Source organism: Vigna unguiculata, chromosome 7 (assembly GCF_004118075.2).
Source record: "Vigna unguiculata cultivar IT97K-499-35 chromosome 7, ASM411807v1, whole genome shotgun sequence".
Taxonomy (NCBI): domain Eukaryota; kingdom Viridiplantae; phylum Streptophyta; class Magnoliopsida; order Fabales; family Fabaceae; genus Vigna; species Vigna unguiculata.
In genome coordinates, this window is record NC_040285.1 from 23,121,849 (window position 1) to 23,235,964 (window position 114,116).

The following is a 114,116-nucleotide window of genomic DNA, read 5'->3' on the forward strand; positions in this document are numbered from 1 at the left end:
GGACCACTTGTCTACTACACTTTATTGACAGTTGATATTGGATAACTTTTTATTGTTTATGAATGAAAACAATTCAGACCACTTTGTTATGTCAGTAAATTATGTTGTAATTAATTCATATGTAGTCATTTCCATGAGTTCTGTTTCTTCATGCTCAATCTGGTAATAAGTTAAATTTGCACACTCTGAGATTCATGGAAAATAATAAGTGGATATGTTGCAGTAATGAAAAACTAATCCAGAAAACAGTAATGAAAAACTAATCATTGTTACAAGTTAACTCAAACATTAATACCAAATGTTTCAAATTCCATTATCATTCGTTAATACCACTATAGAAATACAAAACACTTTCCCACTAAAGTAATCTCAAACATTACAATTAACTTTGAACAACCATTACAATTGTTGAGGCCCACGATATAACAAACAAATGTTACAAGTGTTGCAATTTCATCTTTCAACTTCTCATTTTTCTTTTGATCAAATCTAGTATAATTTTCTCCATTTTCAAACAAACTTCATCTTCTTCACCTCTTTTCCTACCTTCAACTCTTTTTCCACCACTGACTTCACTTTCAGATTCTTTCCCTTAAAAATCGGATTCCTTGTCATCAATCCATTCAAAGTAATTACAATGTGAATTGGTCTGCAAAAAAGAATATGAAACAATTACCACACATACAAAAGCAACATCCAATAAAAGTCACAGAATTTTCAACTTACAGCCCAATTTTGACTAGGGATGGCAATTAGGGCCTGGCCTGCAGGCCCGCAGAAAAAACGCAGGGCGGGCCAGGATAGTGAGCCCGCAGGCCCGCACGGACTCGGCCCGCATAGGCCCGCGGCCCACACTGGCTAGCCCGCGGCCCATGCGGGCCGGCCCGCAGCCCACATAAAATTGAAAAAAAAAAAAACTTGTACTTATGTATATTAATTACTTCTTTTATGGACTCTTGCATTAACATTTCAAATTCTTGTATAACTGGAAAAGACAAGTATTATGTAATTTTTAATGTGCTAAAATTTAAAGAATACATTGTGTATGTCATAGTATGAATATGATGAAAATGTTGAATTATCAATTTATCATCTAATTTCCCAAAGTCTTTACTTAATTTTGTGAACTTCTTAAAGTTTTCCAATTTTTAAACATTGAAAGTTTTATCATAAAAAAAATAAATAAATTAAAAAATTTAAAAAAAAAAGCGGGTCGGCCCGCGAGCCAACGTATATGCGGAGCGGGCCAGAGTATGCGGCCCGCATAAAATGTGTGGGGCGGGGCAGGCCGGCCCGCGGTGTGCGGGCCTTATGCGGGGCGGACCGGCCCGCATTGCCACCCCTAATTTCGACATCTCCAAAATAATCTGTCTTTGTTTTTCACAGTAGATGCCTTTAGGAGCAACAATCTTTCCCCACAGCCACAGACTTTGAATGACATTTCTGAAGATGACACACATCTTTGCGATATTTTGGAACCAGTATTCCTCTAGTACATGGAAAGCCTTTGCTATCACTCTTCATCAGTGAAGAATGCAGTAAAAACGTCAATGTTGTTGCCAAACTTTGCCTGCACCAACACGTTATGCACCACTTTCTCACCACCACGAAGCCCCAATTCTGAAATTTAAATTTTAGGGTTTCAAACTTCTCCCAACCCCTCTTTTATTTCATTCTCTTCATCTTTAATTAACACGTGCACAAAACATAAAATTTATTACACAGCTTAAAACGGGATCCAGACGTGGCAGTCTGTTTACCAAGTGTCAAACACAACTAATGGCATCCAAAAACAAGGATCATTTCCAATCGTTTCAAAACATGAGAGACCAAATTGGAGCAAACGTTAGTTGAAGGACTAAAAACAAAATCGCACAATACTTGAAAGACGAAAAACATAATTAACCCAAAATGAAAAATCAACACGAGGGTGGAAGTTAACTAACTACCTAACTACATCTTTTACAAAGAATAAATGTTTACTTTTGTTTGATTTTAAATCTTGTTATGCTAATAGGGCATATCAACACTAAAGATTGAAAGTGAACTCTATAGATAACATTATTATTGAAGTTAACTAAATGTCGAGCAAAATAATATTAATAAAGTTGAAAATAAAATCCCTTAAAACAATATTGTAGAGTTAACTATTTTGATTTTTCTATATAACTTCCCAAAAAGATTTGGAAACTTTATAAATTTTATGGAATTTTTTTCTCTTATTAAAGTGGTGGTTCTTTATTCTCATTCAGAAAAAGAAAACATTATAAAAAATATTTAAAAATTAAAAACTTATTTTCATGTCATTCTCCAAGAAAGTAAAAGGCACTATGACACAAAGATGAATCATAGGAAGGTTGTAATTCAATTGTTATTCTTAGAAAAAATATATTGACAGTTTCTATAAACACCATCTACTTTATAATTATTTTTCTCAATAAAATATTATATTACAAAAAAAATTATTTTATATAGTTGTTAAGTGAATATATAAAATCAGTTAAAAATTGAATGTAAAAAAAAAAAAAACAACGGAAAAGAATATTACTTATATTCTAAATACTATGTTTTGAGGCAGAAACATAAATTGTTACTGTAGCCTGATCATTTCATGGTTTACTATTTGTGAATTATGACATAACTTACATAAATGATGACATTTTAGATAATTTTTTTATAAAATATAATATAAAATTTTATATCCAAATTCATCAAATTTATTTAGAATATTAAACTCAACTTCAAAGGAGCCTAGGCAAATCCATCAAAACATTAAAATTCGAAATCAAAGTTATAAAGCCGAAGATGATGCTTCATAACGAGAATTTGCATTAAAAAGGATGAGTTCGTATATATACACGTGATAGCTGATATTTACCCACCTCTCCTATGGCCTTCACCATTCTATAAAACCAACTTAAATACCAACTAATTCTCCAAAATTGGATTAAAGAATGAAAAACAATGTTAGAAGAAACCTATAAACCCCAATTTGGGCCTTCTATACCTTTTCAAGTTTCTTTCTAAACCACTCTGATAATCTCCTGATCTTGCTCAACAGCTGAAAATTTTTTGTAATTGTAAAGTAGTCTTCGGCATTTGATAACATTACCATTATATCATGCTTCACACCTTCCACAGTACGATAGTAGTCATTCTCCAACCTTGACTGGATCAATTCAGGATAGAGTGGGACGGGAAACCTGTAAAACAAATCCAAAAATGACAAATTTTAACTCACAGGTTTAACCTAATTGCTACAACAAGACTGTATACAAAACGACAGGCACATCAATCCTCTGTGTTTCCCTAAACAGAAACTTTAGTACCTGTTTGCAAACTCTAATTTCTCAGCTACTTTGTTCAATGCGTGGATATCAAATTTCTCCTGAATTGAGGGAAATACAAACAATGAGAAACGTTCCACCCACCACCCTTTAAATAAAAATTAGAACTTTGCATCTTGCAAGTATGAATAAGCCTAATTCAGTGAAAGAACATAGTCTAATAAAGTTTTATATTTACTTACCCTGCGGTCTAATTTAGTGAAGTAGGAAAGCAGCTTATCTCTGATTGTGTGATCAATGTGGGGATGCTTCCATTGATTCTCAGGATCAGGATCACGTAGTTCCCATGGACTATGCAGATGATTCTCGGTTGGATCATTCTTGTACTGGATCTGATACCTTTCCCAAGGACTATCAGGGAAGTTATGAGACTTGGCCTGCACTGAAATAATTCTACCATCCCACCAGTTTCCACCATCCCCGTCTCCATTTCTCCACCAGACCTTGCATTTATCTCTTGAAGACCAATTTCTCTTCATGGCAGTATCATACCATGTTTTCTCAACAACAAAATCAGAGATGTCATTCAATTCAGGTAGGGTTAATTTAAACATTTTTCCATGCACGTGTGAAGAAGGATCCACAAATTTAAGTTTAAGTTTACAACAGCTCTCCCCGGAGCCTGGGAGCTCTGCGTACTCAAGCTCTTCAACCTTGCAAATTTCAGAAAAGCCTAGTCCTAGAAATGATCTCCATGGACCTGATTCAGATGATGCACATGACTCTAAGTACTCTTGATGTCCCTGGCAATCAAATATCAAGAAGATGAATTAGGAAGCAGATTATAAAACCAACAACATAAGGATAAGAGCATAAACTAGGAAACAGATTAGGGAAACTTGACTTCCAAGAGTCTATGAACTATTTATTACAAACCATAAGTGAAGAGAATGTAAATTACCTGTCTAAAGTACACAACTTCATCACCAAGTTGAGGAATATATCGGTAACTATCGTCATGCATTAACAGCATCAGCCATGACGAATTTTTGACATGATGATTTGACACCCTTCGAGTTAAAGAACCACCAGGATTACTAGAAATATGTTCATCACGTCTATGTCTGGAAGTCCTAGTTCTACGATGAAGTTGATCAGACACTTTGGTAGAACAGTCTTCCCAATCAGATTTCCCCCTCGAACTTTGACCCCCATGAATTTTAAACCTTCTGTTTGAAGTGCTTGGCTCCTCAGAAGTTGACTTTATCCTTACAGATCGTGATCGACGTATAGGATCACTCAAAACATCAGACAAAACAATTCCTAAACCATGTTGATTGCTGAAAACAGAATTATGTTCTTCAATATCACAATCAAAAGATTCAAAACCATCTTGATTGACTTTCCCTTTATGCGACTTATCCCTTTCATGGACGAAATCTCTTCTCTTGTCAGAATATGAATGCAGTAGCTGTGTAGTACTAAATTTTCTGTCTTCTTCTCCTTCCGGTAAAAGATTAGGACCTGTAATAGAGGAATTTCCAGATATAACAATACCTCTAGCACCAGTTGAATCTGCCTTAGAACTAACAAATTTTAGTTTGCAAGGACCTTCGGTTTCCGATGAAATCTGTTTCTTTTTAATAATTAGCTTGGTTGATTTCACAGGTGCTTTCATTTTCAGGTCACCAGAGTGGCTTGAGTGAACAGCTTCATTGTTTTCTAGCGAGTCCTCTGCACGTTTGCCAGACCCAGACTGGCATTTATTAACACCATTGAACTTCTCATAACCAGATGTCCAGAAGGCATCAGCATTTGGCTGAGCATTTCCAGACAACAAAGGTTCGGGTGAGGAAAATTTAAGTGCATCTTCAAAACCAGTCAGCCCTTTATTAATCATACTACGGGCAGTCTCTAAATTGCCAATCATATGTTCTGATCTCCTGCAAAACAAGGTAGTGAAAAACATTGGATTCTGAAGACATTGCCAAATATAGAAAACGAAGCAGTATCATAAACATTTTTTTACATTTATCTTTACTTACCCATTGGCATCGTGTTCGAGATGGTCATCATTTTCAGCATCAGTCAACAAAGCATCCCTTGATCTTGACGGTTCATATGTGTGTGTCTCCACCTTTCTGCACTGATCTGTGTTTTCCTCAACATATCTAGATGGATCCAGATTATTTGTAGCATTCTCAGTTTGAATTTTATCATCATTTTCATCTCCATTGTGCCTTTGGGGAAGTTCAGAATTAGTTGCAGTCATAGAAGATAGCACAGAGTCCAAATATTTTGAATCTGGAAAAGTTTTATGATGGCTTTCTTGGGGTTGAGGTCTAGAAGACTGACATACCATATTATCCTCAGTCTCACAAGTAGGTTTTGTGTCCTCTGTGGGCACACTCTTCTTAGAATCACGAAGTGAAAACTTAAGTACCAGCCTTGGTCTAGTTTCAACATTTGACTGGGATTCAGAGCATACAGGAGGCTTGGACACATTTGCAAACTTTTTTAACTGAGACTTTTTAAATTCATCATGCTTCACGTCCATTTCCCTCTCAGGATCACTAAAATCGTCTGGATCTTGGAAACTGTCTGATGATTCATCATTGGAATCATTATCTTCTTCATCAGTGGATGTTTCATCAATTTGAGAGAACATATGGCGAGCATTATGTGCAGCAACTCTCTGGGGTCTTGATGTCTTCGCTTTTGAAGATTTCCTTTTTGATGATTTTGAACTGCCCTTGGATTTCTTACTGGGTCTGTTACTTCCAGAAGTATTACCATTACACTCGTCCAAATTCCTTTTTCTAACGCGCCTTCCAGAGGAAGTCGTTACCTCAACCTGAGAAACATTAAGATTAGATAATTTGTAATTAATTATTGATCAAACAAAAAAGAAGACACTTACTCCAACGTTATGTTTTTTCCTTCTTGATCTTCTAAGGCCGTCCCTATTACTAGAGTCATCTTCGCTGCACTCTAGATCACTAGAAGAAATGACACTCCCTTGTGCAGCTGCACTAGAAGTATCATCATTCACATTGTATTCAGAATCAGTATCCTCACTTACAATTATCTCATATTCTGGTTCCCATAACGGGGCATCTAAGAAATCTAGTTGTGGCTCAACCATTCCATCCAAATCTACCAAAGGTATGACTGGGTAGTCTTGACCTTGGCCAACACTAAAATCTGGGCCGACAGCATATTTTATCATCGAAGGCCGCCATTCAATGCCAAGAGCACCAAGTCGACGTTGCTGAAATTGACTCTGATAAGGTTCTGGATATGGCACCATGCCTGTTATAAAAGAAAAATTGTAAGAAATTAGCATCCTATTAAACATAAGAATTACGTAGTAAGCCATAACATACTAGAATTTAAAAAAAAAAAAAAACATACTAGAATCACACAGAGGTTCCTGAATGTTTCTTCGATGTGGTGGAAGTTGAGTCTCCTGCATCAGATGTGACACAGGTTAGCTGGGTATGCCACAGAAAATTTCAACAATCTTATCAAGTCAAACATATAGACAATCAACAAAGTACAGAAGCAAATCGACTATCAACCTGATCAAGAACATTTCCCTGAGTATCTTGAATAAGGGGTCGATAATCTCCAAGAAAAAACTGCCAGAAAAAAAGTAAATAAGAGATAGAGATAAATTTACTTGCCATAAAGTTTATATTGATTTCAAAAAAAGGTAGGCGAGGAATATTTTACCACCTGATCATATTTTGCATCTTTTTGGGACTCTCCTTGACCTGTATTCAGAAAATATATTTGTCCAACATCATCTGAGAGCACAATTGATGTTCCATCCCTAAAATGAACAGAATATTTTAACAAATTACACTGTTAGAGATCGTGATAGCCACAAAAATGACAATTCATGTGTGTGACACGAAACACTAATGATCAGCAAGGTAAACATATAGCCTACAGACTTTTCCCATTTGGACACAAAGCAGCTTAAGCTCATAGCTTGACATAATTAATACACAAAAATGATAATATCTTAGTGTTAGCATGGGTCCAGACAATTAACATTGGTAACAGCAAAGTAAAAAATATTAATCAGTTGAACTGAATATGGAACAGATAACTATAGTCCATACAATAAGATAGTGGTCAAGTGTTCTTACTTATTGGCTTTCGCTTTAAAGCAACATAGTGGTCCAGTGTTTAATGCTTACCCTCCATTCTTATATTAAAAATTCAATTTAAGAAAAAATGTAGAAGACACATTTGGTTTAAATTTAAGAAGAATTACTTTTAAAATAGTGGTTGGGTGGGTTTTAGAATTTACAGTAGAGAGAAAATAAAATAAAAAAACTGATGAGGACCTCAAAAGAATATCAAAACATTTAAAGAGAAATGATGGACGAGATGGTTACTCAAGAGAGAGAGATAGGAGCAAGATTAAAGAAAGTTGAATACCCTTTCATCCCTAAATATGATTGGCAAGTAAGATTTGCCTAGCAAATTGCAATCCGAGTACAATCAGGATAGTTTCCTAAATAAACTCGCTCAACGAATTGTATTTCGTTTAGTGAATGGGATTTATTTTATATAGCACGCTTTTTTGTTCTGAGTTGAAATGAGTATATATATATATATATATATATATATATATATATATATATATAATCAAAATCATCTATAAACAAAGTTAGTCAAATATAACAATTTAACCATATTGTCACTTCATCCCCTTTTATCATCATCACTGAAAAAGACATTTTAGATGAGATTCATCTAAAGACAAATTAACAACTTCAAAAAAATTTACAATATATGAAGATATGATAGGAGAATAAATAAAAACGTTCCTAACAATACATATAATATAAATATTCCGGATCATATAAGATCTTCTCTTTATCTCTAATTATAATAAAGACTTGCACAATAAGTTTGAGTTTATTTAAAACATCACAATGTTTGCTCTTATTAACGTTGTCTTCGACGATACAAAAGAAGGCAAGTCACTTGCCTAAAACCCTAACCCTGTGGTTGGGTAATACAAAAAGGAAATACTAATCAAATAACATTATATTTCAACACTCCCCGTGGTTGGGTAATACAAAAAGGAAATACTAATCAAATAACATTATATTTCAACACTCCCCCACTCCCCGTGGTTGGGTAATACAAAAAGGAAATACTAATCAAATAACATTATATTTCAACACTCCCCCAAACTGGAGCATATAGATTATATGCACCAAGCTTGAAACATATAAATTGAATCTTAGATCCTCTTAGCTTGTGTTTGGATTAGAGGATGAATTTGGAAGAGTTGAAATAAGTGAAGTTGAGGGAAAAGAGAGGTGAAAGTGAGATTGTTAGGATTAAGAGAAAGACGATGAGAAATGGAAAAGTTTATGAATGATTTAATTGATATGGATGATATAAAAATTGTTTTAATAGATAAAATTATATAATGACAAAATTACCTTCAAGATAAAAATTATTATTATTATTTGTATTTAATTATTTATGTATTATTTAATTATTATTTATTTTATTGTATTTTATTTAAATTTAATTAATTTTGTTTATTTGTGTAAGAATATAATCAGCAGTTACAGATTTCTAGGAAATCAACCGTCTCGTAAATTAGGATAATTGATTTAATTATTAGGTTCCTTTATTGTAATTGATCCTATTTAATAGTATAAATACATATTGTGTGGTCTGCATTATGCACACAATACATTCAAAACATACAAATTCTATATGGTATCAATAGTTTAAGGATCCGATCCAGAATTTTTTTTTGTGAACAATACCCATGGCCAGTGTGTGCCCCTTTGTGCTATCATCGAGCTCCTTTTTCCTATGGTGCCCACTACGATTAGGAACGTCTTCCTCCTACGACACGTGCGTCTCACGTGCCTATCTCAGCTTGTGTTTTTCTCACTCTTGTGGCATGACCCACTTGTCAGCACACCCTCTACCTTTTCCTCACACCAAGGCGACCCTTTTTTAGTCCATTTCAAGTACTTTTCTCATGGCTTCTGAAAGCTCACAATCAAGTACCCCCTCTATGACCAATTATAACTCCTGGGTTGTTGCTGCTATGGTCTCAGGGTCAAGTTCGTGCCGACCACTTGACCAAACAGGCCAAAGACATTCCCGTAACGATCAAGCCCAATGGATACAAATTCATGCCTCATTGTGTAACGTTTTTTTGGTTCTCTATTGATGTCAAATTGCAGCCTCAATACCACACTTTTACTACATGTTATGATGTTTGGAACAAAGCCAAGAGAGTGTACTCCAACGATGTTCATCGCCTTTACAATGTTGTCTTTAACTTTATCATTGTGAAGCTCGAAAATAATGATATACAGAGATATCTTGGTAAGCTCAATTGCTTAATTGTTGATTTTGAGTCACTCATTCCTTTTAGTAATGATGCAGACCAAGATGTTGAACGTGACAAGTTTTTTATGGTTCTTGCACTTGTTGGACTTCCTACTGAGTTTGATTCTGTCCGCAATCAAATCTTATATGGAACGGTTGTTCCAGCTTATGACACCGTTAGTGAACAATTACTTTGCCTCTCAGTTCCTCACATGTTTGGTCATTCTCCTGTACATCCAATTGATTCCTTTACTTTTTACTCTCAATCTTCCTACTATGGTGGACAAAGTGGAAACCGTGGTGGATATCGTGGTCAACGCTCTCGTTGCAATTTTCATCCACGATATGGCCATACTAAGGCAAAATGTCTTAGAAAGGCACGACAACATTACAAGACAACTAATATTGCTCAGGTCATTTCTCCAAACCATCAGATGAGGTTTCATTTTTGTTGCTGCCTATAATGAGTTTCTCCAATACAAGGCAGCCATGCAACCTACCCAACCTGTCACCGCCGTCACTCGTTGTAGCCTGTATTTCTTAGTCCTCTTCCCTTGGACCTTGGATTCTTGACTCCAGTGCCTCTAACCATATGTCTAGTAACAAGTCCTTTTTCTCTCAACTGACTTATTTGGATTCTTTATCTTTTGTTACCATAGCAAATGGCTCTTAAATAATAGTTCATGGCATTTGTCAAACACAACTTTCCATTCTTTTTGCTAATAATTTTGTTCTTGTTTAGGATTGACGTACCGGACAGACGCTTGAGCAGGACATGAGTCTTGAGGATTATACTATCTGTCACAATCGGTTGCTTGTATCTCCAATGCGTCTCAAGCTCTTGAGCATCAACGCTTAGGTCATCCTAGTCCTACCAAAATGCGTCTCATGCTTCCCAATTTGTCTAACAGATCGTCTTTTCAGTGAGAGTCTTGTTAGTGATCGTCTTTAGAGTTAATAAAAGTTCTTCGTCAAATTTTGCTTTAGTTCACTTTGATATTTGGGGTCCTAGTCGTGTTTGTTCTACTTTGGGCTTTTATTACTTTTGTTACTTTCATTGACTGAAATTCAAAATCAATTTGGCACCTCTATTAAAATTTTACACACTGGCAATGCTCGTGAATATGTCTTCCCAATTTCAGTCTTTCCTTAGTTCACAAGGTATCCTCCATCAAACATCTTGCTCTCACACACCTCAACAGAATGGTGTCACTGAAAGAAAGAATCTACACTCAGTTGAAACTGCATGTACCCTTCTTCTTCACCAAAATGTTTCTCTTGATTTCGGGGAGATGCCATTCTGACAGCATGTTATTTGATCAATCGCATGCCTTCCTCCGTCCTTAATAATCAGGTTCCTCACTCTCTCTTATATCCAACACAAGATCTTTACTCCATTCCTCTTCATGTATTTGGTTGTACATGCTTTGTCCATGACCTTACTCTAAGTAAAGATAAACGTTCTGTCAAGTCTCTCAAATGTATTTTTCTTGGTTACTCACGCCTTCAAAAGCATTATCGTTGTTTTTGTCCTCAACTTCAATGCTATATAGTTTTCGCTGATGTGACTTTTTTCAAGACAACCCCTTCTACCCTTCCACTATATTAGATGTCAATCTTATAGCAGAATTTTCAAAAGTCTCCTCTGTTCCGGCTCAAGTAATTGCTTCTCCTCAACGTTCAAACTCCGATTGTGACTCACTCTACTAATCCTTAAGCATCATCTGATGCTTCAACCGCCCCTCCACCCACGCCTCCTGCACCTAAACATTCTATTGCAATACGAAAAAGTACACCTTCCTCTCGTAATCCCAACCCTCTATGCTTTTACCACTAATTATGATCGTTTGTCTCCATCCTATTTCTCCTATTTCTTCTTTGGATTTTGTGTCTATTTCTAAGACTACAGGTGAAGTCATGGTTGTTCCTGGCTGGCGTCAGGCAATGGTAGAGGAGATGAGAGCCTTACATTCTAATGACACTTGGGAACTTGTTCCTTTACCTCCTGACAAGAAAATTGTTAGTTGTTGTTGGGTTTAGACAATGAAAATTGGATTTGATGGTCATATTGACCGATTAAAAGCTCGCTTGGTCGCCAAAGGATACACACAAATTTTTGGTCTAGATTATTGGGACACCGTTTCCCTCGAGGCCAAAATAACTTTTGTTCATCTCTTTCTGGATATAGTTGTTATTCATCATAGGCCTTTTCACTAGCTAGATATTAAAAATGCATTCTTATATGGTGAATTTGCAGAAAGAAGTTTATATGGATCAACCCCCTGGCTTTCTTGCTTCTTGTGATTCTCGTCTTATTTGTAAGCTTCAAAGGTCTCTCTATGTTTTGAAACAATCTCCTTGGGCTTGGTTTTGTCTCTTCAATTTTGTCTAGATCATTTTGTCTTCTCCTTTCATTACTCTTCTAGTAACCCTAGATTGGTTTTGTCTAGTGCATTTACCTTGTTTATGTTGATGACATTGTCATCACCAAGTGATGATGAGACTGGATTTCGACAACTCAAAGAGCATCTTTCACAGCAATTTCATATTAAAGGTTTGGGCCCTCTAAAATATTTCTTAGGCATTGAAGTTGCTCAATCTACTTCTAGAATTGTTATTAATCAATGTAAGTATGTCTTGGACATTCTTACTGAAATTGTTGTGCTTGATTGTCGTCCTTGGGATACTCCTATGGATCCCAATATCAAGCTTCTTCCGGGTCAGGGGGAGCCATTGAAAGACCCAGAAAGATATCGTCGCCTAGTAGGAAGACTCAACTATCTCACCATCACCAAACCCGACATCACTTTCGCGGTTAGTGTGGTAAGCCAATTTCTAAATGCTCCTTGTGATAACCAAAGCCAATTTCTAAATGTTGTAACACGTATTCTTTGATACATAAAAAATGCTCCTAGACGAGGATTATTGTACAAAGACAAAGGCAATACTAAGATCACTTGTTACTCTAATACAGATTGATCAGGATCACCATCAGATAGTAGATCCACTTCTGGGTATTGTGTTCTTATCGAAGAAAACCTTATCTCATGGAGAAGCAAGAAGCAAAATATAGGTGCCAGAAGTAATGCAGAAGCAGAATATCGTGCCATGGCAGCAGCCACTTATGAGCTTACATGGCTCAGGCAACTACTACTACAACTAAAAATAGGAGACATCCATGAGACAAAGCTTATTTGTGACAATCAAGTTGAACTCCACATTACATCAAACCCGACCTTCCATGAAAGAACCAAACACATTAAAATTGATTGTTTTTAGAGAAAAGGTGCTCTCTAAAAAAATCACTACTGATTTTGTCAACTTTAGCAATCAGTTGGCTTATGTATTCACCAAGTCCCTTAGAAGCCCTCGGAAGCTTGGTGCATATGACATATATGCTCCAGCTTGAGGGGCAATGTTAGAATACAATCAGCGGTTATAGATTTCTAGGAAATCAACTGTTATATAATCTCGTAAATTTGGGTGATTGATTTCTAATTATTAGGTGCCTTTATTGTAATTGATTCTATTCAATAGTATAAATACATATTGTGTTGTCTACATTATACACACAATACATTCAGAACATGTAAAATTCTATAAATTGATTATGAAATTATTTTAAATATAAATTGGGATAAAATTTATAAACACACTTTCCTTGCGTTTCATTAAGTGTAAGGAGAGAAAGTTTTGTTAGTAGGATATTAGGTGTACTATTAGAATCTTTCTAATCAATAGTTTAGGATCACAATTCTCTATATATAAAGGCTAATGTAGTGTTTCAAATTAATCAATTACATATAATCTCCTCTTATTCAGATTTGTTAGAAGTGGATTTTAAGCCTAACTCAATCCCACAAAACCAGCTTGTAAGGTGAGGTTTGCACCCCACTTATATATTGTGAATTGACCTTATCTTTGGTCAATGTGGAACTTCCAACACACCCTCTCACGTCAAGGTATATACATCACGTGCGTGGGACAACAAATGAATGGGTGATCCGTTAGCAGGCCGATAGCGGGTGGAACAGAATGTCCAAGAAAACTCGCTAGGATAGGTTCTAACTTGGCTCTGATACCATGTTAGAAGTGAGCTTTAAACCTAACTTGGTATTAGAGCTTTATTCTCTTCCATTTGAATAAACCAATCTAGGGTTTTAGAAATGAGATTTTTCAACCTACAAAGAATAGAGGTGGCTCACACGTTGAAAACAACTGTTAGAAGTGAGCTTTAAGCCTAACTCAACCCCACAAAACCGGCTTGTAAGGTGAAGTTTGTACCTCATTTATATATTATGAATTGGCCTTATCTCTAGTCGATGTGGGACTTCCAACACCCCCTCACGCCGAGGTATATTCATCTCGTGCGTGAGACAAGAAATTAGTGGGTAGTCCGTTAACGGCCCAATATTAGGTGGAACAGCGTGTTCAAGAAAGTTTGCAAGGATAGACTCTAACCTGGCTCTGATACCATGTTAGAAGTGGGCTTTAAGCCTAACCTCCGCTAGGATAGGCTCTAACTTGGCTTTGATACCATGTTATGAATTGGCCTTATCTCTAGTCGATGTAGGACTTCCAACAAGATTAATCCTTTTCTAGTGGTCTTACAACGGCTAGATGTCAAATATAGATTCCTAAATGTTATGCTTCAGAGGGAGATATATATGTGTCATCCATCTGGCTTTATAATGATTAGTCCTTGGTATTCAAATTAAACAAGGCAATTTATGGTCTCAAATGGACTCCTATAGCCTATTATTTTACAGTTTTAATTTAAGGCCACAAAATTGTAATTCTTCTTTGTTTGTCTCCTCACATAGTCCTGCAGTGGTTCATATCCTTGACTATGGGATTAATATAATTGTCACTACAACAATTATTTGCTGATTCAGTCTCCCTTATTTCCAGTCTTCATGCTGTACTCTCTTGCACCCTGTTTGGATAGTCATCAAAATATGAAAGAAATAGGAAATGGTAGAAATTGGGATGAATTGAAGTGGAATTTTAAAGCTGTTTCGTTAAATGGAATTAAGACGAGAATAATTGTTTCTTTTTAGTTGTTTAATTAGATTGAAAAATGAAAGGAGGAAAATAGTTGTGTGGTGTACTTAGAGTGTAGTTTTACTTTCAGGTTCTTTGTACGGCTATAAATAGCGATACCTTAACTCAGTTCACTTTTCAGCATTTATAACACTTGACAGGGAATACATAGCTGTAAAGTTTGGATCTCCCTAATGAGTTTCTGTACCAACAGATTATGAAAAGTGAAAGACAGATGGGTGTGGAAGACATTCACTGTGTATCACCAAAGTGAGGAACAAACCAAAATCTATTAAGAGAAAAAAAAAATAGATACAAGAATGGAATTATTAAATGAAAAACAAAAATATAAAAAACCATTCAAGACAATTGTTCTAGATACTTACGGAGAAAACTTCCCATCAACCAACTTAAAGCGTCCAATTTCATACGTTCGAATTGGTATGCCCTCCCATATCTGGAAAAATAATATACCAGAAAAGCATAAATTAATGTGTCTAAAAAAAAGGTTTAAACCTTAAGAACTTTAAGAACCCAAATAAAATAAGCTTACATCCCAAACAATGGTTCGTCCATCATAGCCGGCACTCATAGCTATTCGAGGGTTGAAAGGGTGAACATCCAAAACATAAGACTGCCAACCATTGAAGAATCACAATTTAGTCGTGACAGAACTGTACAAATTCAAATCAAGAAAGAAAAAAACAAGAGGCTAGAACTTAACCCAATAACAAAAGTATGACCAAATTTCAACTTTTAGTCCAAAGAATACAAGTTGAGCATGTTTACCAATGGAGAAAAATTACCCCCATACAAAATACAGAAAGGATGGCGGGTAGAGAAAGATAGATGACAGATTTTGCAGATTCTCAGCCAAAAAATAAATAAAGAATTAGGTCTTACAGATTCAGTATGACCAGTCAAAGAGTGCACTAAGCTTCCATCAACGGCATTCCAAACACATATTCTGCAATCTTCAAGAAGAGAAGACAAGTACTTAGTTAAAGCAAGCAACAACCTTCTCTCCACATTAAATAACATAAGATTGATTATCTATACAAGTGAAGGGATCACAAAGTTGTGAAATGTTATGTCAAATGAATATAGTTATTTGACTATTTACTGTCTGAAGTATTTTCCAATCTCAAATACTTATGTTTATTGTCAGGTTAATGGAGGGTGAGAAGGCCGACCAATTGGTGCCTATGAACTAGCAAAAGCAGTTGAAGAGCTTGGCGCTGGAGAAATAGTACTTAATTGCATCGATTGTGATGGTAAATATAATTTTGCATCCATCTTCAACTATATTTCACTATATGTTTTCTTTATGAATTGCGCTCTATTTTTCTACTTCAAGTGCAGTTAATTTTTTCTTTGAACATTTGGTCTTTAACCAAGCCAAATGATGTTATGTAATTCATGAAATTGACCTCATTTAGTGGGATAACACTTTTGTTGTTTGTAAGAGCAGTTTTCTTTTTGTTGTGTGTAATTTGACTATATACTTAATAAATTGTTACTTTTTATTCTAATTTTCTGCAACTTTTTCAGGTCCTACATTGGTTAAAAATAAAACGTTGTACATACTTTTATTCTAGATGGGATAATATTGCAAATAAAAGAAGTCCTACATTGGTTAAAAATGAGAGCAAGGGGGATATCACATAAGCAAACGATGTACAAGTTCAAATTGCCTAATGGGGATAATAAAATATCAATTGCATAGTAAACCAAGGAACATAGATAGTATATAATGCTTAGTGATATATAAAACAATGCAAGCATATTCTCTACCTCCACAATTCACAACGGATTAAAAACAATCAATTGTAACACTAAACCAATAATCTCTACGCAATGTGGTGATAATAAAATATCAATTCAATTGCATACTAAACCAACATACATCTTGTGGCAATATAATGCTTAGTGATATATGTGACAGAAGCAAGCAGTAGTACACAGTAGTAGCAAGTAGAAAATATGCATGCTCCGCGGCGGATTTGTTTATAAGAAAATCCATTTCCAAATGATGTATCAGCGAAATTGGATCCTTTAAATATTTCAACTGCTGTTCAGACCTCAAGTTTGTTTTACTGACAGAATCACTCACAGTATTCAAGATAATGTCCACTTTGATGCTTGTTTGGGCCTCAATTACCATGAGGCTTAAACTCACAACCACGAAGGGTTTGAGCCCAACAGTGAGCACTAGAGACACTTTTTAAGAACAAAATCATGAGGCCCATGTGACCAAAAGCAACAATATCTCAAATGTAGTGAGTCTAACAATATAGTGTACTTGATGCCAGATAAATTTTATAATATGTAATTGTAGTTAGTTATCATATCAAAGAGTTAGTATTTAACACAATAGAGCTGCAACAAAGTGAATTGATTGTGATTTACTTTATTAGGGGTCAAGCAAAGGATTTCAGAAAATGAAAGATAATCAAACGGTAATAATAAAAAATAAACTTGTATATCCCACCTTGACCATGATTTGTATACAAGGTGCTATACCAATTTAATATACTTAAGTATACAAAAAATGTATAATTTGCCGGTTAAAATTTCCCTGCTCCAGTATTTATTTTAGCAAGAACATTACCCATAATAGCTGCAAGCACAAAGCGATTGTCTAGACTCCATATAATCATATTGACACCACGAGGTGTAGGTAGCAATCTCTGCCTTGGACCACCTCGTGGAGGTTGGGGAGGCAGGGGTGGGGGTGGCACTTTTAGATGATATGCTCGAGTCCAACGTCCTACTTTTCCCTGAACCAGAAGAGACAAATATATTTAACATGGAAAGCAATGGGGGAAATGAACTTACACATGCCACATAGATCCCAAAAGAATTCTGGAAAAGAAAATGCCTTCAAGAATAAAAATAGACCAAAATTCAATGGTAATCCAATTCAAGGAGCTCACATGAGATTTACGTGATCTGGGAACCCATATAATTGCACTTCCATCACGAGAGCAGGTAACTATGTTATCATGACAATACCTGAAATATTATGACATAGGTATGCAACATATACTTAGTAATGACAGAAGGGGTACAGTTGTTACATTAAATAAAACTAACCAGGGTAGAAAAGATTATAACAAGTGCTAGGATATACCAGAAATTTCGAAACTTCAGTGTATGTTCTTCTTTCCAGGGGTCAGATGTTAAAATTTTTGAAGCCACAGAGCAACCACTGCTTGCAGAATAACAAACATAATAAGGATCATTGCAAAGCAAAACAAACAAGTGTAGATCTAGCCGGGATGTCTAACCTAAACTGTACATAATTAACATCATTTTCGTGACCAGATAATAAATCCATCTCATGTATTGGTTGTTCTGGGTCATCAGTGTTGGGCTTCAACGCACTCCATACCTGCAAATAGCAGTAATTATAAACATAGCATAGAAGCAAATATTAAATAAGCTAATAGTATTCCTGAGAGAAAATACGAAATTTGTGAAGAGTACACCAATAAACCTACCCTGGCAAAAGTATCAGAACTACCGGTTACAAAAACAGTTCCATTTGCATTATATGCACAACAAAGTACTTGATAGCTTTGTTGACCATTGCTTGAGGACGGCAAACTAGCTGGTGGAGCATTGATCTTTCCTGCAAAAAGTTTATAATTCCTGAATCAATAATAACCTAATAACAAAAGAGTAATTATTTTAGTCAGCAGGTCAGACTACTGATCTGGAAGGTTTAAGTAACAAGTCATCCATTTGTATGTCTAAACTTGCATAGTTTGACTTGAACAAGATTTGATAATTCCATCCAGTATTCCAAGTGTAGTATTTATTTAAAAAACATGTTGAAATATAAAAAAAATCTTTTTTATTTTTATATTGGATTTAGATTTTAATAGAATGTAATTGATCCAACTTAAAAACTGAAAAGATTGTACCACCATATCAAATTTAACTCACTTCCAATTCCAGGCCTGATCTGTTAACATAAATAGAAGCAATTAACTGACCATGTATAGCATCTGGAGGCCGAGGCACATATATTCGGGGATTGTGTGAGTTCCTCGCATCCCATATTCTACAAGTTCCATCATCAGATGACCTACATAAGTCATAAAAGTTAGATTATTAACACTAGAATGATGTACATGTGTGTAAAATAATGAAGAAATTAGCACAACCCCACACCCCTATAAAAAATGAAAAGAGGTCTGAAGTTGAAGATGTGATCACAGACGCAGATCTATACAAAGGTAAGTGGATACAGCAATGGAGACAATGGTAAAAACAGAGCAGCATCTACACTAGTGGGAATCAGGAAACAATGCAATAGATGATCAGTTGCTAAGAAAACAGATGCAAATACAGTAGAGCTCCTGATTTACAGAACTTGATGACAAAGGAATGACACGGGGATAGCACCATTCTGATAAGATGTTGAAATCAAAACGTTTTAAATATTGAAGAAAGGAAAGAAAAGAAAGACTTCGAAAAATATTTTTGTTCATATTGTAATGGTTTCGATTTGATGATAACTTGATAAACATGAAGTATTAACCCTTATTTATACCAATACTAGACTCTTAATCCTAAAGAAACAAATAACTTCCAAAAGATAAAATAAATCCCTAAGAATAAGGATCCTAGAAGACAGATTTAAGATATGATAAGTTATTCTATAATATACGAACAAGATAGCATAAAATACTTTTCATATATTCAAACAGAAAAACTAAGCATAGTTGAATTTATTAAAAATAAATAATTAATCTGCAGAAGAATGTAATCATTAAATATGTTTGTCACATGTCTGGTGAGTCTAAAAAACATACAAACTTTGTAAGCCATTTGGAATGGGGCAAAGAGATCCAATGTCATGCAAAGGAGTATGTTAAATTCACAAGAATAACTTTAACTCCAACTCAACATCACAAAAACCAGCTTTTAAGTGAAATTTGCACTTACTTATATACTATAATTTAGCTATATCTTTAATTGATGTGGAATCTCCATCAATTATTATTTAGTACAATAATAAATACCCAAACAAAACACTTGGTTTAACAAATAAAAAATAGTAGATTTTTGTATGACACAGAACATGAGCTTAGCAACTGTTTTACAATTCAATTATTTATGAATGAAATAAATAAATAGATTAACATCAAGACTTATCTATTCTGAGTCTCAAGAATCACTAGGACAATGATAGAAAGGCAACAAAGGCCTAACTTTTAAACTTACGATAGCAGCTGGTATACAACACTGGGACTAAAAGTAATAGTATTAACAGCTCCTGTATGTCCCCGCAAAACTGATATTGGCATCCCATCTGGTAATCGCCACTGTTGTAAAGCAAATGTCAACTTAGATGCCCAAGGTTTCCAGGACAACATAAAAAGTAAGCTATACTACTTACAACTCTAATGACAAAATCATTTGAAGAAGATGCCACCAAAGCATTGTTTGAGCTTACAGCCAAGTCAGTAATATCACCCTTCATTTTAATAACAAAACAACATAAGACGAAATGGTAATAAAAGGAAGACAAACTTGTCAAAATTACTTCCATAAACTATATTTTTTACTCACTTCATGTCCACGGCAACTAGCTAAGCAAAATGCAGTTTCCATAGACCAAATCTTGACAAGACGGTCATCGGAACCACTAATAACAAATCTCCCTGATCCGTCAAATATGGCTGCAAGATAAAATCATTTTTAAAAATTTATAAACCATAAGTCCAGCTACGAATGTAATGATTTATATGCATCTAAATTCATAACAAATCAACATTTAACCTCATAAGGAAACTCTAAGAAGAGAAAGCAACAATTATACTATAAAAACATTGGATTCAACTCTTATTTGTGTCATGTGATGCACATCTAAGTAGTGACTTTCATAAGAATAACTGAACATGAACTCAGACAATCCAGCTGCATAAAGCCACCATATTAATAGTAAGTTTGGAAGAAGAGCAATACATACCACAATAGACAGCCACACGATGCCCCCTTAGTTTTTTAATATTTTGCATTTTTTGCACCATAGTAGATGGTTTGGCAATAGCATAACATGCACTACGAATGGATGGAGCACGATGGTGTTTTGTAAAACCACCTCCAATCTCCCTTAAACTTAGCCCCTGAACCTGATTAGCCTTCATGTGAGGCCAGCGCATGTAAAGTGGAGGGGTCTTCACAAACTTGTCAGCTGTTTTTCTATCACCTGTACATACACAGGAATAAAAATAGAGTAAGTATCCCATTCCTCCACATATCTATTTTGTGATTAATGTTGGGGGCATGGCCAACTACAGCAACTTCAAGACATATTTAAATCCAACTTTGTTAATAAAAGCTTCAAACCAGAACAACATCTGTCAAAAGGGAACACTTTTGAAACCTTAGACAACTACCTAATCAAGTCTTTAAATGTTTGGGATCTTGGACCTTCCCATTTTACACATGCTCATGACTACTTGCCACACAATGATGACATTGTATATGCCCTTACCAATCTTGGTGGAGAAGACCAAGGATGGCATTGGCAACTGTAAACCGTGTACATATATAGAAGCAAACATAATTCTTGAAGATTCATGTCTTCAATCAATTATCAATTTTATCAAAGCATATAAACCAAAACAGGGATTGATATATACCCACTCCTAACCTTTAAAGCAAGTCCTAACATAGGAACCATTACCTTGAGAATATTTCAAATAACTAACAGAAACTCATTAATAAATATGTATAAATAGCATATTCATTAAATTCATATAATAGACTGAAATTGTAGACATTATTTTCGGTTTATGCGATAATGAGTAGCGATCTTAGCTTGAATGATCAAGAAAAAAGATTACTGTAGCTTATCACGTACTATCAAGAAGCGAAAATGAACCATGTCCAAGTAAAGTAGGAACATCAGCTGCATTAGGACTACTTCCTCCAAGTTTTCCATGCAAAGGATGGACCGTACTCAGCATCAACTGTTTCAGAAGCTTTACCAAGTGATCCTTAGTTATGTGAGGATACCTAGTAACAAAAAAAAGATGAACAATAATTAAGACTTAGGTGATATCAAACAGCAGCTATAGCACTTAAGAGAAAAGATTTCGGAACCAAGAAAATATATTTGGATTAAAATATGAAGCATTCTCTATTTGAAAGTAATCTCTAGATGGAGATGCCTCTAAGAGTATTAATCACACTTCCAAAATAATTTTATTTTCTTTTTCTATTTTTAAAACAAATAATTCCAATATACCAAACTTCAAATAAATAAAAATTCTCACTAAATGCTTAATAGCAATAAACATTTAAGTATACTGACATTGACCATAAAGTGTGGCAGCCTTTTTTTAAATGATAATCATTCATATGCAATTAAAGGTCAAGTGATAACCCATCTAATACAGAGTACCAGTCAACTGTCAACCATTCAGAGATAACTATAGTACAGAGAATATCAAAGTCCACTAAATGTTGAAGTTTAACACTTTGACTCACGAAAATAAAGGTTTATTTACTTTATATGTATATTTACTATATCTGTATTTATTCTCCAGGAGATGTTGATGAGAAGGTATACATGGAGGAACCTCTAGGATTTACTGTTCAAGGGGAGTTGTTTTATAAGGTGTGTCATCTTCACAGGTCCATTTATGACCTTAATCAATCACCTCGGTTTGGATGTTTTTGTATTGTCATCCAGCACTTTGGAATGATACGAAGTAAAGTTGATCATTCATTATTTTAACATCATTTTTCCCATGGATGCATCTACCTAATTGTGTATGTGAATATATATGGATGACATTGTTATCATAGGTAGTGATAAGGAGGGTATAATCTATCCAAAACACCTTGTTCAGAAGTTCCAGAAAGAAGAGCTTGGTAAATTGTGCAACTTCCTTGGTATTGAAGTTGTTCAATCCAAGGGTGGTTTGGTCAAACCGCAGAGGAAATATGCTCTAGATATTTTGGTAGCTTACCAATGGATCCAAGTATCAAACTTGTACCACACCAAAGAGAGTTTAATTCAAATCCTGAGAGGTACAAATACTTAGAAAACTAAATTATCTCATTGTGACATGCTTGACATTGCCTTTGAAAGCGACTGTAGTAAGTCAAATTATGAACTTTTTCTGTCAAGACCATTGGGATGCAGTTGTATGAATCCTAAGATATATCCAAAATAAATACCCCTAGCAAAAGCCTTATTTATGAAGATAAGAGGAGTTCTCAAATTGTTGGATATTCTAATGTTGATGTATAGGTTCACCTAGGATATATGCTCTCTTTCTAGGTATTGGGTTCCTGTTGGGGAGATTTAATATCATGGAAAACCAGGAAACAAAAATGTTGAGCCAAAATCCAGTGTAGAAGCAAAATACAAGGTAATGAGTTTAGTCACCTTTGAGCTCATATGGCTAGAGCAACTGCTCAAAGAGCTTAAATTTGAATAAAATTCCAAAACGGACCTCATATTTGACAACCATATAGCATTACATATTGTCTTTGATCCTATCTTTTATGAATGAACCAAAATTGTCATTTCATAAGAGAAAAGGAGGAGTCTAAGAATACCATCACTAGATTTGTCAATGAAAGTGAATAGTTGGCAGACATATTAGAAAGGATCATCAAGGACCAATCATACTTGCTGCAACCTAATCACATATGACTTATATGATCCAACTTGAAAGGAAGTGTTATAACTATGGATCTTTATAAAATAAGGTGTAGATATTCATAATCAAGAATATATTTGCATTATTAGGAACATAATTATTACTTCTAGTATCATACCTTTATTATTAGAGTACATCAAATCTCCTCAATTTATTGTATTTATTCCGTTTTCTCAATATAAACGAGGCACTCGTACTGTCACAAAAACATACAATTTCAGCTCAATGTCTCTCTGTTTCTTATGGTTTAACATATATTAATTGCTTAAATACTAATACTATGAGCATATGCATTAAGCACGTTCACAAGGATATAGCATATAGGATTTTAAAAGAGTCTTTTCAATGTTAACAAGTATATGCACCAAACTATGATCACCTTATCACAACATCTGCACTTCAGAAAACTTGTTTTTTTACAATTTCTATCACTTGAAAAATTAAGAAAATAGTATGATGTTTTTCTAGCTTTATCATTTGGTAGCTCCACTAAATAGAATGAGAGATTGCATTAATGAAGTGATCATATTTTGAGAGTTTTGGGCCTTTTGGGGTGGTTGTGAGTTTTAAGTTTTGGGTTTTCAAAACAAAACATGTTCGACAAAAATGAAGCTGAAATTGCTTTTAACTCTATTTCAATATTTGTAAATTTGGATTATTGTTAAACAAAAATACATAATTGCAACCTATGGCACATGACCCTTCTCATCATCATCACGAGAATTGCAACCACCATTTAAAAATACCTTGAAACTAATTTAACAATATATGGAAATTTTAAACTAACTTTTTTTTAAACTAAAAAATTATAAGAGAAAAAACTCAAATTTATATTTTTATAACTGAAAACTGGTTGTAGTTTCTTAAATCTAAAAGCTTACAACGAAAAACCATCACAAAAGGACCCTTAACATATAAGTAGCTTGGTTAAACAAAACTACATTTTGTTTTCGTAATTAACCATATAATAACCTTCTTAATCCCAGTGTATAATCTTAAACAACATATATTTTGAAACATAGGGAATAAGTATGTTTCTCGTTTACTGATATGATGGAAGAAAAAAACGAACTCAGGCTGATATAATACATGTTTCTGGTAGCAGTTAACAAACATACTAAAAGTGGATCATCTTTCAACGTGAAGTGTAACGAAATTTAGTTTCCCATTTTACCAACATCATGCCCTCATAAAAAAGTATCTATACTGAAAAGCAATGCATAAAAAGTACAACCTCACATATGGTAATAAAATGGAAATAAAATCATCAAATGTAAAGAAAAAAATACCTGCCCACTAAATTGCTATAATCTAAAGGTAAAGAGAAGCCATCATCGTCTTCTTCGACATCATCCCCTCCAACGTCACCACTTCTTGAAAACCAAGCATGATATCTTCTGGGTAGAAGTTGATGCTCTAAAAGTTCTTCCTTGAAATGTAGAAAAGTTCGCCTACATGGTCCCGCAGACAAGAAGTGCATGATTAAAAAGTAAACCTCCCTAAGGTCTATATCCAGATCATTCTGAACAACTCCCACATCCCCAGGGGGCGCCACCATTTGATCCACCTTATTTGAAACACTTAAATGTGCAACACTAAGCGAAGATGCACCACAAGAAGATCTGCCCTTCCGCGAATCCATATTTCTAAAGCAACCTGCACATAACAAACTACAGTGCATAAAATGTCCTCAATAAGCTACAAACTCCAAAACCAATCCCTGAAAAAACAGCAGCATACATACATTGTGCACTATTGCATCGTCACATCGTACAACACAAACTCTGGCTTAACAACATAACATCACCACATCATTCCACACAAACTATGTATTAACAAGAAACTTATCCGTTATCAATCTAAATTGAATTGAATTCAAAACAAGCGTCACTCTTCTAGTTCTCCTGCGTATATAGCAACGGAGAGAGTAATTGATTAAGGTAAAACCTAACCGATATCTAATCAGTCTCGAATTTAACATTTAGTAGAAGCAAAGATTTAAAAGGAACTGGCAAGTCGCAAGTCGACGACGCCTTGGAGCTCGCGCAAAGTGAACATAAAAGAAAGCGAAACAGTGAAGTGAATAAAACGAAAGTAACGAAAATCCGAAAGAAGAAGATAGACCTCGAAAGCGGTTGAAGTTGCAGTTGCTAAGAGAGGATGCACTTCAAAGCCGCATGCAGATTGAAGAATGAGGGCAGAATCTGAAACCGAAAGGTGTTATTTATTTACGAGGTGGAACGGACACTGTTCTCAAGAAAGGGTTCGGGAGTGCAATTCGATTGAAGATACAATTCCAAAAATGCAAATCCAGAAACTGCAAGAAAATTAATCGGGCTTCCATCACCACTGACCTTTTCTGTTACGATGGATTTGGTGCAAGTGATTAACTAGGTCTTGCACTTGCAAGGGAATGGAAAAAGAAGAAAGGAAAAAGAAGAAAGGAAAAAGATAAATCCCTTTCGAATTGGGGTTCTTGTTTCGGAAGCAATTTTGCGGTGTTTCTTGGGTGTCCGCGACGGAGCCGGGAAGGGAGGTGAATGAATTTCAGGGGATTTTATTTACATGAAATTTGGAAGGATTTTATAAAAATATTAATTTCAATAAATTATTTTCAAATACGGTTGGAAAATATAACTCGCTCACTGTATCCTGCAACAGACCAAATAGGTCAAAACAAAATCTCGAGTCTTGGGAAGTTAACGAGATTTTGAGAATTCGGGGTATTATGCTCTCGAATCGTTTCCTTTAAATGACAAATGTACCCTTACGTGTTGTTTGTTTTGATTTATTTACAATAATAATTACTTTAAAAAATATTATTACGAAACAGTCCCATTTTTTTCAGAATAAATTGATTAAACTATATGACATCATCATTATCCTTATTATAAAAAGTAGAATTTTAAATCTACAGAATTATTTTGCATTTTTTTTATTTTTGTTGTAATTTTAAATTAATTATAAGTTTAAATTAAAATATTTAATAAAAATATAAATATATTATTTATATAAAAATAAAATTTAATCTTAATTTAAAAATAATTATTTTACTTTTAAAAAATATAAAACTAAATTAAATAAAAATAATGAAGATATAAATTTGAATATAAAATATTAATTTTGTGTCGTTGATCTTCTTTAATACACGTCAACATTTTTTAAAATAAAAATAAAAAAGAATAAAAGAAAAACACAAATCGACGAGACAAATTGAATGAAATTAACAAAAACTAAAAATATATTAAAAAATAATTAAGACTAAATTTAATAAACTCAATAAAAAGTAGAACGAAATAAATATTTAAACTTTTATTTTAGTGAGTTAAAATTAAGATTTATATAAATATTAATTTCATATTTTTAAATAAAATAATTTGTGTTTTAAATTTTGAAAACATAGTAGCTGGTCCCACACTCACTTTATTAAATCTAGGTACCTGTCTCTCAGATGTCACAATAAGGTTGTTTGTAAGGATTGCATTGAAAAAATGGTTTAACATTAGAATAACAAATACTGTAATTAAAGTAATTTATAAGGTTATAAAAAAAAAACTATGCATTACATTCTTCATTTTCTTTTGTAAATGCTCATTTTTTTGTAAAATCAAATTCTTTTACTTCTCCAACAATTTAGAGAATTCTTTCCTTGTTTTTCTCTACAGCTACAAAATTAAGACTGAAATGTCTTAAACGTCTAAATCAAACTTAGTTTACTCAGCAATTTTTTTTTATCAGAATTCTTTTTTCGTTTCAATTTTTTCAAACTTTTCTTTTTCATAATTAATTGTGATGTCAATCATTTTGAACTATATAGATATGTAAGTTGAAAAAAAAATGAATTTGATTTACTGTCTTCAATATAAGAATTATATAAGTTGTATTTAAAAAAAATGATATTTTAATCTATTTTTTTTACTTACTTTTAATTCGTCACTCTCATCACCCTTAAATCATTGGTTTAATTACTGTTTTAGTCCTCTAATTTATTAGCAAATTTCAAAATGGTCCTTCTATTATTTAGAGTCTCAATTTAGTTCTCAAGTTTTTAAAAGTGACTCAATTTAGTCCTCAAAGTTAACAACGTCAAAATGAATAACGGAACAGTGACATGGCTGTTTTACTCTGTCTCACTTCGAATTACGTGGCCCATTACACTGTACTTATGTGGAAGGTGAATTGGGTTGAATGTAATTAGGGTTACTAATATTGGAATTGGGATTAGGGGTGAAAAAGATTTGTTGAGGCATTGCGTTGGTGTGAGGAATTGGGATCAGCATCAATTTCGTTCTTGGGGTTATCATCTGTAATCGAAATCGTGGAGCATATTCCAGGTGAGTTGTGCTTCGAATTTTATGGCTTACGTTTTAGGGTTTTGTGGATTTTGGGTATAGGGTATAGGGTTTTGATTTGGGGGGTTTTGGGTACAGCAACCTCTCCACATTGACAAATGGGAGACACACCCAACCCTTCCACCCACCACCAAGAGAAAACACACCACGAATTTCATTGTGTGAACAAGTGCAAGACTTACAGGAGTTGGCTTCAGACATGTCTCTCAACAACAAAATCTGGGGCCAAAATAATTAGAAGAATGTTGTGCAGCAACGTAGCGGAGGAGAAGAATGAATTTAGGATGCTAGGAAAAATTTAGGGTTTCATGATTCCTATTTCTAAACAAAGTTAAACCTTTTCAACATATGCCACATCAATTGCCCATGCCTCTTAAAAACGTTGACACGTATCAGTACAATTGTACCACCTCACTACTGTTTGAACGACGTTTGTTTAAATTAAACGGAGAGGACTAAATTGAGTCACTTTTCAAAACTTGAGGACTAAATTGAGATTCCAAATAATAGAAGGACCATTTTGAAATTTGCTAACAAATTAGAGGACTAAAACAGTAATTAAGTCTAAATCATTTATCTTAACTTTTTGTAGTGATATGATGTGAATGGTAGGTTAAAAGTGAGTCCTAGATTAAAGTATCATTATCCTTTAAAAAATTTTAATCGTCAAATATGTTGGTAGAATGGTCATACTCCATTTCTGGAACAATTAGAATCCTTAATAATGACCCTTCAAAATCCCAATTTCCAAACCCTAACTATCGCCCACCCAATAATCCTTACCAAAGGAACAATCAAAACCTTACTACCTACAACAACAGATGGAACCCTAAAACTCGTGTTCCCGAAACTAAATTAATTTCAAAATCTTAATAATGAGTCAAAAAACAATAAAGCTTATATTCAAGAATAGGTTCTTCTTTCTCCTCCTCTACCACCTTCTATTTCTGGCTAAACGAAAGTTAAAAAGTTTTATTGATCATATTTTTTACCAAGATCTTAAATAGGTCTCCAAATTCTTTTTAGCCCCATATTTTCAAAAAAATATGTAACAATTAGGTTCATTTCGTGATATACTATTATCAGCATTAACTATATGTCACGTATTAGCTTCTCATTTTTTTTTAATATTTTTTAATTTAAAAAAAAATTGCCACGTATTATGTTAGTATCGTGTCAAATGTCAAGTCAGTAGGATGACACGTGTCAAATCATTGTCTCAATCTCAATTTGATTTATATATTTGTTATTTTGATTTCATTTTAATTCCAAATTTTTTTAAAAAGAATTAATTTCATTCCCTCCAAATTGAGACTAAACTTCATTTTTATATAAATTTTATAATGTTATAATGATATTTTTATTAAAAGTGATATTTATATTACATATTTTTAACAAAATTAAGTTTATTTAAAGGTTTAATTACTCGTATAGTACCTATTTTGGGGTTAGTGTGTCAAATAGGTACCCGATTTTAAAAAAGTGTCAATTGTATCCTAACTTTTGAAAATTGCTTCAATTAGGTCCCTTTCAGACAGAGTTGACTAACACCGTTAGTCAACGTGCCACGTGTCAATCTGTGGTTTTTTTGATTTTTTTTAAATTTTTTTTAAATTTTAATTTTTTTTTAAAAAATAAAAATAAAAATACCACTTGTCAAGTCCCTGTGTGTGACACATGGCATTGTCAGTGCCACGTGACATTATAATGCCACGTGTCAGTGTCACTATCAGATGTCATTGTGTTGATTTTGATTTAGTCTCCATATATGTCTTTTTGTTTCAATTTAGTACCTAATTATGTGTATCTGATTCAATTTTGTCCCAATTTTTTTTTAATAATTAAAATATTTTTGTAATCCATTTTTTTATAAGATTAAAAAAAGTTTTATTGATCATATTTTTTACCAAGATCTTAAATAGGTCTCCAAATTCTTTTTAGCCCCATATTTTCAAAAAAATATGTAACAATTTGGTTCATTTCGTGATATACTATTATCAGCATTAACTATATGTCACGTATTAGCTTCTCATTTTTTTTTAATATTTTTTAATTTTAAAAAAAATTGCCACGTATTATGTTAGTATCGTGTCAAATGTCAAGTCAGTAGGATGACACGTGTCAAATCATTGTCTCAATCTCAATTTGATTTATATATTTGTTATTTTGATTTCATTTTAATTCCAAATTTTTTTAAAAGGAATTAATTTCATTCCCTCCAAATTGAGACTAAACTTCATTTTTATATAAATTTTATAATGTTATAATGATATTTTTATTAAAAGTGATATTTATATTACATATTTTTAACAAAATTAAGTTTATTTAAAGGTTTAATTACTCGTATAGTACCTATTTTGGGGTTAGTGTGTCAAATAGGTACCCGATTTTAAAAAAGTGTCAATTGCATCCTAACTTTTGAAAATCGCTTCAATTAGGTCCCTTTCAAACAGAGTTGACTAACGCCGTTAGTCAACGTGCCACGTGTTAATCTGTGGTTTTTTTTGTTTTTTTTAATTTTTTTTTTAATTTTTAATTTTTTTAAAATTTTTAAAAAAAAATAAAAATAAAATGTCACGTGTCAAGTCCCTGTGTGTGACACATGGCATTGTCAGTGCCACGTGGCATTATAATGCCACGTGTCAGTGTCACTATCAGATGTCATTGTGTTGATTTTGATTTAGTCTCCATATATGTCTTTTTGTTTCAATTTAGTACCTAATTATGTGTATCTGATTCAATTTTGTCCCAATTTTTTTTTAATAATTAAAATATTTTTGTAATCCATTTTTTATAAGATTAGAAATAGTTAAGTATAAATATTTTTACAAAATTAAGTACTAATATTTATAATATTTCTCTCAATTTCAGACCAAATTTATTATTTGTATAAATGTTATACTAATATTTTTTATTAAAAACGACTTTTTAACATATTACTTTATTAATTACTTTTTTATTAAGTACTCATGTTTTGTTAATTTTTATTTTTTTTTTCAAAATAGAACAATATTGTTTCTTACTAATTTTAAATCAAAATTTCTATTGGTATGAATGTTATACTACTTTTTTTTTTTATTAAAAATGACTTAATAAAATGACTTTTACCACTAAATTTTAATATAAATATCAAATACTTAATTTTTGTAAAACTTTTATACTTAATTACTTTTAATTTTATAAAAAAATATTTTAATTATTAAAAAATATTAGGTCAAAATTGAATCAAATACACATAAGTAGGTACTAAATTGAAACGAAAAAACATAAATGGGGACTAAATCGAAATCAACACAATGACATCTGATAATGATACTGACACGTGGCATTGCAATGCCACGTGTCACACACAGGGTCTCTTTTGTTTTTAGCACACTTTGGCCACTTTTTGGAGACATATGAGACACATTCTTTGTCTCATTTTGTGCTAGAACGAAATTAGCCTTGCACACACCATAGTTGGCTCTTTTGTCTCTCATTTTTGTAACCTTATTTGACCTAGTTTCTAGAAGCTAGGGTTAGGTTTTTGTAGAGACATCCTTAGGTATCTTTTATTTGCTTAGAGGCCCCTAAACTCTTCTATATAAGGGGTGCTCCTAGACATGTAAAAGGGTTGAACATTTTGAAGTAAAAACACTCTTTTGTCTCAACCATTTGTGAGAGTTTCCTCCCTTGGGAGTGAATACTTTTAAGCCTTATCTTGCATAGCAAGTGGCGGCACACATCCACTTATCTTCAAGGTTGCCATGGCTTCTAGCCTAGCCTTGTAGTGGCGTGCTTCTCACATTTTTACCATTCCTTTCCTTTCCATTTTATGTTTTCTTCTTCCTTTAATTTTTCTTGATTTTCTATGGTTTATGTGTTTTCCATTTCCTTTTTGTTTTGAATCAATTCATCATCTTCTTCTCTTGAGCTTTGTGAAAGGAACCTTCACATCTAGATAGCTTGCTATCTTAATGTCCAGTGGAGATTTCGCTTAGCTTTCTTAATCAACTCACACCCTATTCAGTCATCTTAAAAGAAAACAATATAATCCTTCATCACTCCATCAATAATTAGAGAGCAAACCCATTTGTTAATTTTGCATCTAGATTGAAAAATGTTTTCTCTTTGAGTTGGATCAAGCTTACTTTGATCTTGACCTATCATGCGCCTTGATAACATAGGGTCTTTCTCAAAAATTTTAATTTTACTAGAGGAAGAAGATTCTTTTGAAAGAGAATGGGGAGATGAGTGTTCACTTTCAACATCATTACTCTTCTTTAAGATCATGGTCCTCTTGGTTGGGCAATTTAAAGCAATGTGATTATAACCCAAACATTTAAAACATTTAATGGAACTTGATCTTGAAGAAGTGGAATGGTGAATGTGATCACTTGGAGACTTACTTTTACTTGGTGGTTCTTTATGAGAGTTAGAAGGGAACTTATCATGTTTCTTTTTATCATTTCCCTTCCATGAGTGACTAGAGTAGTGGTTGGGTGAGTAACTCTTTTTTGCCCTTCTTTTTCTTTTCAATTGAATTTCAATCCCAAGGGCAAGTGTGAAAACATTTTCAAGAGTGGAGTACTCATACAACTCTACTTGGTCTTTTATGTCTCTCCTAAGACCACTCACAAATCTTTTTATTTTCTCTTTATTAGTTTCTTTTATTTCAACCCTACGCATTTGAGACTCTAATTCTTTAAAGTACTCACTCACACTCATAAAACCTTGGTGAAGCCTTTGGAGCTTCAAAGGAAGTTCCTTCCTATAGGAGGGAGGAACAAATCTAGCGCGCATAAGAGTTTTAATGTCCATCCAAGAAGCCGCGGGTGGCCCTTGGTCATAATTCTTACAAACTTTATGCCACCAAGTATTGGCATACTCCAAAAATCCTAAAACTACTAGATCAACTTGTGCTTGATCCTTTACATGATTTTCATTGAAAATTTGATCAACTTTAGCTTCCCAATCAAGGAAGATTTTGGGATCACTTCCACCATAGAACTTAGGAATCTTTGGAGTTTGCTTCTCTTGTGATGGGTTGCGCCTAGAATGCCCTCTTTTCCTAGGATCTCTTTCTTTCTCCCTAGCTTCAAGCCTTTGAATGTGCTCTTGGATTCTTAGGTCACTTTGCTCTTTGTCTTTTCTCAATTGTTCAAAGGCCTCCTTCCTAGACAACTCCAAATCCCGAAGCAATCTCATCAATGTATTGTTTTTGTTTGGTGTAGGTGCATTTGATGAACTTGCCATGATTCCTACAACAAAAACACTCAAATCCGAGACAAAATAAATGGATTAGAGGTTAGACAACATGAAAACCGAGACCAAATCCAACCCAAATTGTAACCCAAGTGTTTAGATCACTCTCCCAAAGTAACAAGGCAAGGCTAGCACTCAAAATCCACCAAAGGAGTGAAGCAAACACTTTTAAAAACTTGTTCAAAACCTTTCAAATGCAAGACAAGTGATTCGGCCACAACATCCCAAGAGTTTCAAGAAAAGAAAACTACTAATACACAACAAAGAACACCTAGTGACAAACAAGAAAAGCTCAAAAACAAGAAAGTTTAACTTCTAAGGAAATTTTGTTTTAAAGACAAAACTTGAACAAGAATAAAGCAATGAAAAACACTTTTAGAGACTCTATGGAAAGCATTTGAACAAGCCAAGATTATACCTCAAATTATGCATACACCAAGAAAGATCATAACCAAGTTAAAACATGGAACTAATTTGCCAATATCACCCAAAATCCAAGTATAAAATTTGGTAGCATAACACCTAGTAAAAATGGCCAAATGGATTCACCAAGCAACACATTAGCTCTCGGCCAAACTATTTTTGGTCTTGAAAACATTTTTTCTTTTTTCAAAACTAGGTACTTAAAATGATGAGAAGGATGTTTTAGGGTGTCTTGAACACTTAGTTCCTTAAAATTAGGTCAAAATCAATTTCAAGGAGCATACAACAACACAAGACATAGATCTCATGCAATAGTTCAAAAACATAGAAACAAGAACAAGAAAACTCAAAGAAGCATATGACAAGAGACTTAAGCAAAAGTTAGACACATTTAAAGACTCAACATGACATACACAAAGACACAAACATGTAGCTATCATGCATTTAAACTCATGGATTTGAGGCTCAAAGACTAAGCATCCAAAGACATGTTATCCAACCACATTTAGGAGCTTAAAGAGGTGCAAAAACCGTAGCCAAACTGCCACACAAGAACCTGAAAACGCTGATTCACGTATTCTTGGCAGATCTGACCTTTGCTCACTAATTTGATCATAACTTTCTCCACAGAACTCCAAATGCGTTGGTTCTTTTTTTTCTGGAAACTAGACTCAGAGAGCTTTCTTATGATACCAAAAATGTAATTTTTGGACCGCTGAACTGGTACAGTTTAATGTTTTAAAATCGTCACGTTTTCTGCCAGCACCGTTTTTGTGTGTAATGGAAGTGGATTTGAACCATACAAAGATAGTTACAATAAGACAAGGTTAGCACATGAAAAACACCATATTCAAGATAACCTGGGCTCTAGATACCAAATGATGAAGGATTATATTGTTTTCTTTTAAGATGACTGAATATGGTGTGAGTTGATTAAGAAAGCTAAGCGAAATCCCCACTGGACATTAAGATAGCAAGCTATCTAGATGTGAAGGTTCCTTTCACAAAGCTCAAGAGAAGAAGATGATGAATTGATTCAAAACAAAAAGGAAATGGAAAACACATAAACCATAGAAAATCAAGAACAATTAAAGGAAGAAGAAAACATAAAATGGAAAGGAAAGGAATGGTAAAAATGTGAGAAGCACGTCACTACAAGGCTAGGCTAGAAGCCATGGCAACCTTGAAGATGAGTGGATGTGTGCCGCCACTTGCTATGCAAGATAAGGCTTAAAAGTATTCACTCCCAAGGGAGGAAACTCTCACAAATGGTTGAGACAAAAGAGTGTTTTTACTTCAAAATGTTCAACTCTTTTACATGTCTAGGAGCACCCCTTATATAAAAGAGTTTAGGGGCCTCTAAGCAAATAAAAGATACCTAAGGATGTCTCTACAAAAACCTAACCCTAGCTTCTAGAAACTAGGTCAAATAAGGTTACAAAAATGAGAGACAAAAGAGCCAACTATGGTGTGTGCAAGGCTAATTTCGTTCTAGCACAAAATGAGACAAAGAATGTGTCTCATATGTCTCCAAAAAGTGGCCAAAGTGTGCTAAAAACAAAGGAGACCAAAGGTACATAGGTACACTTGCTTCATGCCTTCTACTTTATGCTTTATGCCTTTGTTTTACTCTCTCCTCCACATCATTTATGCTCCCCAATCACCATGCGCCACCTAGCATTGCTTTCTTACTCCTAATTAACCTACAAAGCAAATAAACATAGATTAGCATGTTGGCTTAAGTCAAGTGAACTATAGTCAACAAGTCAAACCTAGTCAAAGGTCAACAAGTCAACTAAAGTTGATTCAACTAAGCCAACTTAGGGAATCAAAAAATAACAAACACAAATGAAAGGGATGAAGGATTAGTGAACTTCCTTTCTAAACATGCTTAGTCTTCTTAAGCATGTGCCTCCATCCTTGGTTGGGGTCAATCCTTCATCATGGAGGAAGTAGTACCAATGTAGCTAGCACAAGGTTGGTGGAAAAGCTTAGCTTAGAGACCATTCCTCATGCTAAGCCCTACAAGCTTGCTTGGATAAGTAAAGAAGGAGAAATAAATGTCAATAAACAAGTCCTAATTAACTTCTCTATAGGAAGCTACAAAGATGAGGTGCTATGTGATGTTGTTCCCATGGAAGTCACACATATCTTACTAGGTAGGCCATGGCAATTTGATAAACAAACTTTACATGATGGCCATACCAACCAATACATTTTCTTCAAAAATGGGAAAAAGACAACTTTACTACCTCTATCACCTCAAGAAGTTAATAAGGATAGAAATAAAATAAGAAAAGATAAAGAAGAAAAAGAAAAGGGGCAAACTTTCACCAAGGTGTTACTTGCCTACAAAAAAATTCTTCAAAAGCAAGATGTGCATCACTCTTCCTTCTCTTCCCAAGCCAAAAAGGAAGGCCCAAAGCATAAGCAAGAGAGGAAGAATAGTCTAGAAAATAAAGATGGCCTAACCAAAGCTAGGGGTAATACCCTTAGAAAGGATGGAACAAAAGCTCATAAAAGGGAGGCGCAAATCCTCCCCCAAATCAAGTCAAGTTCCATCCACAAAGGCTTAAAGAATTTGTGGTCAAATTCTCTCCAAGAAGGGGAGGATGATGAAAGATTGACCCCAACCAAGGATGGAGGCACATGCTTAAGAAGACTAAGCATGTTTAGAAAGGAAGTTCACTAATCCTTCATCCCTTTAATTTGTGTTTGTTATTTTTTGATTCCCTAAGTTGGCTTAGTTGAATCAACTTTAGTTGACTTGTTGACCTTTGACTAGGTTTGACTTGTTGACTATAGTTCACTTGACACGTGGCATTTTTTAATTTTTATTTTTTAAATTTAAAAAAAAAAATATATATATATATATATATATATTTTAAAAAAAAATAAAAAAACCACAGATTGACACGTGACACGTTGACTAACGACGTTAGTCAACTCTGTCTGAAAGGGACCTAATTGAAGCAATTTTCAAAAGTTGGGATGCAATTGACACTTTTTTAAAACCGCGTACCTATTTGACACACTAGCCTCAAACTGGGTACTATACGAGTAATTAAACCTTATTTAAATTTATATTTTACCTTAAACTTTATTTTAAAATTTAAAATATATAGATCGATAAATTTGTATTTCAAATAGTTCTATAATATTATATATCAATAATTTCTATAAAAAGTTAGAGTTGGTTTAAAATTAATAATTTTAGAAATTCAAATGTAAAATTTTAAAACAATTTCATAACAAGTTAAAATAAATATGTTTAAAATTTTAAAACTAAATATAAATAAAGTTTAATGTAAAATATAAATTTAAATAAACTTAATATTGTTAAAATATTTAATAAAAATATCAATGTTAATAAAAATATAATTATCATATTTATATAAAAGTTTAAATTTGGTCTTAATTTGGAGGGGATGAAATTGAAATATTTAAAAAAAAATGAGACTGAAATTGAATCAAAATAACATATATATGGACAAATTGATATTGAGACAATAACTTAACACGTTTCACTATATTGACTTGACACATAGCACAATACTGACATGACACGTGACAAAAATAATTTTTAAAATAAATTATTTTTTTTAAATAAATAAAAATTTAAAAACCGATAAGTTGACATGTGATACATACCATTAATACCATATTATCGTAATTGACCTAATTGTTATACATTTTAAAAAATATAAACTTAATTGAAACAAAAAAGAAATCTGAGGACTTATGAAATTTTGGTACAAAAACTATGACCAATGGAATATTTAACCTAAAATGAAAGGAACAAAATGTACAAGAGAGTACAAAAAATCTATTTTGATTCTCTAATCATATTTTCATAAATTAAAAATAAAAATAAAACTTTATTAATGACATGTTTTAGTATGAAGTAATCACTTAACACAATACTATTCATATAATTAACAACTGACCCTAAAAAGAAGGATAAAATGTACTTAATCATTACTTAGCCATAGTTTTTTAAGTGTCAAGAAGAGTAAATATTAACAAAAAGAGAAATAAATGATAGACATAATGAAAAAAAAAATATAGATTAATTTGGTTATGCCTGAATGTCGAGTTCAATCCAATCATGAATTATTCCATCGTTTTTGGAATTCAACATAAACATACATTTTTCTATTAACTTATCATGAGGTTTATTATTAACCTATTACAAAAACAATACTAAGTAGTATAGCAATCTACTACACTAATGCACTGAAATACGTGTTGAAACCAAATCAACTAATGAGAAAAATGAATTAGAAAAGATATCACTTAAATGTCACTGATCTCTGAATATATAAGTGAATGTAAAAAGAATTTTTTTCATAAAGAGCTTGTAGATAGAACTTCTTTCAAGAACACTACATCATTTAAAAAAACTAAAATGATGTCCTTAAAACTAGAGAGAATCTTGAATAACTGACCCTTTTACCAAATATGTATTTACGAAAAAAGTTTTTGTTTAAATTTTGTGAGAAATTCCTATAAATATATAATTGAGAAACAAGGTTAATTGATTATTATTTATGATAACAATTATATTGTTTTTATTAAGATATGAAATCTACTAAGAACAATTGTTCAAAACGATAATTTATTATTTATACAAACAATATTCAGGAAAATGTTTACGAGATGACAAACACAGAAGCAAAAACATTACATATATATATCCAATGCTTCCACAAAAATGTTTACGAAGAAACTGTATTTTGCTGCTCGGTTTTAGCCAACTTTGCTCGTATAAGTTTGTCCAATATGGGAGGCTCCAATGGAACCGGATCTAGACACCGTTCTGCGGTAGCAACAATCACCTACGCCCAAAAGATACAAAAATCAAAATAAGCACAAGAGATGCATAAGATATTAGGAACTAAAAGAAGCTAGTTCAGAACAGGGGGCAAAAGAAACTGTAGACCTAAAGGTAATTTTCATAAGAAAACTGCGTGACATCACCATGGAAAACTATGTTTAAGAGAATTTTCCTACCTCATCTAGCAAGAAGTCGATTGCAGCTTCATCTTCAACTATATCCCTTAATGGGATCCTTAGGAATTGGATATCCACTTGAATTTGCTGGAATCCACTTCGGTTAAAAGTCTGGAGTCGGGCAAATTCTAGTAAACTTTTAAGGCACAATTTAACTAAAGTTGTAACTACAGACTCCTGCGGTCCATAAGGAAAATGATATCAAGGTTCCCTCCCAATCAACTATTAACATTTAAATCTCCAATATAATAATCATAAAATACCTGTGTATATTCTACTTTGGTAAAAATTTCAACTTTCTGCTTAAACAACTTTGCCAGATGCGTTTCCAAAAGCTGGCTCCTTGCCCTTTGAGTGTTTGACCTACCCAGTTTCTCTTCCCGTAATGGGTTGCTCCTTGAGGAAGCACTACTTCCATTACTATCAGTCCTGCGGTGCTTACGTCTACCTTGAGGCAATATCTGCTTCACTTCCTTAACTATAGCTTCAAGCTGGAATAAAATGAAAATAAAGGAAATTAAAATTTCCTCCAGTTTGCTTCCATTAAAATTTGATCTTTAACCAAAGCGAACAGTGTTGTGCAATCCACAAAGTAAACCTCACCGAATGGAATAAGATTTTTTTATTGTTGTTGCTTCAATTAATTACAGATCATTTTCATCACATTCATTATATTCCAGATAAGCAAAATCTATTATGACTAGTATTCAATTGCGATGCTTAAACCATTCAATGCAAACTTAAAAGACACAGAAAAGTGCGGTTGATAATATATAGATATACCAACCTCTTGAAGAAACAGATCAACAAACATATGAACTTCTCTTGGCTCTTTATGCTGTGTAAAGAAAAGAAAAAAATTTCAGATTCAAGCTCTTTAAAGACAACCAATCACCAGTCTTGTGAAAAAAACGGATATAACAGACTGACCTTAACCCAATTAGGGGTGGTAAACCTCTTCTTCAGGAGAAATGATACACTCTGAGTTCTCATATTTACGTACTGAAAAAAAAAACAAAAACATATAGGGAAACACTGTTCAATTTGAAATACTTTTAGATAATAAAGAATTAGAGGACTTGTAACGGATCAGGTACAGATAACTGGAGATTAAATATCCACCAAAACCAGAGCACTCAAGAAAGTGTACTACGAAACAAAGAAAGTGAAGTAAAGCTTGCTAGTTCGCTTATAAATCAGGCAACAGCCCCTCAAAAGAAACGATCCCAGAACATCAAAGCAAAACCATAAGAGCTATCCATCCTTAATAAATTCAAAGGACAACCAGACATTGTAGAAAACATGACCATTTTATAATCAAATGCACCATACGTACATATGATAGGATTACAAAGTCCTCTACCAGTCAAGTAAAAGCCAAGAAAAAAGCAACAAAAGCCACAGAAGAAGTTAATAAGAACTGCTCAAAACTCAGTTGTCAACATTCCCGAAAATCTTAATACATTGTTCCAGATAAAATTAACTGACAGTGTAAAAAATGAACAGGCAGCTAAACTAATCAGTTCTTGAGAGAAAGCTCACAATACATAATGTAACAACTGCATCATTTCCAGGTTTTGAATGGTATTGTATTTCACATGCAAACAGGCACTGTCTACAGGCTTAAATGGTCAATCAAATTGAAACTCATCTTTTCCATGGAAACATAAATATTCTATGGTATTAAAATCAAGCTGGAAAACATAAAAATGCTTTATGCCTTACCTAGGGAATATATGAATAAGAATGAGTGACATACAGACAAGGACAAAAAGCGTCATATGAATTGCAATTCCATTAAAAGCAAAATATGAACTTAAAAACGTACCAAGTGCAGGAACTTTTCACCAGCTGACCGAAATTTTCGACATATTTCTCCAGGAACAAATGCAGGTCCAGATTCATGACCTCTAATGCTACCCCCAGAAAAGGAAGAAGCTATTTCCTGAAGATTACAAGGAAAACTTTAGGTATACCCAGAGGATCTGAAACAAAAAGTAACACAGTGAAATTCCAAGAATGGAATATAAGTCTATAAAGTGAACCCTTGCCTCGGTGACTTTTGGGATGACAGTTTGTTCAATGAAAGAAGACAACTGGGCCAGTACAAGGACAAGGCCAGCAAAAGCTTTATCCCCTTGAGCACCCTCTGCCAAACCGTGTGCTTGAATAGATGAGTTACTTCTACCTGAAAATAGAAGGAACTGATCCTCCAGTTTCCTAAAAAAGTCCTGAAGTCCTTCTTGAACCCAATCAATAATTAACTCTCTTAATCTAACTACGATCCCGGAGTTTTCATCTAAAATTTTGCGGAAATCCTGAACGAGAGTGATTAAATGTAAATGAAATGACATAAAACGGAAATAGGAGAAAATCTCAATGGCAACACATGCATGATGCATACATAATTGCATATAAACTTGGTTAGAAGAATCTAAGGATAAAAACGTGCTTACCAACAAGACATTCAAGCTTCCTTGAAGAACTGCTTTTGTACTTGCATCAAGAACAACATCAAGAGAGCACTGTTCTGCACCATCCTTTTTCAGGATTTGTAAGAGGGAGCCTACAAAACAGATGCTATCTCAGTGCACAGTTAGGAAGACAACTTTCTAAAATTTTTCCAGTAGCAAAAACCATGTGAATATATAATAGAGCTATTTTGACAAGTGAGAATCAGCAACAGCATAATTCATAGCATTCTATGCTTCTGATCATTGTAAAAAAAAAAAAAAAATCTGTCACATTGGTGCAATCATCAAACTAAGATTTTTAATTTCTTGATTCTCCTACAAGGTACGGAAAGTATTTTAAACTTTAAGCTGAAACCTAATATCAGAAACATTCTGATTACAAGTCAAAGAACTAACCTGAGATGTCTTGCAGAAGATGAGAAAATGCACTTCTAACAAATGACATGAGAACAACCTTTGCAGCCTGGAAATATTTTGGGTTAGTCGATTCAAATTAACTTGGTAATGATTATATTATAAAAATATGTGAAAGGAAAGAATTGAATAGCTACAACTTAGGTGAACAAAAAAAGATAAATGGATAACCTCAAGAGAATGGTTTGAGAGAGCCGCTTCCTGCAAGACTTCATCTATTAGGAGCACATCATTCCAGATAACTCCTGTAATTACAAATTTAAAGAAGTTTTGAAACTGGTTTAACAATTATTCCCTTTATTTCCTTTTAACTATCGAAATTTTGAAAGATTTTTGTTTTTTATTTAGCTTTCTTCTTCAAATTTCAATACAATACTAATTACTCTTTTCTCATTTATACATTTACTCTTCATCCAATCTTGTATTAGATTACGTTGCGTATATGCATTTGTTGGGGCATAGAAATGAAAAAGCGTAAAATAAGAAATCTTATAAATTTTTATTTAGATAGAGAAAATTTAAAACATTTCTTGATTTCTCAAAAACAATCTTAACCATACGTTTATTTTTTAACTACACAAACATAGGGAATGAAGAAAAGTGAAGAAAACTTGAAAACAAAACCTTAAAAAATGGAAAACTAAACAAAATTTCATACTTAGCTTTCCCCGAAAATTTAAGGCGAAAGTTGAAAAATTCGAACATAATAATTATGCTTAGGTACGTTTTATTATAATCTAATAAATAATTAAAATGAATAATATTATAATAATAAGTAAAACAATTTAAATAATAACATTATATAAAATAATATATAATATTCAGTAATTAATTTTATAAAAAGATAAATTTAATCAATTAAATTATAAATTAGTTTTATTATACTCTAATTTTTTAAATTGATAGGTAGAAAATAGATAGTATAATTATAATTAATAATTTAAATAATTTTAAAATAATTTTTATATTATTTCCAATTTCGTAAAATAATTATTTTATAACTAATTATTTTTTAATTTTAATTTACGTTTATTTTAAATGAATTTTAACTACTGTTGTTTTGGTAATTTATTATATTTTCAATTAATTTAATTTTTTTCTTTTGTTAAATCAATAAACTTAACAACAAACTTGTTATTCATCTATCTCCCCTTTCCCACTCTCTTTCTCCTTCTTTCTTTCCTTTTCCACTCCCTCCCCAACAAAAAAACACAGAAATGACACTTAAACGGAAACGGATAAAATAATATAAATACAAAATATTGACAAGTTTAAGAGAAAAAGAAAAGGTTCGGACACACAAATTACTGAAAATTTGCACAAGGGTAAATGGGGAAAACAAAATCAAGTGCTTCCCATTATATTAAACAGGGCAAATGGAATTTAGCTTTTCTCTTTGGTATAGCTCTTTGCCAAGATGTATTAAGGTGAATGCACTCATCAGCATCTTGAAAATATTTCGCAAAAACATATCCATATTACTGATTAGTATTATAGTGGTTCCAATGGATTAAATACTCAAAATACATAAGTAGGAACCTTTAATTTATCATACATAACACAATCTATGAGATGAATATATAGCCAAATACAAATGGAGATAATGATGAGTTTCTCTTTATGGTCCAAATATATCATCTAAAAGACATGATTAGAAATGTTAGAATAACTACATCTATGTACTATCATTATAAAGGGTAGAGTGTTGGAAACATCTATCAGCTATACCTATAGTCGTACCTAGATGTAATTCCCCGGAAGTTCTTCCATTACTTTTGAGAAATTAAATGGAAAAAATTTCCTCTCTTGGTTTGCATATGTGGAATTGTGGTTTCTTGGTCAAGGTCGGTCAAGGTCATCATGATCACCTTGAGCAAGATGGAAGCAATGTGCCCCGTGAAAAAGTTGAACAGTGGAAACAAGTTGATTTCTAGTTGTGTGCTATATTGTGGCCGTCTATTGAACCAAGACTTCTGATGTCCCTTAGAGCTTTTAAAACATGTCACTCCTTTTGGAAGAAAGCTCAAAACATTTATGTCAATCATATGCAACATCTCTATGATTCTACAAACAAGCTTGCATCTCTCAAAATGACTAACTATGATATAGTATCATTCATGACTGAAGCTCAATCTACAGTTGAAGAACTAAAAATGTTCTTGGAAGTCGAATCTTTGGAGGAAATTGTTAGAATTGTTACGTCTATGTATTATCATTAACCCTAAGTATAGGGTGTAGAGTGTGAGAAACCTCCTACAATTGTATCTAGTTCTGCACCTAGGGTCCTAATGCAGTCTCTTAGTCTTCTATATATCTTTGTATCAGACTTTCATTATAAATAAAAGAAAGTAAGAGGGGTCCTTTAAGCCCTCTAATCATATATTTTTAGTTTTAATCTTAAGTTGGTATGATACCTGGACGATCTTGCTTTGGTTTTTGTCTCGTCTTGTCCACCACCCTTAGTTGTCTGCGGCTGTCCAGCTTGGTTCGTCACTATCTAAAGTTACTCACTGCTATTTTTAACTATCCAACATTGTCAACCACTATTTTCTGCCAGTCGTTGCAGTTTCGTCCGACGACCACCGGATTTGGATTGCCTCTCCGAGAGACAACCAACCTTGCCGATGTGAAGGCTAATTTGCCACCACGCGCCACTTCACAGTCTACTGCATCTAGGCGTGTATCCCTCACGTGCCGCCTTCCCTCCATCGGAACTTCGTCGCGCCACCACCGCAGGGATTGCCAGAGCTTCCTTTCTCTGTTCAGCCCCTTAGAATCTTGTTTGGGTGAGGTCCCAAAGCCTCCCTTGTGGAAATCGCCCTAGGGTTTAGGGTTTCTCTTGTTTTTCACGTTTGCTTACTATACTTTGTCTCCCTAATCCAAAATGATCATTGTAAGTGCTATTTTGTTTTCTGGAAGTCCTTCCATTACTTCTGAGAAGCTAAATGAACAAAATTACCTATCTTGGTGCGCTGCCATTGAAATGTGGTTCCTTGGCCAAAGACATCAAGACCATCTTGAGAAAGATAGAAGTCATGTGCATGAAGAAAAAGTCGAACAGTGAAAACAAGCAGATTTCCAACTATGTGTCCTATTGTGGCAATCCGTGGAGCTAAGACTTTTGATGCCTCTTAGGGCCTTCAAGACATGTCACTCATTTTGGAAAAGAGCTCAAACCATCTATGTCAACGACATCAATGTCTTTATGATTCTACGAACAAACTCGCATCTCTCAAAACGATTGACCATGATATGATCTTCTTCACGAATAAAGCCCAAGCCACCGTGAAAGAACTCAAGATGTTCTTGGAACTCAAGACGTTGGATGCCAACGACATTCAACGTCTCTATGATTCTACGAACAAACTCGCACCTCTAAAAATGATTAACCACGATATGATCTCCTTCATGAATGAAGCCCAAGCTACCGAGAAAGAACTCAAGATGTTCTTGGAAGTCGAATCCTTATAGGAAATCAAGAAGAAGCTTGACGAATATTATATGGTGATGATCCTTCGTGTCGTGTGTTCGAACTATCATCATGTCAAAGATCAACTTCTGACATGTAATGAGATCCCTTCTATGGATTGCTTGATCACACGCCTTCTTCGTGTGTCGGTGACTTAAACTAAGGAAACCCAGGAATTAGTGGAACCATTTGTCATAGTTGTCACCCGAGGAAGAGAAGCACGTGGCACCAGAGGTGGAGGACGTGGCGGTCAAGGGCGTCTTCAGTGCACCTACTGTAAAAGAATGGTCACACCCAATAAAACTGCTATTCCCACCATGGATTTCCTGCCAAAACAACCAATGTCTCTAAGGCTGAAACTGTTGAATCCAAGTTCACTGAGGACGAGTATCAAGAGTATCTACAACTCAAGTCCAACAACTTGGCCCAGTCATCACCATATAATATTTGTCAAGTTTCTTCTTGATTTCCTTCAAAGATTCGACTTCCAACAACATCTTTAGTTTTTCCACTACAAATTGGGCTTCAGTCATGAAGGATACCATATCATGGTTAGTCATTTTGAGAGATTCAAGCTTATTCGTAGAATCATAGAGACATTGGATATCATTGGCATAAATGTTGAGCTTTCTTCCAAAAGGAGTGACATATTTTGAAAGCTCTAAGGGACATCAGAATTCTTGGTTCTACATACTGCCACAATAGAGCACACAGTCAGAAATCAACTTGTTACCATTGTTCATCCTTTTCAAGGGGTACATGACTTCCATCTTGCTCAAGGTGGGCACGATGACCTTGGCCTAGGAACCACATTTAAACGGGTGCAGGTCAAGAAAGATAATTTTTTCCATTTAGCTTTTCGAAAGTAATGGAGGGGCTTCCAGAGTGAAATAGCAATTCCAATAGCCATTTCTGACCAAGGAAACAAAAAACCAGCGAGAAGATGCGAAAACAACAAGGATATCAGTGTTATTGATATCAGATAATGGAAAATATTGGATACCCTAAAAATCCTTTATAAAGTTATGGCGAAAACCATAACGAGTTATGGCGGAAATATTAGAATTAAAAGAAATATAACATATAAATATAGATAATTAAAAGAATTTATATTTTGTCTAGAAGAATTTGAAAGGCAACCACTGCCAGTGAGCGGCGGATACTGATGACGACCAGCAATGGACGGTGGCTACCAGCGATGAGCGGTGGCAACCAGCACCAAGCAGCAAGGCCAGTCCAAGAAAAAGAAAAAGACATAATTGAGAAGGATTAGTTGGGGTATTAGGTTAAAAGAAATGTTTATTGGGCCTAGTGTTATTAAAACTCCGTTATGGCAGCGTTGTGGCAGCATTATGGCGGAAAACAGTGGCGGTTTTTCAGCCTGCTGCCAAACGAATGCGGTGGCGATGCGGGTTTTCATATGGCGGCCCATGGCAGCCACTACTTTCATAACGAGTGGCGGGTGCAGAACGGCTATGGCAAAAAAGGCGGCACATCATGAAGAAGTAAGGGCAGGGACATGCTAAGAAACCTTGCTTGCGAGATGCAGCTGAGCAAAATGTAACCCTAATTGTAGCGCTAAATATGTTCTCTTTTTTGTGTATTAAGTGAGTTAAAAGCCCAACTAATGTTTTATTAAAAATTGGACCAAGCCCAATAAACATTTCTTTTAACTTAATACCCCCACTAACCTTTCCCAAGTCTATCTTCTTATTTTTCTTGGACTGGCCTTGCTGCTTGGTGTTGGTCGCCGCCGCTCATCGCCGGTAGCCACCAGTCACCGCCGGTCTCCACCGCTCACCGACAGCCGCTGCCTTTCACATTCTTCTAGACAAAATATAAATTTTTTTAATTATCTATATTCATATATTATATTTCTTTTAATTCTAATATTTCCGCCATAACCTGTTATGGTTTCCGCCATAACTTTATAAAGGATTTCTAGGGTATTTGATATTTTCTGTTATCCGATATCAATAACATTGATTGGGTTTGAACCAATTTTCAATAAAACATTAGTTGGGCTTTTAACCCACTTAATAAACAGAAAAGAGAACGTATTCAGCCCTGCAGTTAGGGTTACGTTCTGCTCAACTACATCTCGCAAGCAAATAAGGTTTCTCAGCATGTCGTTGCCCCTACTTCTTCAGAAGGATGACTTCGAACCACGTTGGAACGAATCTTTGAAGGCCAAAACAGAGACACAAGGTCCAGCGAGATTGGCGACAGCCGGCGAACTTACGTTGAGCAAATGGCGGCACATGGAGGAGAACTAGCTTCTAGTGTCGATGGGGTTGGTTGTTGCTCGGAGAGGCGCTCTAGATGCAGTGGTCATCAGCAAAAACAATGGTGGTCGGCGACGGTGGCTGGTTGAGGACAGCGGTGACAGACGTTGAGCAACAACGAAGAAAGTGTTGGAAATGACAGAGACAAGCAAAGCAAGATCAAACTGCTTTGATACCAACTTAAGATTAAAAATTGAGAAAAATTATATTTTGGAGGGCTTCAAAGACCCTCTCATAATCTTCTACTTGTAATGAGAAGTGATACAAGAATACATGGAAGATTAAAGGACTACAGTAGACACCTAGGTGCAAAACTAGGTACAGCTGATAGCTTGTCTAACACACTACTCCCTACTTAGACTTAATGACTATACATAGATGTAATTATTCTAACACTTATTATGTAAGCATTTTTGTATAAGTTGTTTCTAGAATTATTTCCATAAGTCATCCTTGAAAGCATATCAAAATAAGCTGAAAACTAGTAAGAACATATCAAACGCTATTTTTAGAAGTACTACCATTAAGTGTTTATGTAGTCATATCGATAAGCAGTAAATAAGCCTACTAAACACACCTTGTGTCTTTGAGAAATACAACTGCATTGCTCAGAGGGAGAACAATTCCATGTAATTTAAAAATATCCAGGCATATAAATAATGAAATTGGATAAAAAAAATGCTACATTTTGTATTAAAAGTAAATATCATATAACAGGCATGGGACGAATGCCACTGACTCATTTAATGCAGTACAGAAAGTAGAAAGACATATAGCTTTAGAAATCAAGTACTTTTCCAAAAAGCTATGAACACACAAACAAAACACAAAAAATACGGAAGTACTAGCAAAGGCCAACTACTTACGAAGAACACCAAGTAGATCATCTGGGCAAATCCGTGTCTTTACATATTCCTCAGCAAATACAAAGTTCCTAACATACATTAAAAAGTGTGCATATTATACAAATTTAATCAAATGTGAATAAAAATGTTTCTTGAGGAAAAATAATGATACAAACTTGGTAACTAAGTCTTCAGCAAGTTTAACCAATTGTTCATCGGAATCAGGAAATATAACTCTAAAAGCACGAACTGCCTCCACAAATTCATGAACAGCTGCCTACATTAAGAAATGGGAACAATGATAGATCCTAATTCATCAATCTTATAACATCAGGTAAAAGAAAAAAACATACATACAAACGGAAGTAAAATAGGCTGAATAGAAAGGGAAAATATGGAATTGGATTGGAAAAGTAATAACATATCACATATTTCACAGATTATTTGACATGACCATCCATGTAATCATTACTTCTTTATTTCCTATTATCAACCAACTCCTTAACATTCTTGTCCAGCAAATGAACATCAACAATTGTAGAGCTACTTACATAAGTAAAATTTTACGAATTTCAAGTATGAGTTAAAAATCTCACATTAAATGGAAATGAGAAAGTTACGTAATATATAAGAAATAAAGACCCATAAAAACAAAGCTTTAAGGTCTTGGGTTGGAGGTGGTGTTATGATCTCTTATATAGTTAATTGATGGCTCATTAGTGATGAATCTCCCGTGTATCCCCCTAAAAAAATCCCAACAATAGTATTAAAGTATGGTTTGTCTTAGAAAATGGCTTAGAGGAAGGTAAGTACGTCTCGTTATAGTAAAACACAACATAGTTAGGGTGAGGGAAAATGTGTTGAGGTAGTTGATAGATACAAGCATGTTCCATTATAGTAAAAAACCTATGGTAGAACTCAACACACACTTAAAGGAAAGATTGTTAGGAATTCAAGTATAAATTTAAAATTTTACATCGAGTAAAAATGAAAATGTTGAGTAACATAAGAAAAAAAAAACTCAAACACAAAGCCTTAAAGTTTTGGGTAGGTGGTGTCATGATCTCTTATATGGTGACTCATGACTCATTAATGATGAATCTCCCCAATGTATCCCCAAGAAAAATCCCAACATGTACATTGCCTAACTGATGCATGGAAACTTAAGATTAAAAAAGAGAGAAAAATATATTCTAGACGGCTTAAAAGACCCTTCTTATGATCTTCTATTTGTAATGATAGAAATCCAATACAATGAGAAGATGAAAGATCAAAAGACTGCACTAGACTCCTAGGTACAAAACTTGGTGCAACTCATAGGTACATCAGGAAGTAGTTCCCAACACAACTACTTCCTACCCAGATTTTAATAGTCATTCTAACAACTTCAATCTCTGCCACATATTCATATTCAACACTTCAGGATACTAAACCAATACTTATGGATGAAGTGTGTAATCTATGGAGTGGTTATACTTTTATTATGACAATAATTTATAATATTTTTTTTATTTTGACAATGCCCAAGAAATGTGATTTTATGAATCAGCACAATTGCAATTATATATTCATTCTGTTTTAAGAATTTGTATACATTGCTAAATATATCTTTCATGTATAATATCTTGTTATTTTCAAAATAAACATATCACCATATTAGATACGCTTCGTATCTCATACATGTATCATATTCATGATCATAGCCTCACAAAAACTTCTACATCTATATCTTTTTCTTTTTAATACCTAATCTATAACTAGCTTAATTTTTTTGGTGAAGAATATCTTGCTTAAATTGGTGCTCTAGGATACACACATAACCTCAATGTTGTTTTATCGTCAACATCTTAAGTAGCCAAATATATGATAGTGAATTAGTAATATGAGATATCATTGGGTACGAGAGAAAGACAATATACAAAAGGATAATGCTTTGGCACTAGTTACCTCGTGAGCAGAATAGTCCCTGGATGCACTGTTTATTTCTATAGGGTTAAGTCGAATATCTGTAATAGATTGTTCTAACTTTTCAAATAACTTCGTCTTTAAATTATCCACCTGCCAATAAATTGAAAACCTAGCATCATGCAACATTTATTAATAACACACAAAAAAATATGATGCTATTTCTCTCTAAAAGGTAGGGAAAGAGAATATGGTGGTTGCTCAAAGCTCTTCATACAACGCCAAAAAAAAATCATCATGGGGCAGTTCTTCAACAATAAAATTCAGAAAATATTTACTAGCTGATAATATCCCATCAAATCTTAACTAGCATGCAAAAAGAAATTTTTCTGTTTATAAAAAGTGAACAAACCGGAAAATCCAACTGCTTAAGAAGCACTGCTGCATCTGCTCTCACTTGTATTGATTCAGAATCTGAAAACAGCTTCCCCTGGTTAGAGAGAAAAATGTCAAATCATGATAACAAGCTTCCAATAAAAACAAGAGACTATATATGTATGTTAATGTTAATAGTGACCAATTGAACATTTTAAATTTTACCGTGTTTGGAAGATCAGATTAGAATGGTGCATTGGGTAAGCTAATCCTATCCAAGTTTACTATGATGAATTCAGTAACTACAAAAGATAGCATCTAGCTATCCATCAATTGTTGATTTTACAACTTACCAATTAAACAAGCCGCAATTTATTTTCCATTATTGCCAAAAAAGGAATAGATAAAGAAACTCAGTGTCAACTTGCATTTTACTTTATGATTCATCTCCGAACAGTCTGACATAGATGAAAGAACTATACCTGTAAGCTTTTTACTATGATAGCCATTGCTTCTTCAGAAGCTTGCTTACAATCCCGGAATGATGAATCTCCATATGCCTAATAAAGAAGGGGAAAACGAGATATTTCATTTAAGACCTGGATTAACATGTTGTATGTAAAAATAATAAAGGGATTGAATCAGAAACTATATAAGCCAGGCACAACCTTAAAAATTGGCATTGCTCCAGTATAGAACCTGACGGCATCTGCGTATGCTTCTGACTTGATGCACTTACCTAGTCTATCGGGTAGATCATATATGAACTACCCTTCGGCAAAGGTGAAAAGCATGTCAGTCATATTCCACTTCCACAAAAAACGCTCACAACTCATATCACTAACTGATATATGGAACATGAATATTTCAGTAATCCAAAGCCACCAGAATAAAGAATTAGGTACGCTTGCTTTGATATGTAATACCTGAACTTTACGAAGAAGATTACAAGTCCGATGCACTTTCTCAATATGCTCCCTTTTGTCAAATAGAGAACTGTTGACACTGTCACTTCTTGACTGCACAGACATGATCTGCATTGGAGAAAAATGTGAACTACAACCAAACTCCATTTCTTCCAATCACTATTTTGATTCTAATACTTTCAACAAAGTCGGTACGCTACCGTTACCTTTTCAAGAAGCTGTTCCATGTTTGTCTCCATCCCTGAAATGTTGCTCTTCATCCTGTTCAAAAAGCAAGCATTAGATGCAGACAATTTTGACACGATAAAGCAAGAGAGGGAGGGTTATATGCATACATGCCTCTTTATAGTGTCTGTGGCACTAATGAACTTGTTGTAATTCTCGTAGACCAGCATTTGCAAGTCCGTATCGAGATTCTTTATTTCAGCAGCCACTTCAACGTGACGTTGAAGCAGTCCTTCCAAATTGGACTTGTACGCCTGCATAATGCATCCATCCATTCAATGAAATCGAGTGAAAGTTCAAATTCATGTTAGTTCAAGTTCGTGTTTCGCGATGAGAGTGATTAATTGAAGAAGAGGGATACAATTTTACCAGGATATTCATGTACTGATCGGGATCGAAGGAAGTGGAATTGATATCGTCAAGGGAAGCGTGTTTGGAAGTGGTGTCAGAGTTGGAAGGGTCTGGGGAGTAGAAACTCGATAGCAGATCTCTCATCCTCTTCGCCTTGTCGTCCATTGGTGCTTCATCAGTTCCCATTTTCCCCTTTCTCTTCTCGTTTTCCTCCGCTGTGTCGGTTGAACCAACTCCGTTCTCCCTCCGATCTGTGAAACGAGTTTGATCTTTGTTGAAAGTTGAAAGGGAATGACCGTGTTGAAGTTCAGTGGAAAACGGGCCTACATTGCTCCTTGGCCCATGTCTAGTTGACCTGGGCTGACTACCCGGAGCTCGATGTCAGCGACAAGTCTGGCCCAGCTTTCTTATCCTGATAGATTGACCAAGAAATTAGGTTTTTCTTTCTACACCACCGTTGGATCTTAATAGAAGTTCAAATAAGCCTTGTGAGTTTCGACCTTCAATTCATGTGATTTCGCATTTTTGTTTTTTAGGAATACCTTAGATGTGTATTTTTTTTCTGGATTATTCAATTTATGATAGCATTGTCTGTGTATCTCTCTATGAGTCACCATTCTATCAAGTTCTAAGAGCGATATCACCACAATATGATTTTTATCTGTCTATGCAACCGAACTACAATAGTCATTAGTTTAGGTATGATCTAATTCTCTTCATTATAACTTTTACACTCATTGATGAAATCATTTATATACCCTAACTATTTGTCACCAATGCTGTTTGGTTGGGAGTTTTGTATGTATTTCAATCTTTTCATTTCTCACTTCAATTGGTACAAATGTTTTTGTTAGTCTATGCATTGCTGTGATTTTAGCAAGCTGAGTCTAATTGACCTCATTAAAATTATTTTCTTTCACTAAAAAATTGTTTTTAATTAACTTTAACTATAAAGATACAATTATAATTTTGTTATTTCAACAAATAAAATATTTTTTTATTTATCACATTGATCAAATAAATTATTCACAATTTTTTGGTAGTCAAAACTTTTCTTTCTTTTTCTAATCTCATTCCTCTCATTTTCAATTTTTTCATTTTCTCAAGTTCACCTCTAAATTCCAACACAACCTAAAATTAGGATGATCAGTAAGTCTATTTTTATGTGTTCGTCCCATGAATCTCTTCTATTCAATCCCATCATGTAAGAATTGCTATGCTAAAAGAAGTGGTAGATCGTGTGCACTATGAAACCGTGAAGTAAAAGTGTATTCCAAAGTGTCAAATCCAAAAGTGATAGTATCTTATAAATTTAAAGTTATATATGTTTTTTATCCCTTAATTTTCAGTGAAAATTGGAATTAGTTTTTTTTTTTTTAAACATTGATCTAATTTAGTCCTCAAACTTTATAAATGCGTGGATTGAGTCTTTTTAACCAAAGTTTATTAAGCTTATTTGACGTTTCACAAGTGTTTTATGATAATATTTGAGTTAGTATTGAAGTGAAAATTTCTCAAATAGTGCAAATAATTCAATACTATCATGAAATACGCTTGAAACGTCAGATAAATTTAACAAAATTTAGTTAAAATAATTAAATATATGCATTTTTAAAGATGAGTGACTAAATTGGTCAAAATTTTCAAGAAGAGACTAATTCCAAATTTCACAGTTTCAGAGACAAAAAACATATTTAACCATAAATTTAACAATTTGAAAATATCTTACAAAATTCACAATCCACATGTTGAAAAATATAATTCTATATCAAAAAAATCCAAAATAATACTAAATAAGTTTTTTTTTTTCTGAATTTGACAATTCATAACTTATGTTTTTCTAACTATATATTACATGATATTTGAAAATTTATTTTTGTCTTTTGAAAATGTATATATAATGATTCTTTTTCGTGTCCCTGTTTATTTTTTTATCTTTTAAATATTTAAAAAAAATTAAATAATTATTTTTTTAATTTTATTCTTCAAGTGACTTTTTTTATAGTTAATTTTTTTATTTAACCATTTTTAACTTAGTATTTTTTTTAACTGAGAATTTACTTACAAAAAATAATAAAAATTATTTATAATCAAATTATAAAAATTATTTATATTTAATTTTAATAATAATATTATTATTATTATTAATTTTTTATATATTTTATCATCATAAAAAACATAACATGCATGCACATATATTTTCACTATTTATAAATAAAAAGAATCTCTAACTACTATTTTGCATAATTAAATTAAAATATTTATAAACATTTACTAAGGTGTTCAAATTCTTCTCGAATAAAACGAAAAATTTACCTATGTCAAATAATTTTATTACACAATATATCTTTACCTATAAGATAACATCATGTTAGATTAGATGCAGATGTTCTCTATTTGTTATTTGACTCGAAAAAGAAAATTTATATCATTATTTATCATATATCCATTTAAAAAATACTCATAAAATTTTTAAAACTTGCAGAAGTCAATGAATGTAGGTAGATATTAAAAAAAATAAAAATTTTAAAATTAAATTATTTCCATTTATAATAAATTACTTTTTTTATCCATAATTATTATTCTTACTTTATCCTTTATAATAAATTATTTATTTATTTTTAAAAAAATTACATTTATTTTTCATGCTTTCAGTAAAATTATTTTAATATATTTTTTCCTTTTTTTTCTTTTCCATTCATCAGTCGTTATTTTTTTCTTTTATTTCATTCTACTCTTAATAAATATAAATGTATTTTGTATAATAATTTTATGAGATTATAATATCATCAACTATTAATATAATGTCATATATATTTCAAAAATATTTACATACAAACGTAACACTTATGTTTACTTTAATAAAATATAATACAAATTAAATTAAATATTAACTAAATTTTATTTTAAAATTTAACTTAATAAAAATATTAATTTAATTTAATTTTACTTAAATTTAACATAATAAAATATAAATTAAGTCATATTTACATCTCATATATTTATAAATAAATATTAAATTATTCATTATACCTTTAAAATACCCACTTACTATCTATACCAAATTTTATGGACAAATACCCACAAATATAAGCAATTTGTCGTCTCTGTTCATCCCGAACATAAATTTGTACAACATTTAAAACTAATCCAAAAGGGGCATAATGCATAATAGAGGTTCGTGAAGGTTGTTGAAGATAATTTTAAATAGAAGTTTAGGAAATATGAAGGTGGAGGAGGAATTAACGAGGGAGGAAGAGGCATTACCAGCAAATTAATTTCAGCTCCAAGTCCGGTGTAGCTTCTCAATAATTCGGTGTCGGTGAGTTATTCCAGAAAAACATTTATCACTTTGAAAGATTAACGAATCCCAGTACATTTTATTTTACATCTTTCCCTACGGTATCATCACATACAGAGATGTGAACATAATCCGTATCCGTGGATAAAATTTTTTATTATAAAAAACAAATATTAAAAATGAATATCATTATTTCTAGGTACAAATATTTTTTATATTTGTATGTGAACGGAACGGATATCATAGTATTTGTACTCGTAGATACTCGTACCCGTTAAACTTTTATATATATATATATATATATATATATATATATATATATATATATATATTAGTAAAAAATATTATGAGTTTTCATTCAGTAATGGTGGTTGGATTCTTATCTACATATATTTGTTATAGACCAACATGGAAGGTAATGAAATTAACACTTTTACTTAGATATTTTAATTAGGTGGTTGTTAAATTTTTTTAATGAACTTCTTATGTTTTGAGGCTTCTAGATTAAAATTGGACGACATGAAACTTTATTCAATGTTGCAAGATGTGGACATTGATGAAGTTAGTAATTTTTTTAATATTTCATTCAAAAATAAAATATAATATAAATTGTTAGTGATTTTTTATTTATTTGTTTTTCATGAATCAATCGAAAAAAGTGAACTTGTTGATCCAAATACTAATTATGGTTAAATATTTATTTATTTAAATATTTTTCTAAATATTCGTGGGTATCCGTGGATAACCGAGAATATAAAAAAATAGGCGGATACCCGCATAACGGATACTCGACAAATATGGATACGGGTATGGAGTGAATATTTATCCAGCGGGTATGGTACGGGTCCGTACCTTACCCGCCCCGTTGACATCCCTAATCACAAACTTCTTTATAATTTTTTCTACAGGCTAAACTATTTTTTATAATTTAAAATTAATTTATAAAAAAAATCATATTATTTTGTAAGTTTTTATTTTAATTTATATAAGAACTATTTTTAACTCATAAAAAAGTTTCTTTCTTATTTTTCAAAAAAGTGTTGGACTTTTTTCACACAGATCTTAGGAAATTATAAACGTGGTAAATACCATACTTTGGTTTTCTTCCCTCCAAGACATCAAATTTCCATTTTAAACAAACATTTTTTTTTATTTCAATAAATTTAATTTTTAAAACCTTTTCAATTATTTTTTCCTTCGTTGGTAATTTTTTTCTTCTTTAATTAAAAAATTAATGATGTTTTAATGAATCTCGTGCTTATCTCTCACTATAACAGAATTTTATTTGACCATTGATAAATGTTTCAGGCATTCCTCACATTTATGTCAAAATTTACATTATTCACATTAGGAATGTATTATGTAACATTAATAAATTATCTATTAGTTTATTAGTTAGTTTAATTAATACAAATATATTTAATAAACAGTCTTTAATTACCTTTTTTAAGATTTTAAGTTTATAAATTATAATTTTTTAACTATTTTTTAACTTATGTAATATTTTATTGGTGTTTTGATACAATTTTTTATTATCTCTTATTACCCTTAACATTTACTTAAAAGATATTAAATGTTATATATATATATTCTAAAGAGTAAATTTTGATTTGTATCTAGTTTTTTAATAATACATTTTTAATATATATTCTTTGTATTATTGTTTCCCAAATTCATAACATAAAAAATAAATTTTAGTCTCTAAAATACGAAATTATTTTTTGTTAATTTTTGCTTACGTAGTTAATTTTCTTAACTATTTTTGTACTGGATATAAAATTGTTATTTTGTTGGTATTTTAAATGTTAAAAATAAGTTAAAAGCAAAACAAACTAATGTGATTTGAAGAATAATTTTTCCACTAATTGTGATTAAAAAATAAGTTTGAAAATGAAACAAAATAGTGTGATTTGGAAGAAATAACTACGAGAGTGATGTATGAAATTTACATCCATGTACATTGGAAAAAAAATTGAGAATGGTTAAAATCGAATGCTTACCACAATATCAAAAGTTATAGTCGTTTAGTCTGGATGCTAACTCTTTTTTATGTAAGAAGGTAACACACGCTCAAGCGCCACTATTCCATTGTAATCCGGCTCATTTGGTCTATGTCCACGGGACAATTGATGTCACATGTAAATATTGATTGTGACCTTGACTATGATACCAAATGTTAACAAAAAGATGTCACCACTAGCCCTTTGAAGTTAAAGATTTAAAGATTTTAATGGATACTCAAGTAAAAAATACTTCAATAATAGGGGTGGCAATGCGGCATGGGCCGGCCCATTTAAGCCCGCCCCGCACAACGCGGGCTGGCTCGCCCCATCCCGCATACTTTATGTGGGCCGAAAACACTGGCCCGTCCCGCATACCACTTAGCCCACGGGCCCATGGGCCGACCCACTTTTTTTCCTTTTTTTAATCTTTCTTCAATTTTTTTTTTAATTTTTTTAATTTTTATGATAGAACTTTCAATGTTTAAAAATTGGGAAACTTTAAGAAGTTCACAAAATTAAGTAAAGACTTTGGGGAATTAGATGATAAATTGATAATTCAACATTTTCATCATATTCATACTATGACATACACAATGTATTTTTTAAATTTTAGCACATTAAAAATTACATAATACTTGTTTTTTCTAGTTATACAAGAATTTGAAACGTTAATGCAAGAGTCCATAAAAGAAGTAATTAATATACACAAATGCAAGTTTTTTTTTTTAAATTTTATGCGGGCTTGCGGGTTGGCCCGCGCGGGTCTATTCGGGCCGGGCCTACGGGCTCACTACCCTGGCCTGTCCCTCATTTTTTCTGCGGGCTGGCCTGACGGGCCAGACCCTAATTGCCACCCCTATTCAATATTAAGGGAAATCTAAGATAAAGATATATAATATTTAGGGTGTCAAGTCACTCTGGATAAAGAAAAAGAGGAATAATCAACCAAGTCACATCTCTTTAAAAGGGAAATCATGTTTTCAAGTACATAATCAATTAAGATTAAACATAATTAAATTATGTTTCTACAATTTTTTACAAATAAAAATATCTTTTGAAAACTGAATTTATAATCAAGTGTTCTTGACTAGATCTTCTCATAAAATTCTTCATTTATGCAGATAATAAAAATTGATTTTCTAATTTATTTGATTTTATTTGAATTAATAAAATTATGTTTCCACGGATTTTCAAAAATAAAAATATATTTTAAATTAAAACTATTTTTTAAATAAAGTATTATCCGATTATATCTTCTCCTAAAATTTATCTTTTCTGCAGATAATAAAAATTGATTTTCGAATTTATTTGATTTTATTTTTTAATTAATTGAATTATTTTTTTTAAGAAAACTTAAGTAAAAATTTTTAAATAACCCAATTTGAGAAACAGAAAACAACAACACACTAGCACTAACTACTACTTAGTGGAAACACAAAAATATTAAATAAATTTTTGCCTCTGTTATTCAAATTGGTTTGGTTGAGAAAATTCACATGTAAAAATATTCTTACAAACATATAATTACCTGTGAGATAATCATAATCGCCTAGAATAGTACTTATAAACATTTTTTTTTCTAAATAAATTAAAATTACATTAATAAATATTAAGGTAAAATTTTTTAGAAAAAATTATAAACTTTGTGCTTATTAATTATACTTTAATCATTTTCCTAATATTCTCCTATCTCTAATAAAGATAATACTATCATTTATTAATTTTCATTAATAACTATATCATTTTATATTAAATACAACAACCGAAATTTCTTAATTGATGAAAACTAGTAAACAAAACAACGAAATACAATATTAATCTTATCATATTATTAACAAGAAAATTAGACAATAACTACTAATTTTTCAACAAAAAATAAACTAAAAAATAATGATATCTATGAAAAAAATTACAATTTAATTAAATAACTAATTTATAAAAAATAGTTATACCTAATATTTTAAGATAAAAATATTTATGGAAAAAAGTAAGTAGATAGGAATATTTATTGTTTTTATTTTCTTACCATTAACTCTTGTCAGGATTGAATTGAAAATCGTTTTGATACAGCAAATATTTAAATGAAATGTGCGTTTCCTAGTTTAAAGTCATGTTTTTCAATTACTCCAATTACATAAGAGAGAAAGAGTAAGGTAAGAGTTGAAAATACTTATTATGGATGCGTGAGGAAAATAGCTGTTTCTTTCTCTGTCGTCACGTTGGCGCCAGCTGTGACGCGTTGTCATTAAGCTCTCAAAGAATAAAAATTTCCAATTAATTATTCCTACCCTAGTGCACCCTAGCACGTTTTCCACCCCAACCTAACCCCACATTTTTCTATAAAACCAAACTCTCACACCTATTGAAACCTTCTTCGGATAAACCTTTTCACCTTCCCCAAATTCTTCTACCCACCCCAAACCAAATCTCCCTTTTGTGTCTTCTTAATCCATATCCTATCTTCGATCAAACTCTTCTGTTCTACCTTGTTCGAAATCAAATGTTTACGGAATTTCTATGACCCTGGCGAACCCCATGCGTCGAATCCGTCTCCTCCACTCTTTCTCCGTCGTCTTCCTCTACTGGTTCTACGTCTTCTCATGAACTCCCTCTCAATCTCGTAGCCTCTTCATTCCCCCCCAATTTTTTTTTCGGATTTCTGACAATTAATTAGATCTACAAAACCCTAATTTCCCTAAACTTGGCAAAAACCACCAAATTCGATTTCAATGGCTTCGATTCAACGTCCTGCGAGTTCAGGATCGTCGGAGGGAGGAGATCCGGCCGTTGACGAGAGGAAGAGGAAGCGGATGGAGTCGAACCGCGAATCGGCGAGGAGATCGCGGATGCGGAAGCAGAAGCAGCTGGAAAACCTAACTGAGGAAGCAAGCCGATTGCAAAGCGAGAACGTGCGTCTGGCGCAGAACATAAAGGCGAAGGAGGAAGCTTACGTTGAGATGGACGCCGCCAACGACATCCTCAAAGCTCAGACAATGGAGCTCGCCGATCGTTTGCGGTTTCTGAATTCAATTCTCGAGATCGCCGAAGACGTCGGCGACCTCTCCGTCGAGATCCCGCAGATTCCGGACCCTCTCTTCAATCCTTGGCAGATCCCCCACCCTATGATGGCGTCGCCGGACATGTTCCTCCATGGAATTCAAGGACTGTTTGCTTCATAATTGAATTAGGTTTTCCTGTGGTTAGGTTTAATTATTGATGGTGTTGACAAATAAAATAAGGGAATGGTGGTGTTTGAGTGATAGTGTGTGTGGGTTTTAATTTTTGTGTGTTACATTATAGGCTCGTTCGTTTTGCGTTCGCTGTTCTGAATGTATTTGCTTGTATCGATATTGTGATTGAAATTACAAATTGGAGTATGTGTTGTATTAGGACAGAGTATCCGCCATGGATTGTGGTTGTCCCATATTCGTTAAGCATTGTGGCCCTCACTGATTTCTTTGGCTCGATATTGAAATGGGGCTCTTTATTTCATTTTTAAATTTATTCATATTAACTAAACAAAACTATAAATTAATCATTAATAATTAATTAATAATTCTTACAAATATAATCTGATTAGAATGTTTCTAATATTTACTTTTTTATGAACTATGATAATGTGAATGTTTGTAAGTAAAATATTTTCTCCTTTCCTCTCCTTATGAAATTAGCAGCTTAGTATGAAATGGTCTTTTTTCACATAGTCTATGGTCAGTAGAATGTAGATTTCGAGATATCAAATATGAAACGTAAACGTGTTTCATTGTTTTCGAACAGATTCATAAACGTGTTTCAGATTCATAAAATAATCACGCAGGACAGACATTTTTGACGGATTCTTGTTTGTTTCAGTTGCAAAGAACTTCAGCATTATTGTTAGGCTCTATATTTTGTTCGTTTTAAAACGGCCTCCTTTATTTTTCGCTTGTTATTATTTCCATATATTCACGATTTTGGTAGGAGTACAAATTTCTACATTCAAAATATTTTATTAAAACAAATACAAAAGTTATATGAAAAAAAAAAAATTACGTAACCACCTTCTAGAGATGTCAAAATGGGTTTCAACCCGTGAGCCAACCCGGCTCACCACGGGTTCGAGTCGGGTTGGGTTGAAAAAAATTTAATTTTTTTAAAAGTGGGTTGAACTCAACCCGGCTCACTTAACCCACAGGGTAAACGGGTTCGAGGCGGGTTGAAGGTGGGTTGGCCCACTTAACTCACCAACATTTTTTTACAATTTTTTTTTAATTTTTTTAAAATTTTCTTTTAATTTTTTTTTTAATAATTATTTACTACGCCTATTATATTTGTTCACAATTTCATATTTTTAAATGCTAGAATGTTGCTTAATTATATTTGAATAGTTTGAATGTTTAATTAATTTGATTGTCAAGTTATATATATGTTGATACTTTAATCTTTATTAATCTTTATTTATAATAAATTATTCAAGTAACCGTCTTATAAACAATTTTTTCTAAATTAGCATGAAAAAAAAATGTATAGTTTTTTTTATTTATATTCTGCTGAATAGCATGATAGAAAATTTGTAATATTAGTCATGCTTTCTTAGACTAATGAATACTTTATTGAAAATAATTCTTCATATATTGGTGGTGAGCATGATCAAAACATTGGTTCTTGATTTTACTATGATTGTCACCTCATGGTTACTTAAAAATTTATTTAAATATTTGAATACTAAAATAAATAAATAAATAATTTTTTAGGTGGGTTGGTGAGCCAACTCACTTAACCCACCAACCCGTGATGGGTTGAGCCGGGTTGACTCACTTTGACATGGCACCTCCTAATAACAGCTAATAAAAGTAACTCATAAAAAAAAATAAAAAATAAATAACAATTAATTTTAGAGACAAAAAAATAATTATTTTCTGTAATGATTAATTTAAATATTAATTTACAAACTAAACAATATTGATTTTTAAAATATTTATTATTATAAATAAAAAATTATAATTGGTTTGTGATTTAAATTTTAATGACTAACCAATATTAACTATGAAAGCTTTGGTTATTATAAAAATTAGTGTCTAAATTAGTCTTTACTTTATAATATAATTATAGTTTTTTATTTATAATAGAGATTACTTTAGATATCATACTTATAAAAAAAATATTTTTTATTTAAAAAGTTATTGTTATTTAAGGATTTTATATTAATGACTGAATAAACTTTCACTTCTCTTTCTCATTTATAACTTGCTCAGTAATAAATAATTATATCATTAAATATCATGAAATAAAAAAAAAACTTATAAATTTTGATAAATTGTTAGTGTGAAATTATTTACTCTTAACTAAATAGATAATACTGTAAGTATGATTTCTTTAGAATAATATTATGTTTAATCATATTGTCAATAAATTAGCTAAGTCAAAATGAATAAACTTTATGTTGCTAATTTGATATATTATGTAGTTTAAAAAGAATGACGTGTTTAAATTTTAAATATAAAGTTGGATTGAACAATTTATTTTTCAATTTTAAACATATACTTTTAAAAAGACCAACTGACTATTTTCATTCCTAATTTAAAAATAGTTGACTTTAATTCTTACAAAACAATATCCCAAAATAATAATTTTAAGTGTTCCTGTAGGATAATTATCATATTTTGTTTTAATCAGTTGTTTGGTCAACATGTATCTCTGTTTACAATTCATTTTAATTCGATTATCAAACAACCGGTAGAACTGAATATTAAAATTAAAGGCACTTTGATTTTATTTGATTTAAATTTAGTAATCATTTTGGATCAAATTAAACTAAATCAATATTTTTAGTTCGATTTGAATGTTGTTGTGATATTTTATATTAAAAAAGTTATTAAACAATTTTTTAAATTGATAAATATAAAAAGGGTATTATTATCTTCAATTTTTTTGTTTTATTTTATTTAAAAAGGTCTTTGTTATATAATTTAAGTTTTTAACTATTTACTTAAATTTCTAAGGTATTTCTTTTTCTTTATAATATTTATTTTTTCATCACTTACATGTAACAAAATATTTTTCTTCAACAACTCACTTGCATGAAAAGTTACTCAAATATCAACGGAGAAATTGAGTGTCTAGTTGATTGTTTCTAAAGATATGAGTTTTTTTTTCCTTAGAAGATGAAGTGATACTTTTTCATCATAAAAAGCTATTTCTTGAAATATGAATTTATTCTTATTAAGTAAAAGAAATATAAATACTAGTGTTTTTTAAAAAGAATAGTTCTTTCTAGTTTGGAGTAAGCTGATATGTTAATTTCTTACTAGGGAGGTGGCAAAGTGGGAATTAACAAACCCAATTTTTAACGCGGTAAAAACTCAAATGGTTAAGTTCCATATTAAAAGTAGTGGAATATTCTGGATTCCTTGCTTTACATTGATGGTTAAGGTATCTTTTTCAATTGATTCGGATTATTCCTTTGCACACTGTTTGCGTTGCAGTACGCTCGTAGGTTCGCGCGTGATTTACCAAGTGGTGTGAGATGCCGTATTTCAAATGTCTCGTTTTGATTAAAATAATGTCACCAACCACTTTGGGTTTCGTAGTTGTTGATTGATATTTTCACTTTCCATGGTTGGCAAAATTGACCTCTCAATTTTTCTATTTATAAATGTTGCTCTTATATAATTAAATATATTCTATACTTTAATTTTAAAGTAAGACAACACTTTCATTTCTTTAAAACTTTACGTGACAAAAAAAGTAATATTAAATGACGATGATCGAGAAATCATTTTCTGATTCGACTAAAGTATAGTGCGTTTATTTGTGGTAATTACATAGTGAAATATTAATAAATACTATTTTAAAGTGAATTTACATATGATTTAAGAAAAAAAGCATGGACTGGTTCGGATAGGGTAGCCCTAGTGCACACATAAGGCCATTTTTTAACGACTAATGAGATAAGGACACTTCACTTTTTATTCTACACTTACTTAACACTTATAAAATTATGTTTTTGTTTTAAAATATAAAATCATTTAGGAATAATTAAATGAAAAAAAAAATTTATTTAAATGTTGAATAGGTGTAACAATATTTAAAGATGTTCGTATAATATTTTCCTTTTCTAACAAGGGGGAAAATGAACTTAATGATTGTTTTGGAATAGATTAATAAAGAAACGTGTTTGACTATTTTATTATCTGTAAAAAAATAAAGTTAAATAAATCTATTGAATACATGTTCAAGCCAAGATGAGAAGTCCCTATAAATGTTTCGTCCATTCTTAAATATGAAATTCCTGTTTATATTTAATTATTCTTTTCCAGATTATAATTATTTTTTTTTGTAGTTGTTTATCTTTATTATGATGTTAGTTTAACATTTTTTTAAATTAGTAATTCAAGTTAATAATTTATATTAATTTTTTCAATTAATATTTAATAATGAATAATAATTTGATTGATTGTCGGAAAGAATACAAGAGGAATTTGAATTTTGTGTTATTTTTTTTTTTTTTTGCAATAGATCATATATTGCATTTTGTAATCTCAAAACACACACACACACAATTAATTGGATTAATAAAATGTCTAATATACAATCCTATATAGTTTTAAGTGAAAGTAAAAAAAATGGTTAAGAATATCTTTTATTGTAAAGATAATTTAGAGGGTCATAAATTTAAGATTTTTGTCAAAAGAATACAAAAAATTTAAGTGTGACCTTTATAAGACGTTTCTATTCGAATAAAAAGTTGCAAGAAGGTTTTAAGATTGATTCAGCTCAATGAAACCCATAAAAAAGTAAATTAAGATATGGTATGATAATTCTTACAACAACATAAATTACCTAATTAGATTGATAATATATACAAGTTAACAATCTTTAACATTGACGATAAGTGAAAAAACAATAAATTAGATCAATAAAATGTCTACCTGTGCATAACTCTAATATTGAGTGTAAGTGAAAAGATTACCATGGAAATTTGCATTAACCAAGTTTCACGACTTTAACTTTTGTTCACACTACAATAATATTATCTATTATTTACGAAAAATTATCTATAGTTTTTTTTAGATAATTTTATTTTGTCTGGGCAAAAGTTTGTATATAACATTAAAGTTTGTGGGTAAAAAAAAAATTATATACAAAAATTTCATAGATAAACATGATAAGTTTTAGTGAGCTTTTTTTGTACAAAGAATTACTTACAAAAATTGAGTGTAGATAATAAATATCATAAAACAAAAATAAAATTATTTTAAAAAAATTACCTATGAAAAAGAACTTCATAAATCAATATTTGTGTAGGATTGAAAACAACTATATTAGTCCATTGAAAGTGTTGAGTGACTCTTGATACCAATTTGATGGAGGTCCAACTTGTGGTGGCCGGTAGAAACTCCATAGGGAGCAAAAATGGAATGAAAATAAGTGTTTAAGGCTCTTGTAGCAATGTTTGTGGTGAAAGGAGAACTAGACTAGAAACTAGGCCAGTGGAAGGTGGTTAGAAAAAATGTTGTAAACCTCTAGTTTGGGTGCTCTAAAAATAATAGAAGAGTGGAGTGATCTCAACATAAGCATTCTATCATAAATTTCAAGAGTAAACTCTACAAAGTGCAATATGACTCTTTTATATAAGAGAAGGTCACTATTGCACGATATATTAACTCATAAAGAGATATTTATGCTCATTTTCTAAAAAAGGTAAATTTTCAAGATTAATGAAGGTTTATGTTGAAAATTGTGCAATGATAATACTTAGATTGACTTAATTTAACAGGTGACAATACAATTACACACCCTTTGATATTGAGCATTGTGACATGCATGAAGAGATATTAGAGCTAAAATGACTAGGAGGTGCATTTCCCTTAGGTCTTAAGCTTTAGCCTTAAGCATTAAGACATGATGAGACTTTAAGTGAAAGATACACTTCTTCCTAATCTCAATCTAAAAGGTGAAAATAGACATGAGATCACGATGCTTAGTTAAAAAGATTAAAAAGAGACATAATCCATCAATCTTAATTATCGAGACTTAGGATCATGAGGGTTTGCACATGACCAGGAGGATAATATGGTTTTTCTTCTTTTGATCAATGGCATCTTCAAGAAATGCAATTATATGTGGAACTCAAAAACGAAGGAGCAATTGTAATTCACATAGATTTAATTTTGTTCATTATAGTGTGTTGTCCAAAACCTTTTTTTGTGACATTATCATCCATTATTATTACTTGAAAAACCTTATGTACACTTTTCATCATCATTCCAACACCATGATTTTCCTTTTTTATTTTTTTTAGGTATAATTACTCGTATAGTACCCAATTTGGAGCTAGTGTGTCAAATAGGTACCCGGTTTAAAAAAGTGCCAATTGCATCACAACTTTTGAAAAAGTGCTTCAATTAGGTCCTTTTCAAACGGAGTTGACTAACAACGTTAGTCAACATGCCACGTGTCAGTTTCTGGTTTTTTTTATTTTTTTTTGAGTTTTTTTAATTTTTTTTAAAATTTTTTTAAAATTTTTTGAAAAGAAAATAAAAAATGCCACGTGCCAAGTCCCTATGTGTGACACGTGGCATTGTCAATGCCATGTGGCATTGCAATGCCATGTGTCGGTGTCACTATCAGATGTCATTGTGTTGATTTCGATTTAGTCCCCATATATGTCTTTTTGTTTCAATTTAGTACCTAAGTATGTGTATCTGATTCAATTTTGTCCCAATTTTTTTTAATAATTAAAATATTTTTGTTATCCATTTTTTATAAGATTAAAAATAATTAAGTATAATTATTTTTACAAAATTAAGTAATAATATTTAATTGTTTCTCTCAATTTCAGACCAAATTTATTATTTGTATAAATGTTATACTAATGTTTTTTATTAAAAACGACTTTTTAATATATTACTTTATTAATTATTTTTTTATTAAGTACTCATGTTTTGTTAATTTTTATTTTTTTTTCCAAAATAGAACAATATTGTCTCTTACTAATTTTAAACCAAAATTTCTGTTGGTATGAATGTTATACTAGTTTTTTTTTATTAAAAATGACTTAATAAAATGACTTTTACCACTAAATTTTAATATAAATATCAAATACTTAATTTTTGTAAAACTTTTATACTTAATTACTTTTAATTTTATAAAAAATGGATTTTAATTATTAAAAAATATTAGGTCAAAATTGAATCTGATACACATAAGTAGGTTCTAAATTGAAACAAAGAAACATATATGGGGACTAAATCGAAATCAACACAATGACATTTGATAGTGATAATGACACGTGGCATTGCAATGCCACGTGACACTGACAATGCCACGTGTCACACACGAGACTTGACATGTGACATTTTTTTTTTCAAAAAATGCAAAAAAAAAAAAATAATAAAAAAAATTAAAAATTAAAAAAAAAATTAAAAAAACTTAAAAAAACCACAGGCTGACACATGGCACGTTGACTAATGGCGTTAGTTAACTCTGTCTGAAAGGGACCTAATTGAAACACTTTTTCAAAAGTTGGGATGCAATTGACACTTTTTTTAAACTGGATACCTATTTGACACACTAGTCCTAAACTGGCTACTATACGAGTAATTATACATTTTTTTTAACAAATGAGTCACACTTTTAAGTTTTGCATATTTTCTATTAGTGAAACTTCTATTTTTATTTTATAGTTTTAGAAAGAGAAACTCTAGGTAACGAAACGCCAGCGAAGGAACAAATATCCAACAAATGGATTGAAGGTGAGATAACCCAAACATGATTGGAATGACAATGACAACAACATAGAGAAAACACAATAAATTAAGCCAATGAACAATATAGACAAGAGCATATTGCTGACAACACGATAATGTGAGCTCACACACATAAGATCAAATTGGTATTAAAATGACAACATGAATACACCTACACAAGATTAGCCCGACTTTGGCATAGGAAAGTGAGCCCACCTGAATCGATAACAAAAAAAGGGAATAGTTATTGTTAGAACTATAATGAAAATGTAGTTGATGGTCATTCTTCTTCTTCATTGATTTATTTTCTTAGCCATGTGATCGTTGTAGGTTTTGTATATTGTTTTTATGTTCGATTTTTGTGTAATTTTGTAGCATAGGTATCATACCCTAAATGTAGTTGATGGTCATTCTTCTTCTTCATTGATTTATTTTCTTAGCCATGTGATCGTTGTAGGTTTTGTATATTGTTTTTATGTTCGATTTTTGTGTAATTTTGTAGCATAGGTATCATACCCTAAATTAGACTTTGAAATACTTGATTTTTAGTTAATGGGGGATATATTTTTTGTTGAAGCTCACATGAGCACTATTGTAAATATGTCAATTCTCCTTAATATGCACACCAATTGTTTGTGAAAGAAAATGAATGAAAAAAACATGTGTTTTTAGGTGGAATTGAGTGTTCTTCAGTTGAAATTGATAAGATTGCATGTTCTTGAGTTCAAATAGTTAAGATTCAGATCATTATAACACTACATTTTTAAAATTTCAAAGATATAGAGATAAAAAATGGTTTAAAGATATAAGCACAAAAAAATCAAGTAAGCATATTGAAAAGCACAAATGGACACATAATGAATAATAAAAAAGGACTAAACAAACGACATTATGTTTTTGGAGGTGTTTTGTTTGATTATGGGTGATAAAATCAAACATTACTTGCACTAGGGTGCACCAAAAAACTTTAATTATATTTTCCATATCAATCTCATATAATATATTAAAAGGGCTCAAAGACACGAAAGAGTTTGTGATTGAAAAATAGAACTTGGTTAAGCCAAAGTATATGCAACCAATAATAGTCATCTACTTAATCATCACCCACAAATTCATCAAGTTTTTATAAAAATATCTTATAATGTGACATTATTCCCTAGAAATGATTTTCTCATTTGGCATTAAATATCTTCCTTAAAATAAAATGTTATAGGCGACTAAAGGTAAAATATAATATGTTATTTTTTATCCTATGTTGGTCTCTTTTTCATCCTATCTGTACATAATTTCTACAATAATGAGAGAGAAATCTTCATGTGCATAATTCACTCCTTTTGAATACTTGTTACCATCTTATTAAACTTTCTAATACATATCATCTTACATGCATGCCTCAAACACATGCAAGAGCAAACCACATCATATAAGTAAGTGTGTAAAAGAAAACCCAATGACTAAATATGCTTGTTTTTTATTATTTTTTTGTTATGTTTCAACTTTTTAAAATACGAACAAAACAAAGTACAATCTAAATGTAATGGCTTAAAACTTCAACATAGTTGTCAACCAATTATAAACATTTATATAATAAAAAGAAATCAAGAACTATAAAATTTGAATCGGTTAGATGTATGTTTAGTAATGACTAGTACAAAAATAACATTTTACATCCGTTGTTTATAGGTAATTACATCACACCCAATGTTAAATATGTCGATGTAATAAGTTTTTTTTTTCCTTCACATCGATTGTTTCATAACTCCTGTAATATACTTCATGTTAATAAAAAAAAATATTACAAGAATACATACTCAAATTCAAATTCTTTCAAGTGCTTCAAGCTTTCTTAGCATTGCCAAAGATCCCTGCTTTGAAGCACCCAAACTTCAAAACATTGAAACAATGATAACTCAAATTAATCAAAATAAAAATGCATGAAAACAAAATATTAACATGTGGTAGACCAAGATCTGCACCAATGAGACAATTGTAGTGATGCAAGAAAAAAAATCATAACATAGAGGCACTGCGACGCGAGAGGAAAATCACAACATAAAGGCACTGCACAAAACTAAGTGATGGTGAGGGAGTGGCCCTACTGGATAATCACAATGTTGAGACAATGCTTTAGCGATTTAGGGTTTCATCAGCAATGCAATGGAAGGGGGTTAGGATCGAAAACGAAGCACGAAAGGTGGCCTAGAATGAAAATGTAGAGTGAAGGCAACACTTTTGACTGATTAAGCAACTAGAGTTGGATTAAAACCAAGATGTGGAGGCACACAATACAGGTTGGGCGAACCTCAAACCTCCATCCAGGGACAAATCCATCTACAAAAGTTGCAGGGGAGACAGACCCAAGCAACTTAGATCTTTGGTGCTTCCTCTTGAAGACGTCCTTTAGATCCCAAGAACAAGCGACAACAAAGATGGAGAACGAACATTTGGTTCTTGCAATGGAAACATTTGTGGAAAAGATAGTGGAGGAGAAACCCTGATGAAGACGTGGGGCACATATGGGGCAAAGATATTTTAGGTCCAAAAACAAATTTTAAATTGGTTAAACAAATAACCGATGTAATATATATCTCAATAATTACAAGTTTGCTACTGCATCCCATACTACATCACTTTGAAAAAATATTATGTAAAATGTTGATGTTAAAACCCAAATTTGCACTAGTGAATGATGTTTTTTCATCTTAACTACATTAATACAACATGCCATTAAATTTTATATGTTCTCCCCTTCACATAACAATAACATATAACTAAGTATAATTTATACTTTCTTATAAAATTCGCTCAAAATAGAGTTAATAATGATAGAATCATTTAACATTTGCTTTCAAAGATAAATAATTTTTTTATATATATTTCTACTAAATTTTGGTCACTGAACAATTACTTCACATCTATGTTTTTTGGACATACAAAATAAAGAAATATTTTCTTTTAATACATAATAATTGTTCATTAAACTATGGGTAAATCTTTACTTCCTAAAGTAATAAATAGTATTTATTTTCACTCTAATTTTCAATTTTCAATTTTTTGAATGAAATCTTCAAGTCAACTAAAATACAATGCAACAACAAATCGTACTATGGACCACACCAAAACCAAAACCAATTCAACAATTTTTTTAAGGGAATCTCGTGATAGAAACCTAAAATCATAAGTAACAACCATGAAAATTGAACTTCAATTGTTGTAACAACAATCCTTAGTAACCTAATCATGTTAGGCAGCCAACAACAAAAACAAAAACTATAAAGAACTTCACATGTGTGCAAAAATGGATTGGGAAAATGAATGGATTGACTGGCATGAGAGTGTAAAGATTGATTTCAGAGAATGGAGGTTGAGTAAAAATGAACTAGAGTGTTTTTTACTAGGTGAATTTGAAAAGTGTAGAGAGTGAAAAAGAGAAAGACACAATGGCGGAACTTTGACCAAAATTTTAGGGGGACCAAATTATATTTTTTATATATAAATTATTTTTTCTACATTAAAAAAAATTATTTCCTCACATCATTTTCTCTATTCAAAACAAGCACATATGATAATAGAATCCAAAAAATATAACAATAATATATATGAAAGTGTGACATAAAGATTATTATCAACAATCATATATTAAAAAGGCAAAAGTTACCTTTAGTCAGAGTGCTTCTCAATGCTCTTTCAATTACTTAAAATCTTCAATAGTTGAATCAGAACTGAAGTTTTTGCAATATCCCTTTCAATATAGATTATCATAGTGCTTTTTATAAAGACTTTTAAAACCTATAAAAAACACTCAAAAAAGTTAAAACATGTTGATGACAATCAACTCAATGCAGTTAGTGTTAGTTTTGAAATGGTTGAAAAGCCAAGAAGGAAGGGGGGTTGAATTGGCTAGTTAAAAATTTAGGCTATCTTTGCAAGCTAAAAATCACCTTTAATTGAATCAAATAGATCACCAAGTTAGGATGCAAACAATATTGAACTGTAGACTTTCAATCGATCAAAAACAGAGTTAACATATTGATTTTACTAAACAGATTCTATTCTGGTATAATCAATCGATTGAAATTGAAAAACAGTCGACTGAAATACTGGGAAAGATGCAGAAATGCGAATTTGAATTTTAAACCAGAAACAATACTCAAAAATGATCAAGACCAGTTCCAAATGATTATACAAACATGATCAATGCTGCAGATGCTATGAAAACATGCAAGAACATGAAAAAGATTATTAAAGCACAAGTTCTTGAAACTTTAAAATGAAAATGCAAGAGAGAAAGGTTAGAGAAGAGAGGACACCACGAGATTTTTATACTGGTTCACTCAAACCTGAGCTACATCCAGTTTGTCAAGGCAACCTTAGCTTGACTTTGCACTATTTCAAAATTTTTACAAAGTATCCATCCTTACACTTCCAAAATATGCAAAAACACCACAAAAGACTCTTGAATCACACAAGAATCACACCAGCACAGCAAGAACCCTCTTGCAGACCTGGAAAACCACCAGACACACACACAAAGCTTGAGAAAGATCAAACCTCAGTGGTAGCACAACCTAGTCTACCACAAAGCACTTTCTCTAAGCTTCAAACCAAGCCAAAAGCTCCAAGAATTGATCCAAGATCAATCTTCAACAGCTGCAACACCTATGATCACGAAGGAGAGAGTTTCTACAAGTTTCCAGAACAAATTCGTGCTCTAAAATGATCAACTAACCTCTCTTTCGAAAATCACAGCTTAAATAGTCAAACAGTTACGAAATTCAACATGTTGATTTTCAAATCAATCGGTTGATTTCACTTGACTTAAGTGAAATCAGTCGATTAAAAACTAAATCAACTGATTGAATTTGTTGCAGTTTAAGACTACTGCAACCAACATTTTAACCTGTTAAAAAGTCATTCAACAGATTAAAAGAGACATTTTAACCTGTTGAAAAACCATTCAACAAATTAAAAACACAATAAAGGCCAAACTACATCTAATTAATGCTATAAGGTTTACAACATGAATTACAAACTACAAATACACTTTCTTAATGATGTAACTACATGGAGAGCACACGTTCCAACCTTGATCACCATGGATATCATCAAATCTCCTTTCCTTCATCAATGTAGGCTTCATTTCAATGGTAATGGCTTCAAGATAGTTCAAAAGAGCTTCATTCGATCTTCATCAAATCTTCAAGAAACAAATCACCTAGGCTTCTCATGTCAACAGTTAGAATTCAATGGAAATAAATTCAATTACCTGTAACAATGAAAACATTTGAGTCATGTCATCCGCTTAGTTTTTTACTAAAAAGATAACACGATAAGCAATATGCAACATCTTTTAATGGTGAATACTCTAACCATAAAGAAAATAAGTTAAACCATGTCTTTTGAAATCTTCTTGGATAATGATCTTTACCAGACAATAGATAATTTTTTAGATGCATTTGATATGAACCCCATTTTAGATAAGTCATTTGTACCTCATCAATTTGATTTGGTGAGTATTGTCAAATTTGAGGACGTTTTCCCATATCACGTTCTAAAGCATTTTCAAATTCAATATATGTAACTATAGGAACTTTAGAGAGTTATTTTTTATTTTCTTCAATTTTGGATTATCGTGAAGTTTCTCAAGTTTAGATGACGAAGATGCATTTTTTTCATCTTCATCACAAGCCTTCCTATTTGTCAAGACCCAATTTTGTCCAGGTAATACCTTTATTATTATTATTATTTTCTTATCTTATTTTAATTTTATTTTGATTTGTCATTTCATCTTATTTTACTTTTATTTTATTTTTGTTTTGTTTTATTCTTATTCTTATTTTATTTTTATTTTTGTTTTAAATTTAATTTTTTTTAATTTTGATTTTAATCATATTTTGTTTACTTTTTATTTTTTTTATTTTGTTTTATTCCTTTTTCAAAAAATATGTATATAAAAAAATGTAAAAAAATGAAATAAAAAAAGGAGAAGAGGTTAACGTAAGATCTAAGGTCTCTGATAGGTAGGGATGGTAGCTAGCTAGCTATGGTAGCTAGTTAGCTATGGTCATGATGGCTGAATAAGGAAAGAGCAGGAAGCAACATCTGCTTTCAGCCCTATCCCACGTCTAGAGGTAGGAAATGAACGGAGCAGAGGCACAACAAATATCATCAAGATCCTTTCATTCAGGAGGATTCACCTTCTTCACTCAAGGGGGCTATTTCTCATTCTGTTATGGACAAGATGAAAAACAACACCTTCACCCTCTTGATTCCAACTAAAACACCATAACCCATTGTTCCTCTGGATTCACTAAACAAATTCACCTCTTCTCGATCCCTCCATTATCACCTTCATCTTGAACCTACACATAATAACACCATCAGATTCACACGGCCTCCAATTCATTCGAATCTGCTTACACAACAAATAAAATAGTACACACTCCAAATCCACCCTTCTACCTACACTCTCATCTTCATCGCGGTGGCTGGCGTGGTGGTGACGAGTCGCTGAAGCTAGGGCACAAACTTTCTCTCTCACGGGAATAAGAAACAAGAAGAAAGGGAGGCGATTCGGGAAGCTTGGCATCACCGGTGACACGCTCTGGTCGCGACAGCTACGACGTTCACAACGGTGGTCACGGAGGCTGCGTCGATGACGTCCTCAGAGAGAAACGACCCCTGCCACGCACGCGAGGAAGAAACTGGTCCTGTCTTGCGCGAGAGAAGAAATGACGATGGAGACGATTTGGGGGGTTAGGTTCTCGTTGGCGATGCCTCCGGTGGCGACTGGCGTCGACGGCGGCGTGTCTCGCCGGTCGTGAGACTTGCGGCAGCGGCGCTTGCTGATGGGATCTTGGTGGCTCGAGAGAAGAGAGGAAGAGCTGCCATGGTAAAAGGAATGGCTCTAATTAAGGTTTTGTGAAAAAGAAAGAAAAAGGCTTCGCGCACCTCCCCTTTCAATCTTCACACCCCTTCTAGTTTGATGTGTTGGATCTATTTGTGTTTGCTTAGCACACCCCTTTATTTCCTGCATGCACCCCACCTGTTACTTCGTACACCTCCCACATGTGATACTCATGCACCCCATATCTTTGTCTATTGTTTTTGGGCTTGTTGTTGTGTTTTCTGTGTGCACCCCCACTAATCATTCATGTACCCCATATTTTATTTTCCACTTTTTTTCTTCTTAAATAATTTCATCCTTTTATTTATTTATTTATTATTTTTCTAAAAAAAATATATATTTGAAAATTATCAAAATTACAAAAATAGGAAATCTAAAAATTCTCATTAACTTTATTGTGTCTGTCCAGTCGCTCGTACCGCGTGACACTCATTTTCAAAATATCAAAAATATTTTCTTTCTTTTTTAGTGTCTGTCCGACCGTTCGCGTCGTGTGACACATTTTTAGATAATTCAAAAATACAAAAAAATACAAAATATCAACATTTTCCAACAATTTTTTTAAGAACTACGTGATCCTTGATTCTCTATTTTGAGATACGTAGGAGTAAGGCAAGTCCTTGTCAGGTTCACCTCTAAAAAAACAAATCATTTTCTTTGTTTTTCATATATCTTTTAAAGAACTACGTAAACCTGATTTCTCATCTTTAATGAGAATAAGTAGGACCAAGGTCAATCCTTGTCGGGCCCAAAATTCCAAAAAATATTTTTGTTTCTTTTTAGTATTATTTGTATCATTATTTTTGGGGAAAATTAATATTTCGAAACCATATCAACTTTGTACTTTTAATTAAAGCTATCGCTTTCGGTGGGCGCTGTAGGGTGCTAACACCTTCCCTACGCGTAACCGACTCCCGGATCCAAAAATTTGGTTTTTCGCAGACTTGCTTTATTTTTATGGTTTTCCATAGTTTTCCAAAAATAACTATGGTGGCGACTCCAATATCTTTTTAAACCCATTTTCTTTTTCGGTTCGTCTTCCTGTCGTGATTCCGGTTGCGACACTATTGAAAAAAGAGTCAACTCTTCTGCTCTTTATCATGATTTTTCTAGTATAAATTTGTCACCTCTTACCTATTTAGGAAAAGATAAAATTATGAATACCTCAAATTAAATCTCAAAACCAAGACTCGATATTTTAAGAAAATTAACACATTTTAAATGATTAGCTTCCCTTACCTTAAAGTAGATTCTTAATATTGCTCTCCTCTTATACAACTTCAAAGGTTAAAATAGCTCTATCTACACAAAGAGAGTTTGATGAATAATTAGAGTATATTTTATGATCTCCAACAGATAGAAATATGCCTAGAGCGTAGAAAAGCCACATACAAGAGAAAAACATATTGCTTCAGAAAAAAAGGGTAAAAAATGAACTTATTCAAAAGAAAAAATTATTCGGTCCAAAATATTCCTTAACTCATCAGTTTTGTTGTGGTGCAGTTTAATTTTGAAAATGATAAAAGATTGCGGGTGAAAATTAGAATACAGAGAATAACATAGAAAGAGATAGAAAGAGAAACCAATTAAAGAAACAAAAGAAATTACAACAGAGAGAAAATATGATTATTAAATTTAAATAAAACTTTTTAAAACTAAATTATATAAATAATATATATATATATATATATATATATATATATATATATATATATATATATATATATATATATATATATATATATATATATTAAGAAAAACGGGAGCCATGGCTCCCCTGTCATATGTAAGTTCCATCGCTAGAACGACAATTGAGAGGGTTTTGAAATGAGGATGACCATGTAAATATGGAATGAAAGGCCAAAGTTATTTTAAATTCAAAAATTGAAATGAAAAAAATAAAGTGAAATCAGGAAAGAGAGGGACAATGCGAAAATGAAGGGAATTGAATTTGACCAAAATAAACAAGAGCAAAATAGGAAACTAGATAAGAGAGAATTTAATGTTAAAAAATTAAATAACGTTTTAACGACCAAAAATATTTGTGGCTAATTATCATATTAAATATATTTTTATAAAATAATATTTATTTCGGTTGATAAATCACTGAATAAAACGTTACATATTAAATTATGTTTTAGCGACAAAAAATATTCGACGACTAATTACTATATCAAATATATTTAATAAGATAATATTTCTTTCGATGATTAAATCGCTAGTTAACACATTACATATTAAATAATGTTTTAGTGACCAAATATATTCGGTGACAAATTATCATATTAAATATATTTTATAAGATAATATTTATTTTGATTGCTAAATCGATGACTAAAACATTGCATATCAAATAATGTTTTAGTAATAAAAAATATTTAGTGACTAATTACTATATTATATTTTTTAAGATAATATTTATTTTTGTCGTTAAAACAGTGGCTAAAATATTACATATTAACTAATATTTTATAACTGAAAAAAATTGATAACTAATTATCATATTAAATATATTTTATAAGATAATATTTATTTTAGTCATTGAATCCATGTCTGAAAACATTATATTTAGAGACTAAATGTATTTGATTGCTATTTTGGTCGTTATAACAATAAATATTAATATACATCCATTTGGTCACGATTTCAATGATTAATTTGTAACCATTATAATTTGATGACTATTTCAGTGATAATTTACGATTGAATTATTTTAGTGACGAATTTTGGTGGCTTAATTACATTTTTTATTATTAGTGAGACAAATAACTTCAGTGAAATTCAACAAGGTCAAAGAAGAGTAACCAATGGTGGGATGATTAATGACATTTGTTGATATTTATGGCTTTCAAGACAAATAACAAGAAATAGACAATGAAACAACTGCCATTGATTGAGAGTGTATAGGATGTCGGAATTGGTGATACAATGCCACACTTTCTTCTCTTACTATTTTTTTCTCAATTTTTTCTTTTCTCAAGTTTTCTACTATATCATCATCTGTCTTCTCCTCTTTATTTATTTATTTTTTAGTTCAAAACGCACTCTATATGTTCCTCTTTATTTATTTATTTTCTGCCACAATAAGATGATAAAGGCTGTCCCAAAATTTACACTGCACCAATTAAGCAATTAGTGGTGGTGTTGTCATCGTTCCACAAGCAGTATTATGAAATTAGCATTGTACTTTAAGGTTAAAATATTGTACAATTCTACAATTAGGATTCAACCCCCATATATTGGACTTGACACAACGACCAAATAATGTGTGTTAATTTTCTCCAAACACTATACTTTAAGAGCTGCATAATTACTAACATAGGAAATGGCAACATAATTTAATTTACTGTAGCATGCATACCACAATCACATATTGATGATACTACAATCAAAGCAAGATACTTTGGACAAAATTAAGCTTTAAATCACAGCAGCAACATGCCCTATCACATTCAATTCAGATGCACTGCAGTAGGAAGAAAAATTAAAGGAAAATAGGTGTTACCTCCACGACAGCCCAACAGTACCAAAGGCAGTACGTTCCCCCCACGGCCAGAGCGCCTCAACGGCCGGAGCAACACCAAACACAACACCCTCCTTCCACAACAACCCCTTCTCCGCAGAAACCCCCCACTCACACGGAAGCCCACTTCGAACTCCTCTCACCACATAAATGGAAGCAACTATCAGCACAAAAATGATTGGTAAGGATTAATTAAAAGGTTGGATGATTCCTCGAACAACAGAACCCTTACTCTGCTTCTCTATAGACGTCAAAACAGATCCGAACGGGAAGTCGAACTCAGGCCAACGACAACGATTGGGAGTGGCACGACAGCGGCAGTGGCAACAGCAGTGAGCGACTAGTAGCAGCGACTTCGGTGATGTGTTTGGAGGAGAAGAACTGACGAGTTTTGCAATGGGGGAATGTGTTTAATATGATTTTTTTAAGTTTAATTCGCGAACTTACCGACGGATTAATCTGTCGGTCAACTGTCGGCAATTGTCTGGTCACCTTACCAACCAATAAATTCGTCGCCAAATGCCCCTTGTGGTATTATCGATGGATAAATCCGTCACCAAATGTCTTTTGTGTTATTACCAACGAAAATATTCATTGATATTTTTTCCGCTTAAGATTCATCACTAAATCTGGTACTAAATAATACTTACCGACGATTTTTAATATGTCGGTATTAGTCCGTCGATAATTAACAAATTTCTTGTAACGATATAAACAAATTCAAAATTCCAGCTATTCATGTGAGAAGTCTATTAAAACGTTCTGGTGTACTTGAATGGAACAACCAAAAAGAGAACCTAAAAGCATGCAACCATTTGTATTATTTACGTTGAAGTGCTTAGATTTGCGCCACAACACAAATATGGATACAACAGCAAGGAGAAACCACTTCAAAAGAGTGGCATAGTTTGAATTATTCCTATAATTTATAAATAAGAATTAATTAATACAAGGGATTCATTGAAACATGTAACAGAAGATAACTTAATTATCATAAGTGCGGCATTCTTCGGTCTCAGGGTTTTCCTTGCAGTAGTTCTCCAGCGGGTCAGACTCCTTCTCCTTCTGTCTGGCGTGGCTCGCCTCCGCGCTCAGCTCCTCCACCTCATCCCAAGCCGCCGCGCATTCCGCGTCCGTCGCGCCTCCCGCGCAGGTCTCCTCCGCGATCTTTATGCTCTCCTCCACCTTATCCGCTATCTTTTCCGGCGTTGCGCGAATGGGCCGGGCCTTCCCCACCCCAACCAAACCGGGCCACTTATGTGTGGGTCTGAAGAGAGGGAACCTAATTGCCTGGGCTTTTGGCGCAGAGTCTGATCCCTTGACATTAGCAAATACTCTGGTTGGGCTTGAAAGACTCACACCACCGGCTATTGTTGCCATCGTTTAGTTCCTCTTTTCTTAGCTGAAACAAAGTGTTGCAATGAAGAGGTTTTGTGAGGGTATAGCAGCGATTTAGTTAGATATATATAACCAACGGTGCTGAATATGTGTACGCATATTACTTATCTTCTCAGAACCACTTGTTTCCTTCCACCTCCAACACTCAACCTCTCTTTGTTTTTTAGCACAACCGATATTTTGATTTGTCAAGAGAAACACATGCACAGACATTGCTAATTTCTCTAGTTTTTTGGAACCTTAGTTGCGTTTGTTTTGGTTTCTTTTGATAAGGAGGTTCTAGAATTTTGGAAACTAAAATCTTGATATTTTGGTGCTCCTCAAAGGGTTTATGTTTGGACGCCAAAATATCATTGACGATCTCGTATTATAGCCAACCAGATGTTGTGATAGTTGCCGCAAAATATGACAAACAAAATACTTACAAAACGTTGCCTATCTATTGCGTGTTTCTTCCAAATGTGAACTCCTTTTTATTTCCTTTTATACGTTTAGAGTATTATTATCAACCATTATTATCTAAAAACAATCATACACGTGTATCTTGATTTTTTTTATTTCATCACATATTTTATAAATTCATAATTTTTTTATTTTTAAAAAAATATATTGAATGTTAATTAACCAATTTTAGTAAATTCTCTAAGCTGGAATGCATGTTGCAGATTATCTATGAGATTGTCGTCTTAGAATGAAATAAATAACTCGCAAGTTACTTTGACTTGAAAAAGAAAATACAATCTTTGAATATATATTTGAGCTATTTAACCAATAATATAACTCAACTGATATGTATAAATTACATACTTGTCGGTTTGAAAAAAAAAGGCACATAAACCTTCCTCTACACGCCACCTGATATATTTTATTATTACTAGTGTAACACAGGCGCTATCGCGTCTATGTGTATATTTTGTGTGTATATTTTTTAAATATACGTAATATTATAATGTTATTAAGTTAATATATATATTAAAATTATATTTATTAAAAATAAAGTAAAATATATTAGAACTGATAAAAGAATAACCATTAATAAATAAAGAAGAAGAGAAGAAGCAGAGACATATGATTTTATAAAAAGTTTGTAAAAGTAACGATCAATTTTTAAAAATTTAATAAATTATTATATTTAAAGGGTAAAATCGGTATTTTAAAAAGTGGACACAAAAAGGAGAATCCTCTTTATATATTGTTATAAATATCTAAGTTTTGAATATATAGAGAACCATCAAATTCCTATAGCTTTTATTAAATATTTTTGTTAATACTTTTATAATTTTTTCCACTTAAACGTTGAATTATAGATTTATATCATTATAATTGTTTATGTTAAAGCTATAAAATAATAATTAATTAATTAAAATATTTACGTTTTAGCATATTCTGAAAAGTATATATTACGTGTTAATTTTATCTGTATAAATTAGATATTAAATAATTAGATTAAATATGTTTTTAGTTTTGAACTTAACGTGAAATTATAAATTTTAGATATTTCAAACTTTGATATATTTTATTTTTTAAATTTAAAAATTAAATGAATATGATCCTTTTAATCTAATTACGATAAATATTTTTAATATATCAAAAGTATTTATTGTTAGTATTTGAGTTATTCTTTGCTTTTAACTGCTTTAATATATGTTAAAAGAATGTGTTTGACATGTTAAACATATTTAACATAATTGAATTAAAAAGACTATATCATAAGTTTAGGAATTATGATCTATAAAAATTTTCAAATAAAAACAAATTCTAATTTTATTTCAAAACTCATAAACTTAAAACATATTTAACCTTAAATAATTTTATATTACCACAATCTTTTATAAATATGATTTATATTTAAACAACTATCAATATGATATTTGAAAAGAATATAATCTAATAAAAAATATCAAATATTGTTATATTACACACACTCCTTAAAACATGTGAAGACGCGACTTTTTCTGTGTCTCACTCTATACAACTTTACTTCCAATCTACTATATTAGAATTTCATAAAACCATTATATTAGAATTTTATATCATTATAATTATCGAGTCAAAGCGTATATAAACGAGATATTTAATAATATCATATTAATATAAAATGTTGTCTATATATAATTTATGTAAGTTGAACTAAAACAATTAATTGAAAGACATTAGACAATATAACATTTAACAAAAGTTATATATTTTTTAATATATATATATATATATATATATATATATATAATATTCAAATGCGATATATGTTATTTTTGTTGGAACATAGTATTTTTTGGAGGTCTCTCAATCTCTTTAAGTCTCTTGTGTGTTTCTTTGTTTCTTTGATACATATATGTATTCAAGTTTGAGTACTCCAAAATGTTTTGATATTTTTAAATATATTCTTTTTGCTCACAAAAAATATTTTAAATATTTAAAGATTTAATTATGTTTGATCCTTGGTTAAAAAAATTCAATTCAGTCTTTGGTTAGTGTTTTATTTCAATTGAATAATTAATTTTTAAAAAATTAACTAAACTAGTTTATTTCCTAAAAAAATTACAACGTTGTTAAAATAGCACATGTTAATTAATAATTCTTTTTATTTTACTTTTTAAATTTTGGTTTTTCACATGGCAGGACAATGTCAAGTAGAGATGACAAGTAAACTTGTGTTTGTGGGTATTGTTTGAATTCGTCCTCATTTTAATGGGAAATCTCCGCATTGACGGAATATAGGTATGAAAAATTCCCGACTTTTTCAATTGGGTATGGAGATGTACATATTTGTCCCGTCCCCATACTATAATACACGTCCCCGCCATATCTCTATCCCCACTTAAATTGTTAAAATATTCACAATTAATTAAGTAACCTTATATATATATATATATATATATATATATATATATATATATATATATATATATATATATATATATATATTAGTACGCACTTTCTATTTCTTTTTCTAATTATTTGGTTTATCATGAATCTTCAATATATTTTTCATCTTATCATGACCTTTATGCAATTATGTTCAAATGATGTATATTAATTAAATATTTTTTATGTCTAACATTTGAATTTTTTACTTATTATTTTTCTTTCACATGAGAATCTTTCACACTTTCAATTAAAGTGTTTAATAGCATAAACCTTATTTACTGTGTAATATAAAAAAATTATTCTTTTTTCTCTATTACTATTAATTTTTGTTTCGAAGAAATTTTTTTGTTTCGCTAAAAAAATATTTGTCTTTCTCAATTATTGATTATGTTGATATTTAAAAAGTTTTTTTAGATCTCTAAAATATTTTTCATCTTACCAAACTCTTAGTTATACGTTTGTTTTCCTTTATGCGATTTCATTTAATAGTCTCTCAAATTGTTTCTAAAACACACATTTGATAATTTTTAATATTTTTTTGTTTATTTTTATCATGTAGAATATTGTAAGGCCCCCTTTTTATTTTTGTCCTAAACTAAAGGGGCTGCCCTTGTAAGTGGGCCTAAGGGTTGGCCCAGCATATAAGATCTTACTATGTTGCCCTAATCCCACACTCACTTTCACTCTTTCAGAAACCAGCCGTCATTCCTCACTACCCTCACAGAACGCTCTACTAGGGTTTGCCCTAAGGTCCACTTCATTCAAGCTCAAACTTAGTTCCTACTCACGTAAGTCACCCCTTGGCTCATGCTTCTATTTTCATGGTCTATGTTTGTTGTTATCGTTAGGGTTTAGTAATAACCCGCCTCCTTTCTTCTGTTTTACCGTTCGTTCCAGCTGCTGACCATCCTAAGGGCAGTTTGACTTCCTGTGTGCGTGTCGGAGCGTCCCGCTAACTTGACTTCCAGGTACGGGAAGTTAGGGTTCTAGTCTTTTGGTGTTGTTTTGGTTGTTCTTGAGTTAGTTACTGATTTTATGGATAAATCCTTCGATTTGGTGTGATTGAATGCTTTATATGCTTGGTGGTTCAAAAAAATGTGGTTGTTGCAGGTGAAACAGTGGCGAGACCTGTTAATCTCGCCCAAGCGAGCCAGTCTCGCCTAGGCGAGACAAACATGGATTCGCCCAAGCCAGTTGCGCAAGAGGTCGCTCAGGCGACCCGCTCAAAATTTTGAGCGAGCAGGCAACTCGCCCAGGAGAGAGGGGTCTCGCCTAAGCGAGATCCCGCGTTGCTCATGCTCCTGATCTTATGCCCTCGCCTAGGCGGAGGGGGAACTCGCCTGAGCGAGACTGTCTCGCCTGAGCGAGACCCCTAAGCCTGAGCGAGGTGCTGGGCGAGACAGTGCTGTGTTTGGATGTCTGTTGGTTCCTGAATGATCTGTTTTGGTTGAGTATGATTGTATGATGAGTGATATGTATATAATGGAGCATGAAGTATATTTAGCATGATTCATGAATTGTAGATGATGGGTTGGTATGAGAATTGGCATGTGAATTAAATGAGACGGATATTATTAAAGTGGCATGATAACATGATGAGTTGGATCTTATTTACATGGATAAACTATGAGGTGTTGGAATGAGTGGGGCCTGGATCATGAAAGGCGTTGGCTTTAAAGGTTGGTACGAGTGATGTATATCTATGCGTGGTAATTATTATTTTGGTTATGTGAATGAGGTCGATCTGTGTTAGTGCATAATTCCTTGGGGTCTCTAGGTGAGACTTTCAGGGTTGCGCTTCAGTGGTCGGGACGTAATTCCATGGCCCCTGTTAGTGGGTGTCCATGGTGGTGCCTCATCTGTATAACTAGGTAAGGATTCAAGGTAAGGACTAGGGATGTCAAAAAAATCCGTACCCGCGGGTATCCGCGGATAAAACCCGCAACGGATAGGAAATGGATATTAAAAATGGATACCCGCTACCCGTGGGTATGGGTATTTTTGATATCCGCATGTTAACAGGGCGGGTACGGATATCATAGTATCCGTACCCGTGGATACCCGTACCCGCTAAACTTTAATTCAGAAAAATTATTACCCCACAAATGAGTCAAAACATTATGAGTCTTCATTATATTAGTAAAAACTTTAATTCAGAAAATTTATATATATATATATATATATATATATATATATATATATTAGTAAAAACATTATGAGTCTTCATTCAATAATGGTGGTCAGATTCTTACCCCACATATGAGTAAATTACTTCCATATACTGTGGAGGCATTGATGTGTCTCTAAGACTGGTTATGGACCAATATGGAAGGTAATGAAATTAACATTTTTACTTAGATATTTTAATTAAGTGATTGTTAGAAATTTTTACTGAACTCCTTATGTTTTAAGGCTCTTCTAGATTAAAATTGGACAACATGAAACTTTATACAATGTTGCAAGAGGTGGATATTGATGAAGTTAATAATTTCTTTAATATTTTATTCAAAAATAAACTACAATATAAATTGGTAGTGATTTTTTATTTGTTTGTTTTTTAAGAATCAATCGGAGAATGGGAACTTGTTGATCCAAACAATAATTATGGTTAAATAATTATTTTTTTAAATATTTTTGTAAATACCCGCGGGTACCCGCGGATATAAAAAAAATAGACGGGTACCCGCATAACGGATACCCGACGGATATGGGTACGGGTATGGGGCGGATATTTATTCAGCGGGTAGGGTACGGGGGAACTACTACCCGTACCCTACCCGCCCCGTTGACATCCCTAGTAAGGACTGCATCCTGACACTCTAAGGGGCCAGTTAGTCTCACTTAGAGCGGACTAACTCCTGTGGTGAGAGTAGCAGGAAGCCTGAAATTCATTAAGGGCTAACCTTGTGGTGAGGGAGATTTGATTCATCGTAACACTTGTAACACATAGCTCGGAGATGAGCAGCTCAGGGTCGAGCAGGGGTATCCACCACAAGTGCAAGCATCCGCTGAATCCGACTAAGTTATACGTATCCGGATGAGTCGAGTCGTGTCGTAGTGTATTGTTTGGAAGGTCGTAACATGCTTGGTTGTGGTATGAATGTTGGATGGTGAAAATATAATTGATTGTATGATGAATATGTTATTGGCTCTAGCTTACCCGTTTTGTTGTATGGTTGTATTGTATGTGGCTGTTCTTTCTTGCGATGATCATCAATTTGATTGATGGGATCAGATGGGCGAGGTTCTCGTGGCCAACAAGGGAATGGTGATTCCGCTGCTTAGCCATCTGGGCTGGAGTTCTCTTCATATTTTCTTTAGGGCTAAGGCCCATGTATCGTTTCATGTATTTCTACTTTACACTCTTGTTAGATTGGTTTTCAGTTTTCCTTTGGCATCGTGGTGTGCCCGGTTTTTGTAGGGGTTGTGTTTAGAACCCCAGGACTACGCTACATTGCTATCTCTGTGTGACGTTTCCTTTAATTTTACGCATTAAATTAAATGGGGCGTTACAAATACTATTTTGATATATTTTATAGAATTATTTTTTATTTTCTAACTCATTATCAATCATACTAAAATTTTGTCACTATAATTATATAAATAAATTTTATTTACTACGATATAAAAATTTAATTTTTTTTATCACCATCTAATATATATTGAAGTTCGAAAGATACAAGATCTATATTAAAATTTTATTATTATTAATTTAATATTTGTTATTTGTGTGATTTTGATGTATTATAACTTCTATTAGTATATAAAAAAGAGAATCATTTTAATTTAAAAATTTTGAAGTAAAGAGACATTTAAAATATATTTTAATTTAAATATTTGATTTGATTTTATATATTTTTTAAAAAATATTTTTAAATTTTTTCAACTAAGTTTGATTAACGTTTGCAAATTTAATAAATGTTTTGGTTCTCCTCAAATTTTATTTGATATTCTAATTTGAATTGTATATAATTATAATTTGATTTTTTTCCCAGATAGCACTATTTACTTTTTTTTACATAAATAGCACACTGTGCTTTAATTTTACATGGATGACACGCTTTTTATCTTAGTTGGGAATTCGGTCTTTCGGGAGCCCCAGAATCCCAACTTGTTATGTTTAATTTATTTTTTTATTCCAAGTCAGAATTCGGTCCCCAAGGATTCAAATTCTGAACTTGTTTTTTTTTATAAATAAATTAGAATTAATTTTTTTATTTTTTAATTTTTTTTAATAAAATAGATATGAAATTTATTTTTTATCTTTTATTTTTTGTAAAAAATTTACATTAAAGGTTAAATATATATATTTTGAGAAATAGATATGGTATTGTATTTTTAGTTATTTTAGATATTATTTGAAAGAAAAATAATAATAAATAATATTTTTTTCTTTTTAAATTTGTTGATTTAAAAATAGATTTTGTATTGTGTAGTAAGTTATTTTATATGTAATTTAAAAATATAAAAGTCAATTTAATTTAATTTTTTTTACTTTGTTGATTAACTTTTTTTTATAATGGTGATTTTAGAAAAAAAATTATGAATTATAATAGAGGTAACTGAAGTAAAAACAATTAATGTATAATGTTTGAGATGGTATTATATATATATATATATATATATATATATATATATATATATATATATTATGTTTATTAAATATTTAAAATTAAAAAATATGGTGGAAGTACGAATTCACTTTTTCTTTATATTTTTATACTTTGATTTGTTTATAAGATTTTTATTGATAAAATTTATATTTTTTTATTCAAATAAATAATGTTAAATTTATTATTAGAATTTATAGTAGGTATTACGTTTAAATATAAAGTTATAATTTGGACTAAAAATTTGGTTGAAATTAATTATTTTTCTTGTTTTCTTGTAACTTGAAAATTTGTTTTAGTAATATTTGTGTATTTGAATTGAAATTTATAAAGTATAATTCAACAAAAATTATATTAATTTAATGAAAGACATTATAAGTACCATAATTGACATAAATAAATATAAAATATATTTATAAGGCAAGTAGTTATCAGTCTTGCTATGGATTCAAATAAGACTTACATGACTTGGTATCCCAATAAAGTGCACATGTGTTGAAATATCTGTCAGTTTTTCAAGTGGTCAAATTATGTATCTTTATTCGCACACTATCCCGATAGCATTGACAAGTCTTGTCCAAATTGCAGGGTGAGAATAAATTTCTGAATTAAATATCAACCTTGGCACATCCCAATAAAGTTGACAATTTTTGTCATAATTAGAACGTGCAAGTAAGGCCATTTATTTCAAATATGCATCAGCTTTTACAGTGGTCAAATTAAATTTCTTAATTGACACGTTATCCTAATTGAAGTATTTGTCATATTTTACAATAGTGATATAATAAATCAGCTTTGGCACCTCTCAATAAAGTTGACAAGTCTTGTCATAATTACAAGGTGCAAGTGAGGCCATTTCTTTCAAAGATGCGACAACTTTTACAGTAGTGAGAGTAAATTTCTAAATTGGCACGTTATCCCAATTGAAGTATGTATTACCTTTTAGAAGAGTAATATAATAAAGTTGAGAAGTGTGACAACTTTGTACCTATTTAGTTTTTTTTTTTTGTATGTTTTAACATTGGTCTTTAAGATCATTGAATTTGTTGAGTTTATCTAAAGCAAATTGTTGTTCGCTATTTAGCAATGAAGCATTTGGAATGATTAAGTTTTTCCATTACTAATCTTCAAAATTTTGTTAAACACGATAAACTCTTACAAACACATAAACACGACCTATTTCATATGTAATAAAATATTAAAGTACATCTTTGCCCTTTTAATCACTATAGTGGTGTCCAGTTCCACACCGTGGTCGACGCCTGTTTCTGGTGGGGTTCCTCCTACGCACTTCAGGTATAGGTTATTCTACGTGTGAAGGTTGTGGTTCGCGTTCCTCCTCAGGTTAATGACCATCATGTGCAGCAGATGATGATGCTTCTGCATATGGATTATGGACGTAGTAAATTGAGTCTTGTTGAGGCTGATCCAATCCTTCTATGAAATTTGGACTTTGGGGATATGTATGCAACCAGGGTTGTGTTGTGCAGAAGGTGGTGTTTCATCATAAGTTGCAAACATACATTGCATGCCTAGTTCTGAATTTGAAGAAATTGAATTCCTTGCTCCATCCATACCTGGTGGTAGAGGTGGAGTGTTGAAGTCATGCCTAGTTTGTCGTGGTGGAGGGACATTTGCCAATGTCGATGCACGATGCATTCTAGGATCATTTAACATTTGTGGAACTGACAAATACAAAAATGAGTTTGAAATGTACCATGACATGTACTCAATTGTGTGTTGAAGTGGCCCAAGCATCGGTAATCCATTCAACGTTAGGTCACGCTGGTTATTCCAAACCTCTATCCATTGCGCATGTCTAGTAACCCAGTTCTCATCTTGTCTCCCCCTCATGTCTAATTTATGTAGATGATCAAGGTTGTTGGGTTCCTCGGGGATCTCTTGTGATAGCCGAAATTGTAACTTCACCCTGTCTGATTGGTGCCACTCCACAATGGCAAAACAAATTAAAGTTGTGCATGACGTCCATATTGTTTGGTCCCGATATGCTTCAACATCAATAATAGAGCCCAAACCCAATTAAGGAACCCAAATAAACTACAACAATAATTGAAAATGTTAGTCATTCATTTAGAACCATTTATCGATATAGAAATGGTAAATGTTACCTGATTTTGTTACATGTGATCTATCCTTGCCCGATATCCAACTAAATCATTGTGGGGGACATTTCTGTAGTTCATTACTCGACCGCCGCTCCATTGGCAAACTAGCGGGAAAGTTGGTGGAACTCTTGAAATGGGTGCAATAAAGGGCATCTGAAACCATGCCCATGATTGTAACAACGAAGCACATTCACTCATAGTCCTCGCATATGCATCTGTTGCTCTGCACATCTCCCTATACAAGACATCCAAACACGCTGATCCCCAACTATATCTCTTGGTTCTTCGAAGATTAGTCAAATAGTTCAAGTACATTAAATGTACTTTATTCCCAGTCTTATCGGGTATTAAAACCCCTCCAATAAGTCCTAATATATAAGCTCTAGCATGTGCATGAATGACCTCAATACTGGAATTGTCATCTATAGGCAACAAATTATCCCTTAACCATTTTAGTTTGACCATAGAACCGACAATCAATTCTCCCTTAACTGTTGTTATACCTAATAAGGTATCACACATCTCGTTCTAATCTAACATAGTTGGACCAATGATAGGGGGTCCATCGACAGGAAGACCCAATTGAAGTGAGACATCTTGCAAGGTTATGGAGCATTCTCCAGTTGGAAAATGAAATGTGTGTGTTTCAGGCCTCCACCTTTCTACCAAGGCAGTCATTAAATCATGGTCAACCTTTAGATGTCGCAATTTAGCCACACCGCCAAACTCTGCTTCTTGTATTATAGGCACAATACTTGGATGTGGTTCAGGCATGGAGTGACAGTAAGACGACACAATGCTCCCTTCCGTGTCCTAAACAAAGAAGTAAAAGATGTGATTACATAAAAAATTAGGTGTGTTGATAAGAAATAAAGTTGACATACCCGAGAAGAAATGTATGTAGCCCTATGCTCTTGTTGTCTCCATAACAACATTTTTTTCACTCTTTGTAGGTTTCTGTTGATAGTAAAAATTGAGAACAACAACATTAAACATTTATAGACAATGCAAGACTTCATGAGGGAAAACTGAGCCGTTGGATTATTCAAAGGAATGACATCCCTTAGATTGAGGTTGGTGCATTGTCATGTCAATGGTCATTAATGTGAATCTGACAATCTGTCATGTGCAAAGACCTTTTCAGACTTAATCTTACATGTTATTTGCACAGCATAATGGTGATTAAAGCTTGTATGAAGGTGACTACACGGTGCACACATCTTTTCAGAATTCGGGTTCAAAGATAAAAAAATTCGTGAATACCAATAAATTTTATTCATGAAAAGATAAATTAACTAGACAATAGTTCCCCAGTTGCAAAAAAAGGTGGATAATGAAGTAAAGTGAATGTCTTTGACAATTTTATTTGTGGTCTTAATGATGGGATAAATATTTTTGTCTGTTTAATTTTTTGGAATAGAGGACCCAAAATTTGAACATGCAAAAGTTTTATTTGGATGACATTGAACATAAAGGTTGAAAATTATGTGGGGAGTCATCCGTAAGTGGGGAATCAACCATTAATATGTGGGGAGTGAAGTTGAAAATTATGTTCCAAGGTTACAACTTTTTAAAAAATTCAATAATCGAATTGTGATCACGCAATACAGTTAATTACTCAAATTTTGTCTTCCAAATTCCATGACCAAAACACTGAATATTGACCATCGTGGGTCTTTGTGGCTATTTAAAATTATCAAAATTTGCAAGTCATCCGTAAGTGGGGAGTCAACCATTAATATGTGGGGAGTGAAGTTCGAAATTATGTTTGAGGTTGCAGATTTTTAAAAATAAATAAATATGGTATTACAATCACACAATTCAGTCAGTTACATAAATTTTTCATCCTACAATTTCCATTCACTAACATAGGTTCTTGTCTTACTTAAAAATTGTCAAAATCCTCAACTCATCCATACATGGGGAGTTAAGCATTAATATGTGGGGAATAGTGTTGTAGATTATGGACTGCATCTTTTTAAAAATTTGAAATATCGTATTGTCATCACACAATGTAGGGATTGACACACATTTTCCTTCATACAATTTCCACATAACCTGAAAACTGAATATCCACCATCAAACGTGTTTCTGGTGCTTCAAAATTGTCAAAATCTTCAACTTATCCATAAGTGGGGAGTAAACAATTAATATGTGGGAAGTACCATTGTAAATTCTGGACTGCACGTGCATATTTAAAAAAAATTAATATGGTATTGTGATCACACAATTCAGTCTCTTAAACAAATTTTCCATCATATAATTTTCGTTATTTGTCATTGGTGCTTGTCTTACTTAACAATTGTCTAAATCCTCAAGTCATTCGTAAGTGGGGAGTCAAGAATTAATATGTGGGGTGCAGTGTTCCAAATTATGAATTGCACTTGCAGGTGGTTAAAAAAATTAAAATATCATTTTGTGATCACACAATGTAGTCACTGACACACATTTTCCATCATACAATTTTCCTAACCTAAACACTGAATATCCACCATCAAACATGCATATTTAAAAAAAAAATAGGGTGAACTTTTGGTGGTGACATTTAAGTTTTTCTTTTTTAAAGTACTGCAACTGATGACCAAAATATCCAACATAACTCCCCATTTCTACCATCACAACTCCCCACATAAGTCATAATTAACTTAGGAGACTTTTTTTTCATGTACACCATGCAAAGAAGACACTATTAAACCAATGACATAAGTTTCAGATACGACAACAAATATTAATCTATACATAATGTCATCGAAAAATAGGTACTTAGTACTTAAAAAAAAGTTCAAGTAAACACAAATACTTTGTTACATTGAACACACTAAAGTTGTTAATGGAAATTAAGTACTAATCATAAATATTACTAAACACACTATTCAGACTTCCCTAAACACATAAAGAACTAAGCTTTAGTCATCGATATTATTACTTGCAGTTGAGTTTATTGCATCCATGTTGTCACTTTCAGGAGGATGTAAGGTCACTGAAAGCTTCATTGGGAGATCATGTGGGAGTGGAAGGAAGAAGGCAACCATGTCGTGAACATCATCATTCGTGAGTAGACACATAGAAAACACAATTAATGCGACCTTCATAGTTAACAGCAACAAGAAAACTATTGTGAATGTTATTCTCGTGATGGATCACCATCCTTGTTTTGGTAATAAGCAGCTATGGTTATGAACTGAACGACCTAATAATTTATAAGCGGATTGGTTACTTGATAGTAAAAAAAAAATCTTGACCCCTGAATTAAAGTGGGTTCACGTGACAAAGTAAAGTGGGATAAAGCCTAATTGACATTCATCGTGCAGTGTGTATATTAACTATGCATGTGATGTTGGTATCACGTGATGACATTGACTAAAGCCTACCACTCATCAGGTCCAGTGCTTTTAATTTTAACCTGACATAACATGCCAAATAATTAAAGCTGTAACACATAGGGAAAATTACTACATCAAAAACCACTATGAAAAAAATTCAAGGTTGTTCTGCAAAGTGGATCTAAATCTTTTGCGTTCGATTAGTCTACTTTGAATCTAAACCATTAGCATAAACAAACAAAAATTGTCATTGTTGTAACCCACACTGAGCCATTTAGGCTATAAATAATGTTTTTCATCAATTCATTCATCAATCTAATCAAGTCAGTGCAAACTCCTACCCCCCAATGACATCTACAGCATTCACTGTGTTGGTGTACTTCAATGATAACATCTATGTTGAAGAGAACTATTCCGGTAAATTCATTAGCTCCAACACGACATGGGTGACCATAACAAATACCATGACACTGTCCCAACTTAAGCAAGCAATCCTCAATGAATTCAATTGTGCAACATTGGACGACTATGAAGTAGACTTACACTACAGGTTACCGATCTTCATATCGTGCGACATTACACACTACCGATCTTGTACGATGTGTGGAGATGACGATGTTGAGTTCATTTTTTACATGGGAATGACAAAAGCATGTCATCTTCCAGTTGAGATAATGGCATTTATTACAGCAAGGCAAAATAACGCAATCCCTGACGAAGTTTATTTTGATTTTTCTAATAACTTCAACATGTCCCTCAACTTAGATTGAGGTTTATATTTTCTTATTTGAAGTATGTATTTTTATTTATGATGTTCTTCTTCATCAAATGTTTATGCAACTTTTAATTTCAATGAATTTGAACTTACAAAATGGGGGTAATGAAATGCTAATCTCTTATAAAATGTAATCAAGTCACATGCTAACATTAGAGATCGTGCCAGTCACATGGGTTCATAATAATTCGTGCCCCTCACATGGGTACATAAGAAGTCGTGTCAATCACATGAGTACATAAAAGCTCGTGCCACTTACATGATAACATTAACTATCGTGCAAGTCACATGTTCACATAATAGAAAGTGACATGATAACTTTAATTTTGGTATAAAAGACTACCCTCACTTTCTAAACTCACAATCTTAATCTTGTAATTTCTCTTCGCTCTGAAAAATCATCGAAAGTCAGATTCACCACAACCTCAGATGGAAGGGTAATGTTTGTCTGTGTATACGACGATGGAGAAATCGCCAGTGACGCTCAAACTGGTGTCTACTTTGCATCTGCAAAGACAATCATGATCCGCATCCATAGAGGTTTCGGCTTGTCCAAACTTATTCGCATAATAATGGACAAGGCAAATAGAGATCCAAGGGATGGAGTTCCACTTATTCACTTCAAATTTCTGACTAAAGTTTGTGGCCAACATGTGACATACACAACCATTCAGATCCAAGATGACGATGACTGCGCTTTCAACATGATACAGGTCGCCCCAACTGTTACATCTATTGAACTCTGCACCACCTACAACTCAGGTACGAGACCTTCTGAAATATTTCTTTAACACATTTTGATGCACATCATCCATATCCAAATACTGAACTACAACAAGAACTATTTGACCTTAACACTACCTACCTAGGGGATTGGGGAAATGATATACAGTCATATACCGAACTACTAACTGGTCCGTCTACCTCAAATAATTTTCAAACTCCCGCACATCACAACACCCAAAGGTCCTCTCCTCCAACTATCATAGAAGTTGAAAACCTAGATCTACCTACAACATCCTTAGACGCGTTTAGCGAAGATGAGGACAATATACTTTTTTATCAACATGATGACCATGACCAAACCCTAGATGTCCACCCCATACAACAACAACACCCTCACCCTCACCCTCAAACACATGTCCCCTATAACTCACCACAACATTTCCAATTATATGAACAATACAACCAGACCCCAAACCAGGAATTCTCAAACGCTTATGACCACCACATAATGTTGCATGACAACTTTGAGCACGATGTTGGTACACTGACCTAAGGAATGAGGTTTCAAACAAAGGAACAATTTCTAGATGCTTTAAATAGGTACCAGCTAAGGACACACATTACGCCTCAACAAAATTTGTGCTTAATGTCAGACCGCCACAATTCAAACAAAGCAGCATTCAACAGGCCTAGTAGTGGCTGGACTGAAGGGAACTGTGTGCAGGTGTTTTGTATTCGACACATTGCACAAAATTTTACAAAAAGATTCAAGAATACAACTCTGAAAAAGGACCTCCTCAACATGGGTAAGTTATTACATGTAAATTTGTCTTTTTCATTTTCTTGGCTGTTAATTTTTCACACCCATTATTAGAAAATAAATTCTTTTTATAATTATATTTGTAGCGTACGCATTGACGGAGACACGCTGTAACTACTACTACAACATCATTAAAGAAGACAACTCAGAAGCAGCAGCTTAGGTAGACCAAATTCCAAGGGAGCAGTGGTGTCTTGCATATGATCAAGGAAGAATGTGGGGTCACGTAACAACGAATCTAGCTGAAGCAATAAATTATGTCCTGAAGAAGACAAAAAATTTGCCAATTTCATCCATAGTATTGGCCACGTACACCAAGTGCAACACATACTTCACAAAAAGAGGTAGGCAAATAATTGCAATGGCCAGTGCTGGTCATGTGTACTCTGAATACGTGACCAACTTCCTACAAGATGCGGACTCCAAGTCAAACACGCACCATGTCATTGAATTTGATAGAAATACCACAAGATTCAGAGTGGAAGAGATGGTCAATCCCAGAGAAGTACGTCCTGTAGGAAAATTTGTAGTCATATTAGATGAAAGGTAGTGCGATTGTGGAAAGTTTCAAAAAATACATCTACCATGTTCACATGTTATTGCAACTTGCAAGCATGCACATCACGACTTCAGCATGTACATAAGTCCCCATTATAGGCTGGATGTCATCATGAAAGTATATGACAATTTATTTGGCGAGTTAAGACATGAAGAATATTGGCCACCATATCAAGGGCCACAGGTTTGGCCTTATCCTGCCACAAAAAGGAGCGAGAGGAGTCGTCCTAAATCAAGTAGAATTAGGACTGAGATGGACATTAAGGAAGACAATCAAAAAAGTGTTCCTATTGTAGAACTGAAGGACACACAAGAAATCATTGTCCTAATAACCCTACACTTAGATGATTCACATCAAACCACTTAGTTTATGTTGTACTTTTAATTGTATTCAATAAACTTGTACTTGATTCAATTCAATGGTACATCTTTTCTTATTATCTTTTATTGTTACTTATTTTACATAAACCAAAAACAAATAACAAAATTATTTAAAATACAATAATGAAATGCTTTTAAATTATTTGTTATTTCCATCATTTTTAAAATATTTTTAACAAATTTTCAAAGTTTATAATATACATTTTTTTTAAATTATCAAACATTAAAAGATAACTGTAATTTTGCTATTTATAAACATCTATTAAAAATAATTAATATTACACAAATTATAAAAAAAACATTAAATTGACTTTTATATTTTCAAATTGCACATAAAATAACTTACTACACAATACAAAATCTATTTTTAAATCAACAAATTTAAAAAGAAAAAAAATATTATTTATTATTTTTTCTTTCAAATAATACCTAAAATAACTAAAAATACAATACTATATCTATTTCTAAAAAAATATATATTTAACCTTGTAAAATTTTTACAAAAAATAAAAGATAAAAAATAAACCTTAGATCTATTTTGTTAAAAAAATTTAAAAAAAGTAATTCTAATTTATTTTTTTAAAAAAAAACCAAGTTCAGAATTCGAATCCCTGAACTGACTTGGAATAAAAAAAAAATTAAACATAACAAGTTGGAAATCGGCTCTTAGAGGACCGAATTCCCAACTAAGATAAAAAAAGTGTGTCATCCATGTAAAATTAAAGCACAGTGTGCTATTCATGTAAAAAAAAAACCGAACAGTGTTGTTTGGAAAAAAAAATCATTATAATTTATTTTTAGATATTTGATATTGAAGAAACAAATCTTCTTTTAATATTGAATATTTGATAATATTATGTTCCATTTACTGTAATTTGTTAATATTTTACAAAAACTAATTAATTAATAGTAAAACAGTAAGAAGAGTACGGTTATGGATACAAGAATATACCCGTTATCTGATCGGAATGAGACAAAAATTTAGTATCCATTAAATTTTGGTACTGAATGAATTGTTTTTAGGAAGATAAGTATGAGATAGTGAAACTCATTCTCACCATACTGTATTGTCATCCCTAATGTCAAATGTCATTGGCTTGTACTCAATTTAATCCATATATGTTTATTTTATTGAATTTAGTCTCAAAATTTTCCAAAATAGAACAATATTTTTCCTTCTCAAACTAAAACCAAATTTATTTTTTGTATAAATATTGCATTCATATTTTTCTTAAAATTTACTTTTTAACTTATTACATTATTGTATATTTTAATTTAGGCAAATATTTATTCTAAATTTTTAACTTTATTTTAAGTTTAACACTCCGGTAAACCGTATAAATTATTATATTTATTAAATTTACAAATAATGAATTTAGCATCATTCCAGAAGAAAGATAACATTACCCGGTTTAAAAAAATGATATCTAAAAAGATAATATCTAAAACTAAATAAACAATAACTTAAAACTTGTCGATCAAACAAATAATTAAATAAAAACAATTTAAATGAAGATAAGTATAAATTTAGATTATATTACAGTGAAATAAAAACAATTTAAATGCAAAGTAAAAAAAAATGTGTGACATACGTGTACACAAGTATAGACAAGGACAATCCCTAATTTTGTTAAAATTATTATTTAAGTATATGGAAAAAAATTATTTTGCCTATCACTATGCTCCAGTAAATAATTATAAATAATGCATGTAAAATCTAACAAGCAAATGTAAATGAATTGTCCAAGTGTAAATTGCATAAAGAAGATGAAAGCAAAGAACTAAGTAATTTGAAAAAGTAAATGAAGTATAAATTTAGATTTAATTACAGTGAAAATAAAAAAAATTAAATGCAAAGTAAAAAAAAAACACAATATCATGAAATTCTATATTTTAATTTAAATTTACACACACACACACACATATATATATATATATATATATATATATATATATATATATATATATATATATATATAATACAAATTTTTATTTGCCTCACTATGAAATGTTAATACCCACTTCTACAATTTGATTCTTGTCAATCGCAATGAGATTTATTACATCCCAATTATTAACAAACGATAAGATATTAAATTTACATATTACCATTCGGCCTCTGAGAAAAAAAAGCAATTGCAAATTTATTTGTGTGCTAACTTTTTAATCAATGTATTGCATTCTAAAAGAGGCATTATCATTTTCATAAGAAATGCCTATACATACACCGCCTTCATTGATTTTCTATTAATGTTTCCGAGCTATGTATTAACATAAGAGGACACAATGTCACAACTCAAAACACTTAAGAACTTGAAAATCTTATAGCATTTCGTATTAAAAATTCTACATCAAGATAAGTTTATATTCCATAACTGAATGTATACCTTGTCTTATACAAACATATAGGCTTAGTACATGAAAATAATTGGTTCTCAAATAACACAGATAATACACGAATACCTATATACTACAAATCTAACACGTATTATTTCTAGGGTTGACAATGCGGAACGGCCCGCTCCGCATAAGGCCCACACACCGCGGGCTGGCCTACCCCGCACATTTTATACAGGCCGCATACTCTGGCCCGGCCCGCATATACATTGGCCCGTGGGCTCGCGGACCGACCCGCTTTTTTTTAATTTTTTATTTATTTATTTTTTTATGATAAAACTTTCAATGTTTAAAAATTGGGAAACTTTAAGAAGTTCACAAAATTAAGTAAAGACTTTGGGGAATTAGATGATAAATTGATAATTCAACATTTTCATCATATTTATACTATGACATACACAATGTATTCTTTACATTTTAGCACATTAAAAATTACATAATACTTATCTTTTCCAGTTATACAAGAATTTGAAATGTTAATGCAAGAGTCCATAAAAGAAGTAATTAATATACACAAGTGCAAGTTTTTTTTTTAATTTTATGCGGGCTTGCAGGCCGGCCTGCGCAGGCTAGCCCGTGTGGGTCGCGGGCCTATGCAGGCCAAGCCCGCACGGGCCTGCGGGCTCACTATCCTGGCCTGCCCCGCATTTTTTCTGCGGGCCCCCAGGCCAGGCCCTAATTGCCATCCCTAATTATTTCTCTTTTTATCACACCACCACACTTATTATACTCACTTGTAATCTACTCATTGGTTGTGCAGGGCAAACCAAGGTTACCAAATTCAGATTTAAAATGTGTTCAATAAATTTATCATGCAAACTCTGAATCACAAATTTAATGAAATAGTAAGATCCACGAAGAATGAAAAAAAATTAAAATGTTATAACGGTATAGATTGTTTTCCAATTAAAAACTTTTTAAAGTAGGAATAAATAAAACAACTTAAGAAAAGTCTTATCAAACAAAATTATTAGTCATATATAAGTTTGTCTTTTAGAAAAATGAAAAGAAAACAATTAAATAGTTACGTAGAATTAGTAACAGGTAATGCAATCAGCGAATTACTTCAATTACGCACACAAAAAAACCTGAAGCTACAAAATTACCTAAAACCAATTCTATCTTATCAATCTATTAAGTAAAAATAATTTTCTTTAATTAAAGTCCCATGAGTTGCACCGGTAGGGAGACTAATATATTAAATAGGGTAGCCTAATGTACGAGGATCTAACCTAGTATGATTTGGAGAGGAGGTTACATATACGGTCTTACAGCTGGGGAGAGGCTGTTTCCAAGATTTAATCCCACAAACTCCAAGTCACAAAGGCAACAACCTTACAATCGCACTAAGACTCGATCCTTGAAGACAAATATTACACAGAAATTTACAGTTTTTATTCTAGAATTGGAATGTACCCCGTTTGTGTGGGATTTTATATCTTGGATGAACTGAAGCCTATTTACATAATCCAGATGGTACTAGATTTTGAAATTCAGGAAAGCAAATAAAACACTGAGCGTTACCCTTACACTAATTTTCTAAGTCAAACCCAAGTGGAATTGCAACAAGCACAAACCCAGCCGAATAGCATATACTAACATAATAAAATATTACATCTAGCAACTTCCAAAAAGGAATTGATTGAGTTATTAAAACATGTGACCAAAAATATGCAGAGAAAAAGTAAAACAGAAAACAAATCAACAGCTGTGCAACAAGAAGAGAATAGCAAAATTATAAAATTAAAGCATAACTGTATGAAATTTTACAAGCCAACATAGTACTCAATCAGTGCAAAAAACTTATTCTTTTCAATCTCATCAGTAAGTTGGCTCATTTACATTTAAAGAGCCAATTGAATATAGCAGGGGGAAAAAGCCTATATATGGAGAGCATAGGCAACAAAGCAAGAACAGTTCTACTGTTCCTCCACAACAACACCGATCTCACCTTTTTCAAGTAAATCGTAGAAGGTCCTGATTTTCCTCTGCTCATTCCAGTGGTGCATCTTCCACACACTACCAGCAGCCAAGCCGAGTGTTATTCCAATTAATATCTCCTTTACCACACTTGGACCTTTCAAGGTAGCATGGGCAATTCTAGGACCAGCCATTTAAGTGTTTGTCTTTAAGCTTGGCAATTCTACAAACTACAAAACATCGATTTGTAAATATTTAAATATATTAAGTTGGAGACAGTTTAAAAGAGACCAATTAAACTTTACCAATCTGATAGCATGATTTAATAAAACAAAGGAAGAGAAGTAACCGATATGACACCAAAACATTTCATTGACTTCTTATTGAAACTTTATCTTTAATCACAAAAGGAGGGAAACACAGGAGTCATTGCCCCTCATATCCCCAAGATAGTTTCGCCTACCATTAAAACTGGGGATGAAAATTTTAAGGAATTATTTGTAAATTTTTTATCCTGTTTATCAGGATGTACCAAACAGTAGACAACAAAAACAAATGATAAATGCCACAGCTGCATTCTCAATTAAAATTTAAAACAAACAATCTTCCAAAATGAATACATCGACCATTAGAATGACCAGAAAATGACTGTCCTCTTGGTCCCACCCATTCCAAATCGTCAGTGCTTGAAATGTTAAAAGGTCCCGACAATTGAGTTAGCATTGTAAAACTGAAAGCCAAATATTTTCCTCATCACACATCTGAGACTGAAAGTTTAAACTACTCATGTGGCCTATCAGACTATTTAAAGTTAAAAAATCTCTGTCCTTCTGCTGTTTAACTTATTTTCAACCCAACTAAAACCAGGATTTGGTTTAAGACCTTTGTCTTTCATTAATTTTCGCACTCGTGCAGCCTCATTCCACCAACCAACTCTTGCATAGAGATTCACCAGCTGCTGAAGTGTAGCTGAACACCCCGGTTCCAGCAACAACCTATTCTCTGCTGCATGGATTCCAATCTGAACACTTCCATGAAGCCTAGAGGAAGACAGTAGTGAACCCCATACTACAGCATTAGGAAAAACAGGCATATTTTGAACGAAATCATGAGCCTCCTGAAGTAAACCAGCTCAACCAAGAAGATCTAAAATGCAAGAATAATGATCTACTTCGGGCTGCAAACCATCCTCAATCATGGAATTAAAGTAAACTTGGCCTTCTTTAACAAGACCGCCATGTCTGCATGAAGATAAGACACCAAGGTAAGTAACAGCATCAGGATTAACACACTGCTTTATCATCTCCTCGAAGAGACTAATTGCCTCTTAGGCAAGCCCATGCTGCGCATACCCACTAATCATGGTATTCCATGTGACAACATCCCTACCCTCCATATATTCAAATATATACAAGGCCTCATCAATTGCCCCACATTTGGAATACATAGCAATGAGAGCATTATAAATGTGGAGGTAAGAGTGAAAACCCAGGTGAATTATTTGACAATGAGCACAGCTCCCATATTCCAGTGCTCCACTGCCCATACAAGCACTTAGAAGACTAGTGTACGTAAAATAATTTGGTCCCAAATCTGATCCCCTCATTTGATGCAAGAGCTCCAAACACATGTCAAAACGCCATGCTTGTTCAAACCCAGCAATAATAGCCGTTCACGAAACTACTTTTCTAACAGGCATTTCTTCAAACTCACGGTATGCATCATCCAATAAGGCACACCTGCTGTACAAACTTATTAAAGAACTTCCAACATAAACATTGGCAATGAACCCAGTTGTTATTGCTAAGCAGTGATACTGAATTCCTCCCCAAAGGTCACGCTTGGACCTACATGTGCTCACAGCTTGTGACAAGAAGCGCACATCAACTCCGACGAACCCTTGTTCCATCTGTAGAACAGAGGACTGAATATTCATTTCAGTTGTAGTCCTTAGAGTAGGTGAACTGTGACCGAGAGAGGAATGGTTATGATTGCATTTTCCAACATGTTCTCAATGAGCCTCAGATGGCTTTGACGACTCTTAACATCAGCACCACGTTTTTGAGGGGATACAAGGTGAAGGACTCTTAGTGCATTGGTTAAGCCTTTGTTTGATAACAATTTATGGGAAGAGAAAGGCCTAAAATTTTGATTCCTAAGACAAAATGATGGATTCCTTGTGAGGAATGCATTTATTGATTCAAATTGAATCCTTAGATGGAACAATTTTGTGGCCATTCCTATCGGATTGAAGCCTCTGGTGACAAAAATATGTCGGTGTTGCCGAGAAGGTGAAATCTAAATTTAATGGTGGCTATGGATAATGTCTTACCGTACGCCCCCAATTGCATTCTCAATGCAGCGAAAAACATGGCATCGAGTTAAGAAAAAATAAAACAGATCAAGGGAAAAGAAGAATAACGGATCCATTATTTAACCCTAATACACTTGTTCATATCCATCACTATAGCTTCGTCTGGTTAACTAACCTTCAAGTGAAATCAACTCACGTATCACAGCAAATCCTATGACCCGAAACCCACACAACCCAAAACATAAATAAAAAAGCTAGCACATAACCTACAAATTACTTCCCAACAAAATAATGAAAAACAATTTCTATAACTCGTCTATCACCAGATTTGATCATGATGAACATCGATAGTTTAATCCGATGCAATGTTTCAATGCTTACCAGCTATAATTTTAATATGAACCCAATTGCTGACTTTTCCCCCAAAATTTTATTGTAAGTAAACAATGGTCAACAGAGTGGACAAGAATTTTGTCGGAACAAAAAACAGTGAATGGGGAAAATTATTACAGTTAGAAAGAAGAAGAATCAAAAGTTGTGGTGCGTGCAGAAGTAGGGTTTGAAGATCTACAATAATATTGATAACAGAGGAAGGAGAAAACTAACCAGAGGGAAACACAGGCGAAGACGGTCGTCGAGAGAGTGCGGGAAAAGACGCACGTCAATGAGAGTATCCATTAGTATATATGAAAGGCCACGACTCATCGTGGGCCCCAGGCCCAATTCCAATTGAGTTTGGGCCTTACATATTTGTTTGAGGTCATCCAACCCAATATTTCCATATTTTTCTTTCTGCGCATTCATAAAAACGAAAATTCTTCTTTGTTTGTAAAACATGACTATTAGATTGTTTTTACTTTAAACTGTGCAACTTATATTTCTTTCTGACTTATGAATCGAAGAATTTAAAAATTATTATTTTAAGAGAAAATTTTCATTATTTACATTTTGAAAGACATTAACTTTACATAAAAAAACCTTTATATTGTGTAATCTAAACTTATTTTTTAGACCGTACAAATCAAAAGCTATTGTTTGACTTTTAAATCGTGTAATTCAGATGTTTTTTGTTTTTTTATTGTACAATCTAAATGCTTTTTCTATGAAAAAATATATATTTCTACATTGCATAACACAAAACATTTGATTTTCAAATTATAGAATCTTACACATTTTTTTTTCCTTTAGTTGATTCACAATATAACAGAGATCATGATAACAATGAGAATTGAGCAACTATAACAAGGGTGTCAACCTTAGCAAGGGACTCTGATGGCTAGAAAGTAGAGTGACAAAACGGATCAGCCTGACTCGTTTTGGCTCGGTCTACCCTTAACTTGTAAAAAATGAGTCGGGTTGGGTTGACATGTCACTAGCAAACGGGTTCAATACTGTAACTCATACCACTTGTAACCCGTCCCACCTCAGTGCGGGTTGGCAGACTGGCCCGCTACATTTTTTAATTTTTTTTAATTTTTTTTTTAATTTTTAACTTTTTAAATTTTTTAATATTTTCTTTTAACTTTTTTTAAATTTTTGTTTACAATTTCTTTATATATACAAATTTGTTTATATATTTTTTTTATTTTTTTAAAAATTTAAACATAAAATTATAAAAAAAAAAATAGTTGGCAGACCAGATCAGGTTGGCCCACCAAACTGGCAGGCCGAGTCACAACGGATTGGCAAATTAGAAGTTCCAATCCGGTCCACCTTTTTTTGTGGGTTGGCGAGCCTGATCCACTTTGACATGTCTACTAGAAAGTAACAACAAGAAAGGGTGATAATGGTATGAGAGATAGTTTAGTGTTTTAACCACCTCTATGATGCACATACAAACTATGGAAGTGCATAAAGAAATGTCATTGTTATGCTCTTTTTACATTTACCTTTCATAAAGCTATTATAAAATATGATAATGATATTTTGATGGTGCTACATTGGGTTCCAATATATTTTACTATGAGAGAGCTCTCTTTTTTTACCTCGATAATAAATATAATTTTATGGGATGAAATTCTCTTAGATATTTATAATGTGCTAAAAATTAAGTAATATTTTGGATTTTTTATGTGACATAATTAACATTTTAAAAAGCTTAGCAATTTTTCACTATTTTGTTGTGCTTATATAGACATAATAAATAAAAGTAAAAGTAAATTTTGATCTTGAGTTTAAATTAATTAGTTTTCAAATGATAGATGTTCGTTAAAATATATTAATTTAAAATCTTGTGAACTCAGGGGTGGGATAGTTAAAATCAAAATTATGGTCAAGATGTAAAAGAATTTACAAGATTGTAAATCTGAAATTATAATATGAATCATATATTTTATCTTCTTCAAAAGTATGTTATATCTATATACATATATCTTAATTTATTTTATTTTAATTCAAATTCATTTAATTGAAATTCATTAAATGAAATAAGGTGAAAGGTGCATTAGAAAACACCTTTAATTTCTAATTGAGTTTGATTTTTATTTTAATTAAAATCTCATTCATCAAGAAGGTAAAAAATGTTTCACCTAAGAAAAATGTGAATTTTAATGGTATTAAATTTTAATTGGGTGTTGTGATTGACAACACATATAACAAGATGAATCTTTAACTTCATTACCTTTTATTTAGGTTCATGTTTTATTTAAATTGAATTACCCGAAAATGTGCATAGGTGATGTAGCAGACAATTAAAAAAAAAAAAGACAATCTAAACTATTTTATGATTTTGTTTGATGATCCTAACAATTTTACTATATGAGCATGAAATCTGAAATACATTACGAATTTATGTATTAGATCTTAATTTTAACAAATGATTATTAATGCTTCTAGTAGGTTTGAGATGTCATGAGACTTACTGAAAAAAATAAACAAAGTGGATTACTTAAATGACAAGATATGATGTCCTTGTTAGTAAGATAATTTAGTGATCTAAGTACATTTTTTATTTTCTGATTTTTAATTAATCCAATTAAACACACATAAAATAATGTAAGAATTAATCTATTTTGAAACGTGAGATAATCACATCTCTGTGAGATAGAGTTAGTGAAGTTTGAGAGTTTAACATGTGTGGAATACCTTTTAAATTTAAGAGCTTCTACTCAGGTAAGGGAAGCTAGTGTTATTTTATATATGTTAATTATTTGATTTAATAAACTACAATTGTAAAGTAGTGATTTCCTGGTATGTGTAAGATTGATGAATTTGTATGATGGATTCATCTATGTTAGTTGGCCTGGAAAGTATTAAAATTTTGTATGAGTTGATTGTATGATGAATGAATTTTTTCATGGTATATCAAATTGATTAAGTGATGCTTTCTGAGCATAAATTGTGCCAAACTACACCTACTTTGATACAAGAAAAGAGTAAACTAACCTAGACAGACTCAGTTGCCCAATCTGATTCACATAGGTAGCTTCTAAAACATGCATTACCATTCGATGGAATCATAGAGGCATTGACCGACAACGAGAATGAAAATTTTAGAGATCTACAAAGGTCAGGGGCGTTGGGTGCCACCTGTTGACCGTTGGGTGCCACCTAAAATTAAATATCAGATAACTCCAATGACCTTGGCTTGGGGAGCCAACTTCCTCTCACTAAGTGCTGGCTTTGGCTATTAGGCGCTAACTGGTACAAAACCTTTTGCTTTGTTTCTGTTGGTCGCACCTATTTGTCCGGGTGGGCCTTCCTTCAAGAATGACATGATAGGTAGAAAATGGGTAGCTAAGCGAAAACTATAAAAGGTTTTCGTAAAAAGTTTTCTTGAATGGAGTATGGTTTTAAAGGTTGTAATATAATGAAATGTGGAAAGGAAAATGTTGAGTATGAAATGTAAATTATGGGTGAAGGTGGTTGGACCAGGATCCTTTATGATATAAATGAAATGGTTTGACCTGGTTATCTTATATATGGATGTGTTGTATGAATGTGGTTAATTTTAAGGAGAATTGTCACATTGTATAGGTTTAAGATATGTATTGAGTTGGAGTCTCGATTGTGAAGTCAACTTACTATATTAAACTCATAGAGTCATATAGAAAATATAGTTTAAGTGGTAAGAGTTAAAAAAAGGTTCCTATAGTGGGATTTAGTGTGAAAGAGAACCATTATGACTATGCTATAGTAAATTAATTAGGTTATGGAGGTCTGTGCCAAGTGGAGCCACAGTGATTATTTTTGCTCGAATCCACTATAGAAAGATAACATATGTGTGTCAAGTGGAGCCATAATGGTTATTTTTACTCGAATCCACTGTAGAGAGATTTCATGATAGGTGTAAGACTTTGCGCGTATTTGACTCATTACATTTCGAAAATTGAGTCTTTGAGTATATATGTGTCTTAAATCAATGTTATATTGAGGATAACTTATTTAGTAACATATGCATATTGGAATGTTTGTACTGGTGGGTGTTTGAGCATGTATTGGTTAAAATTTCCCTAACTTACCCTATTGGACGTTGTGTAGTGATTTTTCCACCTATAATAATCGTATATTATATGTGAATAGATGATATTACAAATGAAAATGATAATAATAGTGAAATTGTTTAGAAACTTTGTAGGGAGTAGTACTTTCACATGTATATATATATATATGTTGTATTTTGTATGTTCCTCCATTTTTTTTTATGAAGGAGTTTTCATTAAGAACACATTTTCCCTATTTTCACAGAGGATTTCATCTACATTTTTTAACATTTTTTATAGATGTTACTTTAGTTTTTCAACATCATATTAATAATAGAGTTAGTTTTATCATAGTACCACCCTCTCTCGTTTGTTTACTAACCTTTTTTGGTTTCTGTAAAAAAGAAGAAGAAAACTATTAGAATAGATTAGAGGAGTAGTTATATTTGTATATTGTACGGTGTGAAATTTTTTTATCAGTAATTTATATACTTTAACGTATATAAATAATTTTATTAAAATATTAAAACTTTTTGCAATTTTTAATTTATTAACAAATACAATTTCCAACCTAAAACGGAAATAGAAAACAGTTGGAAACGGTATCATTGATGCTAGAATATCGTCATTAAGCAAATTAAATACATTTATTAAAAATTAATCAATATTTTATACAAATTGTAACCATTTTATCAAATGTATTTTTAATATAATAAACATTGCTATTTTTGAATATCTGTATTTCTATTTTCTGAACTAAATATCATTAAGTTATCATCTATTATTATATTTGAATCAGAATTTATTAACTCTAAAAATCTAAAAACCTGATTTTCGTCCTTCATTGAATTCCATAACTATCCTCTATTGAGTTCTATAATCAATTATTTCTACAATAACAATTTTAATAACAACTACAGTAAAAACAACATGCAAAAAAAACTAATAAATAGTTCTAGAAAACATAATTAGGGAGATAAAATATTAAATGTTCATCATCACAGACTCACTTGTTTGACTCTTTATTAAGAAGACTTTCAATAAATGATTCGTTTGAATCAGACCAAATACAAAGACTGAATCACGTTTCTTTGACCTTCCCTTAGAAAGACTTTCATTTCAAGAAGTCGTTCTAACAAATTACCATGACAAGTATTTGGTTTTAATATCATTGATGGATTCGAAGAAAGATAAAAAGAGATACATAGTACTAATGAAACATAAATTTAACTCACACACAAAAAAGTGACAATACTTCTAATAAAAATCATGATAATGTAAAACTTAGACCAATATTCAAATTTAAAGAAAAAACTAACTCCTAAATTTATTTATTTAAAAATTCTAATCTGATCTTCTTAACTCCTTGGTTTTTCAACAAAAAACATGTAAAATTTAATTTATTTAAAATTCTAACTAGTTTTTCTTAACCACTGCTACCAGACAAAAAATTTAATAGTTGTTTAAAAATATGCGACATAATAATCACTCACTCACCATCACCAATAATCAAATAATACCACATAAAAATTTATTACAACATTTTTCTCACTCGTCGATACCTAAAGTGTCTTCGAACTTGTCCAACTCTGAACCTGGGCCATGTGGTGTTGTAAAATGTGCTGTGTTGTTGTGGAGTGCAGTTGGCTCCTATTTAAAACCCCTTACTAATTTCACTTTCAAATAACTTCCTTGGTCAATTCCATTGTCCAACACCCCAGCACACACTCCAAAGCTCTCTCTTTCTCTCTCATGGCCCTCTCTTCTCCAAAGGGATCTTAAAATGGGGTTTTCTTCCTACGCCCCAATATTTATTGTGCACCTCCAAACTTTTCTTAAATTTCAAAATTACCCTTTTACTATTTTAAAATTTTAAATCAATCAATCTCTATTTCTCTCTCTTATTTAATGCCTCACTTTGTTTTGACTTGTTGGAAATCCCACATCGACTAGAGATAAGGCTGATTTATAATCTATAAAATGAGGTGCAAACCTTATCTTACAAGCCAGTTTTGTGGGATTGAGTTAGGCTTAAAATCCACTTCTAACATGATATCAGAGTCAGGTTAAAGTCTATCATAGCGAACTTTCTTGAACATTTTGTTCCACCCGATATCGGGCCGCTAACGGACCATCCACTAATTTTTTGTCCCACGCACATGATGAATATACCTCGGCGTGAGGGGGTGTGTTGGAAGTCCCACATCGACTAGAGATAAGGCTGATTCATAATATATAAAGTGAGGTGCAAACCTCACCTTTCAAGTCGGTTTTGTGGGGTTGAGTTAGGCTTAAAACCCACTTCTAACATGACTAAACCCTAGCCGCCGCACACCCCCCAATCTCTCATCTGCCCCACTCTCCTATCTAACGTGCCACACTCCTCCTCTCTAAGGTGTCCCACTCCTCTTTATTTTTTGTCCGCTCTCCCTCTTCCCTTCACCATTCCTCTCCATTAACAGGTAAGTAAACGTATCCTTGTTGTATATTTTAATTTTTTAATTCTTTTATTGTTTTTGCCATGTTTGTTGCATCGTATATAGTCATTTTTCTATTTGAGTATAAATCTGTAAAAACACAAACCCGGAAGTCGACTTCCATAAGTGACGGAAGTGGACTTCCATAGAACAAGTTTCGGAAGTGTAGATCACGCAAAAACATAAAAAATGGCACTTACGGAAGTCGACTTTCGTAAGCCATCAATACCGGAAGTCGACTTCCATAGTTAAAAATGAGTTCCGTGAGGTGAATTCCGTAAACATTATTGACTTCCGTAAGAGAGTATGACTTCCGTAGAATCGTGGCGTGACTTTTGTAGAATCGTTGTGTGATTTTCGTAGAAGACGCAACTTCCGTAGGCGTGACTTCCACTTCCGTAATAACGTGTTCCGTTTGTAATTTTTTTACTTAATTTTAATTTTAATGTAAATAATTTTGATACTAATTAATTTTAATTATTATTAATTTTAATTAATTATAATTTTAAATAATTAAAATTTAGAATAATTAAAATTTTAGTTATTTACGATTTTGAATAATTTTAATTTTATTTAGTTTTATTATTGAGTAAATATAAGTTTAAATAATTATAATTTTAAATAATTAAAATTTTAGATTTTTACGATTTTGGATTATAAATTACAAAATAAAACTAAATTAAAATATCACTAAGTCTAAAAGCATCTACGGAAGTGGAAAAGTGAAAGAAAAAAGAAAAAAGAAAGTTTAGTGTAAAAACATCTACAGAAGTGGAAAAGTGGTGAAAAATAAAAATAAAAAAGAAAGCTTAGTCAAAAGCATCTACGGAAGTGAAGAAGTGAAAAAAGAAAAAGAAAAAAGAAAGCATGGTAGGACATAGAAAGCATCAGAAGTGAAAAAAGTGAAAAACAAGAGAAATCACCTTACTATGGAAGTCAAAAAAATTTACTCACCACACTACTTACCAAACAAAAAAAAAACTCTTCAGAACTCGACTTCCAGGCAAAAAATTCACTTAAAGACCGGAAGTCCACTTTCGTAACACTAAAAAAATTTCACTTTATCGGAAGTCCACTTCCGATTTAATCATACACTTCCGGAAGTCGACTTCTGTTTAACACATACATTTTCGGAAGTCGACTTCCGTATAAGGGAAAAAATAATTTGATTTCCGTAAAATTTCACTTGTCTTCCGGAAGTCGACTTCCGTTTTAGATATACACTTCCGGAAGTCGACTTCCGTATATGGAAATAATAACTTGACTTCCGCATAAGTTCACTTCTGTTTCGGAAGTTTTCACTTCCGTAAAATGTAGCATGAAATATTAAAAATGCAGCATAACATTTATCTCAGACATAAACTTATCAAATATAAACTTCTATTCTAATGCGCGTACCTTTTTCTGAGAATAAATGAAGCAAATGGTGAAATACGAGTGGACCCTCGACTGAAAAATTCACACCTCAACCACCAACAAAATTTCTTCTTTTGCAATGCAAGTGAAAAAGTGAAAGTGAAAAAATTGCAATGTAAGTAAAACTGAAAGAAGAGGGGGTGTAGGGTATATAAAACATTGCTGGTAATTAATTCAGGTAGCCAACTAACTCTGTCATTTCATAATTGTTTAATTATTGTGTCTAACTAATTATTTTTTTTTTGTTTATTTAATTTTTCAAGGGCATAAATGGAAGAGCATGAATATTTGGAGGTGCAGAAGAAATATTGGAGGTGCAGTAAGAAACACCCTCTTAAATTTAAGATGCAAAACATAATAAATTTTCTGTAAGAGTTCAAAAATTAAAACATGAATCTTCAAAAAAAAAAATATTTATTTAGAATATTTAACACCCTAAACCAAAACATAAAACCTATAGCATACTCAAATAAAGGGTCTATATTTTAAAATATTAAGAACATGCAAAACACACACATAAAACTATATCTTAATTATACAAAACACACACATATGAAAAAAAAATACTTATATAAAATAAATAAACTTTATCAATCAAAATTACACCACACCATAATCATTACATGGATCTATATTTTAAAAGATATTCAATAAATGAAATATTGACTCACATTTTCTTAATACTAATATTAAGTCAATCTTATAATCAACTAAGGTTGTGTTCTTTTGGAAGAAATGATTTCAGGGAGAGAGACAGGAAAATATTGGAAAGATTCGATGGTGAAATTTGTGTTGTTTGTTTTAAGAGATTTAAAAGTGATTTTGAAGTGGATTAGAAAGTAAAGTCTGTGAAAGTTTGTGACTTAATTAACTGATGTGACATATTAAAAAAAATTAATAGATAAAAAAGTTAAATTATCAAAATGTCCATATTATTAAAAGTAATATAAAATGATATATAAATGATTTAGAATTATTTTTATAAATTTTATTGAATGATTGAAATTATAAAAAAGTTATTTATAAAAAAGTGAATAATACAATATATTTGGTATGAAAATAAATTTAATATATGAGGTGGAAAATAATTTATTTACATGGAGAGTTTATTTTATTTTTAATAGTAATTTTAGAAGTAATAAATTTTTATTATAACCATAATAATTTTTTATTTGTGTTATTAATTTTTATTATGCTATTTTCATCATAAGGATAAATGAATAAGTCACGTGCAACGAAACTAAAATATGAAGGAGTAATTTCGTAATTTGGAGTGTGCCACCCTCTAATCTCACCATCATGAACGTGGGGATTGCATTTAGAATGAATTCCCTTAATCATCGCTCGACATCAACTTCTATCACTCCCAAAGGAACAAGCTAATCACCTGCTAATCCTCTCTTTCCATACCACATGAATAGTAAATTCTTCCAAAAGAACACAATGTAATATCCAATCTAAGACATGCATTTATGAGTGAATCCACAAATCATGAAATTAGGGTAAGTTCATCACATTCCAGGTTTGTACATCTACAAATGTCACGATGTGTGCAAACTCTCCCATTTGCTTTTCACCACCTTGACCTCTTAGTCCATGTGCCTTAAATCATTAGTGAAAAAGGTAGGGCTGGCAATGCGGGCTAGCCCGACTTGTTTAGGTTCACCTCGCTTCAAAAATGCGGGCTCAAAAGTTTGGCTCGCAGACCATCATATTTTTTTTTTCTTTTTGTGTTAAAGCTTTCAATGTTCAATAAATTGAAAAATTTAACAAGTTCACAAAATTAAGCAAAGACTTTGGAGAGTTAAATGATAAATTGATAATCCAACATTTTCATCATATCTATATTCATACTTTGACATGCACGATGAATTCTTCAAATTTTAACATATTTAGAAATACATAACACTTGTCTTTTCTACTCATACAATAGTTTAGAATGTCCATGCAGAAGTTCAGAAGAAAAGTAACTAACATACACAAGTGCAATTTTTTTTTATACAGGTTGTGGGTCAGCCTGTCGTGTCCTGCCTCTGGCCCACATGGGTTGCGGGTTATGCAGACCAAGCTTTTGCGAACCAACAAACTCAATATCTCAGTCCGTGTTGCGTATTTTCGGGATATCTATTACAATACGAATATTTAATTGACAACTCAAACAATGGTTCATACATCATTTCATATATATGACCTCAAATATACACAAGTTTCATAAATCTTATTAAGCATTGTAAAAAAATATAACTAATTCAAATATAATCACAAATCAATCAAATATAAATATTTACATTCATTTTGAATTTATGAAAACATGCATATCTAATTAAAGGGACCAACAAGAAAAAAAATAACTTGATAAAATTATCCTCGTCTAAGTGAAAATTAGTTAAGTTGCAGTGCTATTTTCACATGTGTTATAAGACAAAAAAACAATGCTATCTTCAATTCTATATTTGTTTGAGTGAAAAATATTTCGCTTGGTATATAATATGCCAGAGTGTAAGGTCTAATTCTATGTTTTATTTTCATTTGATTCTCATGGATGTACTATTACAACTCATGGGAATAATAATATTTTATTTTATATTAATTTTAACAATAGAAATAAATTTATTTATTAGAATATCGCATCATTTATAAATTTTCAAAAACTTTATTTTAAAATTTATATACATTCACCTCTTCATTATTTAAATTAAACAACATAACATGAATTATTTTACACAAAAATATCCTTCACTTTTATTTAAATTTTAACTAAGTGGTAAAATAATTTTGATAATAATAATAATAATAATAAAACTATTACTAATAATAATAAATCTCATAATAATAATAATATTTTATTTTATATTAATTTAAACAATACAAATTATAATATAATAACTTTATTTATGAAAACATTTTTTTATCGATCATTTATAAATTTTCAAAAACTTTATTTTTAAATTTATACATATTTACCTCTTCATTATTTAAAATAAACAACATAATAATATTTTCTATATATTTCGTTAAATGAATTTATTTATTATTTCAATGTGTTCATCGTTCTAAATCTTCGACTCCTAAATTTTGAAATAAACAAGAAAAAAAATAAAAGAAAAGAAAATGAAAAAGACGTTTGAAATATGAGATATTGCACAGGGATAATATATAGTAAAAATAATGACATTAAATAGATATTTAATAATATTTATTAACATTTCATTATATTATTTAACTTAGTTTTTATTTTAAAAAATCAAATAAAAATGATAGAATGAAAATCCTATAAAAAGTTATTTAAAAATAAGATAATTATATTTTAATTTATTATTTTTATTATTTTTATCATCACATCATAATACTAAATATAATTAAAATATTTAAATAATTTTTGAAAAACGATTAAAATAATAAATTAAAAATGAA

General features: G+C 32.0%; 5 protein-coding genes and 2 pseudogenes across 5 annotated transcripts; 2 read left to right on the forward strand and 5 right to left on the reverse strand.

Moving 5' to 3' along the window:
* Positions 1-2,778: 2,778 nt before the first annotated feature.
* On the reverse strand, positions 2,779-17,908 carry LOC114190369 (bromodomain and WD repeat-containing protein 3-like). The gene is made up of 15 exons (XM_028079219.1): positions 17,848-17,908; positions 17,651-17,729; positions 17,326-17,494; positions 15,618-15,681; positions 15,268-15,348; positions 15,101-15,171; positions 7,026-7,122; positions 6,869-6,928; positions 6,702-6,756; positions 6,208-6,599; positions 5,333-6,141; positions 4,249-5,230; positions 3,530-4,090; positions 3,330-3,388; positions 2,779-3,203 (listed from the first exon to the last, which is right to left on the reverse strand). The coding sequence occupies exons 3-15, from the start codon at positions 17,364-17,366 to the stop codon at positions 3,002-3,004; spliced, it is 3,474 nt and encodes a 1,157-aa protein (XP_027935020.1). The 5' UTR covers positions 17,367-17,494; positions 17,651-17,729; positions 17,848-17,908; the 3' UTR covers positions 2,779-3,001.
* Positions 17,625-17,723, forward strand: LOC114190370 (annotated as a pseudogene).
* A 20,119-nt stretch (positions 17,909-38,027) lies between the features above and the next one.
* LOC114191695 (vacuolar protein sorting-associated protein 51 homolog) lies at positions 38,028-51,997 on the reverse strand. Its single transcript, XM_028081042.1, has 20 exons — positions 51,727-51,997; positions 51,472-51,611; positions 51,339-51,393; positions 51,133-51,240; positions 50,875-50,973; positions 50,689-50,766; positions 50,244-50,321; positions 49,874-49,984; positions 48,103-48,203; positions 47,948-48,015; positions 41,499-41,572; positions 41,310-41,376; positions 40,896-41,005; positions 40,491-40,757; positions 40,268-40,384; positions 39,370-39,441; positions 39,227-39,277; positions 38,703-38,930; positions 38,440-38,616; positions 38,028-38,264 (listed from the first exon to the last, which is right to left on the reverse strand). The coding sequence occupies exons 1-20, from the start codon at positions 51,892-51,894 to the stop codon at positions 38,145-38,147; spliced, it is 2,289 nt and encodes a 762-aa protein (XP_027936843.1). The 5' UTR covers positions 51,895-51,997; the 3' UTR covers positions 38,028-38,144.
* Positions 51,998-59,362: 7,365 nt separating this feature from the next.
* Positions 59,363-60,487, forward strand: LOC114192372 (bZIP transcription factor 53-like). Its single transcript, XM_028082076.1, has one exon. The coding sequence runs from the start codon at positions 59,742-59,744 to the stop codon at positions 60,189-60,191; it is 450 nt and encodes a 149-aa protein (XP_027937877.1). The 5' UTR covers positions 59,363-59,741; the 3' UTR covers positions 60,192-60,487.
* An 18,477-nt stretch (positions 60,488-78,964) lies between these two features.
* LOC114190347 (calvin cycle protein CP12-2, chloroplastic-like) lies at positions 78,965-79,626 on the reverse strand. The gene has a single exon (XM_028079194.1). The coding sequence runs from the start codon at positions 79,550-79,552 to the stop codon at positions 79,157-79,159; it is 396 nt and encodes a 131-aa protein (XP_027934995.1). The 5' UTR covers positions 79,553-79,626; the 3' UTR covers positions 78,965-79,156.
* A 20,241-nt stretch (positions 79,627-99,867) lies between these two features.
* On the reverse strand, positions 99,868-100,304 carry LOC114189531 (cytochrome c oxidase subunit 5C-2). The gene has a single exon (XM_028078119.1). It carries the CDS (start codon positions 100,266-100,268, stop codon positions 100,074-100,076), a length of 195 nt encoding a protein of 64 aa, XP_027933920.1. The 5' UTR covers positions 100,269-100,304; the 3' UTR covers positions 99,868-100,073.
* An 8-nt stretch (positions 100,305-100,312) lies between these two features.
* LOC114189528 lies at positions 100,313-102,988 on the reverse strand (annotated as a pseudogene).
* Positions 102,989-114,116: the final 11,128 nt, after the last annotated feature.

Excerpts from the sequence above, each read along its gene's own strand:
- LOC114190369 (XM_028079219.1), bottom strand. The coding sequence starts at position 17,366 with ATGGAGTCTAGACAATCGCTTTGTGCTTGCAGCTATTATGG. Across the intron at positions 7,123-15,100 it reads GTTGATGGGAAGTTTTCTCC|GGATGGAACATCAATTGTGC; the intron begins GTAAGTATCTAG and ends TGTTCATTTTAG. Across the intron at positions 3,204-3,329 it reads AAATTAGAGTTTGCAAACAG|GTTTCCCGTCCCACTCTATC; the intron begins GTACTAAAGTTT and ends TTTGTTTTACAG.
- LOC114191695 (XM_028081042.1), bottom strand. The coding sequence starts at position 51,894 with ATGGGAACTGATGAAGCACCAATGGACGACAAGGCGAAGAGGATGAGA. Across the intron at positions 51,612-51,726 it reads ATCAGTACATGAATATCCTG|GCGTACAAGTCCAATTTGGA; the intron begins GTAAAATTGTAT and ends TGCATTATGCAG. Across the intron at positions 50,974-51,132 it reads ATCTTCTTCGTAAAGTTCAG|TTCATATATGATCTACCCGA; the intron begins GTATTACATATC and ends GCCGAAGGGTAG.
- LOC114192372 (XM_028082076.1), top strand. The coding sequence starts at position 59,742 with ATGGCTTCGATTCAACGTCCTGCGAGTTCAGGATCGTCGGAGGGAGGA.
- LOC114190347 (XM_028079194.1), bottom strand. The coding sequence starts at position 79,552 with ATGGCAACAATAGCCGGTGGTGTGAGTCTTTCAAGCCCAACCAGAGTA.
- LOC114189531 (XM_028078119.1), bottom strand. The coding sequence starts at position 100,268 with ATGGCTGGTCCTAGAATTGCCCATGCTACCTTGAAAGGTCCAAGTGTG.